This window comes from Pseudophryne corroboree, chromosome 10 (genome assembly GCF_028390025.1).
Source record: "Pseudophryne corroboree isolate aPseCor3 chromosome 10, aPseCor3.hap2, whole genome shotgun sequence".
Lineage (NCBI taxonomy): Eukaryota > Metazoa > Chordata > Amphibia > Anura > Myobatrachidae > Pseudophryne > Pseudophryne corroboree.
In genome coordinates, this window is record NC_086453.1 from 83,707,530 (window position 1) to 83,851,708 (window position 144,179).

The following is a 144,179-nucleotide window of genomic DNA, read 5'->3' on the forward strand; positions in this document are numbered from 1 at the left end:
GCTTCTTCCTCAGCACTCACCAGCGCCATTTTTTGTCCACAGCTCCGCTGAGAGGAAGCTCCCCAGGCTCTCCCCTGCAGATACACGGTAGAAGAGGGTAAAAAGAGAGGGGGGGCACATAATTAGGTGCAAAAATCAATATAAACAGCAGCTACTGGGTTAACATTAAGTTACTGTGTTATTCCTGGGTTTATAGCGCTGGGGTGTGTGCTGACATACTCTCTCTGTCTCTCCAAAGAGCCTTGTGGGGGAACTGTCTTCAAAAAGAGCATTCCCTGTGTGTGTGGTGTGTCGGTACGCTTGTGTCGACATGTTTGACGAGGAAGGCTATGTGGAAATAGAGCGGGAGCAAATGAATGTGGTGTCTCCGCCGACGGCGCCGACACCTGATTGGATGGATATGTGGAAGGTTTTAAATGATAATGTTAATTCCTTGCATGAAAGGTTGGAAAAAGCGGAAGCCTTAGGACAGTCAGGGTCTCAGCCCGTGCCTGATCCTATGTCGCAGAGGCCGTCAGGGTCTCAGAAGCGCCCACTATCCCAAATTGTTGACACAGATACCGACATGGATTCTGATTCCAGTGTCGATTACGGCATAGCCAGATTAAGGGGGGAGTGCAGGGCATACTGTACCCCGGGCCCCCTTTTGTCAGGGGGCCCCCCGGCCAGAGCACACTGACATTACTAGCTTTCCCTCTTAAGCAGCAGCAGAACCAGCAGCCAGAATGTGAGCAGGACAGTATGCAGCGCGGGCAGAAACACAGGAGTATCATGTTTCATGAGCTACGGACAGAGCTTTCTGACCAGAGGAGAGATAAGAGGGTGGAGAGAGCTGTAAGTGACACAGGGATCCCAGCTACTTCACTTCCCTGCTGGGTGTCTGAGTCTTGTGTAAACGGTTATGCAACTAAACCATTTGAGTCTATAGAGACACACACAGAGAGTCCTCCTGAGTCCTGTCCAAGTGTTTAAGTAATGCAGAGGCTGCTGATATTCTTGCATGTGACAAGATAAATTATTTTATTTTTCTATGTGTATTTTGAGGTTAAGTTGTCTTTGTTCCACTACAAGAAACTTTTGTATAATAGCTGTCTTTCAATTAAGTGGAGCTATAAACAGTATCCAGGCATTATTAAACTATTACTTTAAATCTAATATACATAATTGTTTTACATTTAATATACACAATCTATACCTCCCACCATGACCCATTCCTGGAGGGACTGCATGCTCTCTACCTGGACTTCCCTCTTAATTTATGATTGCAATCACCTGTGTTGAGACACCTTTCTTATAAATTAAATAGTTCAACACAGGTGACGCCAATCATATATTAAGTGGGAAGTCCAGGTAGAGAGCATTTTGACCCTCCGGGAATGGGACATGTTGGGAGGTATACACAATCTAATATACACCCCCCAATTTATACCGGGGCCCCCCTGTCTTAAGTGCCCCGGGCACCCCCAAGGCTTAATCCGGCCCTGGATTACGGTGATGCAAAGTTACAGCCAAAGTTGGCTAAATCCATCCGTTATATGATTATAGCAATTAAGGATGTGTTGCACATCACAGAGGAAACCCCAGTCCCTGACAAGAGGGTTCATATGTATGGGGAAAAGAGGCAGGTGGTGACCTTTCCCCCTTCACACGAGCTAAATGAGTTATGTGAAAAGGCTTGGGAATCTCCAGATAAAAAACTGCAGATTTCCAAACGGATTCTTATGGCATATCCTTTCCCGCCAACGGACAGGTTACGCTGGGAATCCTCCCCTGGGGTGGACAAAGCTTTAACACGCTTATCCAAGAAGGTAGCCCTGCCGTCACAGGATACGGCTACCCTCAAAGATGCTGCGGATAGAATGCAAGAGGGTACCCTGAAGTCCATTTATACACATTCAGGTACCTTACTGAGGCCTGCGATCGCGTCGGCCTGGGTGTGTAGTGCTGTAGCAGCATGGACGGACACCCTGTCTGAGGAACTTGATACCTTAGACAAGGATACTATATTTATTTATGTATTATTATTTATTAGCAGTTTCTTATATAGCGCAGCATATTCCGTTGCGCTTTACAATTAGAACAACAATTATAGAACAAAACTGGGCAAAGACAGACAGAGGTAGGAAGGCCCTGCTCGCAAGCTTACAATCTATAGGGAAATAGGCATTGATACACAAGGATAGATGCTACCTGTTACATAATGGTTCCCCAGGTTGCTTGGTTCTTAATGGGTTGTATATGATATGATCACCTAGCAATGTTGGAAGACAAAATGTGAGTTTATGTGGACTGTACAGAGGGGATGTAACTTGATAGGGAAGCTGTTAAGGTTATGTGTGTGGGTCTGAAATTTGGTAGGCTTGTCTGAAGAGATGAGTTTTCAGAGAACGTTTAAAGGTTTGGAGACTAGAGGAGAGTCTTATTGTGTGTGGCAGTGCATTCCACAGAGAGGGTGAAGCCCGGGTAAAGTCCTGTAATTTTGAGTGGGAACAGGTAATACATGTGGATGAGAGACGCAGATCTTGTGCAGAGCGGAGAGGTCTGGTAGGGAGATATTTTGAGATGAGTGAGGAGATGTATGATGGTGCAGTTTGGTTAATAGCCTTGTATGTAAGTAAAAGTATTTTATATTTGACACGGTAGAAAACCGGTAACCAATGGAGGGACTGACAGAGCGGATCAGCAGATGAAGAACGTCTGGCGAGGAAGATTAGCCTCGCAGCTGCATTTAAAATGGATTGAAGTGGTGATAGCCTATGTTTGGGAAGACCAGTAAGGAGACTATTACAATAATCAATGCGGGAGATGATGAGTGCATGGATTAGAGTTTTTGCAGTGTCTTGTGTAAGATAAGGGCGTATTTTGGATATGTTTTTAAGGTGCATGTAACATGATTTAGAGACAGATTGAATGTGTGGAATAAAGGACAGTTCAGAGTCAAGGGTGACACCTAGGCAACGAGCTTGTGGGGTGGGGTGGATAGTTGCATTGTCAACAGTTATAGAGATATCAGGTTGGTAACTACTCTTAGCTGGTGGGAAAATAATTAATTCGGTTTTGGAAATGTTGAGTTTTAGTTGGCGAGATGACATCCAAGATGAAATGGCAGACAGGCATCCAGTGACACGAGCCAATACTGGTGGTGACAAATCTGGGGAGGATAGGTAGATTTGAGTATCATCAGCGTACAAATGATACTGAAATCCAAAGGAGCTGATTAATTTACCAAGAGAGGAGGTATAGATTGAGAAAAGCAGAGGACCTAAGACTGAGCCTTGCGGCACTCCAACTGATAGAGGTAGAGAAGAGGAGGTAGAATCAGACAAGTGAACACTGAAAGAGCGATTAGATAGGTAGGATGAGAACAAAGAAAGGGCTGTGTCCTGAAGACCTAGGGATTGTAGTGTTTGTATGAGAAGAGAGTGGTCAACAGTGTCAAAAGCAGCAGAGAGATCTAGAAGAATAAGTAGTGTGTAATGGCCTTTTGATCTTGCAGTGACTAGATCATTCACTACTTTGGTCAGTGCCGCCTCTGTGGAGTGTTGGGCACGAAAGCCTGACTGAAGTGGGTCTAATAAGTTGTGCGAGTTAAGAAAGTGTGTAAGGCGAGTGTAGGCAAGCCTCTCAAGTAGCTTGGAGGGACTGGGTAGCTGAGAAATGGGACGGTAGTTAGAGAGTGTGTTTGGGTCAGAGTTGTGTTTTTTTAGAATGGGAGTAATGACTGCATGTTTAAACAGAGAGGGAAAGATACCAGTAGAGAGAGAGAGATTACAGATTTTAGTTAAGGTTGGGATAAGCACAGGAGACAAAGTTTTACTGACCTGTGAGGGTATAGTATCAAGAGGAGAGGTAGTGGAGTAGGAGGATGAAAAGAGTGTTGATACTTCATCTTCACTTGTGGGATCAAATGAAGAGAAAGTGCCAGAGGGTTCAGGTAGGGAATTGAGCAGGTCACTGGCTGAGTTAGAGCATACCATTTCATCTCGGATGTTATCAATCTTATCCTTGAAGTAGGAAGCAAGTTCTTGTGCACGGATAGTAGCTAGTGGGGGAGGTGAGGGAGGGTAAAGAAGTGATTTAAATGTATTAAAAAGTTGCTTGGGGTTGTTGGCATGATAAGAGATGAGAGATTGGATATATGTTTGTTTGGCAGTGTCCAGGGCCTGACGATAGGAGTGGTAGGTAGTTTTATATGTGAGAAAGTCACTTGGATTCTGAGATTTACGCCACTGACGTTCTACTTTACGTGACAGTTTTTGTAGGTGTCTTGTTAATTTAGAGTGCCATGGTTGGCATCTAAGCCTACGTGGAGTGTGATGGGTAGTTGGAGCCACTTCATCAAGGGCACTCTCTAGGGTCTGGTGCAGGTGTAATACAGCAGTGTCAGATGTAGTAAATGTAGAGATTGGTGAGAGCAGTTGTTGCAGAGAAGTGGAAAGTTGTTGAAAATGTATATTTTTGTGAAGGTGATCAGGTTGTGATCAGAGAGAGGGAAAGGAGTGTTAGTGAATTCGGAAACTGAGCAGAGCCTGGTGAACACAAGATCAAGGCAGTGGCCCTCCTGGTGAGTAGAGGAGTCGGACCATTGGGTTAGGCCAAGAGAGAGGAGTTTGGATGCATGAACAGATTGTGGACTGTCAAGAGCTATATTGAAATCTCCCATAATGATGGTGGAGATGTCAGAGGATAAGAAGTGTGGGAGCCAGGCAGAAAAATCATCTAGAAATTGTTGTTTAGGTTGCCCAGGAGGGCGATAGATAGCTGCAACACGCAGAGAGAAGGGGGTGAAAATCCTGATAGAGTGAACTTCAAATGAGGTGAATGCGAGTGATGGAACCTGAGGTAGAACAGTGTATGTGAAAAACTGTGACAGTAAGATTCCGACCCCTCCACCTTTACTGTTATTAGGCCTAGGTGTGTGTGAGAAATGGAAACCACCGTGTGACAGTGCTGCAGGGGAGGCCGTGTCTGATTGTGTGAGCCATGTTTCTGTTATAGCCAGCAGATTAAAGTTGTGAGATATGAAGAGGGCATGGATGGATGTTAATTTGTTACAAACAGAGCGTGCATTCAATAAGGCACATTTTAGTGTTTTGGAGGGGGATGGGAGACACGTGATATTTATGAGGTTAGATGGATTTCTATGTTGTCTTGAGACAGCAGAGTGTGAGAGGGAAAGGTGTTTGTTCTGGTGGCCAATTGTGGTTGTCAAAGTACTTGCAGAGAGGAAAGTATAAATGTCATGAGTATTTAGTTGAGGGGAGTGGAGAATAGAAGCTTTAATGTGTCCAGAGGGGTGAGTTTCAGGGTGAGTGTAGAATGTTTTAAATTTGGTGAGAATTCCATGAATTGAAATTAAAAACAGTAGTTTGATGAACATGCTGAGGTTGTTTGTGTTTTATGGGTTAAGTGGAGTTAGAGTAAGTTGTTAAAGTAAGTTACCTTTTCTTGATGTTGTTTAATGTTTGTTCAACTGTTTTTTTTAACTGTTCGGATAACACACTTATTAATTCCACACTTAATAAATTCCAGCAAGCTACCCCCAGCAAGCTGACCCCTTAACTGACTCTAAAGAAATACTGTCTCTGATTAGGAACAGGCCTACCTCTGAACATTTGGTCACCTGATTGAAATGCTAATTGATCATAGAACAAATTGCACAGGGTGGGTCAACAGACTAAAACTACTCTAGCTATTCACAATAAATTCAAGCACATACATAGGAAATTACAAGAAAAACATCACATACATTCAAATATAAGATGTGGTTTGTATGCAGCATGTGTGTCAGTCTGAGCCTGGTAGCATAGCATTAATGACCCTGGGGCATATAAAAGACGCTGTCCTATATATGAGAGATGCTCAAAGAGACATTAGTCTACTGGGTTCTAGAATAAATGCTATGTCGATTTCTGCCAGAAGGGTCCTGTGGACTCGGCAATGGACAGATGATGCCGACTCAAAAAGGCACATGGAGGTTTTACCTTACAAGGGTGAGGAATTGTTTGGGGAGGGTCTCTCGGACCTGGTCTCCATAGCTACTGCTGGAAAGTAAAAAAATTTTCCATATGTTTCCTCACAACCTAAGAAAGCACCGTATTACCAAATGCAGTCCTTTCGATCACAGAAAAGCAAGAAAGTCCGAGGTGCGTCCTTTCTTGCCAGGGACTGGGGCAGAGGAAAGAAGCTGCACAACACAGCTAGTTCCCAGGAACAGAAGTCCTCTCCGGCTTCCACAAAATCCACCGCATGACGCTGGGGCTCCACAGGCGGAGCTAGGCCCGGTGGGGGCGCGTCTCCGAAATTTCAGCCACAAGTGGGTTCACTCCCAGTTGGATCCCTGGGCAATAGATATTGTGTCTCAGGGATACAAGCTGGAATTCGAAGAGATGCCCCCTCACCGATACCTCAAATCGGCCCTGCTAGCTTACCCCTCGAGAGGGAAATAGTGTTAACTGCAATTCACAAATTGTATCTTCAACAGGTGGTGGTCAAGGTTCCCCTCCTTCAACAAGGAAGGGGTTATTATTCGACCATGTTTGTAGTACCGAAACCGGACGGTTCGGTCAGACCCATATTGAATTTAAATTCCCTGAACATGTACCTGAAAAGGTTCCGGTTCAAGATGGAATCGCTGAGAGCGGTCATTGCAAGCCTGGAAGGGGGGGATTTTATGGTGTCTCTGGACATAAAGGATGCATACCTTCATGTCCCCATTTATCCACCTCATCAGGCGTACCTCAGATTTGTGGTACAGGATTGTCATTACCAATTTCAGACGTTGCCGTTTGGTCTCTCCACGGCACCGAGAATATTTACCAAGGTAATGGCGGAAATGATGGTACTCCTGCGGAAGCAAGGGGTCACAATTATCCCATACTTGGACGATCTCCTCATAAAAGCGAGGTCAAGAGAGCAGTTGCTGATCAGCGTAGCACGTTTTTTGGAAGTGTTACGGCAACACGGCTGGATTCTAAATATTCCAAAGTCGCAGTTGATTCCTACGACTTGTCTGCCTTTCCTGGGCATGATTCTGGACACAGACCAGAAAAAAAGGGTTCATCTCCCGATAGAGAAAGCTCAGGAACTCATGACACTGGTCAGAAACCTATTAAAACCAAAACAGGTGTTGGTGCATCACTGCACTCGAGTCCTGGGAAAGATGGTGGCATCATACGAGGCCATTCCCTTCGGCAGGTTCCATGCGAGGACCTTTCAATGGGACTTACTGGACAAATGGTCCGGATCACATCTTCAGATGCATCGGTTAATCACCCTATCCCCCAGGGCCAGGGTGTCTCTCCTGTGGTGGCTGCAGAGTGCTCACCTTCTCGAGGGCCGCAGATTCGGCATTCAGGACTGGGTCCTGGTGACCACGGATGCAAGCCTCCGAGGGTGGGGGGCAGTCACACAGGGAAGAAATTTCCAAGGTCTGTGGTCAAGTCAGGAGACTTGCCTTCACATCAACATCCTGGAACTAAGGGCCATATACAACGCCCTACGTCAAGCGGAGACCCTGCTTCGCGACCAACCGGTTCTGATTCAGTCAGACAACATCACCGCTGTGGCTCATGTAAACCGACAAGGCGGTACAAGGAGCAGGGTGGCGATGGTGGAAGCCACCTGGATTCTTCGCTGGGCGGAGAATCACGTAAGCGCACTGTCAGCAGTGTTCATCCCGGGAGTGGACAACTGGGAAGCAGACTTCCTCAGCAGGCACGACCTCCACCCGGGAGAGTGGGGACTTCATCAAGAAGTCTTCACGCAGATTGCAAGTCGGTGGGAACTGCCACAGGTGGACATGATGGCATACCGCCTCAACAAAAAGCTACAGAGGTATTGCGCCAGGTCAAGAGACCCTCAGGCGATAGCTGTGGACGCACTGGTGACACCGGTCTATGTATTTCCTCCTCTTCCTCTCATACACAAGGTGCTGAGAATCATAAGAAAAAGAGGAGTGAGAACAATACTCATTGTTCCGGATTGGCCAAGAAGGACTTGGTATCCAGATCTGCAAGAAATGCTCACAGAGGAGAGAGGACCCGTGGCCTCTGCCTCTAAGACAGGACTTGTTGCAACAGGGGCCCTGTCTGTTCCAAGACTTACCGTGGCTGCGTTTGACGGCATGGCGGTTGAACGCCGGATCCTAGCAGAGAAAGGCATTCCGGATGAAGTTATTCCTACGCTGATAAAGGCTAGGAAGGACGTGACAGCTCAACATTATCACCGTATATGGCGAAAATATGTTGCTTGGTGTGAGGCCAGGAATGCCCCTACGGAGGTATTCCAGCTGGGCCGTTTCCTTCACTTCCTACAGTCAGGAGTGACTTAGGGCCTTAAATTGGGGTTCCATTAAGGTCCAGATTTCGGCCCTATCCATTTTCTTTCAAAGAGAGCTGGCTTCTCTACCTGAAGTTCAGACGTTTGTAAAGGGAGTGCTGCATATTCAGCACCCTTTTGTGCCTCCAGTGGCACCTTGGGATCTTAACGTGGTGTTGAGTTTCCTGAATCCCACTGGTTTGAACCACTCAAAACGGTGGAATTGAAATATCTCACGTGGAAGGTGGTCATGCTACTAGCCTTGGCTTCGGCTAGGCGTGTGTCAGAATTGGCGGCTTTGTCACATGAAAGCCCCTATCTGGTTTTCCATGCGGATAGAGCAGAATTGAGGACCCGTCCACAATTCCTGCCGAAAGCGGATTCATCTTTTCATTTAAAACCAACCTATTGTGGTGCCTGTGGCTACTACTGACTTGGAGGATTCCGAGTTGCTTGATGTGGTCAGGGCTTTGAAGGTTTATGTGGCCAGAACGGCTAGAGTCAGGAAAACAGAGTCTTTGTTTATCCTGTATGCTTCCAACAAGCTTGGTGCTCCTGCTTCAAAGCAGACTATTGCTCGCTGGATCTGTAACACGATTCAGCAGGCTCATTCTGCGGCTGGATTGCCGCTGCCAAAATCAGTTAAGGCCCATTCCACTAGGAAGGTGGGCTCTTCTTGGGCGGCTGTCCGAGGGGTCTCGGCATTACAGCTGTGCCGAGCGGCTACTTGGTCAGGTTCAAACACTTTTGCAAAGTTCTATAAGTTTGATACCCTGGCTGAGGAGGACCTTGTGTTTGCTCAGTCGGTGCTGGAGAGTCATCCGCACTCTCCCGCCCGTTTGGGAGCTTTGGTATAATCCCCATGGTCCTTACGGAGTCTCCAGCATCCACTAGGACGTTAGAGAAAATAAGATTTTACTTACCGGTAAATCTATTTCTCGTAGTCTGTAGTGGATGCTGGGCGCCCGTCCCAAGTGCGGACTTCTTCTGCAATGCTTGTATATAGTTATTGCTTAAATAAGGGTTATGTTATGGTTGCATCAGGGTTGAACTGATTATATGTTGTTTTCATACTGTTAACTGGGTAAGTTTATCACAAGTTATACGGTGTGATTGGTGTGGCTGGTATGTATCTTGCCCTGGATTATCAAAATCCTTTCCTTGTACTGTCAGCTCTTCCGGGCACAGTTTCTCTAACTGAGGTCTGGAGGAGGGACATAGAGGGAGGAGCCAGAGCACACCAGAATCTAAATTCTTTCTTAAAGTGCCCATGTCTCCTGCGGAGCCCGTCTATTCCCCATGGTCCTTACGGAGTCCCCAGCATCCACTACGGACTACGAGAAATAGATTTACCGGTAAGTAAAATCTTATTTTTCATCCTCTTCATCCCTGAATGGGGCTAACAGTAACATCAAACTAACATCAACCTACATAAATATTATTGGACTGCAGGAGGAATCTGGAGAACCTGAAAGACACAGAGTTACACTTCCATACCCTCCAACTGTACCTTTTTGGCAGGTACAGTACCTTTTTTTTTATGGTCCATACCGATTTTTGGCTCTCCAAACTTCCATTGAAAGTATAGGAAAAGCCCTTTACCCATAGCCACGCCCCCTTTCCTAATTTGTACCGAATTTTCTGTGTAAAATGTTGGAGGGTATGCACTTTGCAAGTACATATGAACCTAACGCAGAGAGTGCCCTGGTCAGAGAGGCAGCAGTGCTAAGGGTACAGTCAGAAAGGGTGGTCATCAGGGCTTAAAGTGGTCCTGGAGAGGTGGGGGAACTCATCTCCCCCATGACCCCTCTCCCTTAGCGCGCGCCTAAGGCGCGTGCCGCAAAAAGGGGTGTGGTCTCATAAGGAAGGGGTGTGGCCACACAGTATGAGACAAAATTTACATTACGCCACACAGTATAAGGCAAACTTACATTATGCCTCAAAGTATAAGACGAAACTCACATTACACCACACATTATGCGCTAAAATTCACATTACACCACAAAGAATGAGCCAAAATTCACATTACGCCCCACAGTATGAGCTAAAATTCACAGTACACCACACAGTATTAGATGAAACTCAAATTACGCCACACAGAATGAGATGAAATTCACATTACGCCACACAGTAGAGCCAGATACATGTAATGCCCCCTGCAATACCAGATACACGTAATGCCCCCTACAGTGCCAGATACCCGTAATGCCCCCTACAGTGCCAGATAATAAGTAAACACACACACATATATATATATATATATATATATATAAAAACACATGTTTCTCCAGCAGCACTCAATAAGGACAAGAGTCGGCTTTAGTGACTAAAGCCGATTCTTGTCCTTATTGTGTGCCGCTGGAGAAACATGTATGCCTAATTAATGGCCATATTGATTTTATGAGGAGTGCTGTTTTGGGGAACACACACTGGAAGGCCCCCTCTCTTTCCCCTGCAGAAACTGACCTCAGCTGCAGGCCTGCAGTACGGGAGGCTGTAGCATTGGCATGGCGCATGTCGGCACACGAGGAGAGAGTGCAGGCAGGTGGAGAGGGAGGACACGCGGCGTGACATCATCATGTAACATTGTGGGACGAGTCCAGGAGGGTGATTCAAGTGCGCGGCCGCCGACGAGGAAAGAAAGCACACTCCACTTTCACTCACAAGACCTGACGGCGGGCGCAGCAGGAGAGGGGCACATAAATGTGCAGCAATCAATGTAGGGCACGCGTGGAGTGTGGGGGGTGCCTGTGCGCACCAGGCACCCCCCATGTGCACACCTATGATCCCATGCATGTGTGCGGGGGGGACAGTGGAATCACGGGCTCCGGCGGTCCCATTACGCTGTGCTGCGGGGAGACAGACTCGCCGTTCCCAGTATCTGTATAGGGGAAGAAGGGGCTGCTCTTTTGAATCTAACGCCGATTGCGCACCAATCACGTATTGCAGACTGTTAGCCAATGATAAGCTGCCACTTGGCAGCTTCTCATTGGCTGGCGGTCTGCGAGCCGTGATTGGCTCACGCCAGCTTTTGAAATAGCCGCCCCTTCTTTTTATTGGTTATGCAGCCGGTGCGCGAGCCGGGATTGGCTGGCGGACGCTGCAAACTTTACAATGCAGCTGGGACCTGATGCTGTGGCCGGACAGAGGCGGAACTGGTTCCGACTGCAATTAGAGGTGACGGAACGCAGTTCCGCCCTGTTCCGGCCCACTTTAACCACTGGTGGTCATAATCCGGTTGCAATTTCTGATCTAATAGGGAAAAAGGCGCTTTCATAATGGATAAAAAGAGAAAGTGACTGAGAACATTACAAGCGATTTGGAGCAGTTAGTTACCCCATATCAAAACACTCTAGAGTAGACCAGCGGCACTGGTGCTCCCAGCACTTCCATTACACCCCTGAAAAGAGCATTACACCACTGGCAACGAGCATAACACGCAGAGCATTATATCCCTGGCAACAAGGATGACACGCAGAACGTTACACCCCTGGCAATGAGCATGAAACCCCTGGCAATGAGCATGAGACCCCTGACAAGGAGCAGGTAATTTAAAATTAATTAGAAGCCTTACTGTGGGGAATAATCTGTAATGGGCATTACAGTGTGTGGCAGAATGTATAATGGGCATTGCGGTGTGTGATATAATGTGCAATGGGCATTACGGTGTGTGGCATAATGTATCACAGGCATTGCAGTGCGTGGGATAATGTATAATGGGGATTGCGGTGTGTGGCATAATGTATCACAGGCATTGCAGTGCGTGGCATAATGTATAATGGGGATTGCGGTGTGTGGCATAATGTATCAAGGGCATTATGGTATGTGGAATAATGTGTCAGAAGCACTGCGGTGTGTGGCATATTGTGTAAGTGGCATTAAGGTGTGTGGTATAAGGTGTCACAGGCATTGCCATGAGGAGGAAAAATGACAAATAATGTAATGGTGATGAATCAGGATTTTTTTTGTCTGTGGTGACCAATATCTGGGTGTGCAGGTTGCAAAACTGGGGTATAAGGTAGTCATTTCCTGCAATACCACACCCCTTGCAGTGAGGCCACACCCTCTTTTTGAAGCATGCACGCCCATGGTGCGCGCTAAGTCTTTACTTTTAATATAGCAATGGGAGGGGCGCCAGAAACTTTTTGGGCAAGAGGGTGCAAAATTTATAGCTACGCCACTGCCCACGAGTCCAGTCTTATCACTGAGAGAGCGCCAGCAACCATTCAAGTACAGCATTTAAACAAAAAAACTTGAGTAGCTCCTCAGGAGGTTTCATTTTTCTCGAGTAGCTCACACCCCAATTAAGGTTGGAGACCACTGATCTAGTAGGACAGGAGTGCAGGGACTTCTGTAATGACCTTCTACACACAAGCTTATCTGTTCTTCCTCTCTTTGATACAAAAGACATTCTAAAGGGGGTACACACGGAGAGATCCGTGCTTAAATTCTAAGCAATCTGACTAGATTGCTTAGAAATTAAGCACGGATCTCGCCGTGTGTATGCCCCACAGCGATAGCGATTCATGGCCACGCGCGTCGCTATCGCTGACTCTAGATTTGGCATGCATGCAGGCCAAATCTAGTTTGATCACTCATTTCACCGCTGGGTGAAATGAACAGCCCCCCTCCTCGCTCAGTACACATTGCGCTGTGTGCTGAGCGGGGGGAAACGGGTATGGTATGCCGGCGGCCGGGCTCCCGTCGACCAGCATACCGACGCCGGAAGCCCAACCGCCGGCATACCAACAGCGTGGCGAGCGCAAATTAGCCCCTTGCGGGCACGCTATGCGCGCCACGCTATTTATTCTCCCTCCAGGGGGGGTCGTGGACCCCAACGAGGGAGAAAAACTGTCGGTATGCCGGCTGTCGGGATTCCGGCGTCGGTATACTGTGCGCCGGGATCCCGACAGTCGGCAACCTGAAGACCACCCGGGGGAGAGATGTGTGCTGAGCGGTCTGTGCTAGATCGCTCAGCACACATCTCCCCCGTGTGCACGGGGCTTAAAAAAAGGAGAAGGGAAGATAGAGAGACAGTCAAGTAATCTTAAAATAAACGTAAATGGAGATATGGGAAAATATTTCCCTACTTGCATGACATACAGTATGTCTCTTTTCAGGATTCATGTATATTGCTTTTTTGTTTCTGTTTTTTAATTGACTATTTATTAACAGTTTATTATATAGCTCAACATATTCCATTGCGCTTTACTATTGGAACAACAGTAATAGAACAAAACTGGGTAATAACAGACAGACATAGAGGTAGGAAGGCCCTGCTCGCAAGCCTATAATCTATTGGGAAATAGGCATGGATACACAAGTATAGGTGCTACCTGTTGCATAATGTTCCAGTAATCATGAATGGAGCTGTACAGCAGTGGTACTTTTTATTTTAACTACATTATTAGGTATTTAATGACTCTCAAATCATGTGTAAGCTAAGATGAGGAACCCCTAGGACACCTCCACCAACAGATGATAACATGCAGTAATTGTTAAAAACCACTTATGATTGGCTGAGCAACTATTAACTCCTGGTGTACACTTTGCTCAAAACAAAACAGTAAACAGCGCTAAGGCAGTCCAGAATAGCAACACAAGAATATAAAATACGTCTCGATAGAATAAAATTAGCAATTTAACGTGGTTGATAGAAAATATTTAGAGATTTTCTATATTGATAGACTGGTACAGGTTAGCTCTTATTGCCATTGTTGGCCAGTATAAATATTTCATAAATCAGTGTGTATACTGTATATAGATTACATCATCTGTATTTTATATTCATGTGTTGCTATTCAACGCAGCAGGGCCGTAACTACGTGTGTGCCAAGTGGGCTTGGCACACAGCGCAGTTGCCCTGAGGGCACACGGCCAGCGGCATGTAATGAGTCAAATTGACTCATTACATGCCGCCTCTGAAGTCTCTGCGCCGTGCGCCGCAGCCGCGCTGGAGGAGAGAGCAGCGCCGGGCAGGTGAGAAGGAGGAGGAGGGAGGGGGAGCAGGGAGCCGCAGCAGCGCTATTTCATTGGTAGTAAGCGCCGCTGCAGCATCCCCCTCTCCTTCCATATAGGCTGCCCGGCGCTGCTGTGGATGCTGGGATGCGGTTCCTATAAGCTACAAACCTGGCTCCAGCCACATGCCGTGTCTAATGCCCTTTTTTTTCAAGAGGATGAACGACTGACAATATTTTTTTGCCAAAGCCATGCAGAAATTGACATTATTACTTAAAAAAGCTTAACAAATATTTTAACAAATTTATTTAAATATTTTATTAAAAAAAACATATAACTAGCAGGTGATTTTTGCACCCCACCCGTGTTAATTGGCGCCCATTGTAATTTTACTTCCCAACCCCCTTCAGGCGTGGCCTATGAAAAAGGGGCATGGCGATTGTGAGCTGCTGGCATGCCCCCTCTCTTGTTTCCAGTGAATAGATCTATTCACCGCTGCTCTGCTAAGCAGGGCAGCAATGACAGGAGCCTCCCGGCTGCCTGCCCCCCCCCCCTCCCCCCACTTACCACCACAGGACACTGCAGCCCTCGGGCGGGACAGTCCCAAAAAAACGGGACTGTTTGTAGGTATGCCATATGACTATATGTGTATTATTTATGTTATTAATAGTTTGACTCCTCCCTCTCCTTCAATCCACACATTCACAAACCTGCCGTTTCCATCTCAAAATTCTTTTCAGGATCCGACCCTTTCTCACCCAGGATGTCACTAAGACCCTTAGGGGCCCATTTATCAAAGTATATTTGTGGCTATAGCCCCGAAAACACCTGTTTTGGGGGGTTATCCACAAATATTAGCCTTCTTCTGAATGTAAGAAGGATGGACTGCAGCAGGTATCTCTGATACCTGTGGCGATCCCTCCATTGCGTTCGCAGCCACATCCCCCATAGTTTCTATGAGGGATGTGATGCTGGCCAATTTACCAATATCCGGAATGGCGGTAGCCCATTGTAGCCTATGGGCTACACATCGCATTCCTGGCCGGGCACCGGGTTCCGCTGGAACCCTCCGCGGAAGTAGCCGCTCTGCAGTGTGGTCTGAGCAGACCCCCCGGCAGCCCTCCCAGCACATCGCAGGATCGCAGCACATCGCAGCACACGGGCTCCTTTCGGAGTCCTTGTCCCTGCGGGTCCTGGATGATGCATCCAGCTGATAGGATCGGTGTGATCCTGCCCAGATCGGATTCAGTATGCAAGCAATGATAAATGCCTCCTTTATCCACTCACTGGACTACTCATCTCCAGACTGGACTCCTGTAATCTCCTATGTGGCATCACTGACAAATTCCTCTCTCCACTCCAATCTATCCTCAATGCTGCTTTCTGACCTTATCTCCCTTTATATTCCCACCCGTCCTCTTCGCTCTGCTAATGCACGCTGCCTCTCCTGCCTACTGATTACCTCCTCCCTCCAACATTTAGCACATGCTGCTCCCTTTCTATGGAATTCACACTTGCCGATGCTGTGAAAGACAGTTGAAGGGGAAGGGGGGGGGGGGTTGGGAGCGGGGGCCATACTGCATTCAGCAGAAATGTCGGAATTGGGCATATCATCCAGAATATTATCTAGTGTGTACCCAGCTTAAGCCCTCTGTCCCACGCTCACTGTGTACCCCATCTGTGTCACCCCTGTCTGCCAGCTCCTCCCCTTTAGAATGTAAGTTCTCACGAGCAGGGCCCTCTTCCCTGCTGCTTTTCCTTCTCTTAATTAAACCATCTTCTGCTCCATACTCCCTTCAACGGCACCAAATCCCTCGGTTTTCTGCCACCCTGATACTTATTTCAGTGTTGTCAGCTGATGCAGCTATCTATACCCCTTACCTGTCCTATATTATCTTTAACTGTAAGTCACTGTCTTCTTGTTTTACTTATTTACTTATGTTTATGTACTCTGTAATTGGGTGCTGTGGATGCACTGTGTCACCATATAAATAAAGGTTAATAGTAGTAATTAATCTTTTTTTATATTTTTTATTTTATTTTTTACAAAGGAGTACAAAGGCCACATGGCAGTAAGTTAGAGCATTGGACAACAAAACCTACAAGTGTATGATGCTGGAAAGTATATACTACAAAAGGTAATGAAAAATAATACACATAAAAAGTAAAACACAATATGCAGTATGTACTCAGTGGCGTAAGTTTGTCCCAGTTGCCCAAGGCAAGATAAATATTGGTACCCCCCTATTTCCTATATTAAGATAAATAAATGTATATATTTGTGTGTGCGTATATATATTTGTTTGTGCGTGTATATGTGTGTGTGTGTGTGTGTGTATGTGTGTGGAGTGTTCTGAAAAAATGTATATACTGTATTTATACATTTAATTGTCTTTTTTATTTAAATCACACAATTCTTAGCAGTCATACCCAGGATTAGAACCCATGACCTGTTACACTGACAGCAGACACTTTACTGATGGAGTTATTTGCTCATGTACGGGAAACATGAGAATTCTAACAATATGAAGTTGCGTGTAATTGTCAGAGAAGTATCTTCATATAGTTAGGATTCTCATATTTCCTATACAGGAGCAAACAGTTTCATCAGTAAGGTGTCTGCTTCCAGTGTAATAGGTTGTGGTTTCTAATCCTGGGTGTGACCCTTGTAAAAATAAGATTTTACTTACCGGTAAATATATTTCTCGTAGTCCGTAGAGGATGCTGGGACTCCGTAAGGACCATGGGGATAGACGGGTTCCGCAGGAGATAGGGCACTTTAAGAAAGCTTTGGATTCTGGGTGTGCACTGGCTCCTCCCTCTATGCCCCTCCTCCAGACCTCAGTTAGGGAAACTGTGCCCAGAGGAGATGGACAGTACGAGGAAGGATTTTTGTAAATCTAAGGGCGAGATTCATACCAGCCACACCAATCACACCGTATAACTTAAGATAAACTTACCCAGTTAACAGTATGAACAACAACATAGCCACGGTATCACCGAAAACTATAACCTAACCCTTATGTAAGCAATAACTATATACAAGTCATGCAGAAGAAGTCCGCACTTGGGACGGGCGCCCAGCATCCTCTACGGACTACGAGAAATAGATTTACCGGTAAGTAAAATCTTATTTTCTCTAACGTCCGTGAGGATGCTGGGACTCCGTAAGGACCATGGGGATTATACTAAAGCTCCCAAACGGGCGGGAGAGTGCGGATGACTCTGCAGCACCGATTGAGCAAACAGGAGGTCCTCCTCAGCCAGGGTATCAAACTTATAGAACTTTGCAAAGGTGTTTGTCCCCGACCAAGTAGCTGCTCGGCACAGCTGTAATGCCGAGACCCCTCGGGCAGCCGCCCAAGAAGAGCCCACTTTCCTAGTGGAGTGGGCCTTAACCGATTTCGGTAACGGCAATCCTGCCGTAGAATGCGCCTGCTGAATCGTGTTACAGATCCAGAGAGCAATAGTCTGCTTTGAAGCAGGGGCGCCAACCTTGTTGGCCGCATACAGAACAAACAAAGCTTCAGTCTTCCTGATCCGAGCCGTTCTGGTCACATAAATCTTCAAAGCCCTGACTACATCCAGGGACTCGGAATCCTCTAAGTCCCTTGTAGCCACAGGCACGACAATAGGTTGGTTCACATGAAAAGATGAGACCACTTTTGGCAGAAAGTGAGGACGAGTCCTCAACTCTGCCCTATCCACGTGAAAAACCAAGTATGGGCTTTTATGCGATAAAGCCGCCAATTCTGAAACACGTCTCGACGAAGCTAACGCCAACAACATGACCACTTTCCACGGGAGGTATTTCAACTCCACAGTTTTAAGTGGTTCAAACCAAGGTGACTTGAGGAAACGTAACACCACGTTAAGATCCCAAGGCGCCACCGGAGGCTGAATATGCAGCACCCCCTTCACAAAAGTCTGTACCTCAGGAAGAGAGGCTAATTCTCTTTGAAAGAAAATGGATAAGGCCGAAATCTGGAACTTTATGGACCCTAATTTTAGGCCCAAGGTCACTCCTGTTTGAAGGAAGTGAAGTAGACGGCCCAAATGGAACTCCTCCGTAGGAGCAGCTCTGGCCTCACACCAAGAAACATATTTCCGCCATATACGGTGATAATGTTTCAACGTCACGTCTTTCCTAGCCTTGATCAGGGTAGGAATGACTTCCTCCGGAATTCCTTTTTCCGCTAGGATCCGGCGTTCAACCGCCATGCCGTCAAACGCAGCCGCGGTAAGTCTTGGAACAGACAGGGCCCCTGCTGCAGCAGGTCCTGCCTTAGAGGAAGAGGCCACGGATCTTCTGTGAGCAACTCTTACAGTTCCGGATACCAAGTCCTCCGTGGCCAATCTGGAACAATGAGGATTGTTCTGACCCTGCTTATTCTTACAATTCTCAACACCTTGGGTATGAGAGGAAGAGGAGGAAACACATAGACCGATCTGAACACCCAAGGTGTCACCAGAGCGTCTACCGCTACCGCCTGAGGGTCCCTTGACCTGGCGCAATACCGCTTTAGCTTTTTGTTGAGACCGGACACCATCATGTCTATTTGAGGCAGGCCCCACCGATCCGCGATCTGTGCAAAGACTTCTTGATGAAGTCCCCACTCCCCCGGATGCAGGTCGTGCCTGTTGAGGAAGTCCGCCTTCCAGTTGTCCACCCCCGGGATGAACACCGCTGACAGCGCGCTTACATGGCCTTCCGCCCAGCGTAGAATCCAGGTCGCTTCTGCCATGGCCACTCTGCTCCTTGTTCCGCCTTGGCGGTTTATATGAGCCACTGCCGTGACATTGTCTGACTGAATCAGAACCGGTCTTCTCCGAAGTGAGTTCTCCGCTTGACGCAGGGCGTTGTATATGGCCCTCAACTCCAGGACGCTGATGTGGAGACAAGTCACCAGGCTTGACCAGAGACCTTGGAAATTTTTTCCCAGTGCCACTGCTCCCCAGCCTCGGAGGCTTGCGTCCGTGGTCACCAGGACCCAGTCCTGAATGCCGAACCTGCGACTCTCTAGAAGGTGAGCACTGTTCAGCCACCACAGGAGAGATACCCTGGTCCTGGGAGACAGGGTGATCCTTTGATGCATTTGTAAATGGGACCTGGACCACTTGTCCAAGAGGTCCCATTGAAAAGTCCTTGGATGGAATCTGCCGAAAGGGATGGCCTCGTATGAAGCCACCATCTTCCCCAGGACCCGCGTGCACTGATGCACTGAAACCTTCTTTGGTTTCAATAGGTTCCTGACCATGATCATGAGTTCCTGAACCTTTTCGATCGGAAGAAAAACCTTTTTCTGGCCTGTGTCTAGGATCAGGCCCAGAAAGGTCAGACGCGTTGTAGGAACTAGCTGGGACTTCGGTATATTGAGAATCCAGCCGTGTATGCAACGTCTTCATGGACAGAGACACGCTGTCCAGCAACTTCTCCCGAGATCTCGCCTTTATTAGGAGATCGTCCAAGTATGGGATAATTGTGACCCCCTGCCTGCGCAGGAGCATCATCATTTCCGCCATTACCTTGGTGAAAACCCTTTGGCCGTGGAAAGCCCAAACGGCAACTTCTGAAATTGGTAGTGACAGTCCTGCACTGCAAATCTCAGGAACGCCTGATGGGGGGGGGATGGGGGGGGAATATTGGAACATGAAGGTATGCATCCTTTATGTCCAGGGACACCATCCAATCCCCCCCCCCCTCCTGGCTGGCGATGATTCCATTTTGAACTTGAACCTTTTCAAGTACAAGTTCAGAGATTTCAGGTTTAAAATGGGCCTGACCGAACCGTTCGGTTTCGGGACCACAAACTGGGTTGAATAATATCCCTCTCCCTGCTGGAGATGAGGAACTGTAACAATCACCTGTTGAACATACAATTTTTGGATTGCTGTCAACACTGACTCCCTCTCTGACGGGGAAGTCGGCAGAGCTGATTTGAAAAAACGGCGAGGAGGCAAGTCTTTGAATTCTAGCCTGTATCCCTGAGTAACAATCTCTACTGCCCAGGGATCCACCTGCAATTGAACCCAGACGTGGCTGAAAAACCGAAGACGAGCCCCCACCAGATCTGCCTCCCCCCGGGAAGCCCCAGCGTCATGCGGTGGACTTTGCAGACGCAGGGGAGGACTTCTGCTCTTGGGAACTAGCTGTGTGCAGCTTCTTTCCCCTGCCTTTTCCTCTGGTAACAAAGGACGATCCCCGCACCTTCTTGTTTTTATTGGAACGAAAGGACTGCATTTGATAATGAGGTGCCTTCTTAGTATGCTGCGGGGGAACATAAGGTAAGAAATTCGACTTACCAGCCGTAGCCGTAGAGACAAGGTCCGAGAGGCCGTCTCCAAACAACTCCTCCCCCTTGTACGGCAAGGACTCCATGTGCCGCTTAGAATCGGCATCTCCCGTCCACTGCCGGGTCCACAGGAGTCGCCTAGCAGAAATAGACATAGCATTTATTCTGGAGCTTAATAAACAAATGTCTCTCTGAGCATCTCTCATATACAAGGCAGCATCTCTGATATGCTCTATGGTCATTTGAATGGCATTCCTATCTAAGGTGTCAATCTCCGCAGATAAGGAATCTGCCCATGCCACAACCGCACTACAAACCCAGGCCGACGCCATAGCCGGTCTAGCAATAGTACCGGAGTGAGTGTAAATGTGCTTCAAGGTAATTTCCTGCCTGCGATCAGCCGGTTCCTTGAGGGAAGCCGTATCCTGAGAAGGCAGTGCCACCTTTTTGGACAAGCGTGTCAGCGCCTTGTCCACCTTTGGTGAAGATTCCCAGCGTATCCTATCAGTTTGTGGAAAAGGATACGCCATAAGAATCCTTTTGGGAACTTGTGGTCTCCTATCTGGAGAGTCCCAAGCCTTTTCGCACAATTCACTTAATTCATATGAAGATGGAAAAGTGACTTCAGGCTTTTTCTCTTTATACATGTGTACCCCCTCGTGTCAGGGACAGGGGGTTCCTCAGTAATATGCAAAACCTCTTTAATGGCCATAATCATGTACCGAATACACTTTGCCACCTTCGGCTGTAATTTTGCATCTTCATAGTCGACACTAGAGTCAGAATCTGTGTTGGTATCTGTGTCATCGATCTGGGATATGGTGCGCTTCTGACCCCGACGGGCCTGGCACCACAGGGACAGGCATGGACTGGGTACCTGACTGATCCCTAGCTTCTGCCTTCTAACCTTTTATGCAATAGATTGACATTTGCATTCAAGACATCCAGCATATCCACCCATTCCGGTGTCGGCGTTGCCGACGGCGACCTGACATTCAAACACTCCCCCTCCACAGTAAGCGAGCCTTCCTCGTCAAACATGTCGACACACGCGTACCGACACACTTCACACACACAGGGAACCCCTTTTCTGAAGACAGTATCCCTGTCAAGGCCATTTGGAGAGACAGAGAGAGAGAGTATGCCAGCACACACCCCAGCGCAATAACCCTGGAGACCAACACAAAATGTTTTTCCCCAGCAGCGCTGTGTAATATGTAAACCGCCAATTATGTGCCCCCCCCCCTCTCTTTTAAGCACCCTTTCACCGTGTGTAAGCAGGGGAGAGTCCGGGGAGCTTCCTCTCAGCAGTGCTGTGGGGAGAAAATGGCGCTGGTGAGTGCTGAGGGAGAAGCCCCGCCCCCTCGGCGGCGGGCTTCTGTCCCGCTCAAACTTAGTAAAATATGGCGGGGGCTCTTTTATATACATGTACAGAGCCCACCTGTACATGTATATAGTCTTTTTGCCATGCAGAGGTTTATATTGCTGCCCAGGGCGCCCCCCCCTGCGCCCTGATTCCCTCTATCAGAGTGGTTGGACATAATGCCCCTACCACAAACAGACATATGCACAGTACATAAAAATCACAGCGTCCCACAACAAGCTTGCTGCCTGTTAGGTAGTGAGGGCCTCATTCAGACCTGATCGCAGCAGCAAAATTTTTCTCTAATGGGCAAAACCATGTGCAGTGCAGGTGGGGCAGATATAACGTGCAGAGAGAGTTACCACTTACCAAACGGGCCACTTAATGTCAGTCCTCACAGCACAGCTAGGCCCGGCCAAATGGAACATCAGTCCTTGCAGCTAGTGTACGGACAGTCGGCGGGCTGTACACGCAGCCAGATGCGCCTATATACAGTATCTACAGGTATATTGGCTTTGGCTGTACTGCAGGGCTGACAAGATATGCCTGTGACTGGTATCGTTCACAGACATATTGGGTATACACACCCAGCAACCCACTCGCAATATATTGCCATTTCAATAGAACGGACAATATATCGTCCAGTGTGTACACATCTTAAGGCTTTATTCAAAGGTAGTCCCACCAGATATGCAGTGGGTTACCTATAGCTGAGTCACAGCGCCAACAGGTGGGAGGGATGAATGGAGACATTTAATGAAGTAGGCTGCAACATCTATACCACCATGTCAAAAATAAGATTTTACTCACCGGTAAATCTATTTCTCGTAGTCCGTAGTGGATGCTGGGAACTCCGTAAGGACCATGGGGAATAGCGGCTCCGCAGGAGACTGGGCACAACTAAAAGAAAGCTTTTAGACTACCTGGTGTGCACTGGCTCCTCCCACTATGACCCTCCTCCAAGCCTCAGTTAGGATACTGTGCCCGGAAGAGCTGACACAATAAGGAAGGATTTTGAATCCCGGATAAGACTCATACCAGCCACACCAATCACACCGTATAACTTGTGATACTATACCCAGTTAACAGTATGAAATATAACTGAGCCTCTCAACAGATGGCTCAACAATAACCCTTAGTTAGGCAATAACTACATACAAGTATTGCAGACAATCCGCACTTGGGATGGGCGCCCAGCATCCACTACGGACTACGAGAAATAGATTTACCGGTGAGTAAAATCTTATTTTCTCTGACGTCCTAGTGGATGCTGGGAACTCCGTAAGGACCATGGGGATTATACCAAAGCTCCCAAACGGGCGGGAGAGTGCGGATGACTCTGCAGCACCGAATGAGAGAACTCAAGGTCCTCCTCAGCCAGGGTATCAAATTTGTAAAATTTTGCAAACGTGTTTGCCCCTGACCAAGTTGCAGCTCGGCAAAGTTGTAAAGCCGAGACCCCTCGGGCAGCCGCCCAAGATGAGCCCACTTTCCTCGTGGAATGGGCTTTTACTGATTTAGGATGCGGCAATCCAGCCGCAGAATGCTCCAGCCGAATTGTGCTACAAATTCAGCGAGCAATAGTCTGCTTAGAAGCAGGAGCACCTATTTTGTTGGGTGCCTACAGGATAAAAAGCGAGTCAATTTTCCTGACTCCAGCCGTCCTGGAAATATAAATTTTTAAGGCCCTGACTACGTCCAGTAACTTGGAATCTTCCAAGTCCCTAGTAGCCGCAGGCACTACAATAGGTTGGTTCAAGTGAAAAGCTGATACCACCTTAGGGAGAAACTGGGGATGAGTCCTCAATTCTGCCCTATCCATATGGAAAATCAGATAAGGGCTTTTACATGACAAAGCCGCCAATTCTGACACACGCCTGGCCGAAGCCAAGGCCAATAACATGACCACTTTCCACGTGAGATATTTCAAATCCACAGTTTTAAGTGGCTCAAACCAATGTGATTTTAGGAAACTCAACACCACGTTGAGATCCCAAGGTGCCACAGGAGGCACAAAAGGGGGCTGAATATGTAGCACTCCCTTTACAAATGTCTGAACTCCAGGCAGTGAAGCCAGTTCTTTCTGGAAGAAAATCGACAGAGCCGAAATCTGGACCTTAATGGAACCCAAGTTTAGGCCCATAGTCACTCCTGACTGTAGGAAGTGCAGAAAACGACCCAGCTGAAATTCCTCTGTTGGGGCCTTCCTGGCCTCACACCACGCAACATATTTTCGCCAAATACGGTGATAATGGTTTGCGGTTACTTCTTTCCTGGCTTTTATCAGCGTAGGAATGACTTCCTCCGGAATGCCCTTTTCCTTTAGGATCCGGAATTCAACCGCCATGCCGTCAAACGCAGCCGCGGTAAGTCTTGGAACAGACAGGGCCCCTGCTGTAGCAGATCCTGTCTGAGCGGTAGAGGCCATGGGTCCTCTGATATCATTTCTTGAAGTTCTGGGTACCAAGCTCTTCTTGGCCCATCCGGAACCACGAGTATCGTTCTTACTCCTCGTCTTCTTATTATTCTCAGTACCTTTGGTATGAGAGGCAGAGGAGGGAATACATAAACCGACTGGTACACCCACGGTGTCACTAGAGCGTCCACCGCTATCGCCTGAGGGTCCCTTGACCTGGCGCAATATCTAGTTTTTTGTTTAGGCGGGACGCCATCATGTCCACCTGTGGCCTTTCCCAACAGTTTACCAACAGTTGGAAGACTTCTGGATGAAGTCCCCACTCTCCCGGGTGTAGGTCGTGTCTGCTGAGGAAGTCTGCTTCCCAGTTGACCACTCCCGGAATGAACACTGCTGACAGTGCTAAGACGTGATTTTCCGCCCATCGGAGAATCCTTGTGGCTTCTGCCATCGCCATCCTGCTTCTTGTGCCGCCCTGTCGGTTTACATGGGCGACTGCCGTGATGTTGTCTGATTGGATCAGTACCGGCTGGTTTTGAAGCAGAGGCCTTGCCAGACTTAGGGCATTGTAAATGGCCCTCAGTTCCAGAATATTTATGTGTAGGGACGACTCCTGACTTGACCAAAGTCCTTGGAAATTTCTTCCCTGTGTGACTGCCCCCCAGCCTCGAAGGCTGGCATCCGTGGTTACCAGGACCCAGTCCTGTATGCCGAATCTGCGGCCCTCTTGAACATGAGCACTCTGCAGCCACCACAGTAGAGATACCCTGGTCCTTGGAGACAGGGTTATCAGCCGATGCATCTGAAGATGCGATCCCGACCACTTGTCCAAGAGGTCCCACTGAAAGGTTCTTGCATGGAACCTGCCGAATGGAATTCTGCTTCGTAAGAAGCTATCATTTTTCCCAGGACTCGTGTGCAGTGATGCACCGATACCTGTTTTGGTTTCAGGAGGTCTCTGACTAGAGATGACAGCTCCTTGGCTTTCTCGTGCGGGAGAAATACTTTTTACTGTTCTGTGTCCAGAACCATCCCCAGGAACAGTAGGCGTGTGGTAGGAACCAGCTGTGACTTTGGAATGTATAGAATCCATCCGTGCTGTTGTAGCACTTCCCGAGATAGTGCTACTCCGATTAACAACTGCTCCTTAGACCTCGCCTTTATAAGGAGATCGTCCAAGTACGGGATAATTAAAACTCCCTTTTTTCGAAGGAGTATCATCATTTCTGCCATTACCTTGGTAAAGACCCTCGGTGCCGTGGACAGTCCAAACGGCAGTGTTTGGAATTGGTAATGGCAATCCTGTACCACAAATCTGAGGTACTCCTGGTGAGGATGGTAAATGGGGACATGTAGGTAAGCATCCTTGATGTCCAGGGATACCATGTAATCCCCCTCCTCCAGGCTTGCAATAACCGCCCTGAGCGATTCCATCTTGAACTTGAATTTTTTTATGTATGTGTTCAAGGATTTTAAATTTAACATGGGTCTCACCGAACCGTCCGGTTTCGGTACCACAAACAGTGTGGAATAGTAACCCCGTCCTTGTTGAAGTAGGGGCACCTTGACTATCACCTGCTGGGAATACAGCTTGTGAATTGCCTCTAGCACAGCCTCCCTGCCTGAGGGAGTTGTCGGCAAGGCAGATTTGAGGAAACGGCGGGGGGGAGACGCCTCGAATTCCAGCTTGTACCCCTGAGATACTACTTGAAGGATCCAGGGATCCACCTGTGAGCGAGCCCACTGATCGCTGAAATTTTTGAGGCGGCCACCCACCGTAACTGGCTACGCCTGTGGAGCCCCCGCGTCATGCGGTGGACTCAGAGGAAGCGGGGGAAGAATTTTGATTCTGGGAACTGGCTGACTGGTGCAGCTTTTTCCCTCTTCCCTCGTCTCTGTGCAGAAAGGAAGCGCCTTTGACCCGCTTGCTTTTCTGAAGCCGAAAGGACTGTACCTGATAATACAGTGCTTTCTTAGGCTGTGAGGAAACCTGAGGTAAAAAATTTTCTTCCCAGCTGTTGCTGTGGATACGAGGTCCCAGAGACCATCCCCAAACAATTCCTCACCCTTATAAGGCTCTATGTGCCTTTTAAAGTCAGCATCACCTGTCCAGTGTCGGGTCTCTAATACCCTCCTGACAGAATGGACATTGCATTAATTCTGGATGCCAGCCGGCAAAATATCCCTGTGCATCCCTCATATATAAGACGACGTCTTTAATATGCTCTTATGTTCGCAAAATAGTATCCCTGTTTGACAGGGTCACAGACCACGCTGCAGCAGCACTATCTGCAGGTCTCAGTCTAGTACCTGAGTGTGTAAATACAGACTTCAGGATAGCCTCCTGCTTTTTATCAGCAGGTACCTTCAAAGTGGCCATATCCTAAGACGGCAGTGCCACCTTTTTTGACAAACGTGTGAGCGCCTTATCCACCCTAGGGGATATCTCCCAGCGTAACTTATCCTCTGGCGGGAAAGGGTAGTAACTTTTTAGAAATTACCAGTTTCTTATCGGGGGAACCCACGCTTTTTCACACTTCATTCACTCATTTGATGGGGGAACAAAACACTGCCTGCTTTTTCTCCCCACACATAAAACCCTTTTTTAGTGGTACTTGGGTTAATGTCAGAAATGTGTAACACATTTTTTATTGCCGGGATCATGTAACGGATGTTCCTAGTGGATTGTGTATATGTCTCAACCTCGTCGACACTGGAGTCAGACTCCGTGTCGACATCTGTGTCTGCCATCTGAGGGAGCGGGCGTTTTTGAGCCCCCGATGGCCTTTGAGACGCCTAGGCAGGCGCGGCTGAGAAGCCGGCTGTCCCACAGCTGTTACGTCATCCAGCCTTTTATGTAAGGAGTTGACACTGTCGGTTTATACCTTCCACCTATCCATCCACTCTGGTGTCGGCCCCACAGGGGGCGACATCACATTTATCGGCATCTGCTCTGCCACCACATAAGCCCCCTCATCAAACGTGTCGACACAGCCGTACCGACACACCGCACACACACAGGGAATGCTCTGACTGAGGACAGGACCCCACACAGCCCTTTGGGGAGACAGAGAGAGAGTATGCCAGCACACACCAGAGCGCTATATAATTTAGGGATTAACACTATATTGAGTGAATTTTTCCCAATAGCTGCTTGTATATACAATATTGCGCCTAAATTTAGTGCCCCCCCTCTCTTTTTAACCCTTTGAGCCTGCAAACAACAGGGGAGAGCCTGGGGAGCTGTCTTCCAGCTGCACTGTGAAGAGAAAATGGCGCCAGTGTGCTGAGGGAGATAGCTCCGCCCCTTTTTCGCTGACTTTTCTCCCGCTTTTTTATGGATTCTGGCAGGGGTATTTATCACATATATAGCCTCTGGGGCTATATATTGTGATATATTTGCCAGCCAAGGTGTTTTTATTGCTGCTCAGGGCGCCCCCCCCCCCCCAGCGCCCTGCACCCTCAGTGACCGGAGTGTGAGGTGTGTATGAGGAGCAATGGCGCACAGCTGCAGTGCTGTGCGCTACCTTGGTGAAGACTGATGTCTTCTGCCGCCGATTTTCCGGACCTCTTCTTGCTTCTGGCTCTGTAAGGGGGACGGCGGCGCGGCTCCGGGAACGAACACCAAGGCCAGTTCCATGCGGTCGATCCCTCTGGAGCTAATGGTGTCCAGTAGCCTAAGAAGCCCAAGCTAGCTGCAAGCAGGTAGGTTCGCTTCTTCTCCCCTTAGTCCCTCGATGCAGTGAGCCTGTTGCCAGCAGGTCTCACTGTAAAATAAAAAACCTAAAATAAACTTTCTTTCTAGGAGCTCAGGAGAGCCCCTAGTGTGCATCCAGCTCGGCCGGGCACAGAAATCTAACGGAGGCTTGGAGGAGGGTCATAGTGGGAGGAGCCAGTGCACACCAGGTAGTCTAAAAGCTTTCTTTTAGTTGTGCCCAGTCTCCTGCGGAGCCGCTATTCCCCATGGTCCTTACGGAGTTCCCAGCATCCACTAGGACGTCAGAGAAATATTAAATTAATAACTATAGATTATTTTTATAGACTTACCAATGTAGCTTTCATCTGCAAATACAGATGACTAATTTTCAGTTCTTTGGAAGCAATTTCTTAAATGTGCCTTTTATACAGTAAATGTGTCTTTTATACAGTAAACATTTCTTCATAAAGCAACCTGATGCCATGGTTCCCTATCCCATATTAAAGCTTGTTTTCCAACTGAATGTATCTAATCCGAATTCAACCAATTTGAAACGGTTAAGGCCCCCATCCACTAGTGAGATTTATCATACCAATTAGTTGGATGCCTTTTCCTGCATTCTGGGCGGCAGCTTCCCGGGAGTCCTGTGATTGCAATTTGCTACTGGAGTTTATATTTACATTTGATTTATTGCATGCGATCTAACGTACTGCAGGTACGTTGTACTGCGATGTTCACATATTTACGTGCGATTGCGAAAAATATTACGGTCAGTCCGTAAGATCTGCAACTCCAATGTGAGGTGCACGGCAACGCGCCTTGCATCGCAGTCGCACGAAAATGACATGCGATGAGACACTTTTCATTCGATCCGTCGCAATAATTTGTCTCAATCGGATGAAAAGTGGCCATATCGTATTAGTGGATGGGGGCCTTTAGCTGTGCCCTTGTCGGAAGATCCAGGCAATGCATGGTTAATGACCTGGGCACAGTATGGCAGTCCTGCCAGACCCTCTAAGGTGACCCCTTTCCAGCCAGTACACAATAATCTGCTCTTGAACTTCACAATTAATTTACAACTGTAATTAAGTGATCAATGTTTACAATAAAACATCAGACCATTGCGACAGAAAATGAACCTGGATGTTTCAGAGCACAGCTGTTGAGTAGAAGGGTCATGCTGAAAGCCTTAACGGCCTATCCTTAAAATGGACTGGTTCCCATTAGACAGCAAATGCACCCATTTTGTTGGCTAAAGTATGCAGCCTATCACCTGCTAAGAACCAGCAACCTCACTGAGGCACTACCATATTCATGATATGGGCTGAAAGTGAAAGGATATGGGGGGTCATTCTGACCCGTTCGCTCGCTGTGTTTTAACGCAGCAGAGCGAACGGGTTCCTGCTGCGCATGCGCCGGCGCATGCCAGACGGCCGAAGGCCGTAGCAGGGATGCAATCGCCACTGCCTGATTGACCGGCAGAGGCGATCGCTGGGCGGGAGGAAGCGGAACGGCGGCATTTGGCCGCCGTTTCGTGGGTTTGGTCCGATCAACGCAGGCGTGGCCGGACCAAACGGGGGCGGGCAGCAGCGGCTGCGTGACGTCACACGCAGCCGCCGCGGGCCGGGGTGCGCTGAGTAGCTCTCGGCCAGCACACTAAAGCTGCGCTGGCCGGGAGCTACTCTTTAAGTGCAAAGGCATCGCCACTGTGCGATGCCTTTGCACTTCTGCGAGGCGGGGCTGGACTGACATGTGGGGCGGGCTAGCCCTGTGCTGGGCGTCCCCCCGCATGTCAGGGAAGAAGAAGATCGTAGCTGTGCTAAATTTAGCACAGCTATGTGCAAATCGGAATGACCCCCATGGGCCCTCATTCCAAGTTTATCGCACATAGCAACTTTTTGCTGCTCGTGCTATCAACTTGACGCCGCCTATGGGGGAGTGTATTTTAGCATAGCAGGGCTGCGATCGCTTGTGCAGCCCTGCTATGCTAAAAAAGTTTCCTGCAAAACAAGATCAGGGTCAGACTTACTTACCCTGTGCGAAGGATCCAGCGACGAAGGTCCCGGGATTGACGTCGGACATTCGCCTTCCAAACGCCTGGACACGCCTGCATTCGGATCTCCACGCCCGGAAAACGGTGAGTAGACGCCCACGGAACGCCTCCCCGCTGTCACTCTTCTTGCGATCGCACTAGAGATCACTTTCTTCTGGCCGCTGCCCGGCAAGACGCACGTGCGTATTGCGGCCGCCGCGCATGCGCAGTTCCGACCCGTTCGCACCGCAGCAAAGAACCGCTGTGTGCGAACGGGTCGGAATGACCCCCATGGTACAATGAAATGGTTACCTTTTTGGTGTCTAAGTGGGCAGTACGGATGGTGTAATGGTTAGCATTACTGCCTCACAGCACTGAGGTCATAGGTTTAATTCCCACCATGGACCTGTGTGGAGTTTGTATATTCTCCCTGTACTTGCGTGGGTTTCCTCTGGGTTCTCAGGTTTCCTCTCACAATCCAAAAATATACTGGTAGGTTAATTGGCTCCCAAGAAAATTAACCCTAGCGTGAATGTGTGTGCGTGTATATGTGGTAGGCAATATAGATTGTAAGCTTCACTGGTGCAGGGACTGATGTGAATGCCCAAAATATTCTCTGTAAAGCGCTGCGGAATATGTGTGTGCTATATAAATAACTTGTAATAAATAAATAATAATAGTGACAGGTTCACTGTAATTCTGTTGCTAGTTGTCTCCACAACCCCAGAATCCTTCTTACTCATTACCCGCCAAATACCTTCTCTTATTCTTATCTTCAATAATTCTTGTGAAAAAAAACAGCCAAATGTATCCATGGTCTACTCTACACAATGTTTAAAACACACACAAGTTTATATGAAATGTTTGTTGGAAATGATGTGCAGGTGTTGATATACGAGCAGGCACACACACCAGTAAATGAATAGGAGCTTCCATACCTCCTCCCAACATTTGATATCAACGAAGAGGGACTTCTGAGTGTGTGTCTGAAAGGGGGGGACGGGGGGGGGTTGGCCTATGGAAAAGGGGGCATGGCTTTACGGCAGTGCCGCGATCACCAGCCACGCCCCCCTTGTCATGAGTGAGGGGGTGTGCCCAGCGCTGTGTGAGCTGCTAACATGCCCTCAGTCCCCTTGACTTTACTGAATAGTCTATTCCCCGCTGCTCTACTGCTATGACAGGAGCCACCCAACTCCCCCCCCCCCCCCCCCATGACACTGCGGCCTGCTGGTGGGACAGTCCCCCAAAAAAATGTGACTATCCCGGGAAAATCAGGACAGTTGGGATGTATGGAATTCTGTCTCCCAACATGTCACTGTACACAATCTCAAGATGGCTCCTGCACATGCTCAGTAGTGATCTCTTGGTATAGAGCATGAAATCTACCCAGAGGAAAAGTAAAAAGTAAACTGGCGTCTGCACAGTAGCGCTCTCTTCTTTAAAAAATGTTTTTGTCATGTAATTCACAACAAAAATAGAAATCTCAAATAATGAAAAGAACATTTTTGAGGATGAACGTTTCTTTAATGGCAAGGATGCATGCCTCCCTTTTCAGAGCAAAATGGCAGACCCCGATCACATGTATAAAAATGTACATTTGATGACAAAACGGTTATCGTTTCATAGTAAGTTTCTCACGCACCAACAATCATTACAAAATAAAATTAGCAATTTTTTCCCTTTAAATAAACTGTAAACAGAATAAAAGACAGAAGTGTTTAGAGTGCAAAACAGCATCCGCACAGTGTTTTTCTCAACATGTTTATCACATACAATCACAGTATCAAAGCAGGCAGCACGCAAACCAAATGAACGGATTACTGTCCAATATGGCTACACATGTAGGTGTCCAGAATGAACAAGATGAGAAAACTTCAGTCTCCACTGCAGCCTGTTAGCACTATGGTGGTCATTCAGAGTTGATCGCTCGCTAGCAGTTATTAGCAGCCGTGCAAACGCTATACCGCCGCCCACTGGGGGTGTATTTTAGCTTAGCAGAAGTGCGAACGAAAGGATCGCAGAGCGACTACAAAGTTTTTTTGTGCAGTTTCTGAGTAGCTCTAAACCTACTCCGCGCTTGCGATGACTTCAGACTGTTCGGTTCCTGTTTTGACGTCAGAAACACGCCCTGCGTTCAGCCAGCCACGCCTGCGTTTTTCTTGGCACGCCTGCGTTTTTACAAACACTCCCTGAAAACGGTCAGTTAACACCCAGAAACTCCCACTTCCTGTCAATCACTCTGCGGTCAGCAGTGCGACTGAAAAGCTTCGCTAGACCCTGTGTGAAACTACATCGTTCGTTGTAATAGTACGTCACGCGTGCGCATTGTGCCGCATGCGCAGAAGTGCTGTGTTTTTGCCTCATCGCTGCACAGCGAACTAATGCAGCTAGCGAAAAACTCGGAATGACCCCCTATACCAAGATGAATACACACGCACAGGCTGTTATCGGACGTCTTCCCAAGTATCCGCCAATGTATCAGATAAAAGATTAAAAAGAGGACAAAAACAACATTGCACAATGTACTTGTCAGGGAATGCACAATGCTATTGGGAAATTTGTCCAATGGCGCTGCCGGTACCCTCAGAGTACGCTGCCAGCTTAACATTGGAGGTTAAAAAATTTGGTATAAAAACAAAAAGCCCAAAGGGCAAAATAAAAAAATAAAAATTTCCTGCCCCAAATGGGGTGAAATACGTTATTTTGCACCAGGATAAAAATATAGTGGCACATGCCTGCAGATGCCAACATTTCAGGAAAGTCTTGATATGACACATAATAAAATATATTCAGTCTCCAGTGGGGTTTGGCAAGCGGTGCTCCCTGAGGTATTGGAAGAGGTCTGTATAACTGCGAGGAAATTACCAATTGTAGAAGTGCAGCCAAACTCTGGACTAGCCATCTCGGCAGCCGCTGAGGTAGGTCCATTCATTCTGCAGCTTTAGTCTATTTGCAAATCGGCAATATCTCCATTGGAAACAATATTCTCCTGCAAAATAAAATAGAATAAAACGTTACTATGCATCTGTTTTATAATCCATCACGAAAGCTTAGACCAATCATTGAAGATCCATTTTTATCCAGAGAACTTATATTACATGAGCAGCATGTGGCATAAATGTTAACATTGTGGCCTCACAGGGCATACACTATACAATTATCAGGCAGATCATCTGCTAGATCTGGCTGGTTGGAATGAAAATCTGGTAACGGGTGAGAGCAACGGACAATCGACCATTTGCTCCCAAGCACTGGACAAAAACTGTTGTTGAAACAAATTGGTTAAATCACAGACAGGTTTTGCCCATTTTCCAGGATTGCCAGATTTTCATTCCAACCAGCCAGATCTGGCAGATAACCTAAAACGAAACCAATACCAGAATTAAGCACCCATATAAAGGAGCATTTCACAGTGTTCAGATAGTCTTGAAAAATGACTTTATAGAAAACCTAAAGGGTATTGGTCACATGCACATAGATAGAGGAGTGTGGTCATAGTTGATGAGATATTGTTGTTACAAAGTTTGTCCAAGCTAAATTGAAAAGATCTTTGTGAAAAATGTGATCACCGGAATTTAAAAGTGTTAGTTAAACACAGAAACATAGAATTTGACGGCAGATAAGAACCACTTGGCCCTTCTGGTTGCCCCTTTTTTTATCCTTTAGGTAATCTCAACCCTTTTTGAACCTTAATTCTTTGTAAGGATATTCATATGTCTATCCCATGCATGTTTAAATTGCTCTACAGTGTTATAGGCCCTACACACTGGCCGTTTTTTTGAAAGATATGAACGAGAACTCGTTCATATCTTTCAGTGTGGAGGCTCCAGCGATGAACGATGCGCGGTCCCGCGCTCGTTCATCGCTGGTCCCCCGTCGGCTGTGCATGCAGGCCAATATGGACGATCTCGTCCATATTTGCCTGCAGTTCTATGGAGCCGCGTGACGGGGGGAGTGAAGAAACTTCACTCCCCCCGTCACTGCCCCCCCGCCGCCGGGTCGCTCGTCGGCCGTATCCGCCGTCGGGCAGCTCGGCGGCGGGTCGGCCAGTGTGTAGGGCCCCTTAGACTCTACCACCTCTGATGGGAGACTATTCCACTTACCCACTACCCTTTCTGTGAAGTAATTTTTCCTTAAATTTCCCCTGAACCTGCCTCCGTCCTGTCTCAGTGTATGTCCTCGAGTTCTAATACTTCTTTTCCTTTGAAGAATGTTTCCCTCCTGAACTTTGTTAAGACCCTTGATATATTTGAAAGTTTCTATCATGTCCCCCCTTTCCCTTCTCTCCTCCAGACTATACATGTTAAGATCTTTTAGCCTTTCTGGGTAAGTTTTGTGATGTAGGTCATGCACCATTTTAGCTGCCCTTCTTCGTACAGTCTCTAATGTATTTATATCTTTCTGGAGATATGGTCTCCAGAACTGGACACAGTATTCCAGATGGGGCCGTAACAATGAAATAGCACTGACCATGGAGCTGCCCATGGCTTGCAAACAAGGTCTCTTTGTGAATGGGCAAACTGTGCGATCCATGGTCATAATTCAGACCTGGTCGTTGCAGCGGCAGCGTACGCAGGCTGAAGCCCAGAGAAGTGTGCGCACGTGCAGCAGCCGCACTGCACATATGCACACAGTGAGATGCGACGGCATCTCACTTGTTTGATCGCCCCTGCCTGATTGACATGCAGAGGTGGTCGCTGGGTATGTAGTCGTCGGCGTTTGAGGGGTGCAGTCCGGACAACGCAGGCATGGGCGGGGCGGGCCGCGGCAGCTGCGTGACGTCACATGTAACCTCTGCGACCCTGAACATGGCAGGTAACCGCCAGTCTTCGCAACTAGGCTGCGTAGGCAGAGATCTACTCATCAGGTGCGAAAGCATCGCCGCTGTGCGATGCCTTCGCACGTCTGAGCGGGGGGCGGCAGGACCCGGAATGCGGGGCGGACTTGCCCTGTGCTGGGCGCCCCCCTGCGTGCCAAAGATTTTGATCGTAGAGGTGCATTTTTTCGCACATCTAAGACCAGGTCTGAATTAGGTCCTATGTGCAGGAGACTTCAGAGCATGGGTCTTCAACGTGCGGCCCTACAGCTGCTGTGGAACTACATATTCCAGCATGCCCTGATTCAGTTTTAGCATGCCTCAATAGCAAAACTGTTGCATGGCATGCTGGGATGTGTAGTTCCACAGCAGCTGGCGGGCCGCATGCTTTATTTTAGAGCATGGATACATTGATGAGTGAGTACAGACAATGGATTAATTTACACATGGCCCAGGAATGGCATCTGTACAATGCCTCTTCCACATGTCATAAATGTGAAAGGAGGGCGCGCTACTTGCTTCTATGTTACATAGCACTGACGTGTGCAGACAGTGTATTTCGGCTGAATCTGAGACATATATCATTTATTGCGCTCTCCCGGAAGCCATCACATCCTAGTACTATTGGGGCTGTCCCGCTACTGCTGTGCATGGAATTTGTCATGTACATTTCTGTGCTTAAATGTAACATGTATTTATCCCATCAATGTAAAGAATGCATACCACATGCAATTATTCCCTGCCATGTGTGTTAGTGACTAGTGAAGTAAAAGAAGCTATTATTAACCGTAATAAAGGGCACTTTATTGTAACCCCTTATTTATCAAATATGCTTTAATAACACTACCAGGAGTAAATACAGTGTCTGCTGGAGTGGACTGTAATGCCGTTCACAGCTCATCAACGCAACAGCTACTACAGAGCTTTTATGAATAGCTATGGACAGACTGAGAGTAAGCCAGCTCTTGGTGGATCATCCATACTTGCCGTACGTGTTTATTTATTTATTACCAGTTATATATATATAGCGCACACATATTCTGCAGCGCTTTACAGAGAATATTTGGCCATTCATTAGTCCCTGCCCCAGTGGAGCTTACAATCTATGGGGTACATTTACTAAGCAGTGATAAGAGTGGAGAAGTGAGCCAGTGGAGAAGTTGCCCATGGCAACCAATCAGCACTGAAGTAACATCTATAATATGCATACTATAAAATTATATAGAGCTGCTGATTGGTTGATGGGGAAAATTTCTCCACTGGCTCACTTCTCCGTTCTTATCTCCGTTTAGTAAATGTACCCCTATATTCCCTATCACATGTACACACAGACACATTCATGCTAGGGTTAATTTTGTTGGGAGCCAATTAACCTACCAGTATATTTTTGGATTGTGGGAGGAAACCGGAGTACCCGGAGGAAACCCACGCAAGTACGGGGAGAATATACAAACTCCACACAGTTAGGGCCATGGTGGGAATCGAACCCATGACCTCAGTGCTGTGAGGCAGTAATGCTAATTATTACACCATTCGTACTGCCCTGTACGTGTTAGGCTAGCAAAGTTGGCTGTTTTAGCAGTGCAGATAAAACACACATTTTAAGCCAATAGGAGACTCGGCACAACCTGAGCCACAATATATCAGGACACATCTGTATACTTTTACCTTCTAGCCCAATTACTTCCCATAGTGCTGATTTCTGCCCTAAAATCACGAATCCCAGGATATTGTACCTTATTACGCACAAGGCTGTTTTGTCAGCCAATATAATAACTTTACAGTGAGCTGGCCAAAAAATAAGAATTTACTTACCGATAATTCTATTTCTCGGAGTCCGTAGTGGATGCTGGGGTTCCTGAAAGGACCATGGGGAATAGCGGCTCCGCAGGAGACAGGGCACAAAAAGTAAAGCTTTAGGATCAGGTGGTGTGCACTGGCTCCTCCCCCTATGACCCTCCTCCAAGCCTCAGTTAGGTACTGTGCCCGGACGAGCGTACACAATAAGGAAGGATTTATGAATCCCGGGTAAGACTCATACCAGCCACACCAATCACACTGTACAACCGGTGATCTGAACCCAGTTAACAGTATGATAACAGCGGAGCCTCTGAAAAGATGGCTCACAACAATAATAACCCGATTTTTGTAACTATGTACAAGTAATGCAGATAATCCGCACTTGGGATGGGCGCCCAGCATCCACTACGGACTCCGAGAAATAGAATTATCGGTAAGTAAATTCTTATTTTCTCTATCGTCCTAGTGGATGCTGGGGTTCCTGAAAGGACCATGGGGATTATACCAAAGCTCCCAAACGGGCGGGAGAGTGCGGATGACTCTGCAGCACCGAATGAGAGAACTCCAGGTCCTCCTTAGCCAGGGTATCAAATTTGTAGGATTTTACAAACGTGTTTGCCCCTGACTAAATAGCCGCTCGGCAAAGTTGTAAAGCCGAGACCCCTCGGGCAGCCGCCCAAGATGAGCCCACCTTCCTTGTGGAATGGGCATTTACATATTTTGGCTGTGGCAGGCCTGCCACAGAATGTGCAAGCTGAATTGTATTACACATCCAACTAGCAAAAGTCTGCTTAAAAGCAAGAGCACCCAGTTTGTTGGGTGCATACAGGATAACAGCAAGTCAGTTTTCCTGACTCCAGCCGTCCTGGAACCTATATTTTCAGGGCCCTGACCACATCTAGCAACTTGGAGTCCTCCAAGTCCCTAGTAGGCGCAAGACACCACAATAAGCTGGTTCAGGTGAAACACTGACACCACCTTAGGGAGAGAACTGGGGACGAGTCCGCAGCTCTGCCCTGTCCGAATGGACAAACAGATATGGGCTTTTTTGAGAAAAAAACCACCAATTTGACACTCGCCTGGTCCAGGCCAGGTCCAAGAGCATGTTCACTTTTCATGTGAGATGCTTCAAATCCACAGATTTGACTGGTTTTAAACCAATGTGTTTTGAGGAATCCCAGAACTACGTTGAGATCCCACAGTGCCACTGGAGGCACAAAAGGGGGTTGTATATGCAATACTCCCTTGACAAACTTCTGGACTTCAGGAACTGAAGCCAATTCTTTCTGGAAGAAAAATCGACAGGGCCGAAATTTGAACCTTAATGGACCCCAATTTGAGGCCCATAGACACTCCTGTTTGCAAGAAATGCAGGAATCGACCGAGTTGAAATTTCTTCGTGGGGCCTTCCTGGCCTCACACCACGCAACATATTTTCGCCACATGTGGTGATAATGTTGTGCGGTCACCTCCTTTCTGGCTTTGACCAGGGTAGGAATGACCTCTTCCTGAATGCCTTTTCCCTTAGGATCCGGCGTTCCACCGCCATGCCGTCAAACGCAGCTGCGGTAAGTCTTGGAACAGACATGGTACTTGCTGAAACAAGTCCCTTCTTAGCGGCAGAGGCCATAAGTCCTCTGTGAGCATCTCTTGAAGTTCCGGGTACCAAGTCCTTCTTGGCCAATCCGGAGCCATGAGTATAGTTCTTTCTCCTCTACGTCTTCTAATTCTCAGTACCTTAGGTATGAAAAGCAGAGGATGGAACACATACACCGACTGGTACACCCACGGTGTTACCAGAACGTCCACAGCTATTGCCTGAGGGTCTCTTAACCTGGCGCAATACCTGTCCCGTTTTTTGTTCAGACGGGACGCCATCATGTCCACCTTTGGTAATTCCCAACGGTTTACAATTATGTGGAAAACTTCCCCATGAAGTTCCCACTCTGCCGGGTGGAGGTCGTGCCTACTGAGGAAGTCTGCTTCCCAGTTTCCATTCCCGGAATGAAACACTGCTGACAGTGCTATCACATGATTTTCCGCCCAGCGAAAAGTCCTTGCAGTTTTTGCCACTGCCCTCCTGCTTCTTGTGCCGCCCTGTCTATTTACGTGGGCGACTGCCGTGATGTTTTATCCCACTGGATCAATACCGGCTGACCTTGAAGCAGAGGTCTTGCTAAGCTTAGAGCATTATAAATTTACCCTTAGCTATATTTATGTGGAGAAAAATCTCCAGACTTGATCACACTCCCTGGAAATTTTTTCCTTGTGTGACTGCTCCCCAGCCTCTCGGGCTGGCCTCCGTGGTCACCAACATCCAAAACTGAATGCCGAATCTGCGGCCCTCTAGAAGATGAGCACTCTGTAACCACCACAGGAGAGACACCCTTGTCCTTGGATATAGGGTTATCCGCTGATGCATCTGAAGATGCGATCCGGACCATTTGTCCAGCAGATCCCACTGAAAAGTTCTTGCATGAAATCTGCCGACTGGAATTGCTTCGAAGGAAGTCACCATTTTTTTACCATGGCCCTTGTGCAATGATGCACTGATTTTAGGAGGTTCCTGACTAGCTCGGATAACTCCCTGGCTTTCTCTTCCGGGAGAAACACCTTTTTCTGGACTGTGTCCAGAATCATCCCTAAGCACAGGAGACTTGTTGTCGGGATCAGCTGCGATTTTGGAATCTTTAGAATCCACCCCTGTTGTAACAGTATCCGAGATAGTGCTACTCCGACCTCCAACTGTTCCCTGGACTTTGCCCTTATCAGGAGATCGTCCAAGTAAGGGATAATTAAGACGCCTTTTCTTCGAAGAAGAAGAACCATCATTTCGGCCATTACCTTGGTAAAGACCCGGGGTGCCGTAGACAATCCAAACGGCAGCGTCTGAAACTGATAGTGACAGTTCTGTACCACGAACCTGAGGTACCCTTAGTGATAAGGGCAAATTTGGGACATGGAGGTAAGCATCCCTGATGTCTCGGGACACCAGATAGTCCCCTTCTTCCCGGTTCGTTATCACTGCTCTGAGTGACTCCATCTTGATTTGAACCTTTGTAAGTGTTCAAATTTTTTTAGATTTAGAATAGGTCTCACCTAGCCTTCTGGCTTCAGTACCACAATATAGTGTGGAATAATACCCCTTTTCTTGTTGTAGGAGGGGTAATTTAATTATCACCTGCTGGGAATACAGCTCGTGATTTTTTTCCCATACTGCCTCCTTGTCGGAGGGAGACCTTGGTAAAGCAGCCTTCAGGAGCCTGCGCAGGGGAAACGTCTCGACATTCCAAACTGTACCCCTGGGATACTACTTGTAGGATCCAGGGGTCCTGTACGGTCTCAGCGTCATGCTGAGAGCTTGTCAGAAGCGGTGGAACGCTTCTGTTCCTGGGGATGGGCTGCCTGCTGCAGTCTTCTTCCCTTTCCTCTATCCCTGGGCAGATATGACTCTTATAGGGACGAAAGGACTGAAGCTGAAAAGACGGTGTCTTTTTCTGCAGAGATGTGACTTAGGGTAAAAACGGTGGATTTTCCAGCAGTTGCCGTGGCCACCAGGTCCGATGGACCGACCCCAAATAACTCCTCTTCCTTTATACGGCAATACACCTTTGTGCCGTTTGGAATCTGCATCACCTGACCACTGTCGTGTCCATAAACATCTTCTGGCAGATATGGACATCGCACTTACTCTTGATGCCAGAGTGCAAATATCCCTCTGTGCATCTCGCATATATAGAAATACATCCTTTAAATGCTCTATAGTCAATAAAATACTGTCCCTGTCAAGGGTATCAATATTTTTAGTCAGGGAATCCGACCAAGCCACCCCAGCTCTGCACATCCAGGCTGAGGCGATCGCTGGTCGCAGTATAACACCAGTATGTGTGTATATACTTTTTATGATATTTTCCAGCCTCCTGTCAGCTGGCTCCTTGAGGACGGCCCTATCTATAGACGGTACCGCCACTTGTTCTGATAAGCGTGTGAGCGCCTTATCCACCCTAAGGGGTGTTTCCCAACGCGCCCTAACTTCTGGCGGGAAAGGGTATACCGCCCATATTTTCTATCGGGGGGAACCCACGCATCATCACACACTTCATTTAATTTATCTGATTCAGGAAAAACTACGGTAGTTTTTTCACATCCCACATAATACCCTCTTTTGTGGTACTTGTAGTATCAGAAATATGTAACACCTCCTTCATTGCCCTTAACGTGTGGCCCTAATAAGGAATACGTTTGTTTATTCACCGTCGACACTGGATTCAGTGTCCCTGTCTGTGTCTGTGTCGACCGACTAAAGTAAACGGGCGTTTTAAAACCCCTGACGGTGTTTTTGAGACGTCTGGACCGGTACTAATCGTTTGTCGGCCGTCTCATGTCGTCAACCGACCTTGGCGCGTGTTGACATTATCACGTAATTCCCTAAATAAGCCATCCATTCCGGTGTCGACTCCCTAGAGAGTGACATCACCATTACAGGCAATTGCTCCGCCTCCTCACCAACATCGTCCTCATACATGTCGACACACACGTACCGACACACAGCACACACACAGGGAATGCTCTGATAGAGGACAGGACCTACTAGCCCTTTGGAGAGACAGAGGGAGAGTTTGCCAGCACACACCAAAAACGCTATAATTATATAGGGACAACCTTATATAAGTGTTTTCCCTTATAGCATCTTTTTTATATATTTCTAACGCCAAATTAGTGCCCCCCCTCTCTGTTTTAACCCTGTTTCTGTAGTGCAGTGCAGGGGAGAGCCTGGGAGCCTTCCCTCCAGCCTTTCTGTGAGGGAAAATGGCGCTGTGTGCTGAGGAGATAGGCCCCGCCCCTTTTTCGGCGGCCTCGTCTCCCGCTCGTAACGGATTCTGGCAGGGGTTAAATATCTCCATATAGCCCCAGGAGGCTATATGTGAGGTATTTTTAGCCAAAAAAGGTTTTCATTTGCCTCCCAGGGCGCCCCCCTCCCAGCGCCCTGCACCCTCAGTGACTGCCGTGTGAAGTGTGCTGAGAGGAAAATGGCGCACAGCTGCAGTGCTGTGCGCTACCTTAAGAAGACTGAGGAGTCTTCTGCCGCCGATTCTGGACCTCTTCTCGTTTCAGCATCTGCAAGGGGGCCGGCGGCGAGGCTCCGGTGACCATCCAGGCTGTACCTGTGATCGTCCCTCTGGAGCTAATGTCCAGTAGCCAAGAAGCCAATCCATCCTGCACGCAGGTGAGTTCACTTCTTCTCCCCTAAGTCCCTCGTTGCAGTGATCCTGTTGCCAGCAGGACTCACTGTAAAATAAAAAACCTAAGCTAAACTTTTCTAAGCAGCTCTTTAGGAGAGCCACCTAGATTGCACCCTTCTCGGCCGGGCACAAAAATCTAACTGAGGCTTGGAGGAGGGTCATAGGGGGAGGATCCAGTGCACACCACCTGATCCTAAAGCTTTACTTTTTGTGCCCTGTCTCCTGCGGAGCCGCTATTCCCCATGGTCCTTTCAGGAACCCCAGCATCCACTAGGACGATAGAGAAAGTATTGTATTCATCATAAGAGAATTTTGAGGATGGACAAGTAAGAGCTGCGTTGTGCAGATATCGGCCAATAGGAAATAAGATCTGGTCACTTGGCCTCCCCCATCAATGACAATTTGTCAGCATAAGACCTAAAGTCACTTCGTGGACAGTAATGGAAACCTACAGAATGACGAAGGGTCCAAGGCTTTAATGGATGTTGCTCACTGAATGTATTTTGTATTGTATTATCAGAGATTAAAAATCATAATGAAATAAAACATTACCCAGCCTCCTTGTTTCTGCAGCCACGGTACGAACATGTCCATGTACTGTAGGCTGTAGCCCATTAGTGTGTGTACGGTGTGGCTGTTAATCCCGGCCACCTTCCTGGTCAGCTCCATGGTCAGTGCTATTTTAGTCAGTTCGGGACTCACGCTGGCACCCACTTCACTCGGTACCACCTCTGCCTGGCTGGTGAAAACCTCTGCAAGGCGGGAGAAGCTGCCGTAGGACATCCTGCTGAGCGCGTTCCGGAGGAAGGGATCTTTGTTGATCTAGAGGATAAATCACAAGCACAGCGGTCAGAGTCTGACCCTTTAAACTTATTGCTTTTTCACAACAATGTTACCTTATTTATTTTTACACTACTAGAATGGGATGTATGATCCCCAGTGGTCAGAATACCGACGCCAGGATCCCGACATCCAAAAATGCCGACCGCTGCACCAGAGCTATTCCCAGGCCAGGCGTCGCTATTCTGACCGCCGGGAGCCCGGACGCTGGGATTTCATACCCAACCCACTAGAATAACTACTCAGATCTGTTTTTTTGGTTGTTGTTTTTTTTTTGTTGCTTACGTTAATATACTTTCAATTGAATCAGCTGCTGGTTGTGTCAGACGGTCTCTTCTCCTGGGTCAAGTGCCCAGGGCTCTTCAGGTAGAGCAGGGATGGGGAACCTTCGGCCCTCCAGCTGTTGCTGAACTACACATACCAGCATGCCCTGCAACAGTTTTAGAATGACCAAATTGCAAAACTGTAGCAGGGCATGCTGGTATGTGGAGTTCAGCAACAGCTGGAGGGCCGAAGGTTCCCCATTCCTGAGGTAGAGAGTGGAGACCAGTAATAAAGCTTTAACCACTGCCTCGGGGCTGCTCGCGGTTCGAACAAAGATCTCTAACTGAATAACTCCGGGCACTTTACCCAGGAGATCACCCCATGCAACTCACAGAATCTGACCCGAAAAGGTTTCCCCTTGTCTAGTGAAAAAGGATCTGTTGCATGCTTGAAATGCTTACTTTTGCAGAACTACTGTACATTGCCAAGCACAAAAATCATTCTACACATCTAGCAGCGGGGAACAAATTAATTGATAGAAAATGTGCATTTTCAGAAGGAGGCGCAGGATAGAGGAAAGCTCTTGCAAACTAGAATGACATATACAATAGTAGGAAATCACAACATGCAACCTTCTGGGCTACCTGTCACCGCCTGTTCCCTGCTCTACTGGTTATACCTGAGGGATGTAACTTTGACGAGCCATTCATCAGCCCACAGACAGGCCCAGCATGCGTGCAGTGGTCACGCGTGTCCCGATCACAGTCTACCATTGCAAGAGTCGGCTTTGATTACAGATGGCATCAGGCAACCATAGAGGGACACCCTTTCAAAACGCTAACTGTATCACACCTGCAGGTCACTACCACAGACATACCAGTGGGATGATGTCACGTAGGACATTGGTGAATTTCTCAAACCAGAATGAGAATATAGAGTGAAAACGTAATAGCCACCAAAAGATACAACACTGGCTGCAATGTATACAAGTGCCCACTTTTTTCTATGGCCCATCTGCCATTTGTCAAAAACTGTCCTGAGAAGTCTCGGAGCATTTTCTTTTTTTGAGTGATCGATCACTATATTTCTAAGGTCACGATGGGATGTACGGTCGGTGTATTGGTTAGCATTACTGCCTCACAGCACTGAGGTCATGTGTTCGATTCCCACCATGGCCTAACTGTGTGGAGTTTGTATATTCTCCCTGTGCTTGCGTGGGTTTCCTCCAGGTACTCCGGTTTCCTCCCACAACTCCAAACATATACTGGTATGTTAATTGGCTCCCAACAAAAATTAACCCTACCATGAATGTGTGTGCGTGTACATGTGGTAGAGAAAATAGATTGTAAGCTCCACTGGGGAAGGGACTGTTGTGAATGGCCAAATATTCTCTTTGCAAAGCGCTGCGGAATATGTGTGTGCGCTATATAAATAACTGGTAATACATAAATAATGTATGAGTGCATGTCCTTAGGGCACTGAAGAAGGGAAAAGCACAACAATTGGTAGGGGAAAATAAGAATTTACTTACCGATAATTCTATTTCTCAGAGTCCGTAGTGGATGCTGGGGTTCCTGAAAGGACCATGGGGAATAGCGGCTCCGCAGGAGACAGGGCACAAAAGTAAAGCTTTCCGATCAGGTGGTGTGCACTGGCTCCTCCCCCTATGACCCTCCTCCAAGCCAGTTAGGTACTGTGCCCGGACGAGCGTACACAATAAGGGAGGAATTTTGAATCCCGGGTAAGACTCATACCAGCCACACCAATCACACCGTACAACTTGTGATCTAAACCCAGTTAACAGTATGATAACAGCGGAACCTCTGAAAAGATGGCTCACAACAATAATAACCCGATTTTTGTAACTATGTACAAGTATTGCAGATAATCCGCACTTGGGATGGGCGCCCAGCATCCACTACGGACTCCGAGAAATAGAATTATCGGTAAGTAAATTCTTATTTTCTCTATCGTCCTAGTGGATGCTGGGGTTCCTGAAAGGACCATGGGGATTATACCAAAGCTCCCAAACGGGCGGGAGAGTGCGGATGACTCTGCAGCACCGAATGAGAGAACTCCAGGTCCTCCTTAGCCAGGATATCAAATTTGTAGAATTTAGCAAACGTGTTTGCCCCTGACCAAGTAGCTGCTCGGCAAAGTTGTAAAGCCGAGACCCCTCGGGCAGCCGCCCAAGATGAGCCCACCTTCCTTGTGGAATGGGCATTTACATATTTTGGCTGTGGCAGGCCTGCCACAGAATGTGCAAGCTGAATTGTATTACACATCCAACTAGCAATAGTCTGCTTAGAAGCAAGAGCACCCAGTTTGTTGGGTGCATACAGGATAACAGCAAGTCAGTTTTCCTGACTCCAGCCGTCCTGGAACATATTTTCAGGGCCCTGACAACATCTAGCAACTTGGAGTCCTCCAAGTCCCTAGTAGGTGCAAGGCACCACAATAAGCTGGTTCAGGTGAAACACTGACACCACCTTAGGGAGAGAACTGGGGACGAGTCCGCAGCTCTGCCCTGTCCGAATGGACAAACAGATATGGGCTTTTTTGAGAAAAAACCCACCAATTTGACACTCGCCTGGTCCAGGCCAGGGCCAAGAGCATAGTCACTTTTCATGTGAGATGCTTCAAATCCACAGATTTGACTGGTTTTAAACCAATGTGATTTGAGGAATCCCAGAACTACGTTGAGATCCCACAGTGCCACTGGAGGCACAAAAGGGGGTTGTATATGCAATACTCCCTTGACAAACTTCTGGACTTCAGGAACTGAAGCCAATTCTTTCTGGAAGAAAATCGACAGGGCCGAAATTTGAACCTTAATGGACCCCAATTTGAGGCTCATAGACACTCCTGTTTGCAGGAAATGCAGGAAACGACCGAGTTGAAATTTCTTTGTGGGGCCTTCCTGGCCTCACACCACGCAACATATTTTCGCCACATGTGGTGATAATGTTGTGCGGTCACCTCCTTTCTGGCTTTGACCAGGGTAGGAATGACCTCTTCCGGAATGCCTTTTTCCCTTAGGATCCGGCTTTCCACCGCCATGCCGACAAACGCAGCTGCGGTAAGTCTTGGAACAGACATGGTACTTGCTGAAGCAAGTCCCTTCTTAGCGGCAGAGGCCATAAGACCTCTGTAAGCATCTCTTGAAGTTCCGGGTACCAAGTCCTTCTTGGCCAATCCGGAGCCATGAGTATAGTTCTTACTCCTCTACGTCTTATAATTCTCAGCACCTTAGGTATGAGAAGCAGAGGAGGGAACACATACACCGACTGGTACACCCACGGTGTTACCAGAACGTCCACAGCTATTGCCTGAGGGTCTCTTGACCTGGCGCAATACCTGTCCCGTTTTTTGTTCAGACAGGACGCCATCATGTCCACCTTTGGTATTTCCCAACGGTTTACAATCATGTGGAAAAAACTTCCCGATGAAGTTTTCACTCTCCCGGGTGGAGGTCGTGCCTGCTGAGGAAGTCTGCTTCCCAGTTTCCATTCCCGGGATGAAACACTGCTGACAGTGCAATCACATGATTTTCCGCCCAGCGAAAAGTCCTTGCAGTTTTTGCCATTGCCCTCCTGCTTCTTGTGTCGCCCTGTCTGTTTACGTGGGCGACTGCCGTGATGTTTTTCCCACTGGATCAATACCGGCTGACCTTGAAGCAGAGGTCTTGCTAAGCTTAGAGCATTATAAATTTACCCTTAGCTCCAGTATATTTATGTGGAGAAAAGTCTCCAGACTTGATCACACTCCCTGGAAATTTTTTCCTTGTGTGACTGCTCCCCAGCCTCTCGGGCTGGGCTCCGTGGTCACCAGCATCCAATCCTGAATGCCGAATCTGCGGCCCTCTAGAAGATGAGCACTCTATAACCACCACAGGAGAGACACCCTTGTCCTTGGATATAGGGTTATCCGCTGATGCATCTGAAGATGCGATCCGGACCATTTGTCCAGCAGATCCCACTGAAAAGTTCTTGCGTGAAATCTGCCGAATGGAATTGCTTCGTAGGAAGCCACCATTTTTACCAGGACCCTTGTGCAATGATGCACTGTTTTTAGGAGGTTCCTGACTAGCTCGGATAACTCCCTGGCTTTCTCTTCCGGGAGAAACACCTTTTTCTGGACTGTGTCCAGAATCATCCCTAGGCACAGCAGACGTGTCGTCGGGATCAGCTGCGATTTTGGAATATTTAGAATCCACCCGTGCTGTTGTAGCAGTATCCGAGATAGTGCTACTCCGACCTCCAACTGTTCCCTGGACTATGCCCTTATCAGGAGATCGTCCAAGTAAGGGATAATTAAGACGCCTTTTCTTCGAAGAAGAATCATCATTTCGGCCATTACCTTGGTAAAGACCCGGGGTGCCGTGGACAATCCAAACGGCAGCGTCTGAAACTGATAGTGACAGTTCTGCACCACGAACCTGAGGTACCCTTAGTGAGAAGGGCAAATTTGGGACATAGAGGTAAGCATCCCTGATGTCCCGGGACACTATATAGTCCCCTTCTTCCTGGTTCGTTATCACTGCTCTGAGTGACTCCATCTTGATTTGAACCTTTGTAAGTGTTCAAAAATTTTTTTAGAATAAGTCTCACCTAGCCTTCTGGCTTCAGTACCACAATATAGTGTGGAATAATACCCCTTTTCTTGTAGTAGGAGGGGTAATTTAATTATCACCTGCTGGGAATACAGCTTGTGAATTTTTTCCCATACTGCCTCCTTGTCGGAGGGAGACCTTGGTAAAGCAGACTTCAGGAGCCTGCGAAGGGGAAACGTCTCGACATTCCAATCTGTACCCCTGGGATACTACTTGTAGGATCCAGGGGTCCTGTACGGTCTCAGCGCCATGCTGAGAACTTGTCAGAAGCGGTGGAACGCTTCTGTTCCTGGGAATGGGCTGCCTGCTGCAGTCTTCTTCCCTTTCCTCTATCCCTGGGCAGATATGATCTTATAGGGACGAAAGGACTGAGGCTGAAAAGACGGTGTCTTTTTCTGCAGAGATGTGACTTAGGGTAAAAACGGCGGATTTTCCAGCAGTTGCCGTGGCCACCAGGTCCGATGGACCGACCCCAAATAACTCCTCTTCCTTTATACGGCAATACACCTTTGTGCCGTTTGGAATCTGCATCACCTGACCACTGTCGTGTCCATAACATCTTCTGGCAGATATGGACATCGCATTTACTCTTGATGCCAGAGTGCAAATATCCCTCTGTGCATCTCGCATATATAGAAATGCATCCTTTAAATGCTCTATAGTCAATAAAATACTGTCCCTGTCAAGGGTATCAATATTTTTAGTCAGGGAATCCGACCAAGCCACCCCAGCTCTGCACATCCAGGCTGAGGCGATCGCTGGTCGCAGTATAACACCAGTATGTGTGTATATACTTTTTATGATATTTTCCAGCCTCCTGTCAGCTGGTCCTTGAGGACGGCCCTATCTATAGACGGTACCGCCACTTGTTTTGATAAGCGTGTGAGCGCCTTATCCACCCTAAGGGGTGTTTCCCAACGCGCCCTAACTTCTGGCGGGAAAGGGTATACCGCCCATAATTTTCTATCGGGGGGAACCCACGCATCATCACACACTTTATTTAATTTATCTGATTCAGGAAAAACTACGGTAGTTTTTTCACATCCCACATAATACCCTCTTTTGTGGTACTTGTAGTATCAGAAATATGTAACACCTCCTTCATTGCCTTTAACGTGTGGCCCTAATAAGGAATACGTTTGTTTATTCACCGTCGACACTGGATTCAGTGTCCCTGTCTGTGTCTGTGTCGACCGACTAAAGTAAACGGGCGTTTTAAAACCCCCGACGGTGTTTTTGAGACGTCTGGACCGGTACTAATTGTTTGTCGGCCGTCTCATGTCGTCAACCGACCTTGCAGCGTGTTGACATTATCACGTAATTTCCTAAATAAGCCATCCATTCCGGTGTCGACTCCCTAGAGAGTGACATCACCATTACAGGCAATTGCTCCGCCTCCTCACCAACATCGTCCTCATACATGTCGACACACACGTACCGACACACAGCACACACACAGGGAATGCTCTGATAGAGGACAGGACCCACTAGCCCTTTGGAGAGACAGAGGGAGAGTTTACCAGCACACACCAAAAACGCTATAATTATATAGGGACAACCTTATATAAGTGTTTTCCCTTATAGCATCTTTTTTATATATTTCTAACGCCAATTTAGTGCCCCCCCTCTCTGTTTTAACCCTGTTTCTGTAGTGCAGTGCAGGGGAGAGCCTGGGAGCCTTCCCTCCAGCCTTTCTGTGAGGGAAAATGGCGCTGTGTGCTGAGGAGATAGGCCCCGCCCCTTTTTCGGCGGCCTCGTCTCCCGCTCTTAACGGATTCTGGCAGGGGTTAAATATCTCCATATAGCCTCCGGAGGCTATATGTGAGGTATTTTTAGCCAAAATAGGTATTCATTTGCCTCCCAGGGCGCCCCCCTCCCAGCGCCCTGCACCCTCAGTGACTGCCGTGTGAAGTGTGCTGAGAGGAAAATGGCGCACAGCTGCAGTGCTGTGCGCTACCTTTAGAAGACTGAGGAGTCTTCTGCCGCCGATTCTGGACCTCTTCTTACTTCAGCATCTGCAAGGGGGCCGGCGGCAAGGCTCCGGTGACCATCCAGGCTGTACCTGTGATCGTCCCTCTGGAGCTGATGTCCAGTAGCCAAGAAGCCAATCCATCCTGCACGCAGGTGAGTTCACTTCTTCTCCCCTAAGTCCCTCGTTGCAGTGATCCTGTTGCCAGCAGGACTCACTGTAAAATAAAAAACCTAAGCTAAACTTTTCTAAGCAGCTCTTTAGGAGAGCCACCTAGATTGCACCCTTCTCGGCCGGGCACAAAAATCTAACTGGCTTGGAGGAGGGTCATAGGGGGAGGAGCCAGTGCACACCACCTGATCGGAAAGCTTTACTTTTGTGCCCTGTCTCCTGCGGAGCCGCTATTCCCCATGGTCCTTTCAGGAACCCCAGCATCCACTAGGACGATAGAGAAAGGAAGAATTAAACAACAAATGTGTAATTAGCATTTTAATTGAGATTGGAAAGAAAACAAGTGATCACTACATAAAAAAACTGCATAAACTGAAATAAAAGTTAAGTTACATACATTACACACTTTATATAAACATATTGTAACATGAGACGGATACCAAACAGCAACTGCTTACAATCATTTCTTTCTGTGTGTGTCATACTGCATAACCACTAGGAAAATGGGATTTCCTGTATACCAAATTCCACTTACACCCCCTTCGGTGCTACATTCATGACTATACTGCTGTAATGCAAATCCTCTGACCTGCAGATACACTTTGCTTTTCTTTCAAGCTCGGCCTTTGATAAGTTAATTTCCCAACACCTAGTAATGTCAATGTACATTTATTTAAATGTAAATTACGTCCATGCTCCCACCCTGGTGAAAATCACAATGTACCTGAATTGGGGCCTCCTCATTACCATGAGAAGAATACACTTAGTGGTCACCACTGTGGGCTGGAAAAGTCACACAATGCAGCTAAAAGCAACCAACAATTACCAAAGTCTCTTAGGGTGATGTTCACAGTTTAGTTCCCAAATGTGTTTACAAAGCAGAATATGGGCAAGAGTGAAACAGATTTATAAAAGGGGACCTTGTAATTCTATAAGCTGCTGCATGCACTGTGTACTGACATAAAGGAAGGTTTATTTCTAAACATTGTGAATGAAAGATTACTTGTATTCAGCCCACAAGCCATTTTGAATTGATATATACTGATACATTTTTAGATATGGATTTGTGAACTGTGCAAAATGCTTTTATATTCATGACAACACGTTGTACTCAATTACTCTTTTATTTAAAGGATCACCTGAGGGCAGATGTTCTTAGCGTTGGAGAGAGATAAAGTGCACCTGAATAGTGCATCAAAAAACCAGAGTGTCCAATCAGATAAAGGGCCTAATTTAGCATTGAACGTTGAAATGCAGAAATCGCTATTTGACATGCGATCGCAGTTTAAGAGCCGGCGGGGAACGTTGTTGCAGCATTTTGGAGGCGGCAACGCGGCGTTGGGGGGGCGCAGTCTGGACAATGGAGGCGTGGCCAGACCGTTTCCAGGGTGGGGTGGCTGTGACCCAAAACATGGCAACCCACCAACTGCTTTCGCAGCAGAGGGCTACCCTTCACATGTAAGCGCTTCGCTAAACTTGCATTTCAGCAGGGGGAAGGGGGGGGGGGGGGGGAAGGCACCCCAGCATGCTTGAGAACGGAGTTGTAGTTTTCCGATTTTTTGCAAAACTACAACTCATGCTGAATTAGTGATTCAGAGGTTTATATACTTCAGTGTAATAAAGATACACAGTATATCGCTTTTATCAATGACCTTTCCTTCCTACATGAGCTCTTCCTATGCCCGGTAAGGGTACATACTTCTAGTAATATCACTATCAAAGTAGTGAATTACAGCTTATAGAAAACCGCTATTGCACATGCCAGAAACACTAGTTGTGTCTATGGCGGAAATGTCATAGCGCCTGTCAAAGTCATCTACGGGCCAATATTTTAACAAGCACCAACCAGTGATGCGGTCAGTTAAAGATGCACGTTCAGATGTGTTCTCATGCACCTAGTCTCAATACGCCATGCGATGCAAGACACCTGACATACGCGAGCTGCACTAAGAGTAGTAGAATCTTTTTCACCTAAATATGCCTCTTAGTGGCAATGTGATGCAGCAAAACCGTTTCTCAAGACAGCACGGATTAGTTTGATATTGACACTTTAAATATGTGTACAACAGAGTCTGAATCTGTATACAAAGTACATCAGAACTTTCCAGTGAAAAAAAAAAGCCAAGGCCGCTGCATGGCAACACTTGGTATACAGATTCAGCCGCATCTGCACATACATATGTCACATATCAAATTAATCGGTGCAGATTTATCGGAATGGTATCAGGATCCCGACGCTTGGGATGCTGGCAGTCAGAATACCAACATCGGCATCCCGACGCTCAGGTTCCCAATACCTACTAAGTACGTATGGTACCCCTAATCCCTAACCCTCCTTACCCGCAGTCTGACCCTAGCCCTCCCCCTTCCCTGCAGCAGCTAGAGAAAGGAGTTGTAGTTTTGCGATGTAACTGAAACTCATGCTGAATAATGCCCTAAGTTTGGCAAGGCATGACAAGCCCACAGACAGTTGAGGTTGTTCATCCATTGTACAAAGTTCCATCTCTGGGCCTGATTCTGATTTAAAAGTAAAGCAAAAGCAAGTAACTGTGCACCTGGGCAAAACCATGCTGCACTGCAGGTGGGGCAGATGGAACACGTGCAGAGGGATTCAGCTTTGGGTGGGCTGTGTCCAAACAGAAATCTAAATTGTAATGTAAAAATAAATCTGTCTAACATTTGTGGGTTACATGCAAAGGCAGCCAGTATATACCCTGCACAGAGACAATATACATGTATTTTCTCCCCTTGTATTGCAACATGCATACCTCCCAACATTCAGCACGGCAGTCCCGTCTCCCTGCGGTGCGGGGCGGGAGGGATGGGTGTTTGGGGGAAGCACACATCACTGCTCTACTCATAGCAGAGCAGCAGGTGATAAATGCCATGCGCATGTGGCATCTATTCCCAGTGCAGGGTGGCCTGGGGGCAGCATAGCATACCGGAGGGGATCTCGCCCCAAAGTGACGTGAACTGGGGTACAGTGAGGCTCCACCCCCTTTTAGGTCACGCATGCTCGCAGGGTCCTGCTTCTGAAGGCTCCAATGCTGGGAGGTATGCAGTATGGGTTGTTTTAAATACAATGTTACTTGGTATTCTCCATTACTTCCAAATCAGCATCAGGCCCTACAGTATGTGTGTGCTTGTGTGTGACTGGTCAGCTTTGTTCTGCATTTAATCGTATCAGAGACTGGTTCACACTCATCTCTCACCTGCTCATTGATGACCACTGCCTGCTCCTGGAGAAGAGCCACCAGCTTCTGGATCACCTCCTCTTTGTCTACAACAGGTGGTTGGTCATTTGTGGTCACATTATTGTTCTCTTTGAATGGTACTGTAGATGCACAAATGACAAAATAAATACTTATAGGAAAAGTATCATTAATGCAGTACAGTATGTGCTTCAGTACGCTAAGCAGGGAGAGGGATCTATGGATATATGCTCACACTGTAGATTACCGCATCCTAAACAGGACACTCCTCACCAGACTCAGTTAAGGGCAAGTGAAAACATTTTGGGAACCGATTCCAATGTAATTGCGCAGAAAAACAGGTGTTGCTCAAAGCAATTAAGTAAAGGCATATGGGCCTAATTCAAGGTTGATTGCAAGATAACATTTTCCTTTAATGGGCAAAACCATGTTGCACTGCAGGTAGAGCAGATATAACATGTGCAGAGAGAGTTAGATTTGGGTGGGTTATATTTTCTTCTGCGCAGGGTCAATACTAACTGCTTTATTTTTTTTTAATGCAATATTTTTATTGAAGAGAAGTTGAATAAGCTGATACAAATCAAACAGGAGATGATGACTCCAAATAAATTCAAAATAACATACATGATATCCAGTGGGATATGACAAAACATAACAAGAAAAGGGGAGAACATCAACAATACAAAATATATGTCGACAACAGTTTTTCTGTGTTTTAACGAAGGGTAAAAAGAGAGAAGGAAAGAGAAGAACAGAGATGAAGAGAGGAAGAAAGAGAGGAGAGGGGGGGGTGGGAGAGTGGGGGACCACTAAGGGAGCATTCAAGGTATAGTCGTGTCGTGGGGGGTAGCCCACACTATCTTCAAACCTAAATACAATGAAGAGTACACCATAACTTTTGCCTTTTGGGACCCGTTTGACACAGTATATCATACCCGGGCAGTAGAGGATATAGCATAAGTGAACCAAGGTTCCCAAGTCCTCATATATTTCTCTGACCTGTCATGTAAGGAAGCTGTGATTTTCTCCATCATGGAGATATGCCATATTTTAGACAGCAACATGCTCCTAGGGGGGATAGTGGTCTTTTTCCAACTTTTGGCTATCACACATCTGGCGGCATGGAGAATTTGGAGTACTAGATTACCCGCATGGCTGCTAATATTAGGCAAAGGTAGGCCCAGTAGAGCCGACCAGGGACCCAATGTTACCTGAGAACAGAAAATAGATCCAATAAGAGTTTCCACTTGGGCCCAGAACGGGCGGATTTTGGGACAGGACCACCAAATGCGTTTAAAATCTCCAATTTGACCACACTCACGCCAACACAATGGGGAGGACCCGGGGAAAATCCTATGCAGTGTCGCTGGGACCAGATACCATCTGGTATAGACTTTATATGAGTTTTCCTTCACTAGGGAGGAAATTGAGGACTGGGCTACATTTTGTCTAATGATCTCCCATGAATCTTCCTCAGGAGGAGGGCCCAGGTCCTGCTCCCATTTACTTTCATGGGGAAGTATGTCCGCTGCTTTCAGAGAGCGTAATAAACCATAAAGTATAGATATAATACCCTGTCGCATAGGGGAATAAATACAGAGACTTTCCAAAGGGGTGAGTTGACGAATAACCTTGGGTTTAGGAAGGGAACTTAAGAAGGAGCGGAGTTGTAGATACTCGTAAAGTACAGGTTGGGTAATGCCATATTTGTCACACAGGAAAGAGTTAACAAAACATCATCTGCAAATAATGACAGTTTAAACTCTTCGTCACCAGCTGATATACCCTTAATATCGGGGTTGGCCCTAACCATACACGCCAGAGGTTCGATAGTCATAGCAAAAATTAATGGTGACAGGGGACACCCCTGACGCGTACCGTTGTTGATTTGGAAAAGGCGAGAGTCCTTGCCATTAACCCGAACTCTAGCGGAGGGGTTGGAGTAGAGTGCTTGAATGCCCTGGAGTAGGTTTCCGCCCAGGCCGAACCTACGCAGGGTGGCGAACATGAAGGGCCACAGTATTTTATCAAAAGCCTTCTCTGCATCAAGCGAGAGAAGGATAGAGGGCAATCTAGCTTTGTTAATAAGATGGACTAAATTAATAGTTCTGCGGGTGTTGTCTCTAGCTTGTCGGCCTGGGATGAAGCCCACCTGGTCAGCATGTATCAAATGCGGGAGAACTGAGTTTAACCTCAAAACTAGGATTTTGGCAAAGAGTTTAATATCATTATTTAGTAAAGAGATGGGGCGATAACTAGAACATGAGTTGGGGTCTTTCCCGGGTTTATGAATTAAAACAATTCGTGCCTCCAGTGTACGGGGCGACAGAGGGTTACCTCTAAGGAATCCATTAAAGAGCCTACAGAGGTGGGGCAGGAGAATCCCCTTAAATTTCTTAAAATACATAATTGACATCCCATCAGGTCCAGGGGCCTTACCTGGCTTCTGAGTCTTAAGTGCATTATCTATTTCCTCAATAGTTATCTCTGAACCCAACTGAGACACCGTCGAACCACTCAATGATGGTAGATTGCATTTATCCAAAAGGGATTCAATCCCCTCGTCGAATCTCAGTGAGGATGAGGGAGCCGCTTCCGCATTATATAATGATTTATAAAATTCCTCAAATTCACAAAGAATGTGGTCAGGATCATGAGTCAGTCACCCTGTTTAGTACGAATAGATAAGATATTTTTGGAAGAAATTTGAGCCCTCAATTTCCTGGCAAGGAGTTTATCTGCCTTATCCCCTTTTTCATAATAAATCTGGTTAAGGCGTCTAAGGCATTGTTCTGTCTTATGAGATAACAGCATATTAAGTTCCCCCCTAACTTTAAGTAGCCGATCCAAGTCAACCGGGTTCAGAGAAGACCTATGAATTTCCTCCAGACGGTGGAGTTGGTCAGTTAACTCCAAGATCTTTTGGGAGCGCTGTTTAGTGAGCCTAGCCGCGATCTGCATGAAGTGGCCCAGAAGGACCGCTTTATGCGCCTCCCACAGGGTCATATCAGACATACCAGGCGTCTGATTCAAGCTAAAATAATCAGTTAGCACCTGAGTAATTTGCGGCAGAACATCAGAATGTTGGAGGAGGGCATCATTAAGGGACCAGGAGGGGGGGGGGGGGGGGGGGGAAGAGTGCGGGACAAACCAGAAAGAGTCAAAGATACCAGGGCATGGTCAGACCACGTAATTGGGTGAATACAACTTTTCTGGATCCTAGAGGTCAAATCTCTCCCAATCATAATCATATCAATTCTTGTATATAGATTGTGTACTGGGGAAAAAAACGTATAATCTTTAACTAAAGGGTCGAGAACCCTCCAGGAATCAAATAGTACGTGGTTTTTAAGTAGTGACAGCAAGGCTCTGGAATTGCGAGTACTTGTGTGGGACTGGGACAGTGGGAGGGAGTGGGAGCGGTCGAGACTGTGATGGAGTATAGTGTTGAAATCCCCTGCCATTAAGATATCGCCTTTCCTACATTGGGCAATTTTGGAATCTAAAGAGGCGAAGAACGAGGCCTGATTAACATTAGGGGCATAGACGTTGACCAGAGTGATGGGAACATTATTAAGCTTGCCCACTATGATAAGGAATCTACCCCTTTTGTCCCTAATGATTTTTTCTGGTTCCAAGTGTAAGTGGGCGGGAATCAATATGGCAACCCCTCGTTTCTTCTGGGCGTGATCACATGCATGTATGACGACTGGATGGCGTCTAGAACGTAATTCAGGATGGGAAGTATCTCTAAAATGCGTCTCCTGGAGGAATACCAGATCTCCCCCAACCTGTTTCAGAAAAAGAAATAATTTGGTCCTCTTTTGGGGCTATTGAGACCCTTCACATTGTAGGTTATTACGTTAACAGACATAGCAGTATAAATAAGAGCAGAGCAAGAACGTCCCTAAGGACCCATGGTTGGTCTCCCGGGAGAACGAAGGAAAGAGGAGGAACAGAAAGCAGGAAAAGAGGAAAGAGAGGAGAAAAGAAACATCGAGAACAATGCAAAGTAAACAAATATAATAAACCGAGCCAAAGACCCATTGTATGCATCGCACGGGTCCGCACGTTTGAGCACCCGTATGGGGTATTAAGGGAGAGAAGATCTCCCTTATGCTCAAAACCGACTATAATGGCTCGGTGGATGGCGCGGCGCCGAACACCAAGGAGCCCACTGGCGAACTAATAGGGCAACCATGGGGGTCGTAGCAACATATGACCGTAATGAACCACAACAGAATCAAGTGAACTGGAAAAACATATGCTCAGTTATATAAGCTCAGTGAAAAAAGAAACTTAAAACCTCTAAACTAGTAAGCACAACAGTATGAAATGACATGCAATAACCCATCAAGGCAGCTGTGAAGGAAAGTTCACGGAGGGTCACGTCTAGCAGAGGTTTTTGCCGGGACTGTCGACCAAAGGCGTCGAGGTGCTCGCTGTGGAAAAGGTGAGTTTGGGGTGCGTTGAAGACCCGGTGCAACCTGTGGGGTAGAAGGCTTGTCAGGTTCCGGAGGAGGCAGGTTAAGTTTCAAAAGAAGCCGATGGGCATCCTCCTTGGATCGTGCTAGTAGCCTCTTCCCATCAAGCTGCACAATCAAGGCGAAGGGATAACCCCATCTGTAGCGGATTTGATTCTCTCTGAGGATTTGGGTGTACTCTCTCAGATCGAAGCGCCTCTTAAGAGTAGTAGGGGATAAGTCCAGAAACACCAGCAGTCTATGCGTTTCAAACAGACACATGTCCTTGTTCCGAGCAGCAGTCAGTATTCTGTCCTTAGTTTTGAAGTAGTGACAGCGTAAGACCACGTCTCTCGGAGGGGACGATGATGATGGCTTTTAGCGCAGGGAGCGATGAGCTCTATCTAGGAGGAAATGCTCAGGCGGTGTGTCCGGCAGGAGATGTTGAAAAAAGCGGAGGAGGAAATCTTCCAGTTGTGCTGGTTCCACCGACTCCAGGATGTATTTAATACGTAGATTATTACGTTGTGCACGATTATCTGCATCCTCCTGTTGGTCTTGGAGGAGGTAGATGTCTTCCTGCATAACGTGGACCGAATGTTCCATCTCCTGCTGGAAATTAATGACTTCATCAATTTTCTGTTCGACATCATTAGTGCGAGCCCCAAGATCAGATATCTCATCCTTAAGCCCAGAGATGGCTTTGTGGATCTCCGAGTGGAAAGCCTGTTTCAACGACTTCATCTCAGTAAGGATAGAGGAAATGCAATCTTTCATGGAAGGTTCTAGAACAGGCGAGTCTTCCTCAGATTCCGAAACAGGGGCAGGAGGGGGGGCGGCTGGTGATTTAGATGCACTAGGCTTCATCTTAGAAATAAAGGAAGACAGCTCCGCAGAAAGTGTAGATTTCTTGGACCTAGGCATGGTGTGCGACAGTCCCAGAAATAGAAAAGGTCAAAGGTCAAAACTGAGCAATAGCGTAAAAAGTCAGTGATCCATCATATTACGTGTAATGAAAATAAGCACGAGGCCCCCAGGGCTGTGCCCGTAGGTATTTAGCAGCGCATTCCCCTGCTCAGAAGTATCATAGAAGACTGGAGCATAATGCAGGTGTAGTCGTAGGTAATGGCCAGGAGATGGCGCCCCAGGATTGTAGATTGTAATACAGGAAAGCCCAGAGCAGTAATAAAATATCAGGGAGCCCCAGCAACCTATATCATGACCCAATACTGAAAAGAGGGGGGTCAGAGCAGCTAGAGCTCCTGCAGGGAGAGATGGAGGAACACTGGCAGGCACAGCTTGCCGAAGCAGTCACAGAGGAAGGGGGGAGAGAAGCAGCCAGCACTTGGGAGAGGAAAGATGGCCGCCGCCAGGGCTTGCAGAGAGTACCTGATCTTCCAGGAGCCATGGAAGGAGATCCCAGCCGTCTAGAGGGGACCCGAGAGCCAGGAGCCACCCAGCAGGGCACAGTAGAGGAGGGCTGAGGGCCGCGGAGTGTTCCGAGAGGTCTTGTCGTGGCCGCGCCGGGCACGGAGCTCACGGCCGGGCCGCCGCCAAACTCCAGCTCCCGGCGTTGGACCGGGGAGAAGGCCGCAGCGGTCAGAGGGTGCGGAGAGCCGCCCGGCCGCGCCGGATCGTCTTGTGGGGCTGACTCACAGTGTTGTAATGCTCCCGGGTGATGACAGGCGCCGGCTAAGCCGCGGGGAAACAGTTTGAAAGGTCCCCTGTGCGGGAGCTCCGGAGCCGCACGTCCACTCAGCTCAGCTTCCAGGCCACGCCCCCAACTGCTTTATTTTTACACTACAAATTAGATTTCACTTTGAACACACCCCACCCAAATCTCTCTCTGCACTTTTTACATCTGCCCCCCCTGCACTGCACATGGTTTTGCCCATTAGAGGAAAAATATGATTTTAATTACCTACCGGTAAACCCTTTTCTCGTAGTCCATAAGGGATATTGGGGAGACTTAGTACGATGGGGTATGGATGGGGTCCAAAGGAACTTGTGCACTTTAAATTTCTTCACTGGATGTGCTGGCTCCTCCCCTCTATGCCCCCCTCCCACAGGTAGTTATAGGTAATACAGTGCCCGAAGGAGAAAGGACATATATGAGAGAAGGAACATAATAACAAGAAGTGGTGAGATTTATACACCAGCACACCACTAACATACAACAACCAGCAATGGCTGGTAACAACAACAGCAACAGCTAAACAGGTAACCACATAAAAGAGAACCTGCAGAAAAGTCACCGCACTGAGGCGGGCGCCCAATATCCTTTATGGACTACGAGAAAAGGATTTACCGGTAGGTAATTAAAATCCTATTTTCTCTAGCATCCATAAGGGATATTGGGGAGACTTAGGAGGTCATTCCGACCCGATCGCTCGCTGCAGTTTGTCGCAGCGCAGCGATCGGGTCGGAACTGCGCCGGCGCATGGCAGCCGTCGTTACCTAGAGATCGACTCTGAGACAGAGACGGTCGCTATGCGGGAGAATTCTGAACGGTGGCGTTAAGCCGCCGTTTAGGGGGAGCGGTCCGACCAACGCAGGTGTGGCCAGACCATTCGGGGGGGGGGGGGGGCGCGGCGGCTGCGAGACGTCTCACGCAGCCGATACGGCCAGCGGGAGCGACGAGTAACTCCCGGCCAGCCGCAGGAGCTGCGCTGGCCGGGAGTTACTCCTCAAATACAAAGGACTGACATGCGGGGCGGACTAGCCCTGTGCTGGGCGTCCCCCCGCATGTCTAAGTTTATGATCGTAGCTGTGCTAAATTTAGCACAGCTATGATCAACTCGGAATGACCCCCTCAGTATGATGGGGACGTCCCAAAGCTTCCAGAACGGGCGGGAAGGTGCAGAGACTTCTGCAGCAACGCCTGCCCAAACTGGGTATTCTCTTTGGCCAGGGTATCAAACTGGTAGAACTTCACTAACGTGTTCTTCCCCGACCAGGTAGCAGCTCGGCATAGTTGCAAGGCCGAGACTCCAAGGGCAGCCGCCCAGGGAGAGCCCACCGATCTTGTAGAGTTGGCCTTTAGAGACTTAGGAACAGGTAAGGCTGCCGACACATAGGCTTTTTGGATAGCAAGCCTAAGCCAACGAGCAATGGACCGCTTTGAAGCAGGACAACCCTTTTTCTGTGCATCAGGGAGCACGAATAAGGAATCCGTCTTTCTGATCATATAAGCGTATTTTGGGGCATTTAGGACACCGTACATGTTCTTGATAGTGATAGTGGATAAATGCAAGGCCTCAACAAATGAAGATGAACAAATTCCACATCAACATTGTTACCATACAATCTCTGATCTCTGTTCCAGACTTAGAAGCTTATTATTATTATTATTATTATTATTATATATGTACTAAGCTTTCGAGAATGATAAAGTGGACAGAGATAAAGTACCAGCCAATCAGCTCCTAACTGCCATGTTACAGGCTGTGTTTGAAAAACGACAGTTAGGAGCTGACTGGTTGGATGTTTCTCTCTCTCTACTTTATCTCTCTCCACTGCTGAGTACACATGGGAAAATCTCAGTATTAAAAATCCATTTAAGTGAAAATATTTTGCTCTGAACTGTGCACTCTCACAACTCATGGACAGGAGGGATTCTTAGTGAATGGGAATTCTGTTGTAGTCATTTGGTGTCAAAACCCTGCTGTTTTCTTGCTGCACTGGTACTTTGTATGCAGACGGATAATAATCAATTTGTTCATAGAGATTTCAAGCCTCCTAAAAAGAAATAAAAACCACCTACCCTAAAGTAATGTATATGAATTGTAAGTAAATGTTTTTCTTTTTTATACCACTGCATACTGTATTCTCGTCTGTGGGATCGTGTTGGGTATACGCTATAAGCATAGGCGTTTGTATACTGGATACAAGGTGGGAGATTCAAATGTTTGAAAAGTCAGTTGGGAGTCTGTTTTTTCCTATCTAATAGACATGAAAAAACAGACACCCAACCGACTTTTCAAACATTTGAATCTCCCCCAAGGTGTGCGGTGCACACAAGCCCCTGAGTTCAGAGGGGCCCACACCGCACACCCAGCACCCATATATTATACTTACCCCTCCAGAGTCCCGCGGCATAGGCCCTGCACTGCAGACACAAATCACTTGGAAAATAGCAGCTGCAGCAATAAGGCACAGGTACCATGTTCCCAGAAAATAGCAGCTGCAGCAATAAGGCACAGGTACCATGTTTCTGGGAACATGGTACCTGTGCCTTATTGCTGCAGCTGTGCCTTATTGCTCCTCTCTGGCAGCCAGAGTCTACTTGCTGCCAGAGAGGAGGGGGCTGCACGCGGGCCCTCTCTCTTAAAACGCCCCTGGCTATGAGACATTGCAAGAATTAGTGTATTGTAGATATAACTGGTTCCCATGACACAAATGCTGCCCGAACTTCTTCCCTACTGAAGAATAGACACCGCCCTTGCAGGAGGTAAATGTATGTGGTACAGTGCAGGGAGTGAGCGTATCTGCAGACTTTAGTTCTCAGACCAGTCACGTCTTTAGGGTCACCAAGGACCTCTCATCATTGCCAGCAGGCTATACGTAAACAGTTTACTGCAAATATAGGACAAAACAGACAACATTTGCAAGCACTAAAGGCGGGATGTAACAAAGGGCGGGATGTAATAAAAGCAAAACGAGGCCAAAACTCAGAAAACTGGAGTTTTCAAAGTTCTGTCCTCCTTTGCCATATGTATCAAGCTCGGGAATGCAATACTTTTCGTAGCGTGGACCCATTAGGCAGCGCCACCTAATAGAAGCCTATGTGCTACTTTCTACATTGTACACCGAGAGGGATCACATAGGATCCCTCCCAGTGGCTCACGTGTCATTCGGCGCATTATAATCATAATTCTACATACGTATCTATGCCATAAATGGTGGAATGTATCGCATCCAAACTGCAATGCTAGATACATCCCACCCGTAGACAGATTGAGGTTAGTGTCCCTTTCACTATGCGGCTAACACAGGGGTGCACCATTATGAAGTTACTGAAGTATACCCCTTTCAGATCTCCAATGCCGGATCCCACTCGGGAATTGGAAACGGGTCCTTCCCGGGTGGGATCCGGCATTGGAGCCTCTGCGCTGGCTTCCTGACCCGGCAATATGCCGGGTTGTTTGCCATGGTGGCGGGGAGCGGAGCCGGCGCTGGGAGATGAGCTCATCTCTGCGCTGCCTCTCCCTATGTAGTAAACGGGTCCCGGGTCGCATTAACCCGGGAATCCGTTTACGCTGCCACTGACTCGGTATTCTACCCGGGAATAACCCTTCTTTTTACCCGGGTTGAATTACCGGGTCAGGCGTCTCGGGAATTCTCCAAGGCCCCTTTCATATCGCACACTGACCCGTGTCAACCCGGCAACCGGGTATCATTAAAACAAAAGAATAAAATGCCCATGGACAGTGGAAGAATCCTTGCAGCTTTGCAATAAAATAAAACAAAAAAACAAACAAAATAAACTACGGTCTTACCAGGCGCCAAGCGCACTGCAGTCTTTGGGCTTGGCTTAGTCTCAGGAAATTTCTCAGGAACCGAGGGGCTCTTAACTTTTTTGTGTTTGATCAACGTCTCCAACTGCTTTGCAGCTAAGTTGTAGATCTCAGAGTCCTCGATCTTCCCTACTAAGAAACATAATAGGTAATATATTAATAATTCAATAATTTTTAGTTCTCGTAAACGTTTTATTTAAAATCAAACCTAGAACAATGCACAATGCCATATTTTAAAATCAACAAAATGCGGATTTAAAATACTAAATTGATCTGAGTAAAAGCTGTAGTAGTGTTCCCAACTTTCAGAGGCAAGACTATTTCAGATACATGGGGAAAACAAATTCTCAGGTATCATTTGTTTGTACATCTAATAAATATTCTACAAAGCCATGGATGACTGACAGTATACTTACTCCGCTATATAACAGTAATAATAATAGCAGTACGGATGGAGTAATGGTTAGCATTACTGCTTCGCAGCACTGAGGTCATGGGTTTGATACCCACCATGGCCCTAACTGTGCAGAGTTTGTATATTCTCCCCGTACTTGCGTGGGTTTCCTCTGGGTGTTCCGATTTCCACCCACAATCCAAAATATAAGATTTTAAACCTACCGGTAAATCTTTTTCTCGTAGTCCGTAGAGGATGCTGGGGACTCCGTAAGGACCATGGGGGATAGACGGGCTCCGCAGGAGACATGGGCACTTTAAGAAAGACTTTAGGCTCTGGGTGTGCACTGGCTCCTCCCTCTATGCCCCTCCTCCAGACCTCAGAGAAACTGTGCCCAGAGGAGATGGACAGTACGAGGAAAGGATTTTAGGTAATCCAAGGGCAAGATTCATACCAGCCACACCAATCACACCGTATAACTTGTGATATACTATCTAGTTAACAGTATGAAAAACCAACATAGCCTCGGTCCACCACCGATGAAACTATAACATAACCCTTATGTGCGCAATAACTATATACAAGCCTTGCAGAAGTAGTCCGCACTTGGGACGGGCGCCCAGCATCCTCTACGGACTACGAGAAAAAGATTTACCGGTAGGTTTAAAATCTTATTTTCTCTAACGTCCTAGAGGATGCTGGGGACTCCGTAAGGACCATGGGGATTATACCAAAGCTTCCAAACGGGCAGGAGAGTGCGGATGATTCTGCAGCACAGATTGAGCAAACAAGAGGTCCTCCTCAGCCAGGGTATCAAACTTGTAGAATTTTGCAAAGGTGTTTGACCCCGACCAAGTAGCAGCTCGGCACAGCTGTAGTGCTGAGACCCCTCGGGCAGCCGCCCAAGAAGAGCCCACCTTCCTAGTGGAATGGGCCTTAACCGATTTTGGTAACGGCAATCCTGCCGTAGAATGCGCCTGCTGAATCGTGTTACAGATCCAGCGAGCAATAGTCTGCTTTGAAGCAGGGGCGCCAACCTTGTTGGCTGCATACAGGACAAACAGTGCCTCTGTTTTTCTGATCCTAGCCGCTCTGGCAACGTAAATCTTCAAAGCCCTGACCACATCAAGGGACTCGGAATCCTCCAAGTCACGTGTAGCCACAGGCACGACAATAGGCTGGTTCATATGTAAGGATGAGACCACTTTAGGTAGGAATTGAGGACGAGTCCGCAATTCCGCCCTATCCATATGAAAAACCAGATAGGGGCTTTTATGTGATAAAGCCGCTAATTCCGAAACTCGCCTAGCCGAAGAAAAGGCTAACAACATGACCACCTTCCAAGTGAGATATTTTAACTCCACCGTTTTGAGTGGTTCAAACCAATGCGACTTAAGGAAACCTAACACCACGTTAAGATCCCAAGGCTCCACCGGAGGTACAAAAGGAGGCTGAATATGCAGTACTCCCTTCACAAACGTCTGTACTTCAGGAAGAGAGGCCAATTTCTTCTGAAAGAAAATGGATAGGGACGAAATCTGAACCTTAATGGAGCCTAATTTTAGGCCCAAATTCACTCCAGTTTGTAGGAAGTGAAGGAGACGGCCCAGCTGGAATTCTTCCGTAGGAGCATTCCTGGCCTCACACCAAGAAACATATTTTCGCCATATTCGGTGATAATGTTTTGATGTCACGTCCTTCCTAGCCTTTATTAGTGTAGGAATGACCTCATCCGGAATACCTTTTTTCGCTAGGATCCGGCATTCAATCGCCATGCCGTCAAACGCAGCCGCGGTAAGTCCTGGAACAGACAGGGCCCCTGTTGCAGCAGGTCCTGTCTTAGAGTAAGAGGCCACGGATCTTCTGTGAGCAACTCCTGCAGCTCCGGATACCAGGTCCTTCGTGGCCAATCTGGAACAATGAGGATTGTTCTCACTCCTCTTTGTCTTATTATTCTTAACACCTTGGGTATGAGAGGAAGAGGAGGAAATACATAGACCGACCGGTACACCCACGGTGTCACCAGGGCGTCCACAGCTACCGCCTGAGGATCTCTTGACCTGGCGCAATACCTTTTTAGCTTTTTGTTGAGACGGGACGCCATCATGTCTATTTGGGGCAGTCCCCACCGACTTGCGATCTGCTCGAAGACTTCCTGATGAAGCCCCCACTCTCCCGGATGCAGATCGTGTCTGCTGAGGAAATCTGCTTCCCAATTGTCCACTCCCGGAATGAACACTGCTGACAGTGCGCTGACATGATTCTCCGCCCAGCGAAGAATCCTGGTGGCTTCCGCCATTGCCACCCTGCTCCTTGTGCCGCCATGGCGGTTTACATGAGCCACTGCGGTGACATTGTCTGACTGAATCAGAACTGGTTTGTCGCGAAGTAATGCCTCCGCTTGACGTAGGGCGTTGTATATGGCCCTCAACTCCAGGACGTTGATGTGGAGACAAGTCTCTAGACTTGACAAAGACCTTGAAAATTTCTTCCCTGTGTGACTGCTCCCCAACCTCGGAGGCTTGCGTCCGTGGTCACCAGGATCCAGTCCTGAATGCCGAACCTGCGGCCCTCTAGGAGGTGAGCACTCTGCAGCCACCACAGGAGAGATACCCTGGCTCTGGGGGACAGGGTGATCCGCCGATGCATATGTAGATGTGACCCGGACCACTTGTCCAGCAGGTCCCATTGGAAGGTTCTCGCATGGAACCTGCCGAAGGGAATGGCTTCGTATGATGCCACCATTTTCCCCAGGACTCGAGTGCAGTGATGCACTGACACCTGTTTTGGCTTCAATAGGTTCCTGACCAGAGTCATGAGTTCCTGAGCTTTTTCCGTCGGAAGAAAAACCCTTTTCTGGTCTGTGTCCAGAATCAAGCCCAAGAAGGTCAGACGCGTCGTAGGAACCAGCTGCGACTTCGGGATATTGAGAATCCAGCCGTGTTGCTGTAACACCTTCAATGAAAGTGACACGCTGTCCAGTAACTTCTCCCGAGATCTCGCTTTTATGAGGAGATCGTCCAAGTATGGGATAATTGTGACACCTCGCTTGCGCAGGAGCACCATAATTTCCGCCAGTACCTTGGTGAAAATCCTCGGGGCCGTGGAAAGCCCAAACGGCAACATCTGAAATTGGTAATGACAATCCTGTACAGCAAATCTCAGGAACGCCTGATGAGGTGGAAATATTGGAACATGAAGGTACGCATCCTTTATGTCTAGGGAAACCATAAAATCCCCCCCTTCCAGGCTGGCGATGACCGCTCTGAGCAACTCCATCTTGAACTTTTTCAAGTATAGGTTCAGGGATTTTAAATTCAAAATGGGTCTGACCGAACCGTCCGGTTTCGGGACCACAAACAGGGTTGAGTAATATCCCCTCCCCTGTTGCAGTAGGGGAACCTTGACCACCACCTGTTGAAGATACAATTTTTGAATTGCATTTAACACTAACTCCCTCTCTGAGGGAGAAGCTGGCAGAGCCGATTTGAAAAACCGGCGAGGGGGGACCTCTTCGAATTCCAGCTTGTATCCCTGAGAAACAATTTCTATTGCCCAGGGATCCACCTGTGAGAGAACCCAGATGTGTCTGAAAAGTCGAAGACGTGCCCCCACTCCAGCGTCATGCGGTGGATTTTGAAGAGGCCTGGGAGGACTTCTGTTCCTGGGAACTAGCTGTGTGCAGCTTTTTTCCTCTGCCCTTACCTCTGGCAAGAAAGGACGATCCACGTACTTTTTTGCTTTTATTCGAACGAAAGGACTGCATTTGATGCAATGAGGCACTTTCTTAGGCTGTGAGGGAACATAAGGCAAGAAATTCGATTTACCTGCCGTAGCTGTGGAGACTAGGTCCGAGAGGCCTTCTCCAAATAACTCCTCACCTTTGTAAGGCAAAAACTCCATATGCCTCTTCGAGTCGGCATCCCCCGTCCACTGTCGGGTCCATAAGACTCGCCTAGCGGAAACAGACATAGCGTTTATTCTGGAACTTAGTAAACAAACATCTCTTTGAGCATCCCACATATATAATACAGCATCTTTTATATGCCCTAGGGTCATTAAAATGGTATCCTTATCTAGGGTCTCAATCTCCGCTGATAAGGAATCAGTCCATGCAGCCACAGCACTACAAACCCAGGCCGACGCCATTGCCGGTCTAAGTATTGTACCAGAATGTGTGTAAATGGACTTCATAGTAACCTCCTGCTTGCGATCAGCAGCATCATTGAGGGTAGCCGTATCTTGGGATGGCAGCGCTATCTTTTTTGATAAGCGTGTCAATGCCTTGTCCACCTTAGGAGAGGATTCCCATCGTATCCTGTCCTTTTGCGGGAAAGGATACGCCATAAGAATCCTTTTGGGAACCTGCAGTCTCTTGTCTGGGGTTTCCCAAGCCTTTTCGCATAATTCGTTCAGCTCATACTAGGATGGAAAGGTGACCTCAGGCTTTTTCTCTTTATACATGTGTACCCTCGTGTCAGGGACAGGGGGTTCCTCTGTGATATGCAAAACCTCTTTTATTGCAATAATCATATATCGAATACACTTAGCCACTTTTGGCTGTAATTTTACATCATCGTAGTCGACACTGGAGTCTGAATCCGTGTCGGTATCTGTGTCAACTATTTGGGATAGTGTGCGCTTCTGAGACCCCGAAGGACTCGGCGACATTGGGACAGTCATGGTTTGACTTCCTGACTGTTCCCTAGCCTCAGCTTTGTCTAATCTTTTGTGCAATAAATTCACATTAGCACTTAAGACATTCCACATATCCATCCAGTCAGGTGTCGGCGCTGCCGACGGAGACCTTGCATTCATACACTCCCCCTCCTCCTTAGGCGAGCCTTCAACCTCATACATGTCGACACACACGCACCGACACACCCCACACACACAGGGAAGCTCTTTTCTGAAGACAGGTTCCCCACCAGGCCCTTTGGAGAGACAGAGAGAGAGTATGCCAGCACACACCCCAGCGCTATATGACCCAGGAAAAAACACAGAATGTTTTATCCAGTAGCGCTGTTATAACTTTATACACGCCAATTATGTGCCCCCCCCCTCTTGAAAAACCCACTGTCACCGTCAGTAAGCAGGGGAGAGTCCGGGGAGCTTCCCCTCAGCGCTGTGCTGTGGAGAAAATGGCGCTGGTGAGTGCTGAGGAAGAAGCCCCGCCCCCTCGGTGGCGGGCTTCTGTCCCGCTCAAAATCTATCAAAACATGGTGGGGGCTCTTTATATACATGTACAGTGCCCAGCTGTACATGTATATATATGCTTTTGCCATAGGAGAGGTTTATACTGCTGCCCAGGGCGCCCCCCCTGCGCCCTGCACCCTTACAGTGACCGGAGTGTGTGAGGTGAACGGGAGCAATGGCGCACAGCTTCACCTCTGTGCGTTACCTCTATGAAGATCAGACGTCTTCTGCCGCCTCTGAAGTCTTCTTTCTTCTCATACTCACCCGGCTTCTATCTTCTGGCTCTGCGAGGAGGACGGCGGCGCGGCTCTGGGACGGACGGCGAGGATGAAACCTGCGTACCAATCCCTCTGGAGCTAATGGTGTCCAGTAGCCTAAGAAAGAGGACCTTGAAACTCAGAGAAGTAGGGCTGTTTCTCTCTCCTCAGTCCCTCGATGCAGGGAGTCTGATGCCAGCAGGCTCCCTGAAAATAAAAAACCTAACCAAAATACTTTCTTACAGGAAACTCAGGAGAGCTCCCTGCAGTGCACCCATCTCCTCTGGGCACAGTATCAAACTGAGGTCTGGAGGAGGGGCATAGAGGGAGGAGCCAGTGCACACCCGAAGCCTAAAGTCTTTCTTTCTAGACTCAGATGTTATGATGACAGAGCAAGTGATGCAGATTTTAAAAAGGCCCTGTCAATACAATTTTAAAGCAAATCCTGATGGTTTATGTACATCTCTGATGGTGTGAGATCTGTGCGCGAGCAGATCTTGTTCTGCGTAGTCGCTCGCATTGCCCTGGACACCACAGCCTGACTGACAGAAGCGGCCGTTAGGAGGTGGCCACAGGCAGCGTTCTAGTAAACAAGGGCTTTTGTGCATCCTGTTTCTGGGTGTGCTGAAGCCAGTGGCGGCGTGAAGCCAGCAGGAGGCATCTATTTATACAAGATGCCTCCTGCAACACTGACATATTACCGGACAGCCGCTACGTACAAAGACACAGTGGCTGCTCTCTGGGAGATCTCCTCCAGGCTTAATGGAAATGCAAACAGTGCACAAGTGTGATGCTTGTTCTACAGCATGCAAGATCTCAGAACAGACCAGAAGAGAGGGGAAATGCTGACAGGAACAAAGGATTGTCCCAGTTGTTTATTCTCCTCGGGGAATATGCATTAGGAAGTAAAATGTAGACGATACAGAAGAAACATAATACTCATACCAGCTCTTTTCGGATGAGGAGAATGCTCATCCTCATAACAAGGCGTCACCGGTAGGTAGTCAGGCCGGGAAGGTGTGTGGTCCGTGCCCGAAATTTCTTTCTGCGTTTTTTTCTTTAGCAATTTTTTGAAGGAGAATGGTTTACTAGGCTTCTTCTGAGATCCATGAGATACGTGCTTCTCATGAGGGCCAACTTCATACTGTTTCTGCTCCTCCTCTATAGAAACGGTGGAAGTCCCCACAGTGCAGGCAAGTAAGGGGTTGGGGGACTTGGGCCGTTTCATAGAGTCCCTCTTGGCCACCCCTTTGCCATGGTCATCTAGTATAGCTTCAATAGAGTCCCTGGATTTACTGTGTGTGCTCCCATTCTTCTCAATAGCCTTGTCCTTGGGATGGGTCTCTCTTCTCAACAGCTTCTTAATGTTTATTCTAAAGTCATGTTTTGAATCTTCCAACTTCCGGATGTCCTCATGAATGGCATTCCATTTACCGTTGCTCTCCTGAGTTGGCTCATCACTAAGAATTTCCTCTTGATCTTTTACAGACTCTTTATTTTTTTTTCTCTCCGACTTTTTACCTTTCCTTACAGTTCCGTCCTTGCTTTCCTCATTACTATTCCTGATGAAAAAAACCAAAACAAAAACATTTTGTTTTATATTCATCCAAAATTAGGGGGTGTGAGCACCAACAACCAACAGTTAAAGCACCATCAGTACAGATTTAAACGTACACAAGGCCCCTACGGTGTCGGTTGGTAAAACATATCACACCCCTTCTAAGGCCTTTCCCCCTAGCACTGCAAGTTTGTGGTCTCTGCATTTCAAGCAAAATCAAATATACAATGCTATGAATGTAGGCCAGGTTTGCAAGATTACCCACTCACCCCAAGAGCTTACAGGTATTGAATCATTAACTTCAAGAATATGCAGAAGTCTCTAGGCTCATGATAAATCAATAAAAAAGAATAAAACTCATATGGCAGGAAATTTCTGAGGAAGGATCGGTTGAAGAGTTACCTGCGACTGTACTTCTTTGGGTCGTGGTATGCCCGCCCCACATGGCCTATTCGCTTTCCCTCATCTAGACTCAAGGATCGTGTTAAAAAGGCTTCCAGGACACGCTTTGTTTCTTGTTTCACCTTTACCAAGCTGAGGTCGCCAGCTGCGGGGTTAGTGACTGTGTCCATTCCACATGCCTGAAATAGAGGAACACATTAGGATCATAAATGTACTAGTCTCAAACCTGCTCACCTATGAAATTATAGTCAAAGGAAAAAAAAAAAGTTTCTTTATATATATCTAAATTCCTCCCCAATTAAACAAAATAAATTCAAACAAGCATGAAAATAAAACCGCATAAAACAGAGTGATACAAACCAAAATACATGGATAAGAGGCTCCTGCTCAGACATATAGTATACTTATACTGTACATTTACTAATAATATGTTGTGGCTGTAGAACGTATTCACCCCTTTAGCATATTTCAAATTCTTCACAGAACAAAGTTTAATTTATTTTGGAATTGTATTGACCATAATCAGTGTGTGATGTGAAATATAATAAGCCAATTACAGATAAAACCATTCACTACAAGTATTCACCCCTGGAGCAGGAAGCTGGCAGAGGAATTATTCCCCTACTGATGCTCAGATTGTTCTAAATAAATTCCCAGTTCTGCCATATTCTCTATAATGGCCTTGACAGTGCCCTAGAAAATATTAGAAATAGAATTTGTTTCTTATATTTTTTAATTGATAGGTTATTTTAAAGAACGGTTTCTTGGTTCTACTTTGAATGTTCTTTGAGATTCATGATGAAGCCCATTAGAAATACACTAATCAATGTTTTGACTTCTCAGACAGTTGGATTTATTTTGAAATTAATTGAAACATATTACTTGTACACAGATTAAATGCAAACAATCAATTACCTGACCTCTGAAGACAGCCGACTGCTCCAGGGTTGACTTACGTGGAAAAATACATATGCAAACTAATATGGTTTTTGCTGCTGTTTTTATTGTTCATTACGGAAAAACTTCACAGCTGTTTTATTTCACGTTACAGTATTCTGTGTTGATCATTGATAAGAATTCCTGAACAAATACCTTATGCTTGCTTGATTTAATAAAATGTGAAAAATGCCAAAGAGTGGGGACACTTTATAAACACTCTAGGATATTAACAAAGGGCAAAATGGCTGCTCCGCCGAGCAGATACAGCTTTGAACTTGGGTGGTCATTCCGAGTTGATCGCAGCTAGTAACTTTTAGCTGCTGCTGCGATCAATAGTACATGCCTATGGGGGAGTGTATTTTAGCTTAGCAGGGCTGCGATCGCTTGTGCAGCCCTGCTAAGCTAAAAAAAAAATTCCAGCAGAAGAAGAGTAGCCCTGGACATTCTTACCCTGTGCGATGGATCCAGCGATGATGGGCCCAGCTTTGACGTCACACCTCCGCCCTCCGTTGTCCTGGACACGCCTGCGTTATACTCACCACTCCCCGAAAACGTCTGGATCCGCCCCTCCACGCCTCCTTGCTGTCAATCTTCTTAGCGGTCGCTGCTGCTGCGACCGCTCCCACTGGAAGCCGCGGTGTAACCATGCGCATTCTGCACCCGTTCGCACAGCAGCGAAAAAACGCTGCGAGCGAACGGGTCAGAATGACCCCCTTGGTGCCGCAATTTGCAAAATTGCACCTCTATTCCCTATGAGGGTGTTTGGGCTAGCAGGGAATGGAGACACCTGCGGGGGAGCAGAAGTCTGCACAGGCGTAGAGGGAGGAGTTAGGAGGGAAGGCACTGTAGCACGGAAGTTATGCACCTTGTTCCCCACAGCAGTGCAGCGACAGGCTGGCATGGGCCTGATACACACAAGTTGTACACTGTAGAGTGATTTTTTTTTTTGTCAATGTGCATGTGCATAAGTCGCACTGCGCAGGTGTCACAATGGTCTTGTGCCAGTCGCCGTGAGAATTTATTCACAAAGTGATTGACAGGAAGGGAGGGAGCATTTATGGGAGGTTACGGGGAGTGGCGACCAGTGACGGCTCCAGGAGAGGGGCTGCAGGTCAGTTCAAATTTCAAACAGGGGAACCAACTGTCACCAACTGTCATTTCAAACTGACTTGCTGGTAGTTGGTGTGGTTCCCCTATTTGAACTGAGCTGCAGCCCCACCTCTGGAGCCGCCCATGGTGGCAATTCAAGGGCAGGTGCATCACACTTCGAGGATGTGTCGCAGCTTGTGACGGAGATCCCATATGCAGTTACGACAACTCCGGTGTCTTACTTCCTGCGGCCATGTTGCGTTACTCAGATGACCGATTATAGACCAACGTGCGTCCGATGTCTGCATCTTTGTACACAAACTGCGAAGTGACTGGGCGCTATAACGGCACTAGTGAACATCTCAAAGTCAGGCTTTTTGTGTAATGTAATATACAAATATGACGGCACATATCAGGGAGGCAAAGCATGCTGCCCTCGGCCACTGCCCCTGAACATAAGCGCTACGAAGAAACTGATAAATCAGACACTATGAAGTGCTGGTAATACAAGTGTATAATTTACATACATATGGCCTGATGCAGGTGGAAGTAAAGCGGGCTTATGTTGCACGCATACTCGCTGGTGCACGTTTTATGGATCTTGTGGTGAACATGCTACTTATCATCATCATTCATGCAACTTGCACCTAACCTGTACTAGATGTAGAAGATACGGCTCCGAACAGGCACTTTTACATCCATAGTTGCTATTTCTAAAAAAAAAAAAAATTTAATCAAAATTACCCCCAAATGTCCTTTCTACTTATTTTTGCATTTTTTGTTAAATTCCTTGGTAATTAAACAAAATTTATAAGCATTTCACATTATTTTTAGTTTTTTGAAAAATTCACAAATTAGCCATTCGACATCTTTTAATAGATACTGTACTTTCCTTATGCCACTAACAGCCTTCTATATGATTCTGCTACCGAAGTGGTCCCTTTTTTTGGGTCTAGGAAGGTCTTCCCACTTTTTCATTCCCAATTTGTTTTTTTGACAAAATTTGCAAGAGTATGAAAGGGAAGCGTGCGAGTTTAACGCCTTTTAAAAACTTACACCTAATTCCCCCTTAATACTGTATAATATATCCTATAATCTCTATTGTTTCCTGAATGGATCCCATCCCAGGTGTAGTCTGCAGACGCAGAAATAGAATACCCTAGCAATGTCAGTAATACCCCTTTTACACTCGCAGAAAAATCCCGGGATATTGCACGTGAACGCGCATCATCCCGGGATTCTTCTCAGTGTAAATGGGTACAGGGACAATTTCCCGGGACGAGCATCCCGGGATTTCATCCCAGGTCAAAAGCAGGGTTGAACCCGGGACCGTCCCGGGAAGCTGGGTAGTGTGAAAGGGCCCGTCCCGGGATTCACTACCCGGGACTGTTAAAAGGCCTCCGATTGGAGCTTTCATGGGCTCAGAAAAGATGATGTCATCATTCAGAGCCCTGGGGAGCGTCCTTGATGCGTGTGAGGAAGGCAGCATGGCGACCTGGACAGACCAGGAGGTGAGAGAGTTGCTGAGCATTAGGGGAGAGGAGGAAATTATGAGGCAGATCACAGGCACAGTCAAAGATGCAGTCATTTATAAAAACATCTCCAAGATGCTGCAAGCCAGGGGAATCATCCGCACACAGCAGCAAGTGTTAAACAAAATGAAAACTCTTAAAAAGCATTTCCTTAAGGTGCATGACAACAACAGGAAAAAGAGCGGTGTTGGCCGTATCGACTGGCAGTACTATGACATGTGCGCCAATATCTTTGGAAACACAGCTATATGCAGTCCGGTGAGTCTGTCTTCCAGTTCACAGTACACTGCTACAGAAGGCACTCCAGAAGAGACACAGACAAGCAGTGACGTCTGTCCATCATCACCGTTGTTAATTGACGACACACCTGAGGACAGCGACACATCATCCCAGCCGTCCATAAACACATCCAGAAACGACGACAGCATAACTGCAACCATTGAAGACGTCGTGGATGCTCAGACCAGTGACAGTGGGACTGTACAAAGTGCCGTCACCCCAACTTTACAGAAAAACAGTAAGTACATGTTTAGAAATTAACACTCATAGCACAAATCCACAATTGTTAATCATCCGGTTATGTGCGTAGTATGAGTGGCCAGTGTGGCGGCAGCGTGGCGAGCGCTAATGAGCCCCTTGCAGGATCACTGCGCTCAACACGCTGCTGGCACGGTGGCACACTTTGCATTTTCTGCCCCCACGCAGGGGGGCTTTGCATTTTTAAAAAAAGTTCAATGTTGCAGAGTAGCTAGTGTATAGGTGGATTAATGCCACAAACACATGTTTGCTAACGCTGCTATTTTTATATACGCTCATTTTGTATTTCTTCTCTTCACAGTTTACACCGTACCGCCTAGAAGGAAGAAATTGAACAGAGCGGAGCAAGTGGCTAAAGCCATGTCAAATGTCCTTGTCGACCAACTCCGAGAGATGGACGCTACAATGTCCGCACAGGAGGATGCAAGGCTCGACAGGTTTCTAGAGGCAGAACGCCAAATGCATGATGCATTCCTTTCCCAAGTCATGACAATGCAGGAACGCATGAGTAGAGAGCAGTATGACCGCCACAGGGAATTGCACCAAATGAACATGGCGTTCTATGAGCGTATGACCAATACCTCAAGAGCACCAAACCAACACCACAACTCACAATACCCCCCTGAGCAGGGTTTTTCATCATTTAATCCTGGTCCATACTATGCCCCAAATACTGCACCATCTAGTGCGCCAAGCCCAGAGTTTACTGTATTGCGCAATTTGCCGTGAAACACAGTGAATTGCTTTTTTTGGTTGTTATTTGTTGTTAAATAACCACAGTGTGGTCATTGTTTATGCACAACTGTTTGTGCCTTCCTTCATTTTTTTCTATGTTCTGTTTTGTATAGTGTCTACATTAAAGCACTTTTTATTTATTTTTTACACAGTGATAATATACTGCAGGGACACTGTGGTTTATGGTGTTGCATCTACAAACCTACCAGTGTTTTTTTTTTTTTTTATGCCAATAAAAACTTGTTTGCAAATCTAGGCATAACATTCCCATTTGTGCGTAAAGTAGACCATGTTTACAGTGTTTTCTACATTGTTTATGCATATATACACAGTTGCTGGCAATGTGTTTTTTTTGGAAAAACATAAATAATGAACCCAAAGATTAAAGGTGGAATACAAAATAAAAACATTTTCATTCACCAAACATGTTGTGCTGATTCTTAAACACTATTGTACCAGTGCTGCAAGGTTGGACGTAATAGTGTGGCGTATTTGTTCTGCAGCGGAGTTTGAGGCAGTCCCAAACAAAGCACCTTCCACATGTGGGTTTATAACCTCAGGGTCCTGCACAGTCCACTCAGGAAGGAATAGCTCATTTTGCAGTTCACAGATGTTGTGCAGTATACAGCACGCAGCTACTACATTAGGCATATTCATAAGGTCCACATCATTGCGCTTCATCAAACAACGCCATCTTCCTTTTAACCTGCCAAAGGCGTTCTCAACCACCATCCTTGCTGAACTCAGGGTGTGAGTATAGGTTTGTTGCTCTGGGGTTAACTGGACCTGTTGGGTGTAGCCTTTCATAATCCAGGGGCGTAAAGGGTATGCAGCATCCCCGATGATGTGGACAGGGATCTCCACCCCATTCACAATCTTTGCACACTCTTTGGGGTACAGCCAGCCTCCCTGCTTCTCCTCTACGATGTTGTACAGGTCAGAATTGGCAAGAACTCGGGAGTCATGAGATCGGCCTGGCCAGCCAATAAACACATCTAGGAAACTAAAGAACAGTAAAATTGAAAACAATTAGAATGTAAAACTCACACATGCAACTCATCCCACCACCCCAAAAATAAACACTTACCAATATTTGTGGTCCACAACAGCCTGTAATATGATGGAGTGCCAGCCCTTCCTATTAAAATAGTCAGCATGGTTGTCACGTGGGGCAATAATGGGGATGTGTGTCCCATCAATCGCTCCTCCACACTGCGGATAGCCTCGCTTCACAAATCCAATGATGGTATCCTGTAAGCGCTGTCCTTGTGGTAGAGATATGAAGCGCTTGTATAAGGTAGATACAATTGCTTTAGTCACCTGGTGGACTATGACACAGCAGGTGGAGATTGCAACACCGAACAAGCATGAGACTGAGCGGTACTCTCCTGGGGTAGCATACCACCACAATGCAATAGCTAATCTCCTGCGTGCCTCGATGGGTCTCCTAAGCCTGGTGGTCTGCATGTCAAGTGCTGGGGTAAGTAATTCCAGGATGTAGTTAAAGGTTGCACGAGACACACGGAAGTTAGCCATCCACTCCTCATCCTGGTAAGCTTCCACGGTCCTCATAAAGGCTTCTCCGTGCCGGCGATCTCTGGACCAAAATGAGCGGTTAGGGCCCATACTCACGCTCAGTATGATACTCATCCTGGATGATATGAAGGCTCTCCTCCTGCGCAAATATTGGCGGCGACTAGCAGCCCTATCCAGCATAAATTGCACCCTCCTCCTCCTCATAAAATATATGTGCAGTATACTGCACAGTGTGATAAGCTGCATCATGCTGTCAGTGGCTGTATGAAACATCTGCAAAGCAGAAAGAATCATGAGCTCAGGCATACACACTGGTACTCCGTCGGCCATGACTGCAGCAATGGTGTGAGCAGGCACCACCCCTCCCTTTGTTGACTAGTGTGACCTCATCAATGTGAGCCAGAAAAGGCCATTTCTAATGACACACATGTGCATTTGCAGGGATATCCCGGGATCAGTGTAAATGGGGCTGTCCCGGGTCGATCCCAGGTCTTAGTGCAGTGTGAAAGGGGTCAGTCCCGGGAAGGCATCCCGGGACGCATCCCGGGAGTGACCCGGGAGTGCGAGTGTAAAAGTGGTATAACAAAGCGATGCAGAACAATGGTATCAGTGTGTAAGCATACCACACACACTTTATTAACAGGTCTCAAACCAGCTAGCCAGGATCGAGTGGGGAACAATATACAATGTACTCATAAACATACAAAGGACAATAGCTATATGTCCTTTAACATAATGACATGTATTTTCTGTTCACATAAATGCCTGGGCTTCCTTACATGACCTCATGAAAACAATTAAGTATACAAACTGGTAACAAAAACTATGTACAAACAAACCATGGAATGTGATGACTTCAAAAAACGGCACAAAACAAATATATAAATATTTATTTTTTAAAAGACAACACTTCATTAAAAACAAACAAAAACTAAAATAGGACAACGCAAATATTTTTATTTCCATTTGTCTGTTTTTACTCCAGTATGTTACGTATTTAAGCTACCTTCAGCATCTCCATGTCTTACCTCCACTAGTAACACCTCTACATACACAACAGTCAGAATAAGAGATATTTCAGGTAATGCAGTGTACAAAAAAAACATAATACACAACGGGGGATATTCAATTTCCCCGCAACGATTGCGGGTGTAATGTGATGCCGCTGGGGGCTATCTAATTAGCCCCGATAAGTCGGCGCGTGACGCAGCTTATCTGGGATTTTGCTTCACCTGCGCCCGATAACAGCCCCGTTTTCATCCGAAAACAGGACTATTTCACTCCTGAAAACACACAGGTTTCCCTGAACCTGTGTGTTTACGGGTGTAACTGCACTCGTTACCAGTCGAGCTAATTAAATAGCCCAACCGCAGCACCCGAAGAAACATCGGGGGTGTTTACTCCCGATGTCTCTTTGGGGGCAAATTGAATATCTCCCCCAAGTAAGATTACTGTAGAGACCAGGACGTCTTTTGGTGCCTGTAACGGAAAACAAAAGCATGTAGCTTGCATCCACATAGCATAAAAAATAGAAATAATTGTTTTGTGGGAAATTTCCTGCAGATTTTCAAATGTTGCAAAATGCCCTTTCCTCTGCACGTATGACATTTACGTCCAGCAGCACTTTTCGATTAACTTTTGGATAGACTTCGGGCAAAATGGCAACATTCAGCCCCTGGGCTAAGAATTTTAGCTGTGGTCCCTCAGCGCTATATCACCATTGTAACTGCATTTTATGACATATGTGAGGTCTGAGTAGAATAATAAGATTTTAAACCTACTGGTAAATCTTTTTCTCCTAGTCCGTAGAGGATGCTGGGGACTCCGTAAGGACCATGGGGTATAGACGGGCTCCGCATGAGACATGGGCACTCTAAAGACTTTAGGATAGAATGGGTGTGCACTGGCTCCTCCCTCTATGCCCCTCCTCCAGACCTCAGTTAGAGAAACTGTGCCCAGAGGAGACGGACAGTACGAGGAAAGGATTTTTGTTAATCTAAGGGCAAGATTCATACCAGCCCACACCATCCACACCGTATAACCTGGAATACACGTAACCAGTTAACAGTATGAACAAAACAGTATCAGCCAAAGACTGATCTTAACTGTAACATAACCCTTATGTAAGCAACAACTATATACAAGTCTTGCAGAATTTTGTCCGCACTGGGACGGGCGCCCAGCATCCTCTACGGACTAGGAGAAAAAGATTTACCGGTAGGTTTAAAATCTTATTTTCTCTTACGTCCTAGAGGATGTTGGGGACTCCGTAAGGACCATGGGGATTATACCAAAGCTCCAAACCGGGCGGGAGAGTGCGGATGACTCTGCAGCACCGATTGAGCAAACATGAGGTCCTCATCAGCCAGGGTATCAAACTTGTATAATTTTGCAAAAGTGTTTGAACCCGACCAAGTAGCCGCTCGGCAAAGCTGTAAAGCCGAGACGCCTCGGGCAGCCGCCCAAGAAGAGCCCATCTTCCTAGTGGAATGGGCCTTTACCGAATTTGGTACCGGCAATCCAGCCGTAGAATGAGCCTGCTGAATTGAGTTACGGATCCAGCAAACCATATTCTGCTTAGAAGCAGGAGCGCCAACCTTGTTGGCCGCATTTAGGACAAACAGAGCTTCTGTTTTCCTAATCCAAGCCGTCCTGGCTACGTAAATTTTTAAGGCCCTGACTACATCAAGGGATTTGGAATCCTCCAAGTCTCCCGTAGCCACAGGCACCACAATAGGTTGGTTCATATGAAACGATGACACCACCGTAGGTAAAAATTAAGGACGAGTCCTCAACTCTGCTCTATCCACATGGAAAATGAGAAAGGGACTCTCATGAGACAAGGCCGCCAATTCGGACACCCGCCTTGCAGATGCCAAGGCCAACACATGACCACCTTCCAAGTGATAAACTTTAATTCAACCGTTTGAAGAGGCTCAAACCAGTGAGATTTCAGGAACTGTAACACCACGTTAAGGTCCCATGGTGCCACTGGGGGCACAAAAGGAGGCTGGATGTGCAGCACTCCCTTTACAAAAGTCTGGACTTCAGGGAGAGAAGCCAATTCTTTCTGGAAGAATATAGATAGGGCCGAAATCTGTACCTTAATGGCGCCTAACTTTAGGCCCATATCCACTCCCGTCTGTAGAAAGTGGAGAAAAACGGCCCAAATGGAAATCTTCTGTAGGAGCATTCTTGGCTTCACACCAAGAAACATACTTCCTCCAGATACGGTGATAATGTTTCGCCGTCACCTCCTTCCTAGCCTTTATCAGAGTAGGGATGACTTCTTCCGGAATAACCTTCCCAGCTAGGATTCGATGTTCAACCGCCATGCCGTCAAACGTAACTGCGGTAAGTCTTGGAACACGCAGGGCCCCTGCTGCAACAGGTCCTCCCTGAGAGGAAGAGGCCATGGATATTCTGTGAGCAGTTCCTGAAGATCTGAATACCAGGCCCTTCGAGGCCAATCTGGAACAATGAGTATTGTCTGCACTCTTTTTCGTCTTATGATTCTCAATATTTTTGAGACGAGAGGAAGAGGAGGGAACACCTAGACCGACTGAAAACACAGATGGTGTCACCAGGCCGTCCACCGCTACTGCCTGAGGGTCCCTTGTCCTGGCACAATACCTCCGAAGTTTCTTGTTGAGGCGTGACGCCATCATGTCTATTTGAGGAAGTCCCCAAAGACTTGTTATTTCTGCAAATACTTCTTGATGAAGTCCCCACCTCCTGGATGGAGATCGTGTCTGCTGAGGAAGTCTGCTTCCCAGCTGTCCACTCCCGGAATGAATACTGCTGAGAGAGCGCTTACATGATTTTCTGCCCAGCGCAAAATCCTGGTGGCTTCCGCCATTGCCACTCTGCTCCTTGTCCCGCCTTGGCAGTTTACATGAGCCACGGCTGCGACGTTGTCTGATTGAATCAGAACCGGTAGGTCGCGAAGAATATTCTCCGCTTGTCGTAGGCCGTTGTATATGGCCCTTAATTCCAGTATGTTGATGTGTAGACAAGCCTCCTGGCTTGACCACAGTCCCTGAAAATTCCTTCCTTGTGTGACTGCTCCCCATCCTCGGAGGCTCGCGTCCGTGGTCACCAGAACCCAGTCCTGAATGCCGAACCTACAACCCTCTAGAAAGTGAGCACTCTGCAGCCACCACAGGAAAGACACCCTGGCCCTGGGGAACAGGGTTATTTTCTGATGAATTTGAAGGTGGTACCCGGACCACTTGTCCAGAAGGTCCCACTGAAAAGTCCTTGCATGAAACCTGCCAAAGGGGATGGCCTCGTAGGTCGCCACCATTTTCCCCAGTACTCGAGTGCATTGATGTACTGACACTATTTTCGGTTTTAACAGGTCTCTGACCATGTTCTGGAGTTCCTGAGCTTTTTCCATTGGGAGAAAAACCCTCTTTTGTTCTGTGTCCAGAATCATGCCTAAGAAAGACAGCCGAGTCGTTGGAACCAACTGTGACTTTGTTGGATTTAGAATCCAGCCATGTTGCTGTAGTACTCTCAGGGAGAGCGACACGCTTTTCTGCAACTGTTCCTTTGATCTCGCTTTTATCAGGAGATCGTCCAAGTACGGGATAATTGTGACTCCTTGCCTGCGCAGGAGCACCATCATTTCTGCCATTACTTTGGTGAACATCTGAAACTGGTAATGACAGTTCTGTACAGCGAATCTCAGGTATGCCTGATGAGGAGGATATATGGGTACGTGACACCATAAAATCACCCCCTTCCAGGCTGGAGATAACTGCCCTGAGCGATTCCATCTTGAACTTGAACCTTCTTAAGTACAAGTTCAGGGCTTTTTAATTTAGAATGGGTCTGACCAAGCCATCCGGTTTCGGGATCCCAAATAAGGTTGAATAGTACCCTTTTCCCTGATGTATTAGGGGAACCTTGATAATCACTAGCTGTTGACACAGCTTTTGAATCGCAGCTAAAACTATCTCCCTTTCTGGGGGAGAAGCTGGTAAAGCCGAATTGAAGAATCGGCGAGGAGGCACGTCTTCGAATTCCAGCTTGTAGCCTTGGGATACTATTTCCATCGCCCAAGAATCCACGTCCGACAGACCCCAGACGTGGCTTAAGAGTCAAAGACGTGCCCCCACCGGTGCGGACTCCCTCAGTGGAGCCCCAGCGTCATGCGGTGGATTTAGTAGAAGCCGGGGAGGACTTCTGTTCCTGGGAACTGGCCGTAGCAGGAATTCTTTTCCCTCTACCCTTACCTCTGGCGAGGAAGGAAGAGCCCCGACCTCTTCTGGACTTATGCGACCGAAAAGACCGCATCTCATACTGTGGTGTTTTCTTTTGCTGTGGGGGAACATAAGGCAAAAAAGTAGATTTACCCGCGGTAGCTGCGGAAACCAGGTCCGCGAGACCTTCCCCAAATTAAACCTCACCCTTGTAAGGTAAAACTTCCATATGCCTCTTTGAGTCGGCATCACCCGTCCATTGGCGGGTCCACAGTGCTCGCCTAGCCGAGATCGCCATGGCGTTGGACCTTGAACCTAGTAGCCAGACGTCTCTCTGAGCGTCTCTCACATATAAGACTGCGTCTTTGATGTGACCTAAGGTCAATAAAATGGTATCCCTGTCTAGGGTATCAATATCAGCTGACAAGGTATCTGACCAATCTGCTACCGCGCTACAAACCCAAGCCGATGCTATTGCCGGTCTGAGCAAAGCACCCGTATGTGTATTGGCGACTGTAGCGCCACCTTCTTGGATAAGCGCGTTAAAGCCTTGCCCACCCTGGGCGAGGATTCCCACCGTACCCTGTCCTGTGCAGGGAAAGGATACGCCATAAGAGTTCTTTTGGGAATCTGCAGCTTTTTGTCTGGAGTTTCCCAAGCTTTTTCAAATAATGCGTTCAGCTCATGAGCTGGGGGAAATGTTACCTCAGGTTTCTTTCCCTTAAACCTGTGCACCCTCGTGTCAGGGACAGAGGGGTCATCTGTGATATGCAAAACATCTTTTATTGCAATAATCATATAATGAATACTTTTGGCCACCCTTGGGTGTAACCTTGCCTCATCGTAGTCAACACTGGAGTCAGAATCCGTGTCTGTATCAGTGTCTGCTATTTGGGATAGGGGATGTTTTTGAGACCCTGAAGGGCCCTGTGACACAGTTAAAGCCATGGATTGACTCCCTGCTTTTTCCCTGGACTCTGCTTTGTCCAATCTTTATGTAATAAAGTCACATTTGCATTTAAAACATTCCACATGTCCAACCAATCAGGTGTCGGCGTTGCCGACGGAGACACCACAATCATCTGCTCCACCTCCTCCTTAGATGAGCCTTCCGCTTCAGACATGGCGACCCACACGTACCGACACCCCCACACACTCAGGAATATATATCTATATGGAGACAGTTCTCCCAATTAGGCCCTTTGGAGAGACAGAGAGAGAGTATTCCAGTCCGGGGGCACTGGATTTTATTCCAGTGCCCCCGGACTGGAATAAAATCCCAGTAGTATAGCGCTTTTATAGTAATATATATATATAAATACACTTCACTGCGCCAATTATATGTGCCCCCCCCCCTCTTTTATGCTCTCTGTAACCGTGTTCAGCAGGGGAGAGTCCGGGGAGCCAGCTTCTGCAGTGTGCTGTGGAGAAAATGGCGCTGGTTAATGCTGGAAGGATCAAGCCCTGCCCCCTCACCGGCGGGCTTCGGTCCCGCTCAAATTATTTATACTGGCGGGGGTTTATTAATATACTGCCTCTGCAGTATCTATTGTATATGCCAGTGTCCCTTGAGGTTAATAATGCTGTCCAGGGCGCCCCCCCTGCGCCCTGCACCCGTACAGTGCCTGTTGTGTGTGATCTGTGTGGGAGCAATGGCGTGCAGCGTTACCTCAGTGAAGATCATGAAGTCTTCTGCCGCCTTTGAAGTCTTCTTTCTTCTCATACTCACCCGGCTTCTATCTTCCGGCTCTGTGAGGAGGACGGCGGTGCGGCTCCGGGACGAACGGCGAGGATGAGACCTGCGTTCCGACTCCCTCTGGAGCTAATGGTGTCCAGTACCCTAAGAAGCAGAGCCTATCATTTAAGTAGGTCTGCTTCTCTCCCCTCAGTCCCACGATGCAGGGAGCCTGTTGCCAGCAGTGCTCCCTGAAAATAAAAAACCTAACAAAAGTCTTTTTCAGAGAAACTCAGGAGACCTCCCCTGTAGTGCACCCAGTCGCCTCTGGGCACAGGATCTAACTGAGGTCTGGAGGAGGGGCATAGAGGGAGGAGCCAGTGCACACCCATTCTATCCTAAAGTCTATAGAGTGCCCTGCCCATGTCTCCGGCGGAGCCCGTCTATACCCCATGGTCCTTACGGAGTCCCCAGCATCCTCTAGGACGTAAGAGAAATTTGGGTGTTTCGGATAATTTGGTTCATTCTTTTTCCTTCAAAGGAGATTAAGGATAACGTGGCCCTTTCAAAGGCTAAAGGGCTCCTAGCAGCCCTTGAAGTGTATCAGGTTGCCTATCACTGTGTCAGGAACTGGACACAAGCTTCCTTCATTGTTTTTTAGGACAATTTGAACCCATGAAACAAAAATAAAATAAATGAAAATTTAAAAATGCAACACGAGATTTAGAAAGTAGACACGGGTGAATTTCAATTAGTAAAAGGCAATTTCCAGTAGTTTTTTTTTTATCTCACCCAGACAGGTGGGGTTTAGCAGTGTAAAAAAGCTAAATCCAACCAAAGTGCTGGGCGCTGCGCAAAAAGTGTCGTTTGGGTGCTCAAATGGGTCACTTTTCGCACATTTGAGCTCGCCAGAGTTGGAGGCTGCAAGCTCAAACATGTCTCCCCACGGCTCATTGCGCCCAAACGGAGCAACAATTGCCAGCCAGAAAGAAGCAATTGAATCACCCCAAAAGAGAGTAAAAAATAAGCAGGAGAAACAGCGAGAAAAGACCCAGTGTCAAAATAAAGCAGAAAAGCACAATTGTCACTGTGGCGAAGTAACAAGTGGTAACTTGGATACCATGTTATTGATTGGCATAAAAACCCTACTGTTATAATGCTTATTCCCGCTTAAAGCTTAATTCACACGCATCAAGGTACCCTAGTGGCGTTGTTCGCAGTGAGGACTTATTGGCAACGTGACTGAGTCAGGAAGCGTTTCGCGGAGGAAGCGGGGAGTGGCAGCAATTGCCTCAATTCCAGGTTTTATTGCAGCAATAAAATACGCAACCTTTTATCCGATTTGATAACTAGGCCTTAATGTTTTTACACACTGTAAATCTCTTGATCTTATACGAGTATCTACTAAGGCCTCAGACGTTCTAACATGGAACATTCCATCACGTATACACTGGAGATAAAATTAACCTGAATGGAATTTCCCAACTGCACAGATACAAGAGGCCCTTCACTAAATATCACTATTAGATCCTGACTCATGGTAGATACAATCCTGACTAGTGCAAGGCAATGGTTCTAGTTATGATCCTGGGTGTGACTGATGAGGACAGCAGGGGAATTCTGCATACATGTCCCAGATATAAACACACTTCCTTGTTATACAGAGATCCTTCCTGCTCTCAGGCTGCACTGTGCTGACAAGGCTACTGCATTTTACAAAGAACTTCTCAAATACGGTTAAACAGTAGCCTAACAAAGTGACGTGCAGATGTGGAACAAATAAAGTGGCACCGCTGGATGTGGCTATCACGACTAGCCATTGGCGTATCTATAATGGGTGCAATGTGTGCGGTGCACACCGGCCCCTGGGTCCAGAGGGGGCCCCACACCGCACACATATTGTAATACTCACCTTTCCGGAGTCCAGCACCGGCCACTGCTGTCGCACATGCGATGTAGCCAAACTGGTCTCCGGAACATGACGGGTGCCATGTTTCCGGAGTCCTGCGCATGCCAGAGACTACTGCGCCATAGAGAGGAGGGGGCCCACCCGGAGGTGCACATGGGCCCCCTTCTCTGTTAAAGCGCCCCTGCGGACAGCCTCTGGGTGTGTTACGCCCAGTAACCAGCAGGTTCTTCCGTGTTCACTAGGTGGAATCCTATATTACTCCATGTTATCAGCAGGGATTTCCCCTGTCAACAGGAGGCCTTAGGGCTCAGGAGAAGCGTGTGCGTGTCTGGGCTATTAGATCATGTGTAACTGATCTAGGAAAGAAAGAAAGAAAGAAAGAAAGAAAGAAAGAAAGAAAGAAAGAAAGAAAGAAAGAAAGAAAGAAAGAAAGAAAGAAAGAAAGAAAGAAAGAAAGAAAGAAAGAAAGAAAGAAAGAAAGAAAGAAAGAAAGAAAGAAAGAAAGAAAGAAAGAAAGAAAGAAAGAAAGAAAGAAAGAAAGAAAGAAAGAAAGAAAGAAAGAAAGAAAGAAAGAAAGAAAGAAAGAAAGAAAGAAAGAAAGAAAGAAAGAAAGAAAGAAAGAAAGAAAGAAAGAAAGAAAGAAAGAAAGAAAGAAAGAAAGAAAGAAAGAAAGAAAGAAAGAAGACACCATTTATGTAGTAGGGAATACTAGCTAAATGAATAGTACAGCTTACACTAGTAAGAAGACGTAAATATATATTACTCAGAGAAAAAGGGTGTGGTGCGGTTTTGGGGCAAGGCTACACCTGTTCCTATACTAGGTCACTGCGTAGCCAGAGAAAGTTTTCCTACCATTCAGCTGCATGGTCGAAGTGAAATGATAAAAATACCTGAACAGCCACAGAATAAACAGTAAAAGTGTTATAACAGCAGTCCGCAGGAGCTGCAACCTGGGTGACTCATGCAATATTTGCAGAGCTGACAATATAGTGCTGGTCTTGCTTCAAAAGCAGGATCATGTGTTTTTCTAGGGCAATATTCCGCTTCACCCCTCCCCCATGGCAAGTGCCTGGCGTTCGGTCACTGTATAACTTTAATAAACATATTTCCATATTGGATAAACATGTATTTTACAAATTAGCTGCCCAGGTCATAATAAAATAAATATAATTCAACTGTACAATTTAAATAAATACCAATAATAATAATAATAATAATAATAATACAATTCACCAGTAAAAATTAGCCTATTCCTTCACACTAGAACTTAAGTGTGAATGAGAACCAGCTATACTACGGAGTTGTTTTGGAACATATTCAGGACAGCAAAGCATATTCTGTCTGCTATAGAAGAATGTCGCTGTTCCTGTTTCACCACACATACAATACTCTATTCCAAGAAAAGGACTAAAAGTTGAAAAACAAACTTTTCGTTTAAAACAACTCCTGCAGGGCTACTAACGTCATACAACTCCGAATATTATATACTGTACTCTGACTTTTTTTCTTTTTTCTTTTTTAAAAAGGAGGAGGGGGGGGGGGGGGCTGCCCTATAAAATTTTACAGTATGTATTGTTACTTAATGCTGATTGGTTGTCATGGGTAACTTCTCCACTGGCTCTATTCTCTTTTTTACTGCTTAGTACATATACCCCCTTAATTACTAATGCGTTCTCTCACCTCCGCGTGCGCAGCTACTTGTGATTAGGTAGTGACCTAACATGGAATGTATTCAAAGGGTTGAAAAAAAATAAGAATTTACTTACCGATAATTCTATTTCTCGTAGTCCGTAGTGGATGCTGGGAACTCCGTAAGGACCATGGGGATTAGCGGCTCCGCAGAAGACTGGGCACAAAAGTAAAGCTTTAGAACTACCTGGTGTGCACTGGCTCCTCCCCCTATGACCCTCCTCCAAGCCTCAGTTAGGTACTGTGCCCGGACGAGCGTACACAATAAGGAAGGATTTTGAATCCCGGGTAAGACTCATACCAGCCACACCAATCACACCGTACAACCTGTGATCTGAACCCAGTTAACAGCATGATAACAGAGGAGCCTCTAGAAAAGATGGCTCACAACAACAATAACCCGATTTTTGTAACAATAACTATGTACAAGTAATGCAGACAATCCGCACTTGGGATGGGCGCCCAGCATCCACTACGGACTACGAGAAATAGAATTATCGGTAAGTAAATTCTTATTTTCTCTGACGTCCTAGTGGATGCTGGGAACTCCGTAAGGACCATGGGGATTATACCAAAGCTCCCAAACGGGCGGGAGAGTGCGGATGACTCTGCAGCACCGAATGAGAGAACTCCAGGTCCTCCTTAGCCAGGGTATCAAATTTATAGAATTTTGCAAACGTGTTTGCCCCTGACCAAGTAGCTGCTCGGCAAAGTTGTAAAGCCGAGACCCCTCGGGCAGCCGCCCAAGATGAGCCCACCTTCCTTGTGGAATGGGCTTTTACAGATTTTGGCTGTGGCAGGCCTGCCACAGAATGTGCAAGCTGAATTGTACTACAAATTCAACGAGCAATAGTCTGCTTAGAAGCAGGAGCACCCAGCTTGTTGGGTGCATACAGGATAAACAGCGAGTCAGATTTTCTGACTCCAGCCGTTCTGGAAACATATATTTTCAGGGCCCTGACTACGTCCAGCAACTTGGAGTCCTCCAAGTCCCTAGTAGCCGCAGGTACCACAATAGGCTGGTTCAGGTGAAACGCTGAAACCACCTTAGGGAGAAATTGAGGACGAGTCCTCAATTCTGCCCTGTCCGTATGAAAAATCAGGTAAGGGCTTTTATAGGATAAAGCCGCCAATTCTGACACACGCCTGGCCGAAGCCAGGGCCAACAGCATTACCACTTTCCATGTGAGATATTTTAAGTCCACAGTGGTGAGTGGTTTAAACCAATGTGATTTTAGGAACCCCAAAACTACATTGAGATCCCAAGGTGCCACTGGAGGCACAAAAGGAGGCTGTATATGCAGCACCCCCTTGACAAACGTCTGAACTTCAGGAACTGAAGCCAGTTCTTTCTGGAAGAAAATCGACAGGGCCGAAATTTGAACCTTAATGGACCCCAATTTTAGGCCCATAGACACTCCTGTTTGCAGGAAATGCAGGAATCGACCCAGTTGAAATTCCTCTGTAGGGGCCTTCCTGGCCTCGCACCACGCAACATATTTACGCCAAATACGGTGATAATGCCTTGCGGTTACATCCTTCCTGGCTTTGATCAGGGTAGGGATGACTTCATCTGGAATGCCTTTTTCCTTCAGGATCCGGCGTTCAACCACCATGCCGTCAAACGCAGCCGCGGTAAGTCTTGGAACAGACAGGGTCCTTGCTGGAGCAGGTCCCTTCTTAGAGGTAGAGGCCACGGGTCCTCTGTGAGCATCTCTTGAAGTTCCGGGTACCAAGTCCTTCTTGGCCAATCCGGAGCCACGAGTATAGTTCTTACTCCTCTCCGTCTTATAATTCTCAGTACCTTGGGTATGAGAGGCAGAGGAGGGAACACATACACTGACTGGTACACCCACGGTGTTACCAGAGCGTCCACAGCTATTGCCTGAGGGTCCCTTGACCTGGCGCAATAGCTGTCTAGTTTTTTGTTGAGGCGGGACGCCATCATGTCCACCTTTGGTTTTTCCCAACGGTTCACAATCATGTGGAAGACTTCTGGATGAAGTCCCCACTCTCCCGGGTGGAGGTCGTGCCTGCTGAGGAAGTCTGCTTCCCAGTTGTCCACTCCCGGAATGAACACTGCTGACAGTGCTATCACATGATTTTCCGCCCAGCGAAGAATCCTTGCAGCTTCTGCCATTGCCCTCCTGCTTCTTGTGCCGCCCTGTCTGTTTACGTGGGCGACTGCCGTGATGTTGTCTGACTGGATCAGCACCGGCTGACCTTGAAGCAGAGGTCTTGCTAGGCTTAGAGCATTGTAAATGGCCCTTAGCTCCAGGATATTTATGTGAAGTGATGTCTCCAGGCTTGACCACAAGCCCTGGAAATTCCTTCCCTGTGTGACTGCTCCCCAGCCTCGCAGGCTGGCATCCGTGGTCACCAGGACCCAGTCCTGAATGCCGAATCTGCGGCCCTCTAGAAGATGAGCACTCTGTAACCACCACAGGAGAGACACCCTTGTCTTTGGTGACAGGGTTATCCGCTGATGCATCTGAAGATGCGATCCGGACCATTTGTCCAGCAGGTCCCACTGAAAAGTTCTTGCGTGGAATCTGCCGAATGGGATTGCTTCGTAGGAAGCCACCATTTTTCCCAGGACCCTTGTGCATTGATGCACTGAGACTTGGCCTGGTTTTAGGAGGTTTCTGACTAGCTCGGATAACTCCCTGGCTTTCTCCTCCGGGAGAAACACCTTTTTCTGGACTGTGTCCAGGATCATCCCTAGGAATAGAAGACGTGTCGTCGGGATCAGCTGCGATTTTGGAATATTGAGAATCCAACCGTGCTGCTGCAACACTACCTGAGATAGTGCTACCCCGACTTCCAACTGTTCCCTGGATCTTGCCCTTATCAGGAGATCGTCCAAGTAAGGGATAACTAAAACTCCCTTCCTTCGAAGGAGTATCATCATTTCGGCCATTACTTTGGATTGTCCACGGCACCCCGGGTCTTTACCAAACGGCAGCGTCTGAAACTGATAGTGACAGTTCTGTACCACAAACCTGAGGTACCCTTGGTGAGAAGGGTAAATTGGGACATGGAGGTAAGCATCCTTGATGTCCAGAGACACCATATAATCCCCTTCTTCCAGGTTCGCAATCACCGCTCTGAGTGACTCCATCTTGAACTTGAACCTCTGTATGTAAGTGTTCAAGGATTTTAGATTTAAAATAGGTCTCACCGAGCCGTCCGGCTTCGGTACCACAAACAGCGTGGAATAATACCCCTTTCCCTGTTGCAGGAGGGGTACCTTGATTATCACCTGCTGGGAATACAGCTTGTGAATGGCTTCCAATACCGCCTCCCTGTCGGAGGGAGACGTCGGTAAAGCAGACTTTAGGAAACGGCGAGGGGGAGACGTCTCGAATTCCAATTTGTACCCCTGAGATACCACCTGAAGGATCCAGGGGTCCACTTGTGAGTGAGCCCACTGCGCGCTGAAATTCTTGAGATGGGCCCCCACCGTGCCTGAGTCCGCTTGTAACGCCCCAGCGTCATGCTGAGGACTTGGCAGAGGCGGGAGAGGGCTTCTGTTCCTGGGAACCGACTGTTTGCTGCAGCCTTTTCCCTCTCCCTTTGCCACGGGGCAGAAAAGAGGAGCCCTTTGCCCGCTTGCCCTTATGGGTCCGAAAGGACTGCGCCTGATAATATGGCGTCTTCTTATGTTGAGAGGCTACCTGGGGTAAAAATTTGGATTTCCCAGCAGTTGCCGTGGCTACCAGGTCTGATAGACCTACCCCAAATAACTCCTCCCCTTTATAAGGCAATACTTCCATATGCCTTTTGGAATCCGCATCACCTGACCACTGCCGCGTCCATAACCCTCTTCTGGCAGAAATGGACAGCGCACTTACTCTTGATGCCAGTCGGCAGATATCCCTCTGTGCATCACGCATATATAGAAATGCATCTTTTAAATGCTCTATAGTCAGTAATATACTGTCCCTGTCTAGGGTATCAATATTGTCCGTCAGGGAATCCGACCAAGCCACCCCAGCACTGCACATCCAGGCGGAGGCGATTGCTGGTCGCAGTATAACTCCCGTATGAGTGTATATACATTTTAGGATATTCTCCTGCTTTCTGTCAGCAGGTTCCTTAAGGGCGGCCGTCTCAGGAGAGGGTAGTGCCACCTGTTTAGACAAGCGTGTGAGCGCTTTATCCACCCTAGGGGGTGTTTCCCAACGTGCCCTATCCTCTGGCGGGAAAGGGTATGATGCCAATAACCTTTTAGGAATTATCAGTTTTTTATCGGGGGAAACCCACGCTTCATCACACACTTCATTTGATTCCTCAGAAGCAGGAAAAACTACAGGCAGTTTTTTCTCACCAAACATAATACCCTTTTTAGTGGTACTTGTATTATCAGAAATATGTAAAACATTTTTCATTGCCTCAATCATGTAACGTGTGGCCCTACTGGAAGTCACATTCGTCTCTTCATCGTCGACACTGGAGTCAGTATCCGTGTCGGCGTCTGTCTGCCATCTGAGGTAACGGGCGTTTTAGAGCCCCTGATGGCCTTTGAGACGCCTGGACAGGCACAAGCTGAGTAGCCGGCTGCCTCATGTCATCAACCGTCTTTTGTAAAGAGCTGACACTGTCACGTAATTCCTTCCATAAGCCCATCCACTCAGGTGTCGACTCCCTAGGGGGTGACATCTCTATTACAGGCAATTGCTCCGCCTCCACATCATTTTCCTCCTCAAACATGTCGACACAATCGTACCGACACACAGCACACACACAGGGAATGCTCTGATAGAGGATAGGATCCCACTAGCCCTTTGGGGAGACAGAGGGAGAGTATGCCAGCACACACCAGAGCGCTATATATAAACAGGGATTAACCTTATAGAAGTGTTTTTCCCCTTATAGCTGCTGTTATGTTAATACTGCGCCTAATTAGTGCCCCCCTCTCTTGTTTTACCCTTTTCTGTAGTGCAGGACTGCAGGGGAGAGTCAGGGAGACGTCCTTCCAGCGGAGCTGTGAGGGAAAATGGCGCCAGTGTGCTGAGGAGATAGGCTCCGCCCCCTTCTCGGCGGACTTTTCTCACGCTTTTTGCTATATTCTGGCAGGGGTTAAAATACATCCATATAGCCCTGGGGTTATATGTGATGTATTTTCGCCAGCCAAGGTGTTTTTATTGCTGCTCAGGGCGCCCCCCCCCAGCGCCCTGCACCCTCAGTGACCGGAGTGTGAAGTGTGCCTGAGGAGCAATGGCGCACAGCTGCAGTGCTGTGCGCTACCTTGGTGAAGACTGGATGTCTTCTGCCGCCGATTTTTCCGGACCTCTTCTTGCTTCTGGCTCTGTAAGGGGGCCGGCGGCGCGGCTCTGGGACCGGACTCCGAGGCTGGGCCTGTGTTCGGTCCCTCTGGAGCTAATGGTGTCCAGTAGCCAAGAAGCCCAAGCTGGCTGAAAGCAGGCAGGTTCGCTTCTTCTCCCCTTAGTCCCTCGATGCAGTGAGCCTGTTGCCAGCAGGTCTCACTGAAAATAAAAAACCTAAAACTAAACTTTTTCTAAGAAACTCAGGAGAGCCTCCTAGAATGCACCCTTCTCGGCCGGGCACAAAAATCTAACTGAGGCTTGGAGGAGGGTCATAGGGGGAGGAGCCAGTGCACACCAAGTAGTCCTAAAGCTTTTCTTTTGTGCCCAGTCTCCTGCGGAGCCGCTAATCCCCATGGTCCTTACGGAGTTCCCAGCATCCACTAGGACGTCAGAGAAAAATGGAATAAACAGCACAAACGTGCACAGACTGTAATTATTGTACATGGATTACTAATGAACGATACTTGTGTAGAAAGTGAGATGAAATAGCTGCGTGAAGAAACCTTAAGCTGGCCCAGGAGAAAATCTGGAGCTCCCCTATTGAGCTCCCTAATACAAAGCAGGAAAAAGTGGGGGTGATTTCTCCTATTGGCGCTGGTCTTGGATCCGTGACCCCACCCCTTTTATTCTGGGGGTGAGTGTGGCAATGAATGATGTAAGTGTCTGAATAGACGGGTGGTCAACGTATAAGAATGTACAGATTTATTGCACGATACTGACACAGACTTACACATTTAAAACCACATAAAATCAACACAGTTGGTATGGGCCAGATGGAAAGCCAAAAATGGAATTAATCCTACCAATGTTGGAGTCGGAGCTGCAGGTGTGATAGGTGCAAGGTACTCCCGGGAAATACCCTGCATCTGGCTCCGAGAGGCTTTTTCCCAAAAGTAGGGCTCCCAAAAGGTCCAAAGCGTCCTCAACTGGTCCACAGCACTGGATGACTCACCGTTTCAGGACACTTCCGGTCCCTTTTTCAAAAAAGACATCAAGCCTTGAAAAAGGGACCTGAAGTGTCCCGAAACGCGTCGGAGAGTCATCCAGTGCTGTGGACCAGTTGAGGACGCTTTGGACCTTTTGGGAGCCCTACTTTTGGGAAAAAGCCTCTCGGAGCAACCCGCAATATCTTAGTCCTAGCCACCACCCCAGGTGGGTCAGGGTAGGGGTAACTTAATTACTCCGTCTCCTGACGGCATTTTAATTGTTGGGATGCCCGTGTCAGTCATGCGACCGCTGACATCTTGACCGCCGGGCTCCCGTATCACCCCCGTTTTTAGTATCTTAAAAAACAAAATAGGAATACTGTCTTTTTAAATATGATCTGTAATAGGGTAAGGGCAATACCGGGTGGTACCAACCTTCCGCAGTTTAGTGCAGTCCCTACATAATGCATATGTAGGTAGGTGAGCATACCTACATAGGGTTAGGTGAGGGGAGAGTTAGGGTTAGCGCCACTCCTTACCAGAAGCATCAATGGATTTGCGGTAAGTCCTCATCAGCTGACAAGGTAAGTCACCACTAGACCATAGACCACCTGGGATGTTGAGTCAACATTCTAATCATGTCACCAGTTCATCAGTGTCAACACGATGAATATCTACATGGACAATGCCGACATTGCAAGCATGTCGGTATTAGGATTATTGACAAAATACACCACACCCATGAATGAGACATGCTGCTGAAAAATATGACTTTCTCAAGACTACACTCAAAATAGGTTTATTTTCTTTAAGCATCAAAAAAAAAAAACATTAAGCGTCAGTGACTTCCTCCCAAATACTACGAATCTAAAACTAGTCACTTCAACATGTTAAACACTTCTGCAAATGTAGGGTGCAAGAAATTCCCAAATACGCTTTGCTTGGAAATAGCAATAACATACAGATGTGTTCTCATACAATGTTGCTCAAGTTGTGGCAAACAGCCCCTCTCCCCACCCCCGGCCCGCCATGTCCTGAGCAACTAAGCCGCGCCGAGCATCTTTCTCGCTGTAAATGTGTCTTATTCACATAAATAAAACAATTGGAAGCGGACTGTGCTAGATTACACTGATCAATGTGATGTGCGACACTTGTACATCTGTGTACGACCGAGTCTGGATCTGTATACGAAGTGCTACAACGCAGCAGTCGCATTGTGCTTCATTTGTGACTTTGTACATGTTTAAAACTAATTCCTGTGTGGTTAAAGTCACAGCCCAGAGCCTCTAGCACATTGACTGCGTCTGCGATGCAAAACTGGAAGAAAACTACTGCATGCTGCTCCTCCCGGAGTGCCTCCATTGCGCCAGGTGTCTCATGCTGTTTGTCGTATAGATACTAGGTGAATGAGGCACATCTGTAAATCACACCAAGAACTCCATTCAATAAATGATCCGAATTGCCCACGTTTCGTTAAGTATCACAGTGATACTAACATATATGTTGTATTGTACATAACAAAACTTACCTCTCAGACGAGGTCCCATGGTGTCTCTTTCCTTCGCTTTTTCCGGCAGCCTAGCGCTGCCAGTGACGGGTTAATGATTAATGCACATGCGCGGCGTCCGTCTGCGCACACACATTGCACTTTCACCCAGCAGGGACTCAGCAAGGACTGAGCGGGGTCCTCGCTGAAGCCGGAAAGGCTTTTGCTGGGTCCCCATTACCGGCAATGAGATCTGTAGATGGTGTAAGTGGTACAGCCATAAAACAACAGCTGGGCTTACCGCTGTTGGCTAAATAATGAACGGGGCTCATAACCCCTTTAGCAAGTGATAGAGATTCTATGGCTCGTTCTTAAATAGAGCTCCAAGTCATCTGCTTTGTTCAAGTCCATCAGCATAGAATAATTCACAACTTATTCCAGGGAAACCCTTCCCTCTAATAACTACGCCTATGGTAGTGTGAGTAGACATCAGCTGAGGGGTTATAGGGGAAGACGTATCAAACCTTCAAGACAGAGAAGTTGCCCATAGCAACCAACTAATTTCTATCACTAATTGTCGATACATTGGGGGAGATGTACTAAGCCTTGAAGAGTGATGAAGTGGAGAGAAATAAAGCACCAACCAATCATGACAGGAGCTAATTGGTTGGTACTTTGGGGTCTGTTTACGAAGCCCTGATAACAGATAAAGTGGATGGAGAAAAAGTGCCAATCAGCTCCTGTCATTTTCCAAACACAGCCTGTAACATGGCAGTTAGGAGCTGATTGGCTGGTACTTTATCTCTGTTCACTTTAACTATTTTAAAATCAGATTAGAAGTTAGCGGTCCCAGACAAGTAGCGGGGTTCAACTACAGTTGTATGCAACTACACCACCATATCATCCCTGGATGAAGCGCTGTCTATTGGGCAAAAGTCAGCCCATCAGTTGGTGGAGCCCCCTTCCCCCATGCAGGGCAGAGATGTAACTGCAGAGAGTCAGGCAGGCACATTAACAATATTAGTTTGAATACATTGTTGCCAGGAGTGAGGTGGGGGGATCATGTAAGAGGTACAGTAATCTTTGGGGCTCATTAGCAAGTATGTGCAGTGTAAAAAGATAAAAACACATGAAAATTAAAGCATTTTTCCATATTATTATTATCATCATTATCCTTTATTTATATGGCGCCACAAGGGTTCCACAGCACCCAAACACAGAGCACATAAACAAATAATCAAAACAGGAAAACAGGTGAAATTCAGGCTATGCCCGATTCTCACTATGCGACAGGAGCTAGGTCGGCACATAGGGGGTAATTCCAAGTTGATCGCAGCAGGAATTTAGTTAGCAATTGGGCAAAACCATGTGCACTGCAGGGGAGGCAGATTTAACATGTGCAGAGAGAGTTAGATTTGGGTGGGTTATTATATTTCTGTGCAGGGTAAATACTGCCTGCTTTATTTTTACACTGCAAATTAGATTGCAGATTGAACACACCCCACCCAAATCTAACTCTCTCTGCACGTTATATCTGCCTCCCCTGCAGCGCACATGGTTTTGCCCAATTGCTAACTAAATTCCTGCTGCGATCAACTTGGAATTACCCCCATAGTCCGTACCGCAAGCACACGCATTATGTGCTTGCGATACGGACTATGTGCGATTTTGGCTAAGTGTCAATTTTGACTATCTCTTCTACAGATAGTCAAAATTGACTTGCCTGCACAGTCTTTCTATTCTTGCGATGCCGACCGCGTGGGGCCGCGCATCGGCATCGAATCGAGATCGCAAGGTGACTGTCACCTTGTGATTTGCATTAACTTTTCTTACGATTTTGACTATATAGTCAAAATCATAAGAAAATATCTCACCGTGTGTACACACCATTACAGTTGAAGACAATACAGGACAACTACAGGGTAACTAAACATAACTACATCAGCAGATAACACTGAAATAAGTATCAGGTGGCAGAGGACTGCTGGAGTTGGTGCAGTTGAAGATTATTAAAGTAAGAAAAAGGATAAGCACATGAGGGAAGAGGGCCCTACTCGTGCGAGCTTACATTCTAAGGGGAGGGGTAGACAGACAGGGGTGACACAGATGGGGTACATAGAGAGTGTGGAACAGAGGATCAGGATGAGACTTGGCTGGGTTTGGTGAAGAAGTGGATCTTGAGAGCCCGTTTGAAGTCCTGTAGAGAGGTGGAGAGTCTGAGGGGGAGAGGTAGGGAATTCCAAAGAAATGGAGCAGCACGTGAAAAATCCTGGAGATAGGAGTGGGAGGAAGTAATCAGTAGGCAGGAGAGTCAGCACCAGAGTAATGCACCATTAGCAGAGCGAAGAGGACGGGTGGGAGCGTAAAGGGAGATAAGGTCAGAGATGTAAATGGGAGAGGAGTGGGTGAGGGCTTTGTAATACCCCTTTTCCACTAGCTCCTTAAAACACGGGTAAATGTGCGGGGGTGCGCATTTACCCGTGTTTTTCCCTAGTGGAAAAGGGCCCCCTGCAAATTCCCGGATCAAGTGATCCGGGAATCCTACCCGGTAAGCTATCTAGTGTAAACGGGAGCCGCGTCACTAGCAGCGTCACCAACCCGAAAATATGCCGGGTTGGTGAGCGCTGTGGGAAAGGGAGCTGTAGCACGGGTCACAGCCGTGTCAGGCAACACGACTGCGACCCGCGCTACAGTGGAAAAGGGGTATAAGTGAGTGTGAGAAGCTTGAAATTGATTCTGAAAGAGAAGGGGAGCCAGTGGGGGAGATTCAAATGTTTGAAAAGTCAGTTGGGAGTCTTTTTTTCCCTATCTAATAGACAGGGAAAAAAGAGACACCCAACCAACTTTTCAAACATTTGAATCCCACCCAGCGAATGTTGTCCTTTTACCAATACAACAACTATACTTGTACCACACATTGACACATGAAAGTCAGGTAGCACCTCATTGCAAAAATGTATGTGTCATTACATTAGCAGACTGGAAACTCAAACTACTGTATTTTACAAGGTTATAATAATGATAATTATTATTACAGTTATTATCATTAAAAGTTATTTTGGTTGGCACAAACTAGTTGTCACTTGCATCAGTGTCAGTTATATAATAGGAGGTGTTGCCACCAATCCTCAGCATAGCCATAGCCTAATGATACAGTGTAATAATAACACACACACACACAGGACAAAGACAGATACAGTCACCCAGTAACAGTTCAGGGAGCAGATTCCACAGCCAGATAGGAGACACACAGGTATAGGTATATGGCTTATAGTATCACTAGTCATGTGTTATATATATATATATATATATATATATATATATATAACACATACATACATTATACACACACAGACATTATACACACACAGTTTGTGTATTAACCAACCATTATCTATAGGCAATGGAAGTCTACTTTAAAAACACATAAGGAACAAGTGACATATACTGTGGGAAAGTATAATATACAGGTAAGAATATGTACAGAGCACAGAGGCTCTGCTACCGGCTCTCGCATGCACCCACCTCCTCCGGTGATCCTGGACACTGGGGACACCGGGCTAGTCCTCTGATCACCGACTCCGATCCTCCAATGAGCTGGAATGAAAACTTCTACAGGACGCCCTGCAGCTAGGAGCCCATTGCGCATGCGCCGGGCCCGGGAGACACCCAGAGGCCGGCCGGCTGCAGAGGATCAGTCACCGCTCGCCCTGTGACGTCACCGGGATGTTCAAAACCTTTACGCGGCTTTGAAAGTGATCTGAGAAGTGTTTGTCGTACAACGCGGAATGTATTATTATTGCCGTTGTGTGTCATTGTGAGGCTGCCGCGGAGTATACAGCCCATGTGCCATATAATCATAATGCAGTGTTTCTCTGTGTTTTTAATTGCCTTTGCTGTAAAACCATCCCCAGTAACACTGTTACTTTAGATTACATACTTGCCTACCTGACCCTCTCCATGCAGTGGCGGATCTAGACTTAACTTTTAGGGGGGGGCGGTTTAAGAATTATGACTCCTCCCCCTAATCATAGCCCCTCCCACTTAGTAATGCCCTTCCCGTTCGCTTCTAAAATTTCCTATTGTTGCCATTACTAATAAAATGTTGCCAGTTAGTGGAGAGAACCCTGCGCACTGGTGATACAGACTGCCAAATCGCCATTCCTTCCATCAGGGGTGGTAGAGGCTAAGACAGTAGGGCAATTTAAACATGCATGGGATAGACATTAGGATATTCTTACAAAGAAATTCAACATTGAAGCACACTGTATGAGCTGAAATTCACATTATAGCACACTGTATGAGCCAACGTTATAGCACACTGTATGAGCCAAAATTCACTTTATAGCACACTGTATGAGCCAACGTTATAGCACACTGTATGAGCCAAAATTCACTTTATAGCACACTGTATGAGCCAAAATTCACTTTATAGCACACTGTATGAGCCAAAATTCACTTTATAGCACACTGTATGAGCCAAAATTCACTTTATAGCACACTGTATGAGCCAAAATTCACTTTATAGCACACTGTATGAGCCAACGTTATAGCACACTGTATGAGCCAATGTGCACATTATAGCACACTGTATGAGCCAAAATTCACTTTATAGCACACTGTATGAGCCAACGTTATAGCACACTGTATGAGCCAAAATTCACTTTATAGCACACTGTATGAGCCAAAATTCACTTTATAGCACACTGTATGAGCCAAAATTCACTTTATAGCACACTGTATGAGCCAACGTTATAGCACACTGTATGAGCCAATGTTATAGCACACTGTATGAGCCAAAATTCACTTTATAGCACACTGTATGAGCCAAAATTCACTTTATAGCACACTGTATGAGCCAAAATTCACTTTATAGCACACTGTATGAGCCAACGTTATAGCACACTGTATGAGCCAATGTTATAGCACACTGTATGAGCCAAAATTCACTTTATAGCACACTGTATGAGCCAAAATTCACTTTATAGCACACTGTATGAGCCAAAATTCACTTTATAGCACACTGTATGAGCCAATGTTATAGCACACTGTATGAGCCGAAGTGCACAATATAGCACACTGTATGAGCCAAAATTCACTTTATAGCACATTGTATGAGCCGAAGTGCACATTATAGCACACTGAATGAGGCAACAGAATGCAGGGACACAATGCTGGGAGAAGAGAGGAGGGGGGAGAAATGGGACACACACACACAACACACACACACCTAATCATTGATGGAGGCCGGGTCCCGCCGTGATATTGGGAACGGGTTCCGAGCGGTGCAGCGAGGCGGAGGACGAAGACAGAGAGAGAGCGCCCTGACGCGCGTACAGGAAGGAGGGGGCGTGCTCAGATCAGAGGTCACTGTACGCGCGTCAGGACGCTCCTCTCTCTCCTCGTCCCCCGCCGTGCTGCACCGCTCTCCAACCCGTTCCCAATACCGCAGCGGGACCCGGCCTCCATCCCGCTGCCGGTATATGTAGGGGGGGCGTTCGCCCTGATCGCCCCCCGCTAAATCCGCCACTGTCTCCATGAGGGAGAAAATGCTCTGTTCCTGGACTTTCCTGGTAATGTATGATTGCCATAACCTGTGGTGAGCTAGTTAATTGATAAGAAAGGTGTTTCACCACAGGTGATGGCAATCATACATTACCAGGAAAGTCCAGGAACAGAGCATTTTCTCCCTCATGGAGAGGGTCAGGTAGGCAAGTATGCTTTAGAATTTGACATACAGAATGTTGGCGTGACATAATATCGGTGTCAGGAAGCAGGATTATATTGCAACCCTCCCAACATGATCCTCTCCAGGAGGGACAGAGGGTGTAATGTGCTAAGTGACATCACCGCTGATCGTCGCGATGCTAATCACATATGTACTTACATATGCAAATAGCATTGTGAAGGTCAGCTATTCCGATAAGAGCTGTCCTTCGCGATCTCCGGCAGGGGTGGTCTTCTGTTTGCCGGCGGCCGGGCTCCCGACGACCAGCATACTGGCGCCTGAATCCCGTCCGCCGGCATACCAACATCTTTTCTTCCTCTTGGAGGTCCACGACCCCCCTGGAGGGAGAATAGATAGCATAGCGCGCCACTGTGCCCGCAAGGGGCCCATTTGCGCTCGCCCAGCTGTCGGTATGGTTCTAAATCGGAGTGGGAGAAGGGACCTTCTGACCTCACTAGGGGAGGAGACACGTCATGAGGGGGAGGAGCTACGGTCGAACAGGGTACCCGAAAAGAACGCTCGCCACGCTTCGGGCTCGGTGGCTCGCTCTGCTCCGCTTCGCTCGCCACCTGATTACTAAAGGTTATAGTTGGTGGCGTGGATAGTAGAGGAACTATCTCGCTGACCTAGCTCCTCCCCCTTGTGTCGTGTCTCCTCCCCCTGACGTAAAAAGGTCTCAGGCCACTTGGGTCTAGCATCAACCTCTCCGGCAGCTCCCTGACTTCCGGGTTTCTGCCCCAAGAGTCATTCTGCGCATGAGCAGGGTGACGGGGGTGGGCGCGAGGCATGCTGATGTCACACGCAGCCACTCCGAGAAAAAAAATGGCGATGGACCACATGCCAGCACAGCCAGGCTGCACATGCAGAGGTCTTCCTCTAATCGATGTGTACGTAATTAAATTGCATATGCATCACGGGGCGGCGCTACACACATGCTAGGTGACCTCCAGCATGAGAGTAGATGTGTCCATCTCTGAATAGCCCCCAAAGACAGCAATTTTTATTTTTTTCTTAATGCTACACATATAATCCTGCTTTTAACTAGTTTGCATATGTACATTACTGAGGAAACAAGATCCACAAAGTATTACTTTGTGATGCTTATAAAATGAAGAATAAAATCACCTGCTTTTGCTTCCCTTACTTGAATTTTCAATAAAAAAACAACACATTTTTTTTTTGGCCATTTGGGTTAGACTGAGTAAAAAGAGAGTAACAGTGTTTTCTGAAAATACAAAGTCTTCTGAAAAAAACAAGGTATAATGGGGCATACACACGGTGCAATATAACTATATAGTCCAAATCGGTAGAAAACATAGTGCATATCGCACTGTGTGTATACAACTTGTGATGCCAATGCGCGGTCCCGCGAGGTCAGCATTGCAAGGAAAAATAGACTGTGCAGGCAGGTCAATATTTACTATATCGGAGGTTCATTCCTCCGGCCACAATACAGTCAATATCAGCCGTTAGCCTGCATCGCACCGTGTGTATGCGGCTTTATTTGTAGGAGTACTGAAAACGAGTGATATTGATGTTGGAATGTGATGAGCGTAACATCAGAAAATGAGCTCAGCACAAGTGTGAGAAAACCCTCAGCAGCAAAGGGGTTAAACTATGGGGCTTATTTATCAATGAGTGACAAAACTCGTTGTGAATGATGAAACTCGGCAATTAAAAAGGGTGCTTCATCCAATCAGCTGTGTTTGAAAAATGACAGTTGGGATTGGCTGGAGCACCATTTATCATTCGCAATGAGTTTTATCATTCACAATGTTTTTTATCACTTGTTGATAAATGGGCCCCTATGTCTGGAGTCTGGAGGTGAGCCATTCCCTAACTTCAGTTGTCCGGATATTCATCCGAATCACTGCTGCACAAGGTTGCTTATCTTTCTCTTTGACATAAAAAAAAAAACATTTCCAATGAGCACTTGTGGAGGGCTGAGGCAGAGCTTAGATTTCCCAGTTCCAAACGCAGCTTATACCCCTTTTCCACTAGCTAGAAAAACACGGGTAAATGCACGGGGGCGCGCATTTACCCGTGTTTTTTGCAAGTGGAAAAGGGTAAACCCGGATCAAGTGACCCGTGAATCCTAACCGGCTATTTACCTGGGAAGGACACGGGACTGATCCGGGTAGGGTTGTAGTGTAAACGGGAGGCGTGTCGATGCGACACGGCTCCCATTTACACTGTATGGAAGGGCGGCGCTGGGAGATCATGTGATCTCCCTGCGCCGCCCCTGCCGCGTCACTAGAAGCGTCACCAACCCGGCATATGCCGGGTTGTGACTGCTGATGGGAAAGGGGCCGAGCACGGGTCGCAGCAGGGGGCAGCTCCCGTGTCAGGCTCCCGGCTGCGACCCGTGCTCGTAAGTGGAAAAGGGGTATTACTGCGATGTCAGTTTTGGAACTAGTAACTGGGCTGTGTTGAAGGAAACTGGGTGAGATGTCTCTCATACACTGGTGCCCAGTGACATCACTTTAAAGGGGTATGACAACATCTACTATATGGGGTGTATGCATGGAACTGCTGGCAGGGGCACATCAAGTGAGGAGGAGGCCCATGTGCAGTCTCCGTCTGGGCCCACTCCTCTCTAACCGGCAGAGCAGTAGACTCTGGGCACTAGGGTAACTGCATCTGCAGGTCTCTGGGAAACTGGAGGTGGGGGGTGGACATTTTCCCTGTGATTTTCCTACTGCGCATGTGCAAAACGTCTGGAAAATGGATGCCAACGCGGCACTCCGAAAGGTAAATATTAAAAAAATGGGTGCAGGGTGTGGGCCACCCCTGGACTCAGGGACCCGTGTACACCAGACACACTGCACCTAAAATAGGTACGCCAGTGACTGCTGGGCAGTGGCGTAACTAGAAATTTTTCTCCCCCAAGCCAAAAAATTCTTCGGCGCCCCCCCCCCCCCCCCTTCATGCTCCATAATTGGGAGCAAGAAAGGGATAAATATGCGTGGCATTGCAGGAAAAGACTACCTTATACCCCAGTTTTGCAACCTGCACGCCCATACGTTGGCCACCACAGGAAAGAAAAATAATCCTGATTCATGCCCCTTACATTATTTGTCATTTTTCCTCCTTATAGTAATGCCCAGTATACATTATGCCACATACTGCAATGGCCCTTAGACATTATGCTGCACACAATAATGCACGACACAATATGCACACACTGTAATGCCCCCGACACATTATGCCACACACTGTAATGTCTGTGACACATTATGCCACACACCGTAATGCCTGTGACACATTATGACAGGAATCGCAATGCCCGTTATACATTATGCTACACACTGCAATGCCCCTGATACATTATAGCACATACAATGTCTGTGACACATTATGACACACACCGCAATGTCCGTGATACATTATGCCACACACTGCAATGCCCGATACATTATAGCACATACAATGCCTGTGACACATTATGCCACACACTGCAATGACCTTGAGACATTATACCACAATGCCCGTGATATAGTATACCATACACCGTAATGCCTGTGACACATACCGCAATGCCCTGCCCGTTATACCCTATGCCACACATCGCAATGCCCGTTATGTATTATGCCACACTGCAATGACCCTGAGACATTATACCACATACCACAATGCCCGTGATATAGTATACCACACACCGTAATGCCTGACACATTATGACACACACCGCAATGTCCGTGATACATTATGCCACACACTGCAATGACCCTGAGACATTATACCACATATCACAATGCCCGCGATATAGTATACCATACACCGTAATACCTGTGACACATTATGACACACACCGCAATGTCCGTGATACATTATGCCACACACCGTAATGCCCATTACACATTAAGTCCTACAGTAAGGCTTCTAATTACTTTTCAATTACCTGCTCGTTGTCAGGGGTTTCATGCACTGGGTGTCATGCTCGTTGCCAGGGGTTTCATGCTCTTGGTTCCATGCACGGTGCCAGGGGTTTTCATGCTCAGGGTGTCATGCTCGTTGCCAGGGGTTTCATGCACTGGGTGTCATGCTCGTTGCCAGGTGTTTCATGCACTGGGTGTCATGCTCGTTGCCAGGTGTTTCATGCACTGGGTGTCATGCTCGTTGCTAGGAGGTAGTCCTTGTTGCTAGGGCTGTGCTCCCAGTGCCACATATGTCCCCAGTGTACTTACATGCCCCAGTGCCAAATATAGTCGTCATCCCCATGTGCCAGGTACACATATACCCCCCCAGTGCCACATATGCCCCCAGTGCCAGATATTCCCCCCCCCAGTGCCACATATGCCCCCAGTGCCATATATTCCCCCCCAGTGCCAAATATGCCCCCAGTGCCAGATATTCCCCCGTGCCATATATGAGCCCAGTGCCAGATATTCCCCCCCAGTGCCAGATATTCCCCCGTGCCATATATGCCCCCAGTGCCAGATATCCCCCCCAGTGCCAGATATTCCCCCCCAGTGCCAGATATCCCCCCCCCCAGTGCCAGATATTCCCCCCAGTGCCAGATATTCCCCCCAGTGCCATATATGCCCCAGTGCCAGATATCCCCCCCCCAGTGCCAGATATTCCCCCCAGTGCCATATATGCCCCAGTGCCAGATATCCCCCCCCCCAGTGCCATATATGCCCCCAGTGCCAGATATGCCCCCCGTGCCATATATGCCCCCAGTGCCAGATATCCCCCCCCCAGTGCCATATATGCCCCCAGTGCCAGATATTCCCCCCCAGTGCCATATATGCCCCAGTGCCAGATAACCCCCCCCCCGTGCCAGATATGCCCCCAGTGCCAGATATTCCCCCCAGTGCCAGAAATGCCCCAGTGCCAGATATTCCTCCCCCCCCCTCCATGCCATATATGCCCCCAGTGCCAGATATTCCCCCCCCCCCGCCGTCGCTTTTTGGAGGGACACGGAGGGCACAGCTCGTCTCTCCTGTGTCCCTCCTGCTGCATCATCTCCGGCGGCCGCGGGTCTAATAGGGGGAAGTGCCGGTTCGTGAGCCAATTAGAGCTCACGGACGGCACTTTCCCCTATTAGACCCGCGGCCGCCGGAGATGATGCAGCAGGAGGGACACAGGGAGGCGCGCTGTCCCTCCAACAAGCGGCGGAGGGAAGGAGACTGCAGACTGACATGCGGACGCTCGTCCGCATGTCAGTCTGCTGTAAATCAGTGGCGCCCCCGCAGCCCCTCGCCCCCAAGCCACCGCGAGGACTGCGGGGGCAGTAGTTACGCCACTGCTGCTGGGGTGGGAGAGAGGCTGTGACAATATATAGTAGCTATATTTGCACTGCATTGTATATTGGGGGTAATTCCAAGTTGATCGCAGCAGGAAATTTTTTAGTAGTTGGGCAAAACCATGTGCACTGCAGGGGAGGCAGATATAACATGTGCAGAGAGAGATAGATTTGGGTGTGGTGAGTTAAATCTGCAATCTAAATTGCAGTGTAAAAATAAAGCAGCCAGTATTTACCCTGCACAGAAACAAAATAACCCACCCAAATCTAACTCTCTCTGCAAATGTTATATCTGCCCCACCTGCAGTGCACATGGTTTTGCCCAACTGCTAAAAAATTTCCTGCTGCGATCAACTTGGAATTACCCCCATTATTCCAATTTTGTAATTGTCTGCAGTTACGTGTGCGGCTACTGCAGGAGGTTTTGTAAATGTCGCCAGAAAACTGCGTGGCGATGGCTCATTAATCTTTCTTCTTCATTCTTTGTGACATTTCCAATGTTATATCCTAGCAAGAGGTTATTTGTATGTATCTTCCTTGTCTTATTCTTTTTTATTCTTGTAAGACATGGTAACACTTTGGGCCTAATTCACGTTTGCACCAAATGCAATTGTGATTTTTCTAGGCTAATGTTAGTAAGTGAAGCTGCCGCCCAGGAATGAGAAGAGATGCTCACCGGAGTCATCACAAACTCATTTACAGCTGTGTACACATTTGCGGCCTATACGCAAAAACGAGGAACATCGGAGATAAGGATGGTCTATGATGATGCAGACTGGACACAGCAGTAACGATTCAGTTGCTCTCCGCTATCGATGGCAAAGAAGATATCAATGGGGTTTTTTCTCCCCTCCTGCACAGGGAGCACATTACTAGCCACTCAGTCAGCTCTAAACACAAGGTATGGTGGAAGCAATGAGCTGTATAATTCTTCAGGCAGTCATTACCATAGTAATAGCTATTACAGAGTTGTTGCTAGCATTTTGAGTATATCCTAAAAATAAGAGGTATCCGCAGTGGGGTAACTATGGACCTAGCAGCCTGTAAGTCCACTAAGGAGACTGCATTATGGTTGCCAGATGTCACAGTTTGGCAGAGACATTCCTCCCAGGGGTAAATGATTGTCCCAAGTTCACACAATTTAGTCCATCTGTCACAACCGTCCAGAGAATGAAGATCGTCCTCCTGGTGGATACCTCAAATAAAGTAGACACGGAGAGTATCCCGATTGGAAAATAATACTCAGACAATGGAAAGATATATCTGTTTACTCACATCTAAGCAGTCTTTATCCCACGTCTGTATCATATCCATAGAGCCTCTTCTAATGTGAGTAAGCAGATATTTCTCTGACGTCCTAGTGGATGCTGGGAACTCCGTAAGGACCATGGGGAATAGACGGGCTCCGCAGGAGACTGGGCACTCTAAAAGAAAGATTAGGTACTATCTGGTGTGCACTGGCTCCTCCCTCTATGCCCCTCCTCCAGACCTCAGTTAGAATCTGTGCCCGGCCAGAGCTGGGTGCTCCTAGTGGGCTCTCCTGAGCTTGCTAGAAAAGAAAGTATTTGTTAGGTTTTTTATTTTCAGTGAGATCTGCTGGCAACAGACTCACTGCTACGTGGGACTGAGGGGAGAGAAGCAAACCTACCTGCGTGCAGCTAGCTTGTGCTTCTAAGGCTACTGGACACCAATAGCTCCAGAGGGATCGAACACAGGGCTTGACCTCGATTGTCCGTTCCCGGAGCCGCGCCGCCGTCCCCCTTGCAGAGCCAGAAGACAGAAGAAACGATGAAATCGGCGGCAGAAGACTCCTGTCTTCATTAAGGTAGCGCACAGCACTGCAGCTGTGCGCCATTGCTCCCACAGCACACCACACACTCCGGTCACTGTAGGGTGCAGGGCGCTGGGGGGGGGGCGCCCTGGGCAGCAATTGAGATACCTTTTGGCAAAAGAATACACATAATACAGTCAGATAACTGTATATGTGTAAAAACCGCCGCCATTACTTTACAGAAAACGCGGGATAGAAGCCCGCCGCTGAGGGGGCGGGGCCTTCTTCCTCAGCACACCAGCGCCATTTTCCCTTCACAGCTCCGCTGGAAGCACGCTCCCCAGGCTCTCCCCTGCAGTATCCAGGTACAAGACGGGTTAAAAAGAGAGGGGGGGCACATAAATTTAGGCGCAAATCGATACAGACAAGCAGCTATTGGGAAAATAACTTATTAGCAGTGTAAATCCCTGTGTTATATAGCGCTGTGGTGTGTGCTGGCATACTCTCTCTCTGTCTCCCCAAAGGACTTTGTGGGGTCCTGTCCTCAGTCTGAGCATTCCCTGTGTGTGTGCGGTGTGTCGGTACGGCTGTGTCGACATGTTTGATGAGGAGGGTTACGTGGAGGCGGAGCAGAGGCAGATAAGTGTGGTGTCGCCCCCGACGGGGCCGACACCTGATTGGATGGATATGTGGAAGGTCTTAACCGACAGTGTCAACTCCTTACATAAAAGGTTCGATGACGCAGCAGCCTTGGGACAGCCGGGGTCTCAGCCCGCGCCTGCCCAGGCGACTCAGAAGCCGTCAGGGGCTCATAAACGCCCGCTAGCTCTGATGGTAGACACAGATGTCGACACGGAGTCTGACTCCAGTGTAGATGAGGATGAGACAAATGTACAGTCTACAAAAGCCATCCGATGCATGATTACTGCAATGAAAGATGTATTGCACATTTCTGATATTAACCCGGTTACCACCAAGAGGGGTATTATGTTTGGGGAGAAAAAGCAGCCAGTGACTTTTCCCCCATCTGATGAATTAAATGAGTTGTGTGAAGAAGCGTGGAGTTCCCCTGATAAGAAACTAGTAATTTCTAAGAGGTTACTGATGGCGTACCCTTTCCCGCCAACGGATAGGTTACGTTGGGAAACATCCCCTAGGGTGGACAAGGCGCTAACACGCTTATCTAAAAGGGTGGCACTGCTGTCTCAGGATACGGCCGCCCTAAAGGATCCTGCGGATAGAAAGCAGGAAGCTATCCTGAAGTCTGTGTATACACACTCTGGTACTCTACTGAGACCTGCTATTGCTTCAGCCTGGATGTGTAGTGCTGCAGCAGCATGGACTGATACCCTGTCAGACAACATTGATTCCCTCGACAGGGATACTATTTTGCTAACCATAGAACATATAAAAGACGTCGTCTTATATATGCGGGATGCACAGAGGGACATTTGCCTGCTGGCATCTAGATTTAATGCAATGTCCATTTCTGCCAGGAGAGTATTATGGACTCGGCAGTGGACAGGTGATGCTGATTCTAAAAAACACATGGAGGTTTTGCCTTATAAGGGTGAGGAATTGTTTGGGGACGGTCTCTCGGACCTCGTATCCACAGCAACTGCTGGGAAGTCGACTTTTTTACCTCAGGTTCCCTCACAGCCTAAGAAAGCACCGTATTATCAAATGCAGTCCTTTCGGCCTCAGAAAGGCAAGCGGGTCAGAGGAGCATCCTTTCTGGCCAGAGGCAAGGGTAGAGGAAAGAAACTGCTCCAGGCAGCCAGTTCCCAGGAACAAAAATCCTCCCCTGCTTCCACTAAGTCCACCGCATGACGTTGGGGCTCCACAGGCGGAGCCAGGTGCGGTGGGGGCGCGTCTCCGAAACTTCAGCAACCAGTGGGTTCGCTCACAAGTGGATCTCTGGGCTATACAAATTGTATCTCAGGGATACAAGCTGGAGTTCGAGGCGACTCCCCCTCGCCGTTACCTCAAATCAGCCTTGCCAGCTGCTCCCAGGGAAAGGGAGGTAGTACTGGCGGCAATTCACAAGCTGTACCTCCAGCAGGTGATAATCAAGGTCCCCCTCCTTCAACAGGGCAGGGGTTACTATTCCACAATGTTTGTGGTACCGAAACCGGACGGTTCGGTGAGACCCATCCTGAATTTAAAATCCTTGAACACTTATATAAAGAAGTTCAAGTTCAAAATGGAATCGCTCAGGGCGGTTATTGCAAGCCTGGAAGAGGGGGATTTTATGGTGTCGCTGGACATCAAGGATGCTTACTTGCATGTCCCCATTTACCCACCTCACCAGGAATACCTCAGGTTTGTGGTACAAGACTGTCATTACCAATTCCAGACGTTGCCGTTTGGTCTCTCCACGGCACCGAGAATATTTACCAAGGTAATGGCCGAAATGATGATACTCCTTCGGAAGAAGGGAGTTATAATTATCCCGTACTTGGACGATCTCCTCATAAAGGCGAGGTCCAGAGAGCAGTTGTTGGTCAGCGTAACACTCTCTCAGGAAGTGTTGCAACAGCACGGCTGGATTCTGAATATCCCAAAGTCGCAGCTGATTCCTGCGACGCGTCTGCTTTTCGTGGGCATGATTCTGGACACAGAACAGAAGAAGGTGTTTCTCCCGGTGGAGAAAGCCCAGGAATTGTCATCTCTGGTCAGGGACCTCCTGAAACCAAAACAGGTATCGGTGCATCACTGCACGCGAGTCCTGGGAAAGATGGTGGCTGCTTACAAAGCAATTCCCTTCGGCAGGTTCCATGCAAGGATCTTTCAGTGGGATCTATTAGACAAATGGTCCGGATCGCATCTTCAGATGCATCGGTTGATCACCCTGTCCCCAAGGGCCAGGGTGTCTCTGCTGTGGTGGCTGCAGAGTGCTCATCTTCTCAAGGGCCGCAGGTTCGGCATACAGGACTGGGTCCTGGTGACCACGGATGCAAGCCTCCGAGGATGGGGGGCAGTCACTCAGGGAAGAAACTTCCAAGGACAGTGGTCAAGTCTGGAGACTTCACTACACATAAATATACTGGAACTAAGGGCCATTTACAACGCCCTGAGTCAAGCAGAGCCCCTGCTTCAAAACCAACCTGTACTGATTCAGTCAGACAACATCACGGCGGTCGCCCATGTACACCGCCAGGGCGGCACGAGAAGCAGGATGGCAATGGCAGAAGCCACAAGGATTCTTCGATGGGCGGAGAATCACGTGCTAGCACTGTCAGCAGTGTTCATTCCGGGAGTGGACAACTGGGAAGCAGACTTCCTCAGCAGGCACGACCTCCACCCGGGAGAGTGGGGACTTCATCCAGAAGTCTTCACACAGATTGTAAATTGCTGGGAACTGCCACAGGTGGACATGATGGCGTCCCGTCTCAACAAAAAGCTAAATAAATATTGCGCCAGGTCAAGGGACCCTCAGGCGATAGCTGTGGACGCACTAGTGACACCGTGGGTGTACCAGTCGGTTTATGTGTTCCCTCCTCTTCCTCTCATACCCAAGGTTCTGAGGATAGTAAGAAAGAGAGGAGTAAGAACTATACTCATCGTTCCGGATTGGCCAAGAAGAACTTGGTACCCAGAACTACAAGAAATGATCTCAGAGGACCCATGGCCTCTGCCTCTCAGACAGGACTTGTTACAACAGGGGCCCTGTCTGTTCCAAGACTTACCGCGGCTGCGTTTGACGGCATGGCGGTTGAACGCCAGATCCTAGCGGAAAAGGGCATTCCGGATGAAGTTATTCCTACGCTGATAAAGGCTAGGAAAGATGTGACAGCAAAACATTATCACCGAATATGGCGAAAATATGTTGCTTGGTGTGAGGCCAGGAAGGCCCCTACAGAGGAATTCCAGCTGGGTCGATTCCTGCACTTGCTACAGTCAGGTGTGTCTATGGGCCTAAAATTAGGATCCATAAAGGTCCAGATTTCGGCCCTATCTATTTTCTTTCAAAAAGAACTTGCTTCACTGCCTGAAGTTCAGACGTTTGTTAAGGGAGTGCTGCATATTCAGCCCCCTTTTGTGCCTCCAGTGGCACCTTGGGATCTTAACGTTGTGTTGGATTTCCTGAAATCACACTGGTTTGAGCCACTTAAGACCGTGGAGCTTAATTATCTCACATGGAAGGTGGTCATGCTATTGGCCTTAGCTTCGGCTAGGCGTGTGTCAGAATTGGCGGCTTTGTCTTGTAAAAGCCCATATCTGATCTTCCATATGGACAGGGCAGAATTGAGGACTCGTCCCCAATTTCTCCCAAAGGTGGTATCAGCGTTTCATTTGAACCAACCTATTGTGGTGCTTGCGGCTACTCGGGACTTGGAGGATTCCAAGTTGCTGGACGTAGTCAGGGCTTTGAAAATTTATGTTTCCAGGACGGCTGGAGTCAGAAAAACTGACTCGCTATTTATCCTGCATGCACCCAACAAGCTGGGTGCTCCTGCTTCAAAGCAAACTATTGCTCGCTGGATCTGTAGCACGATTCAGCAGGCTCATTCTGCGGCTGGATTGCCGCATCCAAAATCGGTGAAGGCCCATTCCACAAGGAAAGTGGGCTCTTCTTGGGCGGCTGCCCGAGGGGTCTCGGCATTACAGCTTTGCCGAGCTGCTACTTGGTCGGGTTCAAACACATTTGCAAAATTCTACAAGTTTGATACCCTGGCTGAGGAGGACCTTGAGTTTGCCCATTCGGTGCTGCAGAGTCATCCGCACTCTCCCGCCCGTTTGGGAGCTTTTGTATAATCCCCATGGTCCTTACGGAGTTCCCAGCATCCACTAGGACGTCAGAGAAAATAAGAATTTAATCACCGGTAACTCTATTTCTCGTAGTCCGTAGTGGATGCTGGGCGCCCATCCCAAGTGCGGACTCTCTGCAATACATGTATATAGTTATTGCTTCACTAAAGGGTTATTGTTATGAGCCATCCGTAAACGGAGGCTCAGTTGTTGTTCATACTGTTAACTGGGTATGGTTATCACAAGTTGTACAGTGTGATTGGTGTGGCTGGTATGAGTCTTAAGGGGGGTACTCACGGAGCGATCGCTGCTTAAAATCTAAGCAATCTGACTAGATTGCTTAGATTTTAAGCACGATCGCTCCGTGTGTAGCCCCCTCATCGATAGCGATGCGCAGCCCCGCGCATCGCTATCGCTGCTGCTAGATTGGCCTGCATGCAGGCCAATCTAGCGGGTCGCTCACTTCACCCGCTGGGTGAAGTGTGCGGCCCCCCCGTCTCCCCCCGCACGCTCAGCACAGATCGCGCTGTGCTGAGCGCCGGGAGAGATGTGTGCTGAGCGGTTCGCTCAGCACACATCTCTCTGACATCGGCCAGTGAGTACTGGCCTTTACCCTGGATTCCAAATCCTTTCCTTGTTGTGTCAGCTCTTCCGGGCACAGTTTCCCTAACTGAGGTCTGGAGGAGGGGCATAGAGGGAGGAGCCAGTGCACACCAGATAGTACCTAATCTTTCTTTTAGAGTGCCCAGTCTCCTGCGGAGCCCGTCTATTCCCCATGGTCCTTATGGAGTTCCCAGCATCCACTACGGACTACGAGAAATAGAATTACCGGTGAGTAAATTCTTATTATCTTTCCATTGTTTGAGTATTATTTACCAGTCGACATACTCTCCATGGGGTATATTTACTAAGAATCGTATTTTCCCGTTTGAGGTCAAAGATCAATCACGAATGACATCGCAAGTGTAAAATTGCAACTTTTTGAATTTATTACGGCTAATTTACTAAGCTGTCGTATTCTGAATTTTCAGTTTTTCCGATGTCGATGTCATTCGGTTTTTTTGGCAGTGTTTTACGTGAGTGACTTGTAAAACACTGCCGACTTTAATACAATGAATCTCGGCCGGATCTGAGAGATCCGTGCTGGGCTTCATTGTGCACTTTAAAAAAAAAAAAAAAATCTGTGTTAAATTTAAAAAAAAAATTGCGTGGGGTCCCCCCTCCTAAACAAAACCAGCCTCGGGCTCTTTGAGCCGGTCCTGGTTGCAAATATATGGGGGGAAAAATGATAGAGGTTCCCCCATATTTCAACAACCAGCACCGGGCTCTGCGCCTGGTCCTGGTTCCAAAAATACGGGGGACAAAAAGCGTAGGGGTCCACCGTATTTCTGAAACCAGCACCGGGCTCCACTAGCCAGATACATAATGCCACAGCCGGGGGACACTTTTATATAGCTCCCGGCGGCCCTGGCATTACATAACCAACTAGTCACCCCTGGCCGGGGTACCCTGGAGGATTGGGGAACCCTTCAATCAAGGGGTCCCCCCCTCCAGCCACCCAAGGACCAGGGGTGAAGCCCGAGGCTGTCCCCCCCATCCATGGGCTGCGGATGGGAGGCTGATAGCCATTGTGCAAAAAAATGAATATTGTTTTTAGTAGCAGTACTACAAGTCCCAGCAAGCCTCCCCGCAAGCTGGTACTTGGAGAACCACAAGTACCAGCATGCGGAGGAAAACCGGGCCCGCTGGTACCTGTAGTACTACTACTAAAAAAATACCCCAATAAAAACATAGGCCCTCATTCCGAGTTGTTCGCTCGGTATTTTTCATCGCATCGCAGTGAAAATCCGCTTAGTACGCATGCGCAATGTTCGCACTGCGACTGCGCCAAGTAACTTTACTATGAAGATAGTATTTTTACTCACGGCTTTTTCTTCGCTCCGGCGATCGTAATGTGATTGACAGGAAATGGGTGTTACTGGGCGGAAACACGGCGTTTCAGGGGCGTGTGGCTGAAAACGCTACCGTTTCCGGAAAAAACGCAGGAGTGGCCGGGGAAACGGTGGGAGTGCCTGGGCGAACGCTGGGTGTGTTTGTGACGTCAACCAGGAACGACAAGCACTGAACTGATCGCACAGGCAGAGTAAGTCTGGAGCTACTCTGAAACTGCTAAGTAGTTAGTAATCGCAATATTGCGAATACATCGGTCGCAATTTTAAGAAGCTAAGATTCACTCCCAGTAGGCGGCGGCTTAGCGTGTGTAACTCTGCTAAATTCGCCTTGCGACCGATCAACTCGGAATGAGGGCCATAAGACACACACCTTGAAAGTATAACTTTAATACATACATACACACCTCCATATACACATACTTACCTTATGTTCACACGAGGGTCGGTTACTCTTCTCCATGTAGAATCCATGGTGTACCTGTGGAAAAAATTATACTCACATACTCCAGTGTAGAAGCCTCTTCTTCTTTTAATCCATTTGTAATCCACGTACTTGTCAAAATAAAAAAACGGACACCCGACCTCGCACTGAAAGGGGCCCCATGTTTTCACATGGGACCCCTTTCCCGAATGCCAGAAACCCCCTCTGACTTATGTCTAAGTGGGTTCCATCAGCCAATCAGGGAACGCCACGTTGTGGCATCCTCCTGATCGGCTGTGTGCTCCTGTACTGTATGACAGGCGGCACACGGCAGTGTTACAATGTAGCGCCTATGCGCTCCATTGTAACCAATGGTGGGAACTTTGTGGTCAGCGGTGAGGTTACTTTCGGTCACCCGCTGACCACAAAGTTCCCACCATTGGTTATAATGGAGCGCATAGGCGCTACATTGTAACACTGCCGTGTGCCGCCTGTCATACAGTACAGGAGCACACAGCCAATCAGGAGGGTGCCACAACGTGGCGCTCCCTGATTGGCTGAAGAAACCCACTTAGACATAAGTCAGAGGGGGTTTCTGGCATTCGGGGAAAGGGGTCCCATGTGAAAACATGGGGCCCCTTTCAGTGCGAGGTCGGGTGTCCGTTTTTTTATTTTGACAAGTACCTGGATTACAAATGGATTACAAGAAGAATGTGGGAATGTGTCCTGTTTTACAGGACACATTCCAGCAGCAGCCAGGGTGCCTGTATCCCCTGCGGGACAACGTCGCTGACAGCGCTGGGACAGCTTGTCTGTCCCCAGCGCCTGTCAGTGTGTGGCGGCGGGTGTCCGGTGCAGGGATTACCCTTTTCCCTGCACCGGACCGGAGGCTGCGGGTAGATTCAAACGTTGGCGCCCTCCGGGAGCCAATCGCGGCTCCCGGAGCGGCAGCCAATCAGAGAGGGACACGGCGAGCCAATCGGCGCTCGCCGCGTCATAGGCCCCGCCCCCGGGGTCTGACGTCGGACGCCGGGCGGGAGCCAGAAGAAAAGACCGCGCGCGGGGGCGCGAAGAGAGAAGAAGACGGGCGGGAGCAGCGGAGAAGGTCGTCGGCGCGCCGGAGCGGAAGAGAAGCGGCCGGGACTCGGAGGAAGAAGACGTCGCGGTGGGAGCTCGGGTGGCCGCGGAAGAGGCCCGAAGACGTCCGGCGGCAGGAAGAAGATGTCCAACGGCGGCTGGACGCGGCGAGGCGACGGCGGCGCCGCTGGCCAGGACAAGCCAGCGGCCGAAGATTAAAGAAGAGCGCCAGAGAGGTCACCAGGGGTGGGAAGCTCCCCCCTGGTGCCTCTCCCAGCGGGTCAGGTAGGCCCTTTTCAGGTGCCCCTGTACCCGCTCCTCCCTAGACCGCCGGGTGTTCGGGCATTAGGCCCGTGGGCACAGTCAGGCCCTCCCGGCCTGTGGGCATTCAGTCGGGCCCTCCCGGCCCGTGGGCACAAGTGTGGTCGGCTCTCTGGGTCCAAGGCCACGTGCAGCCGGGGTTCCACCCGGCCCGTGGCCCAAGCACCCAGACCCGACCACATTGATTAGGGGGTTTGGGCATTAGGCCCAAGCCACCTGAAAGCGGCGCAGTAGGCGGGCACTAGGCCCGGGGGCAGTTCAGGCAATAGGCCTGTGGGGACATTAGAGGGCATTAGGCCCTAGTGGATTTTGGCCGATTAGGGATATGATAAGGTGACCTTGGGCACAAGGCCCAGGTCACCCAACGGGCAACAAGTTAGGCGGGCGCTAGGCCCGTGGGCGAAATCAGGCCTCCGGCCTGTGTGCAGCTAGGGGGCGCTAGGCCCAGTGAATAAGACCCCCGAGGTGAGTACAGGTGGCACTGGGCGCTAGGCCCAGACCACCCCGAGGTATTTAGGTAGGCAGGCCTGGGGCCCACATAAGGGAAGGTACAGGAGGTGGGTAGGCCGTGCGGCGCCCACCCCCTTTCCAGCGGAAGGGATTTGAAGGGACGGCACCGTGTGATCTTGTATTCCGATATTGTGATGTATGTTGTTACCGTGCAGGGCAAAGTGTATGCGTTGTTTAAGTTGTGCATAGTTGTGTCGCACCACCCACACGAGCTAGTTTGAGGGCTCTGTTTATGTAGCTAGTGTAGCGGACGCACACTAGGGTAGTTCTTGGCCCTGCACGGCTGTTTCTCTTTGCCTCCTTACAGGGACCTGTAAGTGGAGAAGATCGGAGTGCAAGACTTGTGACGGTGAGTAGCATCCGTGTACGTTTGTCCCTTGTCTGTCCCCGAGCGCCGGAGTCGGGATTGCTCACGGACGTGAGAATCCTTTTCATCACACTACGTGCGAGAGCGCGAGTGTGTGAAATCTGGGTGGCTGAGGCTTTGTGCCGGTGATGACCTTTCACCCAACCGGTGAAGGTCGCGGTCACCCCTGGGGTATCCCCTTTTCCAGTGGAAGAAGGGTCGATACCCCCCTTGAGGTAAACTATTCTCTCCTCAGCTCGATCGTCGGTCAGCTCCGAGAGGGAATCGCCGTGTCCGGATCCGATTGAAGATTGCCAGGTCCGTTGAAGGCTCCGGTACCTGGAGGTGAGAGAGAGCGGCGCCTGGTGAGTACCGAATTTACACCTGCATGGCAGCAGGCACCACCACACCGCAGCCGCACCTCTCACACTTGGCGTAGTCGGCAGGATCAGAGAGACCGGATCACGGACACGATGTGGAACGCCACCAAGAAGACCTCCCTGCGGATGGCTCCGGAACAGACTCACCCACGGACGCGTGCGGACCAGAGCGACTGGGTGACGGTGTCTGGGGCAGACCTCCTGAAGATAGTGCAGCGGTCGGTCCAGCGTGGAAAAGAAGAGCGCCGGGAGAAGGGGCGCAAGAAGGCCGCTGTGACGCCCTGCAAGAGATGTCGGTTAACAGGGCAATTTGCCGACGAGTGTACGTGGCGAGAGACGTCCCCAAAGAAGGTGGTCCAGGAAGCGGACCGAAGACGTCAGCAGGGCCAAGTGAAGGAGTCCTGGTGTTTGCTCTGCGGAAACTACGGGCATGAGCACAACAGTTGTCCCTGGGACGAAGAGTTGAGCGAAGACGAGGTTGATCCCCGGTGTGAAAGCTGTGGAGATCCCCGACATCGGCTCCTGGAATGTCCATGGACTGAAGACAGGATGGACTACGAGGCCACGGTGAAGCAGCTGACGGAATCTCGTCAGCAGCTTTGGGACCGGGTGGCTGCAGAGCCTGTGTGTGCGCTCTGCGAGGCGAGAGGACATGCGCTTCCCGATTGTCCGTGGAATGAAGACCGGATGATTGCAGATGGTCGCGCCCAGAGATGGGAGGAGGAAACCAGGGAAATGGAGCGGAAGACCCTGCTTGAAGTTAGTTCGCAGGTGCCCATTTCCTCTGAGCCGGAACCAACGGGTGGAGATTCCTCAGCGAAGGAGGTGGACCAGGAACCCGTCTTGGAGAAGGTGGCAGTGGCCCTCCCTTGTTGGAAGTGTCGGCGACCAGGACATGCGGCCAGTGAGTGCCCCTGGGAAGATGCCGCGGACCTACTCTGTCCCAAGAAAGTGACCCCAGTAAGGCAGAATCCTTTCCCGCATCAGACGGAGGTGGACGACTGGGAGGTGAAGAGACCACGCTGCGAAGAAAAGCGTGAAGACCCAGTGACGTAGATGTCCGGAATCTCCCCGCGATGGAACCGTCCACGACCAGGACGTGCGGAACAGGAGTGTTCTGGGTACCAAGAGATGCCAGCGGAAACAAAGGAGTACGCTGAGGAAGTAAAGAATCCAGCGGAAGCGAAGGAGTACGCTGAGGAAGCAGAGGTGCCAGCGGAAGCGAAGAAGTACGCTGAGGAGGAAAATAATACCCCAGTCCAGATATCGGAGGAGGACTCGGACTACGGTGAGCTGTCCGCCGACGAATCCCTCCAAGAACAGATGGAGGACGACTCTGGCATCGGAAGCGCCGACGAGAGTGACTGGCAGGATCGGGTGGAGTCGTGCTCCCAGTTGAATGCCCTCCGTGAAGGGGAGGAGGTAGTCCTGGAGCAAGAATACCTGCCGGAAGTGCCGAAATGGACGGACGGACGGGGAGAGGATCGCGATGCCGTGGGAGGACCCGTTCCAGAGGAAGACATGGGACCTTTGGAGATGCCCCACGAGGAGATGAGACAGATGGTGGTTGTTGCCCGGGAGGAAACGGATGCCCCGGAGGATTCCACTGTTGGGTGGTGGTCAGTACCACCCCCTGAAGACAGGGACGAAGCCACAGACGATATCGGAGGTCAAGAGTGGGTGACTGTTGTCCCCGTGGAGGAAGATTCCCCTTGGTGGCCAACGTCGAGTGACCGTGAGGAGGTGCCACTCCCCCAGAGGATCCGCCGATGGAGGCCAGGAGGTAAGAAGAGGAACCTGGAGCTGGAGGTGGAAGGATGTGGGGTCACAGCCCGTCTGGGCTGGGCCCTCGAACATAACCTCGCCGGAGGGACCTCGGAATTCCCTGACCCGCGGACAAGGGACATCGTGAGGAACTTTGTAGGGACTACAAAGGAAAAAGGGGGGAAATGTGGGAATGTGTCCTGTTTTACAGGACACATTCCAGCAGCAGCCAGGGTGCCTGTGTCCCCTGCGGGACAACGTCGCTGACAGCGCTGGGACAGCTTGTCTGTCCCCAGCGCCTGTCAGTGTGTGGCGGCGGGTGTCCGGTGCAGGGATTACCCTTTTCCCTGCACCGGACCGGAGGCTGCGGGTAGATTCAAATGTTGGCGCCCTCCGGGAGCCAATCGCGGCTCCCGGAGCGGCAGCCAATCAGAGAGGGACGCGGCGAGCCAATCGGCGCTCGCCGCGTCATAGGCCCCGCCCCCGGGGTCTGACGTCGGACGCCGGGCGGGAGCCAGAAGAAAAGACCGCGCGCGGGGGCGCGAAGAGAGAAGAAGACGGGCGGGAGCAGCGGAGAAGGTCGTCGGCGCGCCGGAGCGGAAGAGAAGCGGCCGGGACTCGGAGGAAGAAGACGTCGCGGTGGGAGCTCGGGTGGCCGCGGAAGAGGCCCGAAGACGTCCGGCGGCAGGAAGAAGATGTCCAACGGCGGCTGGACGCGGCGAGGCGACGGCGGCGCCGCTGGCCAGGACGGGCCAGCGGCCGAAGATTAAAGAAGAGCGCCAGAGAGGTCACCAGGGGTGGGAAGCAAAGGGCTGGCGAAGCTCCCCCCTGGTGCCTCTCCCAGCGGGTCAGGTAGGCCCTTTTCAGGTGCCCTGTACCTGCTCCTCCCTAGACCGCCGGGTGTTCGGGCATTAGGCCCGTGGGCACAGTCAGGCCCTCCCGGCCTGTGGGCATTCAGTCGGGCCCTCCCGGCCCGTGGGCACAAGTGTGGTCGGCTCTCTGGGTCCAAGGCCACGTGCAGCCGGGGTTCCACCCGGCCCGTGGCCCAAGCACCCAGACCCGACCACATTGATTAGGGGGTTTTGGCATTAGGCCCAAGCCACCTGAAAGCGGCGCAGTAGGCGGGCACTAGGCACAGGGGAAGTTCAGGCAATAGGCCTGTGGGGACATTAGAGGGCATTAGGCCCTAGTGGATTTTGGCCGATTAGGGATATGATAAGGTGACCTTGGGCACAAGGCCCAGGTCACCCAACGGGCAACAAGTTAGGCAGGCGCTAGGCCCGTGGGCGAAATCAGGCCTCCGGCCTGTGTGCAGCTAGGGGGCGCTAGGCCCAGTGAATAAGACCCCCGAGGTGAGTACAGGTGGCACTGGGCGCTAGGCCCAGGCCACCCCGAGGTATTTAGGTAGGCAGGCCTGGGGCCCACATAAGGGAAGGTACAGGAGGTGGGTAGGCCGTGCGGCGCCCACCCCCTTTCCAGCGGAAGGGATTTGAAGGGACGGCACCGTGTGATCTTGTATTCCGATATTGTGATGTATGTTGTTACCGTGCAGGGCAAAGTGTATGCGTTGTTTAAGTTGTGCATAGTTGTGTCGCACCACCCACACGAGCTAGTTTGAGGGCTCTGTTTATGTAGCTAGTGTAGCGGACGCACACTAGGGTAGTTCTTGGCCCTGCACGGCTGTTTCTCTTTGCCTCCTTACAGGGACCTGTAAGTGGAGAAGATCGGAGTGCAAGACTTGTGACGGTGAGTAGCATCCGTGTACGTTTGTCCCTTGTCTGTCCCCGAGCGCCGGAGTCGGGATTGCTCACGGACGTGAGAATCCTTTTCATCACACTACGTGCGAGAGCGCGAGTGTGTGAAATCTGGGTGGCTGAGGCTTTGTGCCGGTGATGACCTTTCACCCAACCGGTGAAGGTCGCGGTCACCCCTGGGGTATCCCCTTTTCCAGTGGAAGAAGGGTCGATACCCCCCTTGAGGTAACCTATTCTCTCCTCAGCTCGATCGTCGGTCAGCTCCGAGAGGGAATCGCCGTGTCCGGATCCGATTGAAGATTGCCAGGTCCGTTGAAGGTTCCGGTACCTGGAGGTGAGAGAGAGCGGCGCCTGGTGAGTACCAAATTTACACCTGCACGGCAGCAGGCACCACCACACCGCAGCCGCACCTCTCACAAGAAGATGCTTCTACACTGGAGTATGTGAGTATAATTTTTTCCACAGGTGCAAAAAAAAATAAACACTTTCCCATCCCCTTCCCACTGATAAACATGCACGGATCTCATGGATCCGTGCATGTCTATCCAAACACGGTAAAAAAAAGCAGGTCTGTTTTTTTTAGCACTTTTTCACGAATTGTATTTCAGCACGGCAGTGTTTGGCTATTGTCGGCAGTGTTTGTGATTTGCACTTTTTAGTAAATTCCAGATTTCTACCAAATTGCAGGCGTATTTGACCGATGGTGTATTGATTCATGATTTTTTCCTAGGACTTCCAAAATATTACGAATGCCCTCATCACTGCCGAGATTTTTGCTTAGTAAATTCCCGACATGACACTTTGAAGAAAAAACGGCATCTCGGTCAAAATCGGGAGCTTAGTAAATATACCCCCATGTCTACTTTATTTGACGTATCCATCAGGAGAAGGATCTTCATTCTCAGGACGGTTGTGACAGATGGACTATGTGAACTTGGGACAATCATTTAGCCTAATTGAGGAGAGCGGTGTTCCTGTTTTTTGTATGTTTTCTGTAGTATTGTGGAGAAGGTGATCTCCTTTTTATGAAGACTGCAGCATCTCTGTTGGAGCGCAGGTGGCACTACATTGCTAATTAGAGTCCTCTACAAAGTTAAATGCCTAGTTTCCTACGTAAAGTGCTCAGCCATGCATAGTTTTGGCCATTGTCTGATGACAACAGAGGTTACACTTAGCATTACCTCTAGCTGATTCACAGAGCCATTCTTTGAATATGGTAATGACTGTCCTCCAGATCCTCTGTAGAGGGGAGCTTCCTTCTGATGCCTCATGGGTCCTTAGTGATGCCAGAGACATGTCAGACACAGTAGATGCACCTGGCAGATGTCCCAGTGGTTTCAGGTAAGTGCTTTGGGAAGGGTACTGGGGAAGAGGGAGACATAAGGGGAACAGGGTTGATTGGTTGCTATGGGCAACTTCCCATAGCAACCCCTTGATTTTGCACCAGTTCATCTAGGTGGTTTGCCCAGGACACCTGTCTGAGCATACCTGCATCACATGGGCAGATGTTACCTCCATAAATTGTCTAATTTTTTTGTAGAAGTCTAGGAAACTTAGACACATTGTGCAAACATATAAAAGCTGCTTCCACCCCCATTGCTTACTACCCGTGGCGCTCGAAGGTACCAATCATTGAACATCCCACCATTGGCCCTACACTCTCACGCTGGAACAGGCTTAGAGTTCACCCGTACATTTCCTCCAAATTCTCTCCCCTGACTCCACTGTTCTACAACCCAGATTTCACGCCGGCAATCATGGGCCGGGGGCTTGACTCCTGGAAATTAGGGGGGGGGGGTGCGTGTTGGCCAGCTGGTGGAGCGTGGAGAGATGATCCCTTTCCATTCGATGCAGGCGAAGTGGAATCTCCCTCAATCGGAGATCTGGAAATACCTCCAGCTGAAACACTTCGCCTTAGGGAGTAATGCCCGCCCAAACCTGACTAGATCCTTGACGATTTTTGAGAATATGTGTTCAGACCCATCTCGCCCGTTGCACTTCCTATCAAAATGTTATAGATTTTTGATCGTGAACAAATTCCCTGATCTCCCTAAGTATACCAGAGACTGGAGCCAAGACTTACAGATTGATTTGTCAGAGAAAGAATGGGAAAAAAAGTTTCCAAACCACCTTTGCAAGTTCATCTAGTTATTCAGTCCCCGAAACGCAATTCAAAGTCTTATCTCGGTGGTACAGGTGCCCCCTAACGTTGGCTAAAATGTTCCCTGACGTACCAGACACGTGCTGGAGATGCAACAACGAAACGGGATCCCGGATGCGTATCTGGTGGGACTGTTGTATACTTCGTCCCTTCTGGGACAAAGTTATAGCAATCTCGAAATTGATTGTGGGTTCGGAGGTTCCCTCTGAGCCTGCTTTCTGGCTTCTCAATTTCATTACGTGGCCCCTGTCGGCTTACAAAAACTCTTTACTAAAGTTTCTTAATAGCGCCGCAAAAGCGGTTATTCCGGTTCGCTGGCGATCCACTGAACCACCCACTGTGAGGGACTGGGTCGCCAGAATGGACTTGTATATGTCTATGGAGGAACTGCGGGTAACACCGGATAGTCATCGGAGATTCACGTCTAATTGGTCCCCTTGGTTGGAATTCAAGTCTTCACAAGGATACCCGACACTCGTGAATTGAACTTGAGCCCTTCACAGGGATCTTCATTTCCGATTTTTAGCTGCTTTATTGTTAATTGGAGCTAGGTGTTGACACTTTTGTTCTCAGGTCCGAGTGGACATTGGAAGGTCCACACTGCCCTTACCCTTGTTGGTCAGCCTGAGCAGTCCTGCACCACCTGATGCTGCTCAGCCAATCTTGTCTAAGCCCTGGGTATTTATCCCATCAGCTGACTCACAGAAGACGCCTGTACAATGTCAAGCCTAGTCACTACTAGGTGAAGTTAACAGTGCTCCTGCTGTTTACAGTGCATCCGGAAAGTATTCACAGCGCTTCACTTTTTCCACATTTTGTTATGTTACAGCCTTATTCCAAACTGGATTAAATTCATTTTTTCCCTCAAAATTCTACATACAATACCCCATAATGACAATGTGAAAAAGTTATTTTTTTTAGATTTTTGCAAATTTATTAAAAACTAGGTGCTTCATCGCGCCCTACGGGCACTCTTCACACCGTTGCAAGGGGCTACGCCCCCTTAACCCCTGCACGTCTTGCTTGCACGCAATATTTGTATTATATGGAGTATTACCTGCATTCCTACTTTTGAAAGTGGTTCAATATTGCACAATGAAAGGGCGTCAGATGAAGGGGACATAGCCCCTTGGGACGGGAAGGGGGTGGGGGAGTGGGTGCTGTGGAGGGTGAGGGGGTCCAGATGCGCTGTGGGTGCCACGGGCGGGGGAGGGGCAGGTGCGGAGATGTTTGTGGATGGGGAAAGGGTTCCGGATACGCTGCGGGTGGGGGAGGGGGTCCCGAGGTGCCGTGGGTGGTGGAGAAGAGGGTGCTGTGGGTGGGGTAGTGGGTCCGAAACAGTCGCGGGTGGGGAAGGGAGTGCCGCGGATGGGGCGAATGGGGTCCGGGGGCACTGCAGGTGGTTGAGGGGTGGGTGCGGTGGTGCCGTAGTAGGGGGAGGGGCGGGTGCGGCGGCTGGGGAAGGGGGTCAGGGAGCTGCAGGTGGGGGAGGGGCGGTTGCAGGGGTGCCGCGGATGGGGAAGGGGGTCCGTGGGCGCTGCAGGTGGGGGAGGGGCAGTTGCTGGGGTGCAGTGGGTGGGGGAGGGGTGGGGGAAGGGTGTGTGAGGGTGCCGCGGGTGGGGGAGGGGTGAGTGCGAATTAGATGCCCTGTGGAGGCCTTCCCCAGCCCAAGTGACCAGGCACCACCATTGTCCACAGCAGAATGGCACCAAATATGGAGGAAGCTACATAGAAGGTGTGACCCACCCTGCACCCAGTGCTGCAGTGTGTGCCCTGAGCAGTGAGGGGAGGACATCCTCAGCCCCCAGACAGCCTGGCAGTAAGCTGCAGCATCCCCCACTCCCTCTCTTTGGCAGGGAGGGTGCTGCGTGACTGGTGGGCAGGGCGTGAGCTGGCACCAGAGAGGGGGTAGGGCAGGGTCTGTGTGGCACTTCCACCTCCTCTGCTGCTGCTGTGTTTTCTTCACCCCACACCACTCCTCCTCCCCCCTCTGCAGACGCAGGAGTGGGGGGCTCTGACGGGGAACCTGTTGCACCAGAAGAAGGCGTGGATGGGATCTGCGAAAGTCAAGGGCCTCACCGTCCCTTCTGCAGCAGGTGTGTGGGAGCCAGGGTCTCTATGGGCGTACAGGGTTTACAGGCCAGCGAGGGGGACTGCTGCTGTGCATTGCTCTGTAGCACGCTGAGCAGATGGCGGCGGAGCGCTGTGATTGTGCCGCGACTGTCACGCGGCACCGCCGTTGCTGCTGCTTTCACCGTCACGGGGGTGAGGGCGGGTACGAAGCGGGGCTCACTGCCAGGGGACAAAGTGCACAGGCATCTTACAGGACTCTTCGGTTCCTGGCATTGTAGTGTCCGGCAGCGTCTCCCTGTGTGAGCGGGGACGCAGGTGCTTGTTGCACTGGCGGCCAATCACAGCGCACCCTTCAGCCGTGTGTCCAATAGCTGGCGGCTGGGGGCGGTGCTTGTACGGAGATTTAACATGTGTCCAATAGCTGGCGGCTGGGGGCGGTGTCTGCACGGAGCTTTAACCTGCTGATGATGTCTCTCCTGCGCTCACTATATATGTACTGTTATCACCATGCACTGTTATCTGTTCTCCTATGCTTCACCTAAATATTTGGCCAGTGTTTTCCTATTTTCTCCTATATATTTGGGCAGATCTGTGACTTGACTCCGCCCAGCGTTGTGACTCCGCCCAGCGTTAGCAAATGAGTCACAAAGTCACAGACCTGGGCAAACATATAGGAGATAAGGGCCCTCATTCCGAGTTGATCGCTCGTTAGCTGCTTTTAGCAGCAGTGCACACGCTAGGCCGCCGCCCTCTGGGAGTGTATCTTAGCTTAGCAGAAGTGCGACCGAAAGGTTAGCAGAACTGCTCGAAAAAATTTTCATGCAGTTTCTGAGCAGCTCCAAACCTACTCCTACCTTGCGATCACCTCAGTCAGTTTAGTTCCTGCTTTGACGTCACAAACACGCCCTGCTTTCGGCCAGCCACTCCCCCATTTCCCCAGGCACGCCTGCGTTTTTACCTGTCACGCCTGCGTTTTTTAGTACACTCCCTGAAAACGGCCAGTTACCACCCAGAAACACCCACTTCCTGTCAATCACTCACCGATCAACAGTGCGACAGAAAAGCGTTGCTCGCCCTTGTGTAAAACTGCATAGTTTTGTGTGAAAGTACTTTGCACATGCGTACTGCGGCCCGTACGCATGCGCAGAAATGCAGATTTTTAGCCTGATCACTGTGCTGCGAACAACGGCAGCTAGCGATCAACTCGGAATGAGGGCCAAAAAACTAAGAAATCACATGTACATAAGTATTCAGTCTATGCTCAATACTTTGTTGATTCACCTTTGGCAGCAATTACAGCCTCAAGTCTTTTTGAATATGATGCCACACGCTTGGCACACCTATCTTTGGGCAGTTTTGCCCATTCCTCTTTGCAGCACCTCTCAAACTCCATCAGGTTGGACGGGAAGCATCAGTACACAGCCATTTTCAGATCTCTCCAGAGATGTTCAATAGGATTCTAGTCTGGGCTCTGGCTGGGCTACTCAAAGACATTCACAGAGTTGTCCTGAAGCCACTCCTTTGATATCTTGGCTGTGTGCTTAGGGTCGTTGTCCTGCTGAAAAATGAACCGTCACCCCAGTCTGAGGTCAAGAGCGCTCTGGAGCAGGTTTTTATCCAGGATGTCTCAGTACATTGCTGCATTCATCTTTCCCTCTATCCTGACTAGTCTCCCAGTTCCTGCCGCTGAAAAACATCTCCACAGCATGATGCTTCCACCACCATGCTTCACTGTAGGGGTCAGGGTTGGCCTGGTGATGAGCGGTGCCTTGTTTCCTCGAAACATGATGCTTGGCATTCACACCAAAGAGTTCAATCTTTGTCTCATCAGACCAGAGAATTTTGTTTCTCATGGTCTGAGAGTCCTTCAGGTGCATTTTGGCAATCTCCAGGCGTGCTGCCATGTGCTTTTTACTCTGAAGTAGCTTCCGTCTGGCCTCTCTACCATACAGGCCTGATTGGTGGATTGCTGCAGAGATGGTTGTCCTTCTGGAAGGCTCTCCTCTCTCCACAGAGGAATGCTGTTGCTCTGACAGAGTGACCATCGGGTTCTTGGTCACTTCCCTGACTAGGGCCCTTCTCCCCCGATCGCTCAGTTTAGATGGCTGGCCAGCTCTAGAAAGAGTCCTAGTGGCTCCGAACTTCTTCCATTTACGGATGATGGAGGCCACTGTGCTCATTGAGACCTTCAAAGCAGCAGATATTTTTCTGTACCCTTTCCCAGATTTGTGCCTCGAGACAATCCTGTCTCGGAGGTCTACAGGCAATTCTTTTGACTTCATGCGTGGTTTGTGCTCAGACACACACTGTCAAGTGTGGGACCTTATATAGACAGGCGTGTGCCTTTCCAAATCATGTCCAATCAACTGAATTTATGACAGGTGGATTTCAATTAAGCTCTAGGAACATCTCAAGGATGATCAGTGGAAACAGGATGCACCTGAGCTCAATTTTGAGCTACATGGCAAAGGCTGTGAATACTGATGTACATGTGATTTCTTAGATTTCTCTATCGTCCTAGTGGATGCTGGGGTTCCTGAAAGGACCATGGGGAATAGCGGCTCCGCAGGAGACAGGGCACAAAAAGTAAAGCTTTTCCAGATCAGGTGGTGTGCACTGGCTCCTCCCCCTATGACCCTCCTCCAGACTCCAGTTAGATTTTTGTGCCCGGCCGAGAAGGGTGCAATCTAGGTGGCTCTCCTAAAGAGCTGCTTAGAAAAAGTTTAGCTTAGGTTTTTTATTTTACAGTGAGTCCTGCTGGCAACAGGATCACTGCAACGAGGGACTGAGGGGAGAAGAAGTGAACTCACCTGCGTGCAGGATGGATTGGCTTCTTGGCTACTGGACATCAGCTCCAGAGGGACGATCACAGGTACAGCCTGGATGGTCACCGGAGCCGCGCCGCCGGCCCCCTTGCAGATGCTGAAGTCAGAAGAGGTCCAGAATCGGCGGCTGAAGACTCCTGCAGTCTTCTAAAGGTAGCGCACAGCACTGCAGCTGTGCGCCATTTTCCTCTCAGCACACTTCACACGCAGTCACTGAGGGTGCAGGGCGCTGGGGGGGGGCGCCCTGGGAGGCAAATGTAACCTATATAAAGGCTAAAAATACCTCACATATAGCCCCCAGAGGCTATATGGAGATATTTAACCCCTGCCTGGATTCACTAAATAGCGGGAGACGAGCCCGCCGGAAAAGGGGCGGGGCCTATCTCCTCAGCACACGGCGCCATTTCCTCTCACAGCTCCGCTGGTCAGGACGGCTCCCAGGTCTCTCCCCTGCACTGCACTACAGAAACAGGGTAAAACAGAGAGGGGGGGCAAATTTATGGCGATATTTTGATATATATAAAGCAGCTATAAGGGAGCACTTATTATAAGGCTATCCCTGTTATATATAGCGCTTTTGGTGTGTGCTGGCAAACTCTCCCTCTGTCTCCCCAAAGGGCTAGTGGGTCCTGTCTTCGTTAGGAGCATTCCCTGTGTGTCTGCTGTGTGTCGGTACGTGTGTGTCGACATGTATGAGGACGATATTGGTGTGGAGGCGGAGCAATTGCCAAATATGAGGATGTCACCCCCTAGGGAGTCGACACCAGAATGGATGCCTTTATTTATGGAACTACGGGATAGTGTCAACACGCTAAAGCAGTCGTTTGACGACATGAGACGGCCGGACAATCAATTAGTGCCTGTCCAGGCGACTCAAACACCGTCAGGGGCTGTGAAACGCCCTTTGCCTCAGTCGGTCGACACAGACCCAGACACAGGCACTGACTCCAGTGGTGACGGTGACGAATCAACCGTATTTTCCAGTAGGGCCACACGTTATATGATTTTGGCAATGAAGGAGGCGTTACATTTAGCTGATACTACAGGTACCACTAAACAGGGTATTATGTGGGGTGTGAAAAAACTACCTATAGTTTTTCCTGAATCAGATGAATTAAATGACGTGTGTAATGAAGCGTGGGTTGCCCCTGATAAAAAGCTGATAATTTCAAAGAAATTATTGGCATTATACCCTTTCCCGCCAGAGGTTAGGGAGCGCTGGGAAACACCTCCTAGGGTGGACAAGGCGCTAACACGCTTATCTAAACAAGTGGCGTTACCCTCTCCTGAGACGGCCGCACTTAAAGATCCATCAGATAGGAGGATGGAAAATATCCAAAAAAGTATATACACACATGCAGGTGTTATACTACGACCAGCTATAGCGACTGCCTGGATGTGCAGTGCTGGGGTAGTTTGGTCAGAGTCCCTGATTGAAAATATTGATACCCTGGACAGGGACAATATTTTACTGTCGTTAGAACAAATAAAGGATGCATTTCTTTATATGCGTGATGCACAGAGGGATATCTGCACACTGGCATCACGGGTAAGTGCTATGTCCATTTCGGCCAGAAGAGCTTTATGGACGCGACAGTGGACAGGCGATGCGGATTCAAAACGACATATGGAAGTTTTGCCGTATAAAGGGGAGGAGTTATTTGGAGTCGGTCTATCAGATTTGGTGGCCACGGCTACAGCCGGGAAATCCACCTTTCTACCTCAAGTCACTCCCCAACAGAAAAAGGCACCGACTTTTCAACCGCAGCCCTTTCGTTCCTTTAAAAATAAGAGAGCAAAGGGCTATTCATATCTGCCACGAGGCAGAGGTCGAGGGAAGAGACAGCAACAGGCAGCTCCTTCCCAGGAACAGAAGCCTTCCCCGGCTTCTACAAAAGCCTCAGCATGACGCTGGGGCTTCTCAAGTGGACTCGGGGACGGTGGGTGGTCGTCTCAAAAATTACAGCGCGCAGTGGGCTCACTCGCAGGTAGATCCCTGGATCCTGCAGATAATATCTCAGGGGTACAGGTTGGAATTAGAGACAGATCCACCTCGCCGTTTCCTGAAGTCTGCTTTACCAACGTCCCCCTCCGAAAGGGAGACGGTTTTGGAAGCCATTCACAAGCTGTACTCTCAGCAGGTGATAGTCAAGGTACCTCTTCTACAACAAGGGAAGGGGTATTATTCCACTCTTTTTGTGGTACCGAAGCCGGATGGCTCGGTAAGGCCTATTCTAAATCTGAAGTCCTTGAACCTGTACATAAAGAAGTTCAAGTTCAAGATGGAGTCACTCAGAGCAGTGATAGCGAACCTGGAAGAGGGGGACTTTATGGTATCCTTGGACATCAAGGATGCGTATCTCCACGTTCCAATTTACCCCTCACACCAGGGGTACCTCAGGTTCGTTGTACAAAACTGTCACTATCAGTTTCAGACGCTGCCGTTCGGATTGTCCACGGCACCTCGGGTCTTTACAAAGGTAATGGCCGAGATGATGATTCTTCTTCGAAGAAAAGGCGTATTAATTATCCCATACTTGGACGATCTCCTAATAAGGGCAAGGTCCAGAGAACAGCTAGAGATGGGATTAGCACTGTCGCAAGAAGTGCTAAAACAGCACGGGTGGATTCTGAATATTCCAAAATCCCAGTTAATGCCGACAACTCGTCTGCTGTTCCTAGGGATGATTCTGGACACGGTTCAGAAAAAGGTTTTTCTCCCGGAGGAAAAAGCCAAGGAGTTATCCGAGCTTGTCAGGAACCTCCTAAAACCAGGAAAGGTGTCTGTACATCAATGCACAAGAGTCCTGGGAAAAATGGTGGCTTCTTACGAAGCAATTCCATTCGGCAGATTCCACGCAAGAATTTTCCAAAGGGATCTGTTGGACAAATGGTCAGGGTCGCATCTTCAGATGCACCTGCGGATAACCCTGTCTCCAAGGACAAGGGTGTCTCTTCTGTGGTGGTTGCAGAGTGCTCATCTATTGGAGGGCCGCAGATTCGGCATACAGGATTGGATCCTGGTGACCACGGACGCCAGCCTGAGAGGCTGGGGAGCAGTCACACAAGGAAGAAACTTCCAGGGAGTATGGACGAGCCTGGAAACGTCTCTTCACATAAACATTCTGGAACTAAGAGCAATATACAATGCTCTAAGCCAGGCAGAACCTCTGCTTCAGGGAAAACCGGTGTTGATCCAGTCGGACAACATCACGGCAGTCGCCCATGTGAACAGACAGGGCGGCACAAGAAGCAGGAGTGCAATGGCAGAAGCTGCAAGGATTCTTCGCTGGGCAGAGAATCATGTGATAGCACTGTCAGCAGTGTTCATCCCGGGAGTGGACAACTGGGAAGCAGACTTCCTCAGCAGACACGATCTTCACCCGGGAGAGTGGGGACTTCATCCAGAAGTCTTCCACTTGCTGGTAACCCGTTGGGAAAGACCAATGGTGGACATGATGGCGTCTCGCCTCAACAAAAAACTGGACAGGTATTGCGCCAGGTCAAGAGATCCGCAGGCAATAGCTGTGGACGCGCTGGTAACGCCTTGGGTGTACCAGTCGGTGTATGTGTTTCCTCCTCTGCCTCTCATACCAAAAGTATTGAGAATTATACGGCAAAGAGGCGTAAGGACGATACTAGTGGTTCCGGATTGGCCAAGAAGGACTTGGTACCCGGAACTTCAAGAGATGATCACGGAAGATCCGTGGCCTCTACCTCTAAGGAGGGACTTGCTTCAGCAGGGTCCCTGTCTGTTTCAAGACTTACCGCGGCTGCGTTTGACGGCATGGCGGTTGAACGCCGGATCCTAAAGGAAAAAGGCATGCCGGAAGAAGTCATTCCTACTTTGATTAAAGCAAGGAAGGAAGTAACCGTGCAACATTATCACCGAATTTGGCGAAAATATGTTGCGTGGTGCGAAGATCGGAGTGCTCCGACGGAGGAATTTCAACTGGGTCGATTCCTACATTTCCTGCAATCAGGATTGTCTATGGGTCTCAAATTGGGATCTATTAAGGTTCAAATTTCGGCCCTGTCGATTTTCTTTCAAAAAGAATTGGCTTCAGTCCCTGAAGTCCAGACCTTTGTTAAGGGAGTGCTACATATACAGCCTCCTGTGGTGCCTCCAGTGGCACCGTGGGATCTCAATGTGGTTTTGGACTTTCTAAAATCTCATTGGTTTGAACCACTAAAGAAGGTGGATTTGAAATATCTCACATGGAAAGTGACCATGCTTCTAGCCCTGGCTTCGGCCAGGAGAGTGTCAGAACTGGCAGCTTTATCTTACAAAAGCCCATATCTGATTTTCCATTCGGACAGGGCAGAACTGCGGACTCGTCCGCATTTTCTCCCTAAGGTGGTGTCAGCATTTCATCTGAACCAGCCTATTGTAGTGCCTGCGGCTACAAGTGACTTGGAGGACTCCAAGTTACTGGACGTTGTCAGAGCATTAAAAATATATATTGCAAGGACAGCTGGAGTCAGAAAATCTGACTCGTTGTTTATATTGTATGCACCCAACAAGATGGGTGCTCCTGCGTCTAAGCAGACGATTGCTCGTTGGATCTGTAGCACAATCCAACTTGCACATTCTGTGGCAGGCCTGCCACAGCCTAAATCTGTAAAGGCCCACTCCACAAGGAAGGTGGGCTCATCTTGGGCGGCTGCCCGAGGGGTCTCGGCATTACAACTTTGCCGAGCAGCTACGTGGTCAGGGGAGAACACGTTTGTAAAATTTTACAAATTTGATACTCTGGCTAAGGAGGACCTGGAGTTCTCTCATTCGGTGCTGCAGAGTCATCCGCACTCTCCCGCCCGTTTGGGAGCTTTGGTATAATCCCCATGGTCCTTTCAGGAACCCCAGCATCCACTAGGACGATAGAGAAAATAAGATTTTACTTACCGATAAATCTATTTCTCGGAGTCCGTAGTGGATGCTGGGCGCCCATCCCAAGTGCGGATTATCTGCAATAATTGTACATAGTTATTGTTAACTAATTCGGGTTATTGTTGAAGGAAGCCATCTTTCAGAGGCTCCGCTGTTATCATACTGTTAACTGGGTTTAGATCACAAGTTGTACGGTGTGATTGGTGTGGCTGGTATGAGTCTTACCCGGGATTCAAAATCCTCCCTTATTGTGTACGCTCGTCCGGGCACAGTACCTAACTGGAGTCTGGAGGAGGGTCATAGGGGGAGGAGCCAGTGCACACCACCTGATCTGGAAAAGCTTTACTTTTTGTGCCCTGTCTCCTGCGGAGCCGCTATTCCCCATGGTCCTTTCAGGAACCCCAGCATCCACTACGGACTCCGAGAAATAGATTTATCGGTAAGTAAAATCTTATTTTTTATTTTTAATAAATATGCAAAAATCACAAAAAACTTTTTCAGGTTGTCATTATGGAGTATTGTGTGTAGAATTTTGAGGGAAACAATGAATTTATGCCATTTTGGAATAAGGCTGTAACATAACAAAATGTGGAAAAAGTAAAGCGCTGTGAATACTTTTCAGATGCACTGTATTTCCTGTGTATCCTGACAGTGCCGTTTTGCCATTATCAGCTATACTGACCTCCTGACCTGCTTACCTTCAGCACGGGCCATTCCTCAGGCTGCACAGTCGGTTGCTACAGACTTTCTGCGTGTTTCACTCAGTCCCGCTACCATCCATTCCGGTGTTTGGTTTTCCAGTGCTTATCAATCTAAGTGCTCCCAGTTCCTGGACTACAGTACAACCCAGTATCAAGTCCGGTCGGGGAGGCTTACTGACTCTATCTCACATTACATGCCGGGTGGTATCCTCAAGCCAGCCAGTTTCACAAATTCTCCAGAAACCTACTCTGACAAATATCCTCACAAACAAATACAATCTTGACACTCCCTGTTTTGTGTGTGGAAGCAAAAGAAGCCACCATCAGCATTGCACTCACAAATAGCCAATCACAAACAGTTTCGCTAGCACTGTGGACTTTCATCATTGTGTATCCGCACCTGACCATCCTCAAATAAACGTCTTTCTCATATGCATCTTTGTCCCAGTCTTATAAGTTCACAGTGCTCAGGCTTTGTTACTAGTAAGGGTTAATGTACCAATTCGATGGGACAGTCTTTCCGTTTGGTTGAAAAAAATAAAATTAAAAAAAGTTATAAAATTGAGGACAGATTGAGTCAAGGTGTATCTAGTGACAAGGTCAGAGATATATGAAAGGGCAAGCATTCAATAGAGGTTTTTAGGTGTGAGTATGAAAGTAAATTTGGTGAGTATGGGCAACCAGTGAAGCAGTGACGTGCGGTGGGATCACAGGTTGGGGAGGCACTGGCAGCTAACAAGCCCCCCCCCCCCCCCGGAAAAAAAAAAGTGTGGTCCCCCAACACATCAGGAAAACCAGCACTAGGCAGAACCAGCCAGGGGGAGTAATGCCATAGCAGGGGAGACACTCAGTGTGGGGTCCCCCTGCCATAACATTAATCTGCCCCCCAGCCAGTCAGCCCAGGGTTGGAATTCCTCGGAAAGTGGGAACCCCAAAAAATAAAAATGGGGTCCCCCCTCCCGAGCAATAACCAGCACTGGGCTGATAGCCCAGTGCTATGCCCCGCACCCCTGGTGGCGGTGGGTGCGGGGTTCATTGTGTGTTAATATTGTTCTTTACAGGTGGCCTACAGGTCCCAGCAAGCCTGCCCCAGCATGCTGGCACTTGGAGAACCACAAGTGCCAGCATGCCCGGACATAAAGGGCCTGCTGGCACCTGTAGTCCACCTGCAAAGAATAGTAATATTGTTCTTTACAGGTAGCCTACAGGTCCCAGCAAGCCTGCCCCAGCATGCTGGCACTTGGAGAACCACAAGTGCCAGCATGCCCGGACATAAAGGGCCCGCTGGCACCTATAGTCCACCTGTAAAGAAAATATTAAAATAAAACGCCACACGTCTTGAAAAGAAGCTTTATTTAACTGGGTCTTCACCTGGGGGCGGCGGCCGTTAAGCTCTTTTGCGTGGCCGCCGCCTTCCCAGGGCTTCCGGCGTCTTCACCTGGGGGGCGCCACCCCCCCAGGGCTTCCAGCGTCTTCACCTGGTGGGCGGCGGCTGCTAAGCTCTTTTGCATAGCCGCCGCCCAGCCAGGACTTCCAGCCGTCTTCTTTCTTCAGGAGCTCTTCACAGCTCCTCCTCCGCCGTCGGACTGACTCTCCTCCGCCTCGCGCTGACTTATATAAGTCAGCCGGAGGGGGCGGGGCGATGACGCGGCGAGCCGTGATTGGCTCGCGGCGGCCATCTTGAATTTCAAAAATGACGCTGAGGCGCCATTTTTGAAACTGGAACCGCTCCGCTGCCAAACTCTGCAGATAAAGGTAATTTTCCGCCGCCGCAACCCGCCGCCTGCTCCACCGCCGCCCGCACAACCGCCGCCGCATCCCGCCGCCCGCACAATCGCCGCATTCAGCCGCCCGCACAGTGATTGACAGCGGATCCAGTGACGGATCCGCTGGCCAATCACTGTAGCCTCACTGACAGGGACGTGCTTTCATAGGTTGAAAGCACGTCCCTGTAGGAAAGCGGCACCACTAATGGTGCCGCTTTCCCATACATTTTCAATGGGCTTTTACAGCCCATGGCTAGTCCCCGCCCGTGTCCGCCCCCCGCTCCCCATATTATCCCCAGAGATAACGGGAGGCACCACAATCGGTGCCTCCCAAACACATAAGGAGGGGAGCAATGATCAGAATAATATTAAGAAGATACATATGACACAGAATATGTGTCATATGCATCTTCTTTGTATTATCTTAATCATTAATGACAGGGGAGGCACTGCCTCCCCTGCCTCCCCTAACTGCACGTCCCTGCAGTGAAGCAATTTACAGAGAAGTGCACTTGAAGATGAAGATAAGCTTTGTCTCTGCATTCTGGTGGCTTAAAGACGAGAAAGATTGGAGAGGGCAAGGCCAGCAGGGAGGAGGTTGCAGTAGTACAAGTGGGAGGACCAATATTTTTGTTACTACTTAAAAACAAAGAGGAATCTTTTGTCTATGTTACAACGGAGGAAGCAGTAGGAGTGTGAGGCTAACTGATGTGATGGAGGAAGGGCAGTGACAATGGAATATGGAAAGATAATGAGATCAGATTTCAATATATTAACCCAGTAAAAGGTAGAAAATATGACACAGTTTTAAAAGGAGATGGCAGAGAGGCAGTAGGATATGCAACATTACAAAGAAGGAGAGAGGTTGGTGGAGAAGAGGTAGATTGGGTGCCGTCTGTATGGATGTGGTTGTGAATGCCTATGAGATGTATGAGATAAGAGAGAGGAGGTGTAGAAAGAGGACCGTCGAGTGCTGAAAACAGAGAAATCCCACCTTTTCCATTCTTACTGTTACGTCTTGTCATTGTGTTGGCCATGAGCTCAGCAATGCTTGGTTTGTATTAGAGATGTGCACCGGAAATTTTTCAGGTTTTGTGTTTTGGTTTTGGATTCGGTTCCGCGGCCGTGTTTTGGATTCAGACGCGTTTTGGCAAAACCTCCCTGAAATTTTTTTGTCGTATTCGGGTGTGTTTTGGATTCGGGTGTTTTTTTTTCAAAAACCCCTCAAAAACAGCTTAAATCATAGAATTTGGGGGTAATTTTGATCCTATAGTATTATTAACCTCAATAACCACAATTTCCACTCATTTCCAGTCTATTTTGAACACCTCACACCTCACAATACTATTTTTAGTCCTAAAATTTGCACCGAGGTCGCTGGATGACTAAGCTAAGCGACCCTAGAGGGCGGCACAAACACCTGGCCCATCTAGGAGTGGCACTGCAGTGTCAGACAAGATGGCACTTAAAAAAATTGGCCCCAAACAGCACATGATGCAAAGAAAAGAGAAAAAGAGGTGCACTGTGGTCGCTGGACGGCTAAGCTAAGCGACACAAACACCTCAATATCACATAAATTATTTGTTCTAATCAATGGTATTATTGGTCCAAATCACTGGAAGAAAATGACAAAATCACTGGAATTATTCGTTCTAATCAATGGTATTATTGGTCCAAATCACTGGAAGAAAATTACAAAATCACTGGAATTATTCGTTCTAATCAATGGTATTATTGGTTCAAATCACTGGAAGAAAATGACAAAATCACTGGAATTATTCGTAAACATTTGTAGAAAGTCGCTGCTTTCTGATTACAGAAATGCTAAGATATTCCTGTGAATCCACAATCCCTTCCCAGAGGAAAAAGAAATTGAGAAACCGTTGTTTGAGAACGTTTGTTCTCTTTCCCTTACAAAGGAACAAACCACTTTCCAAGAAAACTGACGTTTTTGGGATTATGGAGACATAATGTTTTTGAATATAAATCCTAAAGCAGGTGGTGTATTAGAGCAAAAGAGTGCAAGAGACCAGCCATGTAGTTTCTGAAATATTATGACAAAATGTTACTGTATTTCATAAGCACTCATTCCTAACTCTGCTAAGTACTGTTTGATATACTGTATCTGGCTTCCATGAGGTAGTTGTCCATTATTTCAGCTTCCATTGACCTTTTTGAAAGCGGTACAAGTTATCGATTCTTTTTTTTTTTTTTTTCCCCCTATTTTTAATTTTCTCCTGCATAGCCCAGTAAAATGTTGCAATGTTAAGTATTGACTTGTGCCTTCTGGGTCCACTTCTTCACCAAACCCAGCCAAATCTCATCCTAACCCTCTGTTCCACGTTCTCTGTGTACTCCATCTGTGTCACCCATGTCTGTATACCCCTCCCCTTTAGATTGTAAACTCTCACGAGCAGGGCCCTCTTCCCTCATGTGCTTATCCTTTGTCTTACTTTAATAATCTTCAACTGTACCACATCCAGCAGTCTTCTGCCACCTGATACTTATTCCAGTGTCAACTGCTGATGTAACTATGTTTATTTACCCTGTACTTGTCCTATACTGTCATCAACTGTAAGTTGCTGTTTTCCTGTTTGATTATTTATGTACTCTGTAATTGGGTGCTGCACAACCTTTGTGGCGCCATATAAATAAAGGATAATAATAATAATAATAATAATAATAATATAGGGTGTATAATCCCCAGGTGTATCTCACACATCACACAGTACAGTATATAGGGTCTAATCCCCAGGTGTATCTCACTCATCGCTCAGTACAGATTACAGGATGTATACTCACCAGGTGTATAACATACATCGCACAGTACAGTACATAGGGTGTATAATTCCCAGGTGTATCTCACACATCGCTCAGTACAGTATATAGGGTGTATAATCCCCAGGTGTATCTCACACATCACACAGTACAGTATATAGGGTGTACAATCCCCAGGTGTATCTCACACATCACACAGTACAGTATATAGGGTGTACAATCCCCAGGTGTATCTCACACATCACACAGTACAGTATATAGGGTGTACAATCCCCAGGTGTATCTCACACATCACACAGTACAGTATATAGGGTGTATAATCCCAAGGTGTATCTCACACATCGCTCAGTACAGATTACAGGATGTATAATCACCAGGTGTATAACACACATCGCACAGTGCAGTATATAGGGTGTATAATCCCAAGGTGTATCTCCATACCTCCCAACTGTCCCGATTTTCGCGGGACAGTCCCGTTTTTTGGGGTCTGTCCCGCTGTCCCACCCTCGGGCCGTAGTGTCCCGCGGTGGGGGGGAGCAGTTGGGAGGCTCAGTCTCTCGCTGCCCTGCTTAGCAGAGCAGCGGTGAATAGACGCTGTGCGCATGCGCACAGCGTCTATTCATTGTAGACAGAGGGAGAGGGGGCATGCCAGCGGCTCACGGAGCGCTGGGCATGCCCCCTCAGTGACGAAATTGGGGGCGTGGCTCGCGATCGCGGGTCTTCCCGCGAAGCCAAGCCCCCTTTTCATAGGCCACACCCCTTTTTCGGGAGCGCGCGCGGCTTCGCCGCGCGTGTGTCCCTCTTTCAATGCGGCCAAAGTTGGGAGGTATGTATCTCACACATCGCTCAGTACTGTATACAGGGTGTATAATCACCAGGTGTATCACAAACGTTGCACAGTACAGTATACAGGGTGTATAATCCCCAGGTGTATCTCACACATCGCTCAGTACAGATTACAGGATGTATAAAATCACCAGGTGTATAACACACATCGCACAGTACAGTATACATACTGGTCACAACAATGCAGCAGATATTGAGCACTGATCAGGATACTAGAAGTGACACAGAGCTGCAAGATATAGCAATGGCCTACTGTACTGTACTATATGTATACTGCTGGTCACCAAAATTCTGCACTGTCCTACTATATACTGCTCACAATAATGCAGCACAGAGATAGTATACTTGACACAGAGCTGCAAGATACAGCAATGGCCTACTGTACTGTACTATATGTATACTGCTGGTCACCAAAATGCTTCACTGTCCTACTATATACTGCTCACAATAATGCAGCACAGATATGGATAATATACTTGACTCAGAGCTGCAATATACAGCAATGGCCTACTGTACTATATGTATACTGCTGGTCACCAAAATGCTGCACTGTCCTACTATATACTGCTCACAATAATGCAGCACATAGATAGTATACTTGACACAGAGCTGCAAGATACAGCAATGGCCTACTGTACTGTACTATATGTATACTGCTGGTGACCAAAATGCTGCACTGTGCTACTATATACTGCTCACAATAATGCAGCACAGAGATAGTATACTTGACACTGAGCTGCAAGATACAGCAATGGCCTACTGTACTGTACTACTATAATTATATACTGGTGGTCCCCAGTCCCCACAATGCAGCACACTGAGCACAGATATTTGCAGCACACTGAGCACAGATATGAAGCGTTTTCAGGCAGAGAACGTAGATATTTTCAGCACACTGAGCACAGATATTTGCAGCACACTGAGCACAGATATTTGCAGCACGCTGAGCACAGATTACGGAGCTTTTCAGGGAGAGAACGCAGCCACGTCCTCTCCGTTCAATCTCCAATGCACGAGTGAAAATGGTGGCGACGCACGGCTCTTTATATAGAATACGAATCTCGCGAGAATCCGACAGCGGGATGATGACGTTCGGGCGCGTTCGGTTAACCGAGCAAGGCGGGAAGATCCGAGGCTGCCTCGGAACCGTGTAAAATAGGTGAAGTTCGGTGGGGTTCGGATCTCGGAGAACGGAACCCGCTCATCTCTAGTTTGTATGATTATAAATAGCTATAATGATAAATATTATTTATAATCTTGTTTGCCCAGTTTATGGGAGTGAGTTTTGCGGTTGTACCGTACATACATGATGTCAGTAATTTACAATGGGGGCATTGCCATGTCAGTATTGGGTGAGATCCCCAAGACTTGGCTTTATGGTGGTCCTGGAGGGTTCTCCTTAATATGAGGTGTTAATCCCTCTGGTAACAACAGGAAACGAGGGACCTGTTTATATTTTCCAGCCACTTTTTGCATAAAAGTACATTCAGTTAGTGCCTCTATTTGAAGCAATAACAGATGAATTACCACAGTTATTTACTAAGAAACTCATTTTGGGACAGTAACTCCTATAAGAGTCTTTCCCAAAGGTCGCCACAGTTTCAGGCTCTGTCCGTGTCCCGGCCTAATCAGAGGTAGCTGCACATGCACAGAGACCCCTCATGGTCAGGAATAACGGGATATCCGTACAGCCTGCTGAGGGGGGAGGGGAGTTTACAAATATCTTGCTCTGGTGGAGCATTCCCTAGAAATACGTTTCATATAGTAAGTGTTTGTGGGTGCTTGTCCCCTATGGCTAGACATGATCTATATACTCATACACCGATGGGCCTTAAACAGAGATGTACGCTAATCCCGGCATGCGATTACGTCTTTGTACGCAGATACTGTGCGACAATATCCAAATGTTGTAGTCACCAGTGGCCCTGCAAATCCAAGCAGCAGAGTACAAAGACGCCGGAGCCAGTGACACTAAGTACCAGGGGCGTTTCTACAGAGGAGGGGTCCGTGTGCACCTCCGGGTGGGCCCCCTCCTCTGCATGGCGCTGTAGACTCCGGCATTGTGCCGGAATCTACTGCACATGTGCAGGTCTCCGGAAACATGGCGCCCGCCATGATCCGGAGACCAATTTGGCTACCGCGCATGCGCGGCGGCCATTTTGGCTGCGATTTTCGGAGCGATCACAGATCCCGGCGCTGGAATCCGGAAAGGTAAGTATTAAAATGGGTGCGGTGTGGCCCCCCCCTGGACCCAGGGGCCCGTGTGCACCGCACCCATTGCACTCATTGTAGAAACGCCAATGCTAAGTACAAAGGCGCAGTCACTGGCTCCTATAAAATGTATGTGACATGTCCGCGTTTCTCAAACCACCCCACACTTACCGCCCACAATACCCCCCGAACTCTCAATCAATCTGCGTCCTAATCCTCTGTGTGAGCGACATCACAGAGGCATCGGGGCAAACGCGCCATGCAACTCAGACTCATGCAGTAATAAATACATCAGCCAACTGCGTAAATATCAGAATAGCGCACATCTCTGAATCAGGCACAATATATTATACCAAAGAGTTTTACAACCATTGAACTATTTCACATGTGCACAACTTACGTATGTAAAAAACAGGCTGCCAGCTTTGCTTGCCAGTGACGGTATTCCAGCATAAGTGATACCATCCTGCCTACTGGAAACCTTTCCTTTACAGTTTACACTATTGCTATCAGATTTCCTGTTTTGTCTCCTGCAGACAATAATCTGCATACATTACACTGTGTACTGTATGACTCATCTTACTATTGGTCTATGTGGCAGTTCTTCCTGTTACTAACTTACTACTGATTCTGTCTGAATAGATCTTAAAGGAACACCAACAAAAATACATTCTGTGAATGTGAAAATTAAATAAAAAAAAATAAAGATATAGGCTTTCCTATTTAAATCATCAGATTATTGTGACAGCTCTTCGGTCTATCTACTAATTCTTAAAGAAAAATATCTACATGTTTTAATTTAAAAAAATTGTACTTTAGAAATCATTGCATGATAATGTTTTTGGTTTTTTTTTAAACGAGATAGCAAACCAAAATGATTATTAAAAAAATGAATGTTTAATATGAAATACCGTTCTGCAAAAGTGTCAGAACACAGTGGTCCTAAACGCCTGGGATCCCGCAGTCCAGTAGGTATCACCACACACCTCCATCCTGCTCCTCTGCATTGGCTTGCTGATGATGGAAAGATTGGAAAGCACAACGGAATACGCTGGCGCTAGTATTTACATAAATAATAAAGAGAAGGCTGTAATATGGTGCTCCCGTCACATAGCGGATAGAAATGTTGCAACAGCATTGATGAATGAGTATGCATTGCAATACAGTTCTGTCCTGTCTACAGATATTTATTGGGTACCAATCACAGGGCCTGATTAAGAGATGGATGCAATATTGATGTAGTATGCTGTGAATCAGGATTTATATGAGAGCGTGTGACGGGCAGGGGGTATGTGTGGGAGGTAACGGGGGATGGGAAGCTGAAACGCAGGAGTGTTGTGGCCTCCAGTGGGCGTCTCAATACAGATCCCAGCACCTGTGACATTTGCATATTTTCGCACTGCCGCCGCCTACTAATCACACCTGCGACTGCATTTGTGTATATCTCTGAGTTGAGCTCATAGGCCCTTATTCCGAGTTGTTCGCTCGCTAGCTGCTTTTAGCAGCATTGCACACGCTAAGCCGCCGCCCTCTAGGAGTGTATCTTAGCATAGCAGAATTGCGAACGAAAGATTAGCAGAATTGCGAATAGAAATTTATTTGCCGTTTCTGAGTAGCTCGAGACTTACTCTGCCACTGCGATCAGTTCAGTCAGTTTCGTTCCTGGTTTGACGTCACAAACACACCCAGCGTTCGCCCAGACACTCCCCCGTTTCTTCAGACACTCCCGCGTTTTTCCCAGAAACGCCAGCGTTTTTTCGCACACTCCCAGAAAACGGCCAGTTTCCGCCCAGAAACACCCACTTCCTGTCAATCACACACAGAAATTTCTTCGTTAAGCCGTGAGTAAAATACCAAACTTTTTAGCAAATTTACTTGGCGCAGACGCACTGCGAACATTGCGCATGCGCAGTTTGCGACAAATCGCTCCATTGCGAAAAAAACTAACGAGCGAACAACTCGGAATGAGGGCCATAGTTACCAATTATCCCTGAATGTCGTGAATATCCATAATCAATGTCGGACTGGGGCATGAAGGGCCCACCGGGGGAATGCAGTGATAGGGGCCCATACTTAGGGGTGTGGTCAGCCTACAAAGGGGGTGTGGCCAACCCCCACAGAGGCTTGAAATACACAAAAGACTTGTGCAGTGTAATGCAACATATCTACCATGTATAATACAAGTGCACAGTCTGGAACCTGATCCCTAGAGGAAGGAGTGGGCCCCCAGGCAGTGGGGCCTACCGGTGGGTTCCCCTATACCCCTGTGGGCCAGTCCGACCCTGTCCATAATCCTCCCATATTGGAGGGCAGGGGAGTGTGAAGCTCTTCCTGTTGGAACACTTCCATCCCAGTGCTCACACTCATGCACTCTGCGTTCCTGCTTTATACTCTATAAAAATATCATTTTCATATCTGAATCACATTATTTGTTTATTGCAACAGAGATTCAGTTACTTATTGAACAGATCTTAAAGATAAAGTATATCAGTAATTTTGTACGACACACACTCATTCCTCATCAC

At 48.3% G+C, this 144,179-nt stretch overlaps 1 protein-coding gene across 2 annotated transcripts; it reads right to left on the reverse strand.

The window, feature by feature from the left end:
- Nucleotides 1-31,580: 31,580 nt before the first annotated feature.
- BCL2L12 (BCL2 like 12) lies at nt 31,581-99,100 on the reverse strand. 2 transcript variants are annotated; one of them, XM_063942558.1, is made up of 7 exons: nt 98,907-99,100; nt 70,792-70,970; nt 69,777-70,393; nt 62,967-63,113; nt 53,006-53,127; nt 42,490-42,759; nt 31,581-33,067 (listed from the first exon to the last, which is right to left on the reverse strand). In XM_063942558.1, exons 2-7 carry the CDS (start codon nt 70,959-70,961, stop codon nt 33,020-33,022), a joined length of 1,374 nt encoding a protein of 457 aa, XP_063798628.1. In that variant the 5' UTR covers nt 70,962-70,970; nt 98,907-99,100; the 3' UTR covers nt 31,581-33,019. The 2 variants fall into 2 exon arrangements, with proteins under 2 accessions (XP_063798628.1, XP_063798627.1); XM_063942557.1 differs by having other exon boundaries at nt 62,967-63,116; nt 98,907-99,098.
- Between the last annotated feature and the right edge of the window lie 45,079 nt (nt 99,101-144,179).

What these genes read in the sequence shown, in the direction of transcription:
- BCL2L12 (XM_063942557.1), bottom strand. Translation starts at nt 70,961, where the DNA reads ATGGACACAGTCACTAACCCCGCAGCTGGCGACCTCAGCTTGGTAAAG. An exon ending in TGCAGTGCGCTTGGCGCCTG is followed by an intron (nt 53,128 to 62,966) that starts GTAAGACCGTAG and finishes GTGCATCTACAG; the next exon opens with TACCATTCAAAGAGAACAAT. An exon ending in CAGTGGTCATCAATGAGCAG is followed by an intron (nt 42,760 to 53,005) that starts GTGAGAGATGAG and finishes TTTATCCTCTAG; the next exon opens with ATCAACAAAGATCCCTTCCT.